Genomic DNA, 102,648 nt, shown 5'->3' on the forward strand with positions numbered 1-102,648 from the left:
TATATATATATATATATATATGTGTGTGTGTGTGTGTGTGTGTGTGTGTGTGTGTGTGTGTGTGTGTGTTTGTATATATTGATTTTCAATCAAGTCTGTGTCACGGCAGTGTGGGGAGTGTGTGCAGATGAACAGTATTTGGCCTCCAGCATTTGGTTTTGAATCNGTGTGTGTGTGTGTGTGTGTGTGTGTGTGTGTGTGTGTGTTTGTATATATTGATTTTCAATCAAGTCTGTCACGGCAGTGTGGGGAGTGTGTGCAGATGAACAGTATTTGGCCTCCAGCATTTGGTTTTGAATCAGCATCCCATTGATCACACACATTTTTAAAAATCATACAACATGCAACTCATTTCTTACCAATCAATACAAACTGTATACCGGTGATGATCATACATAAGACATGTAATACAGTTACTCCTAAACTACTTTTTGCTTTGTATAAACACACTTTATAATAAGTGATACCAATAGACATGTAGTGCACATCCTTACTGTTTAAATGTGAAGTAAAATCACTATTTCTAGTTCAATCTTTTCTGTCTTTGTTTTCTTACTTTGAGTTTAGCAGTAGAGGGCTTTTCCGAATTTGTCCTTACATTCAGATCCATAACTGATTGGAAAACTTACAATGAAAGTTTTACCCTTTCAGAATAACAAGACAGTAATATAAAAGTTTAAAAAAGTAATGATATAATATTTCCACTGCCACAATATATTAATATACAAGTCATTAATGCCTATACACTAAAGCAAACCCACAGTGAGAGATGAGGATGAGTTAGCCCTGCATCACTAAAGTAACTCAGGCTAAATACAAATACCAGAGTGAATCCTGTACAATGTTAAAACTTTGCTTCTTCAGCTTACAGCATCCAAAATGATTCATTTGGTTGCACATAGTTAGGTTTCTGCAGTGACATTAAAAACATACAACAGGTACAACATCAATATTGGTTCATAAAACCTACAAGAGCCAAAAACACTGGCTTACATTTTCTGCAACACCTTCCTTCTACAAGGAAGTTAATGTCTTAAACATCTGGGAAAGCAAAGGGCTTTTTTTTCAGACAGGTCACACACATATTTCCAGTTCCTGAACTAATGCTCAGATCAGCTGTTGGGTTTTTTACGTGCTCAGTGACTGATGCCTCATATGCCCATGCCAATGTCCTCGATCTTCCAGCCACTCGAGTTCTTTCCAAATTTGTAGACGAGCCTTCGGCCATCCACACGCTCCAGGATCTCCCTCTTATAGTAATACCTGAGGAGGAGGAAGTCGAGGCTTAGTTCGCCAAGGTTTAAGACACAAAGCATTCAGTTCCCCTCATCATCTGCTGCACTAAATTAATTTAAAGCACCTAAATTAGAGTGTCAAACGTGGCCTCTAGTCTCTTTAACCCTTTGAAACCTTGAGCCACATTACTTATCTTGCATTGCTTTCACAAGTATTTAAACCATTGAATGTTTCACAAATCGCAAAAAAATAAGCAAATTTGAAAAAAAAGGTAGGAAAAAATGTCTAGGTGGAAAAAAAATAAATGGGAAAAACTTTCTGTTTAATGATCATAATTAAATATGTAGGATTATTTTTACCAAGCCAATCTGACCATGTTTGCACAGACCAGCACAATTTCCAATTCCATATGTCACGATCACCTGATTAGTCATAAGGAGGATTACTTAGCTTTTCTTAACAGTTGTAATGTCTTCTGTGGCCCAACTGATATCTTCAGGGTCACTGTATCTCAGTTTAGAGACAGAGTAGTTTGTGTTACAAACTAGGCTGTGGTAAATCACTGTAGTGTCCATTTTTTTGGCCACATAAGGTAAAACTACACCATCTGCATGGTTGTCTGTGTTGGAACATCTTCTTTTCTTAGCGTTTTCTGTTTCAGGCTCAGCCAAACTGTCTAACAACTGCTGAGGCATTTCAAATTCTGGCAGACACAAAGAAAGCTGATTGGATCGCTGGAAATTCCATCTAAAACTCTTCCCTATTAGCTGCTACACAAGCTCACCTCATGGCCCGGCTGAGTTTTTCGTACGTCATGCTGCTGTTCTTCTTCTTCTGGCCCCACATCTGAGCCACAGCCTCAGACTTGAGGAACTTAAAGACACCCTCGCGGCGGTCCTCCCACTTCATCAGGCCCTGGTTCCTCTCTGGGTGGATCAGAATGTCCCTGATGAACTCCCACAGGTGGGTGCCACGAGGTGCTGCAGGCAAACAGTGCGTTCCAGTGAGCTTAATGTATGTGTGTGTGTGTGTGTGTGTGTCTGTGTGTGCGTGCGTAGGTGCATGGATGCAGCATAAGCGGGTCAAACAGATATGCATCTGAATGGTGATAAATATGCAAAGCAGAATGTGTACAGCTGAGCAGTGTTCAGGTACAGAGATCTTTTCAGCAGTGTTTTACTTGATGAGAGACAGCCTGCTGAGGCTTCAAACATACCGTGTTTGTTTTTCTTTGGATTTTCATAAATGCTGCAGCTGTGCTGTCTGCTGGCTTTGGGAGGTCGGCCCCGGGGTCGCTTGACTCGAGACTCTCCTTTTTCTGTTTTGATGTGCTCCTCTGTCAACACATCAGCTGATTGTCAGATATTTACTTGAACTCAGTAGCTAAGACTGTAAAATGCACTGAGCTGTGCAATTGAGTTTTTCAGCATACTCACTTGAAATCAGAGGGTAGGAGAACTCCGGGTCTGATTCACCACTGCCAGACTCTGGAGAGCTGAGGCAGGAGAAGTCAAACATGCCACCTGAGGACGTGACAGACATGTGTCAGATATATAGCATTCTTAAGAAAGTGAGAGGCAGAAGAGTGGAGCAAGATGACGAGGATGGAATACTGACTGTTGGAGGAGGAGCTGTACTCGCTGTCAGAGTGGTTATCAGACAGGCACTCCGTGTCACCCAAGGGGGTCATGGGCTCCATGGTGAGACTTGTAAGATCATAATCATCCCTGTAGTCCAACTCCCTCTTGCCGACAGCTCCTTCAGCTGTGGAGAGGACGTAGCAGCATTAACCCTGTGATTTCCATTCAGTATCAATTTCATGTTGGCATGCAAAAACACTGTACAATATGCACCTTGGCCAATTCTAATGGTGCTCAGCAGAGGGAAATTGAGATTGACCAGAAAGTTGTCCAGGAGCTGGCAGGTCTCGTTCAGCTCTGGCCCTGACAGGCTCTGCAGCTCTGGAAACAAAAAGGAAACGAGGACATGAAAAATGAGAATATTTAGGCATCACAATGATCAAGGACAAAAAATCTCCTTTGGGATCAGAGGCCAAATCTACACTTTTGACTGCATAAATTCTATGTTTATTGGGGTTTATTTGTTTATATATGAAAGTTTAAGTTGATTGTAACAGAGGCCAGTTTTATTCTTTATGTGCTTTGTCAATTTTGAGTGCAGTTAACCCTTTTAAACCTGAGCAAATTGGTTTGATTTCCTTTAAAAACATGGAGCAAAGGTGATAAGAAACTTAAGAAGACATGGCTCAAAATTTAGTAAGAAATTGGTTGAAAAATTAAAAAATAACAGGTAAAACTACCTGAGAATAAGCCTAAAAAAGGGGAAAAAACCACTGTAATTTCAAATACGTGATAGCTAATATAGTTTTATATTATATATAAAACTATATTAGCTATCACATACACACACACACACACACACACACACACACACACTAATTTTAGCTTATTTTCTTGTTACCTTTTAGTAATTTCTCACAAGAAATTTCTTACCAGGTTGCACCATATTTTGAAATAACCATGTTGCTCAGATTTCAAAGGGTAAAATAGCATGTGAAAGGTGTCTGAATGCACAAGAAAACTGATGTTGATCCGGATAGTAAATGGTTAAACCTTTGACTTCCTAAAATCTTAACTCTGCAATTACAGTCCAGTACTCCATCAACATGAGCTATATATGAATGGATTTTAGTTGTAAACTTCTAAAAATCCATCTTACATGCCAGATTGAGTTTTACCATATTTGGTCTTGTGTTCCTGTAGACTCTGGTGGAGGCGTGGGCCGAGCTGCAGGCCAAAGACCTCGATCATCTGGTCGCGGTTCATCTGGCAGAGAGAGGGGCCATCAATGGCGCAGTATGCCAGACTCAGAGTACTGGCATCAAACTTGGTGCACTCCACGTGGTCACTGATCCACTCCAGGACATTCTCTGCTGTCCAGCAGTGAGGGCTCACCTGCCTGTACCACTGACCTGCACACACACAGGCAGCAGGAACATGAGATTCTACAGAGTTTCCAAGTCATATTGTGATCTTGTGTCATGTATTTAATTAAGATTACTTGTCTCTCCCAGAATACACCTACAATATGGCCAACCTTGCTTCTTAGATTTACTTTTTGAAAAATGTTAATTTCTTTACATGGCTGCGTGCTGAGCTGTCTACATCCTCACCTGCTCTGGGCTTGAGTCTCTAAGGTCAGACAAACAAAGCCCAAGCTGTTTCAGCTATGAGGTGACAGCATTCTCCTGTTTGACGGTTATGCCAGTTAAACATTGACTGCCTGGTAAATGATTGAGCCAACAGTGTCTAAATGAGGTCAAAGCAAAGTTCAGCCAGGTAATGGTTCCACTGGCTCAAGTCTGACAATAAAGGATCATGTTTACTGTGAGATTAGTCTTCAGCTGAAACTGCCCACTAAACTCAGACTGGACTACAATGGTTACCAGTGGCTTCATAGCAAAGATGCCACATTGTTTAAGTTTTCTTTGGTGCCACAAACATCAACAACAACTGCGCTCTTAACCCTTTGAAACCTGAGAACCTGGATTGATTTCTCTCAAAAACATGGGAAAATGAGGGATGTGAGCAACAAAAGAAGAAATGACCCAATTAGTAAAAAGTACAAGAAAATTACCTAAAAAAATTAATTATTAAAAATGACCAGGAAAAACTGCTTAAATCATGTTATCAAATATCTAATCAAATATTAACTTTTATAACATAATTATAAATATGTAATTATGATAACTATGACAATGGTAAGCTTTTTTCTTTATTCCCTAGACATTTTCCCTGGCGTTTAAAATCTTACATACTTGTGAAAGGCGACTGAAAGCAGCACGAGAAAAGTGATGTGGCTCCGGGTTCCAGAACGTTAAAGCATTGATAAGGACGAGCTGAGTGTCACAGCAACAGGCAGTGAGCCTCTTACCGCTCATGTTGGAGTTGTATGTTAGATTGCTGATGTGCAGGCTGTTAATGCTGGGAAGCACACTGGGCTGCTGCGGCAGCACATCAGGGATGCCAGTCTGATACATGGTGAGGTTGGCATTAGTCAGGATGCTGCTGAGGCAGGGTGATGACATGGAGACACTGAGAACCACAGAAAAACAGGCTTGTTTTAGCGCCAGTTTGAAAACTGAAAAGATGCTTCCAATTCAAGGAGAAGCTATACATAATGAACGCACTGATGTTGTTCAGCTTTCTCATATATTTGAAATCTGTAATGATTCTAAGCATGAGCACCAAATAGGTAACTAATATATTTTACCTGATTACAGCAAAAGCCACAGTATGATGCAAAGGAATTATGCTCCAAGATAATCCGCAGAGAGCGCGTGCTGTGTAATTCCCACTGTTCAGGTATGAGTGCTTTTCTCTGACTGCTCTGTGTAAAACTTTATACTCCTGGAAAGGAGCGGGGAGCGGACTCAGGTGAGTTCAGGGGAATTCCACCTGTAGCTGGCCACACCTCCATCCCTCCTCCCCCGCTTTCCTGAGAACTTGATCAACAAAACAAACCTGCTCTGCTCTTCTCCGTAAACTTTTTTTCTCTTCCACGCCATCAGTCAGCGTTTAATTATACTAGTATTTAAAGGATTAGCTTATACAGGTTCCTGTACAGATTCCTTTAAGTGAACAGCAGTGCTATCTGCAGTGCTGACGATCTTTATTTTGCACAATTACATAAAAGCAATTTGTCAAACTTGTGGTGTCAAATGTTTGGCTTCGGTAACATCAGTTTTTATAGATTCCATAACATAATATTTATACCTTTCTTGCCAAAAATGTAGACAAGGCGAGACAGCTTTATTTGTATAGCACATTTTGTACAACAGGGCAATTCAAAGTGCTTTACAGAGCAATAAAATATAAAACATAATAGAAAATACAGATTTATAATAAAATAGTAAAGAGATTAGATTAAAGGTACTTATTAGTGGTTTAAAGTAGAAAAATTAAAATTTGAAAAAAATCACCATTAAAAATAGCAAAAGTGCAGACAAGAAGTGCAAAATCTAAAAAAAAATATACAAGCTTTTCTTTTTCTTGTTTCTCTGTTTCCCTTTCCTATTTCTTTTATCATCTTAAGCATTTTATTTTAAAAAAAGTAATTATTTTCTGTCAGCAGTTAACACAAGGAATTACATTGTACAGTTTAACTATTTTGAACCGACTTGAACTTATTTTCCATGACACAGCCACCTGTCATCGCCACAATGAAGTTGGGGACTGTGGATGACAGAAGTGTGATGGTCACAGTTTCTAAAAATAGCTGTACACAAAGTGTAGACGGGAAACAGCCAACTGTGTCGACAGACAGTATTATCAATTAATAGCTAAGCCTGTGAGTGATAAAGCTAAAACAACTCTGTGTGTGTGTGCGAGCTCTTGAGCCCTTACATGCTCAGATGAACCTCAGGGGAAACTGAATTGCGAAACACACATTAAACTCAGATAAGGTGAATAAATGGAATGTTGAGGCTAATTGTATCCTCACAGTGAGAAAGAAACTGCAGAGCAAACACACACAGTGTTCAGAAGCACTGTTCTGGTGTCTGGTTTCACAGAGAAAACTTGTTTCTGAGACTTGATGCGGCTCACTGCTGGTACCTAGTGGTATGTGATGGTAACTTTTATTTCAACACAGAAATACATCAAAGACACACACATATATATATATGTAAATAACTAATTTAACTTAAAGAGTAAAATAGAGCTGTAAGCAGCAACCCCTGGTTCAAGCCCTTTTTCAGCCAACAGCCCAATTGCCAATTGCCATTAAAGTGAAAAGTGGCAGCAAGCAGGTTTTGGAATTCACACAATTAAGCAAAGTCACCTCAGCTCTTTCATCTAAAGAAGGAGTGACACCAAGCACACACCTGTTTCATCATTTCAGCATTTCGATAACTGCACACTCAATTTCTTACCTTTAGCTCACTCTTATTCAATACCAATGAAAATTGCACACGGTTGGGACTGACTTCAGAATTTCTCCACTCACTGACCAGGTCAGATTTTTAGTTAAAGTGTTTGAAAGACCTTTTTTTTAAAAGAATAATATCCTTTTTGTTAAACCAGAAACAGCATTTTAATCGCCATCACCAAACCCTCCAAACTCCATATAAATAAACAACAGTTTTATCACTGTAAAACACACTTCGTTCAATTAAAGAAAACAAAACTTGCACAAGCCTTCTTATTTTTTTTCAACCATCCAACAATCACCATCTCTGGTCCATTGAAATAAACCAATCCAGCCAGTTAGATATGGCAGTGTTCCAGCTCTGTGCACACTTTATTTATTCATATGTCTGGTGGGTTTGTTGATGGTATACTCAGAGATTGTCTGGTTACCAAAAAGGATCTTAATCTTAAAAAAAAAGTCTCTTCAGGAATCCTTTCTAATTTTGTTGTACACTTATAACAATCTAAGCATGTCGTTGGCAAAAGCAATAGCTTTTAGTGCAAAATGCCCTGAGGGGTTACACACTGCAGCCTGTTTGGCCAGCTTGCTTAACACTTGGACCAATTAGTTACCCTATAAATGAAGACAAAAATTTTGCCGAATCAGGGACTTGATATATTTTTTAATATATTTTTCAAAGGTGTGCTTATCAGCTGCTGAGTTAAAGGTAGACTATGAAGGAATTTCCTGATAAACAGCACACATCCTCATGCAAAATAAGCATCACCTACAAGCCAGAAGCCTGTGGTGGTGTAGCTGCTGAAACCAAGTAGCCTACTCTGCCTGTATTTTATTATTTTCTGGGTGTCAGTCTTGGGAAGGGTCTTTGGTGTCCCCTGCTCTGTAGAAGCAACCTGCAGGTCCGTTTCTGTTTGATTTTGAGCAAGGCTGAACCACACACGCATGCACACGCACACACACACACACACACACACACACACACACACACAGGACAGGATGAAACATGGACTTTGGCCAAATTCAAAGACTCTGGAAATGCATTATCTTTCTGCAGGGTTGTACAGAGGTGAGGGTGTGTTTTTGTGCTCAAGAATGCAACTGTCTTAAAACAATCAGGCATTAATATTTTGTTACTCTAATTCACTTCAATTTTATTTGACAAAATGTAAATAACACAAGGGCTTGAAAATCAATGAAATAAAAGATAGTGCAAGAATAAGGTACAACTAAAAAATGGATGGTTAAAGCTGAAATCTATGAAGGGCCGTGTTCACACACACAAGAAAACCACACACACATACAACTGAAATGATTTCAGTTGTGTGTGTGAAAAGTTTTTAGTTGTGTTTGTGAAAGCATTTCAGTTGTGTGTGTGAAAAGTTTTTAGTTGTGTTTGTGAAAGCATTACACTCACACACAACTAAAATCCACACACACACACAACTGAAATCATTACACTCACACACAACTGAAAACCATTGTCACACAAAACTGAAATCATTACACTCACACACACAGCTGAAGACCATACACGCAGACAACTGAAAACCATACACGCAGACAACTGAAAACCATTCATACACACAACTAAAAACCATACACACACACAACTGAAAACCACACACACACACAGCTGAAAACCACACATGCACACAACTGAAAAACATATGCACACATAACTGAAAACCTCTCTCACACACACACACACACACACACACTGGTGAAATGCTGGCAAAAGAAACAGCGAAAAATTTCAGTAGAAATGGAACACATTTCAGTAGAAACGGAACACATTTCAGTAGAAACCGGAAGGCGGAGTTAAACCGGTTAGTGTAAATGGGGGGAAACTGCATGGATGTCTTCCCAACAACCTACAAATAATCTCACTGAGGCAGCGACTTCACACCATTTTGCCTCGCTGAGACCATAAGAACACTGACAAATATGACAACAGTTGGACAGCAACCAGTCGTTGCAACTCCGATTGTGGACACGTTGGATAGCCACCTGGCAACCCTCTTTCATCAGGCCAGCAACACAACATGCTGCGGCCATCTACAACTCCGGTCAGAGGAAGATAGCCCCTCAGAAAGTGTCCCTCACTGATCGGCATGCTTGCATGCACAGCGAGAGAGGAGAGAGAAGAAAAGATGCTGATTTAAATTACAGCTAACAGAGAGTACAACCACTGTACAATAATTGTGTGGATATTTCAAACCTTTCCCCAGATGATCTGAATGACTCTTCTCTGTGCTGACCTGTCTCATCAGTGTGCTGCCAATAATCTTGTTCCACCTCGATTTTTCAGTTATGTATTCTTTTTTTAAATTTCTTTCTTGGGAAAATGGACGTGTGGCTCAAGTGTCAGTTGCGTTGCGGGAAGGATTTAAAGACGGCTTTGTTCTAAAGTGTAAAAATAGGCTACTACTTTTACATGCATGCTTCTCATGAGGACCCTTTATCGTTTGCTGGTGACGTAAATAGCCCTGTTAAGTGTAGGGAATTCTGAGGGGCTATCTTCCTCTAGTATGGCACGGCAATATCAATTATTTTGAATCATGGACTTCCGACACCAGGAGAAAAAGTTAATGAATAGTCAGAGTTTGAAATCAGCGATATTGCCATGCTATACCCATTTTCCCATGCAATAAAAAAAAGAAAAAAAAGGACATACTGTATATCTGAAAATAGTGCAGTGAAACAAGGTAATTGGCAGCACACTGACGACACAGGTCAGCACAGAGAAACGAGTCATTCAGATCATCTGGGGAAAGGTTCGAAATATCCACAACGACTGGTTGCTGTCCAACTGTTTTCACATTTGTCAATGTTCTTATGGTCTCAGCTAGGCCAAAATGGTGTTGAATAAAGTCGCTCCCTCAGCAAGATTATTTGTAGTTTGTTGGGAAGACATCCGTGCAGTTTCCTCCCATTTACACTTCCTAGTTTAACTCCGCCTTCTGGTTTCTACTAAAATGTGTTCTGTTTCTACTGAAACAGTTGTGTGTGCATATGGTTTTCAGTTGTGTGCGTGTGTGGTTTTCAGTTGTGTGCTTGTGTGGTTTTCAATTGTGTTCGTGTGTGGTTTTCAGTTGTGTGCGTGTGTGGTTTTCAATTGTGTTCGTGTGTGGTTTTCAGTTGTGTGGTTTTCAGTTGTGTGCGTGTGTGGTTTTCAGTTTTGTGCGTGTATGGTTTTCAGCTGTGTGCATGTATGGTTTTCAGTTGTGTGCATGTATGGTTTTTAGTTGTGTGTGAGTGTGATGATTTCAGTTGTGTGTGTGAATGGTTTTCAGATGTGTTTGTGAAAGCATGTCAGTTGTGTGTGTTTGTGTGTGTGTGTGTGTGTGTGTGTGTGTGTGTGTGTGTGTGTGAGAATGATATCGGTTTCATATGTGAATGTGGGAGGTAATTATGAATAATGTCTCATGGCCCCTCATAGAAATCAGTTTAAATCCATGGCTTAAAATGTATAAATATATAGCTGAAAATGCAGAAATATATTACAACTTGCCAGATATAGCCAAAAAACTAGCAGAAATGAAAGCTGAACTGTTTGAAAGTGACGAAGCTACGAGTTGAACTGGAAGTGATAGTGTTGATGTTAACTGAAAAGGTTTAAAAATATAGAAATTTTTAGTCCTTTCACACACACACAAAAATAGAAAATAAAATGAATGTAGTAAATGTCCACAAAGAGCATAGGTAATACTAGTAATAGTAGCAATATTAAAAGTACGGGGTGTCAGTGGCTGAGTAGATAAAGCAGGTGCCCCGTGAATAAAGGCAGTGTCCTTGCTGCAGTGGCCTCAGATTTGACTCCCGCTCATGACCCTGTGCTGCATGTCGTCCCCACTCTCTCTCCCCCTTTCACACTGTTAATCTGTCCTGTCTAATAAAAGGCTAAAATGCCAACAAAAAAAAAAAAAAAAAAATAGAGGCAGTAATAGCAGTAGTAGGGGTAGTATTAGGTTTAGTAGTATTACAGTATTAATAACAATGGTAGTAGTACCAGTAGTAGTTGTAGAAGTATTAGTAGTAATATCAGTAGTGAGAGTAGAATAAGTTGTTGTAGAACTGAGGGGGGGGGGGGGGTAGCAGTAACGGTAGCAACAGTAGTAGTAGAAGTTGTAGTAGTAATGGTAATAGCAGGAGTATAATTACTTGTACTAGTACTAGTACTAATAGTAGTAACAGTAGTTGTAGTAGATATAAAAGTAATACAAGTTTTTGTAGTAGTACTACTGTGTTAGTAGCAGCAGTAGTAGTATAAGAAGTGGCATTAGTATTAACAGTAGTAATAGCAGTGGTAGTGGAAGTCATAGTAGCATAACTACTACTACTGGTTCACTAATAGCAGTGGTAGCAGAAGAAGAAATAGTTGTAGTAGTAGTAATAGTAGTAAGCGTAGTAGTAATAGTATTTGTTGTGGTAACAGTGATACAGAGAGAGAGAAAGACAGAGACAGACAGAGAAGCAGAGAAAAAAGAGAGAGACAGACAGAAAGAGAGAGAGACAGAAAGAGAAACACAGTGATCGAGACAGACAGAGGGAATAGGCTGTAGTAATAGTAGTAGTAATAGTAGTATTTATTGCGGTAGCAATATTATTATAGAAACAAACAGGAGCTGATGGAGCTCTGACCTGCTAATCAGAAGCACCTGTGTGTGTGACAGTGATAAGTCATGGTCAGAACTGATAAAAGATAGAGAATTACTGCTTGAAAAAGACACCCTACAGCAAAAACTCTCAGTTATGCTGTAAAAATATGTAGACATTGAGCACCACAAGATGTTGCTGAAGAGACTGATATGTGTGTGGATAAAGTGAACAATGACTGAGAAAATCCAGTTTTAAAAAGTCCCTTTATCTGGGTTTTGCTGAGACTTAATGAGAGAAATTAACATTGCAGCAAATGAGAGCTGGAAGCTGCTCTGAGGCAGAAAAAGAAAACAAATATTAAGTCTATTGCTTAAATGAGCACATGAAGTGAAATGAGACAAAAATGCCTATGTTTTAAAGTAAACATTGTGTATGAAGACCTTAAATTGTGGGCACCAGAAGAGATTGTTTGAGAAATGTCTGTGAAAGAGCAGAGTCATATATATCTAGAGTGGGTGATGTGGTCAGTGATGTCAACCACTCCAGCTCCCATATGAGCCCATTATAAACTCAGAAAACGTCTGAAAGGAGCATAAAACTTAAATCGCAAGAATAAAAAGACAGTAAAAGATGTAAAAGAGCTGAATCATAGCTGAATAGAACTGAACATTTTGACAGTTGAATTTTTAAATAGCAGAAAGTATGCAAAAGTAGTAAGCTGCCAAAAACTGTACGGAATTAAGGAATAAAGAACAGGATAACACAAGTGTGGATGCTGTGGAAGTTTTTTCTAAAAAGAATTTTGCAATTTTCTTTTTGTCTAAAATTTTTTGGTGATTTTTAAAGAAAACATTTTACACAGTTTATCACAGCCAGAAAAAAAGGGATCATCAGATTTGTCCCACATCATGTGGGACAAACACTTCATGCATGCTTCAGTCAGGGAGGCTCAAGGAAAAATATTCATAGCTTTTAGGAGGGTAAAAAAAAACAAAGAAAACTTATAGAGTCAGTTATTCACAAACTCAAAATGGTCATGAGTCACTTGCAGTCCCATGACCCGCTTTTGGACCACGACCCACCAGGTGGGAACCACTGCCCTAGAAGAAAACATGGGTCTTGAAGACATCAGACCTCAGCTGTCCTGCACCACAGAGACTCAATCGCCCAGCAACCGAGCTTCTTTGCAGCCAAGCGCCCCTGTGGACGCCTGAACATTGGACCGGAGCCCGAGTTGATTGTCTTGGACAACACCAATATGTTCATGAATCTGTTCACGAACATCCTGTCTGTTTCTGTGCTCCAGCCAGCCAACATCCTGTCTTTTTGTGCGTTGCAGGTTCCTGCAGACAACAAGTCTCTCCCTAAATCTGTTCCTGGGTCAGGGTACTTGAATTTGGGGTCCTGGATGATGTCCTATCTGTTCTTGTGTTGAGGTCCCAGCCAATGTCTCAAATGTTTCAGACTTTCAGTTTCTCTTCTTTATGAGTTTTATTTTTTTCTGAAAGGCGACTGTTTGTACAGAATTATGGTCTAAGCAAAGCTGCTGTCATTAGAAGGGAAGATGAAATAGGAGGTGTGGGCAGATGGTGATGTTGGCACATGCTTTTTCCTATAATTCCATTTAGCTTTGGCCTTTGGAATGTATTTCAACCAATAAAGGTTGGCAAACCTCTACATGTTTTCTCCCAAATTTCACAACATCCCTCACACCCTGTTTCCACAGCAGGTTAGAGGAAAAGCTTGGCTTAGAATGGAATGCTGTCCCTCAGGTTTCTGCTTTCTGACGAGGCACCAGCTTTCATGTCCTGGGGCTGAACAGGCAAACAATTTCATCACTCGCTGTCTTTTCTCACCTCCCTTCATTACTCTTCTACACCTGGCATGTTGCGAAATGGCGGGGTTTTCCACAGATACGCTTTGTGTGCTTTTAAAGAGACTTGAGGAGTGAAGCAATATTGCAGTGTTGTAACTGTTATGCAGCTGTATTGGTCGATATCCATTATTTGCATTTTTTGGTGGTGAGATTAATAAAAATTAAATTCAAATTTTAAAATAAAAAAATCAGTTAAGCAAACAGGAAAACAGCACATCAAACATAAAAAGTAACAGCACTGAAGAGCAATAGCAAAGAAAGAAGTATAATAAGAGAAACCTTTATGAAACGCTGATAGATGGTCAAATATATATTGAACTATCCATATAAGCCACCATTCCTTCCTAGATTCTTTAAGAAACAAATTTCTACATGACAAACATATAAATTTGGTTTTCTTTTGGAATTTTTCTCTAAAGACTATATCTCAATTTGAGTTTGTTTCAATAAAAAGCAATTATTTTATTCCACCCCTGTCTCTTATGTTTAACAGCAAGAACTCTTTAAAAGAAATATAATGCTGACGGTATTCCATTTAATATTACCATCATGACGAAATGTTGCCAATTAAATACTAAGCAAGTAGCAAGTCTCACAAATTTTGATAATGAACATGTCAGCATGATGTTTACTGACAATGTTTTCCTTTTTTTTTTTTTTTTTTGTTTTTTTTACGAAAACAGGTAATCTTGTAAAACACTACTTACTTGTAGTGCAGAGTGAATAATTAATTTATTATTACCTTTTTTATTAACCTTTTCACCAAACACTCCTCTCTAGGGTGAATGGCTTGCAGTCCCCAGCAGCCTTTCAGACTGCAGATGGGCCGTTAAACAGGCTTCACTAATGTTAATGTGGATGACATGGAGGTCACAGAATGTAGTGTATCAAATAAGATATAAATGGTATTATAGGATTAATGAGGAAAACAGTCTCCTGAAACATGATTTGTTATTAGGTTTTGTATTAAAATACAAGGCTTAGCTTTAGGTGATATCTTAAGTTTTAAGCTCCATACTGTATTAAAATAAAGGGCTATCCAGAAGGCAGGACAGAAATGAGTATTTTAGAGTCTTAAAAAAGGGAAGAAAACTATAAACCAAGCAGAATAAAACTTTACATAAAATGGTAAGCAGTAAGATTATCTCTTTTTAGGTTTAATTAAAATGATGTAACATCAGACTTAGACGAGGCCTTTCAAAGTTGTTCAGTTCCTGACCATACTTACCTCACCAGTTTTCACAAGCACTGAATGTCAATCAGTTTTTCAATAAACTTGTGTTCTTATTCTGCACTTATAGAAACACCATTTGTTTGTGGGTGCACATTACAGAAAAAAAGGTTCACACTTATATATACTATATAACAACATGAGTACACTGTTGGCTGGTACATACTGGCACAAGTTCCCTCTTGGATAGCATGGAGTGACATTCACACTCCACCATGTGAAGAACAAATAAGCACAATTGATAAGACTTATACAAAAAGAATCACCTAAATAATTTAGTAATTATGCCTCAACTATGATTACAATGACTATGATTACTATGATTATAACTTACACTATTTTACAATATGGCTTCCCAAGAGGGCATGGGGATACTTTCAAATCTAAAAAAGGGAGAAATAATAATAATAATAATAATAATAATAATAATAATAATAATAATAATAATAAAATAATGATGATGATGAACAGTAGAAGATTTGGAGAAAAAAATACCAGCAAGATTCAATGAATTGACAATGAATTGCTAAAATCAGTTTATTATCAGAATTTTGACCTTAGCAATATACTTATCTCTTTTTAGTTTTAATTAATCACGATAATCATGAGTAATTTAACAAAAGACTTTGACTAGACCTTTAAAATTGTTATATCCCAAAAATACTTACCTGGCCAGTTTTTTTTCACAAGTACTGAATGTCAATCAAGTTTCCAATATACTTGTATTGTCAGTCTGCACTTAAAGAAATTTAATTTATTTGTGGGTGCACATTGCAGAAGAAGGTCCACACTTGTGTAGTATAAAGTGGCAGGGGTCCACAGTTGGCTGGGACATAATGACACAAGTTCCCTCTTGGATAGCATTGAGTGATGTTCAAACTCCAACATATAAAACATAAATAATCACATACGTCCCCTCTGTTAGTGCGTTTGCATCCACCTGGAACATGGCAGGATGATGTCAGATGTGAACACAGCTGGACAGAGCCAGTGGCATTGTTATTATATGTGGCCTGTCTAACTCCCAAATTCCTTTTAACAGTTTTTACAAGCAATTTTTTTTTTAGGTTTTAGGATTTCTTTTTAAGAATTTACAGTTTTTTCTATCGTGATAAGAATAATAAAACAAAGTTGTTGTTATTTTTTTAAAAAAGGAATTTAATTTCATTGGATGCCAATTATTGAATGATACATTTTCAGAGCCAAAATTCACATATTCGTACATTCGGAATATGGGGTTTCGGACCCCCTGATACAAGCTGTCCGTTCCCTGTATGAGCGGTGCCACCGCTTGGTCTGCATCGCCGGCAGTAAGTCAAACTTGTTTCCGGTGGGGGCTGGACTCTGCCAGGGCTGCCCTTTGTCACCGATTCTGTTCATAACTTTTATGAACAGAATTTCTAGGCACAGCCAAGGTGTTGAGGGGGTCCGGTTTGGTGACCTCAGGATTGGGTCTCTGCTTTTTGCAGATGATGTGGTCCTGTTGGCTTCATCAGGCCGTGACCCCCAGCTCTCACTGGATCGGTTCGCAGCCGAGTATGAAGCGGCCGGAATGAGAATCAGCACCTCCAAATCCAAGGCCATGGTTCTCAGCCGTAAAAGGGTGGAGTGCCCCCTCCAGATCAGGGATGAAATCCTGCCCCAAGTGGAGGAGTTTAAGTACCTCGGGATCTTGTTCACGAATGAGGGAAGGATGGAGCGGGAGATCGACAGGCGGATCGGTGCAGTGTCTGCAGTAATGCGGACTCTGCACCAATCTGTCATGGTGAAGAGGGAGCTGAGCCGAAAGGCAAAGCTCTCGATTTACCGGTCAATCTTCGTTCCTACCCTCGCCTATGGTAACGAGCTTTGGGTAGTGACCGAAAGAACAAGATCGCGGGTACAAGCGGCCAAAATGAGCTTTCTCCGTAGGGTGGCTGGGTTCTCCCTTAGAGATGGTCATCCGGGAGCATGGTCATCCGGGACGGGCTCGGAGTTGAGCCGCTGCTCCTCCGCGTTGGGAAGAGCCAGATGAGGTGGCTTGGGCATCTCATTAGGATGCCTCCCGGACGCCTCCCTGGTGAGGTGTTCAGGGCATGTCCCACTGGTAGGAGACCCCGGGGAAGACCCAGGACATGCTGGAGAGACTATGTCTCTCAGCTGGCCTGGGAACCCCTCGGGATCCCCCAGGAAGAGCTGGACGAAGTGGCCGGGGAGAGGGAAGTCTGGGCTTCCCTGCTTAGGCTGCTGCCCCCACGACCCAACTCCAGATAAGCAGAAGAAAATGGATGGATGGATGGATGGAAAATTTGCATAAAATGAAGCAAATTATTTTAAAAAAAAGCTTTGCTGGTCCAAAGTTTTCTCTGTAAAACATCAGAGCCAGTCAGAAATATTTAGAGGGCAACAGCTAGGTCCACGAGTATAAAACAGACTCAGTGTAAAGACAGTGGGTATCAGGAATAATATGCTACATCACAAACAACACAAACGCCACAGATGATGTAAGCATCAGATTAGAGAAAGAAACCCACTGTGCATTTAAACAGCTGCAGTGGCAGGTGAGGGAGAACCCAATGTCCCATGGACAACTGTGACACTATTTTTAAAGTGTTGCAAATGTTATTTGTGAAGTCCAAAGCCTCAACAATTTCTCCAAACAATATTCTATTTTTTTAAAGTGGATTGTTAAACTTCAATCTGCTTTTGAAATGATAAGTGTCCCTAGCTTTTTGATGCCAACAGTTCTTTCTGTCACTGTATGTGTGTGTCTCTGCCCAAGTCTAGGCAGCAGCCTCAAAATAAACAGAGAGAGGGGAACTGAGTGGATTAGTTGTGGGCAGATGTACAATGAAAATCAGATTTTAACTGGTTTAAATAGTCAAGTATTCTGTAAAGTTGCAGTGATTTAAAAAAAAATTGCAAGGTCTCCCAGAATTCACAGGAATCAGCTGAATTTGCATTTATTGTTGTGGTCGCAATTATGAAATTATTAATTATGAAATCCAGTGTATGTGTGCCCTCCATCTATATTCATAGGAATCCATTTTATTTGTTGCTCCACATTACAGAAAAGAAGTTGAGTTAAGCTGAGTTGTATAAAGAGATAAGAGTCCACTGTTTGCTGGTATATAATGACAGAAGTTCCTTCTTAGATAGGATAGAGTGACATTCACACTCTAGTATGGATAAATGACAATCAGAAGTAAGATGCATTATTTTTCAAAGAAAATAATCTCATAAAAATGTGATAATAAACATTTTTTTTAGGAAACTGGAATAAGAAACGTCATTTTAGTTTTTTCATACATTGCTTTTTGAGTCGTGCACCTGAAAGTTTTTCAGTTGCTGTGTAGAGCGTGCTCCTTTTTTCCTTGTGTTGAAAACACATTGACAGCCCATCATGAGATAAATGAGTAGAGCAACAAAAACACCTAAGTACTATTTCTGGATATTGATTGTCAGTGACTTTCTTTAATGGTATTTATTATATCGGAGATTTTGTGAGTCATCAGTTTGTCTCAGATACAAGGATAAGTCAGTTAGAGGACGGATTGACCTCCGAAACCTTCTGTTCAACTGCTGAGACAAACTTTTTCAAAGTACATAGGTTTTTGGCTGTACTTTTGGCTGTACTGGATTTTTCCCCTAATTGTCTACATTAACGTCATGAAAAAGCATACTGGAACTAAAGTGTCTCTTGTTTTTTTTTCTGATGACTAAAGTCTGTGTCACATAAAGTTATACATTAATTGACAAATAAAAAAGACAGACTTGAGGGCTCATGAATGATATAGTATTGTCGAAATGGCACAGAGAGTTTGCATAAAGTGAAAGGCACACAACGAATACTACATTAAGTTCACATTGATACTTCGGTATTGACGTTCATAGGTCTTTCCATCCCAGCATTATCAACTGAAGCATTTCTCTCACACTTATAGTCTAACTGGTATATTGGTGCTTTAAATGTGGATTGAAATAGTGATGAGCCACCAACAGCTCATCTCCGAACCATCACAACAGGATGCAGATCTATGAATAGGCTTTTATATGTTGACTTTTGTTTGGAACTTTAAATTCTAAAAAAGAAAAATCAGGTCCACACTTTGTCCCCTCTTGACCTGTACAAAATGACACTTGGTTCCTAGCAAGAAACCTCAGGGTTATCCTGGACTCTCATATAATTTCCACAGTCACATCAAATCAGTAACTTTATCTGCGTACTATCATTTAAAAAACATTGCCAGAGTCAGAGCAATGATGTCACAGCAAGACCTTGAAAGGCTCACCCACGACGTTATTTCCAGTAGATTAATGGTCTGTTTGTAGGCCTTTCAAAACAAGCTGTTCAGCATCTTCAGCTTATTCAGAAAGCTGCCACGAGAGTCCTGACAGAAACTAGGAAATGTGACCACATTACTCCAGTTCTAAAATCCTTACACTGGCTACCTGTCACTCAGAGAATTGATTTTAAAATATCACTGCTTGTCTACAAATCAATATGTGGCTCAGTGCCAAAATATATCTCTGACATAATTGTGTCAAATGAACCTTCAAGGACCCTCAGAACATCAGGGGCTGGCCTACTGAGCGTACCAGGAATCAGAACTAAACATGGTAAAGCAGGATTTTGTTATCATGCAGCACAATCCTGGAATAACCTCCCAGATGATGTTCGACAAGCCCATACTCTGATCACTTTTAAGGCAAAGCTGAAAACATTCCTTTTTCACACTGCCTACTCCACCTGCTGACTACCAACTTATTTTTAAATTTGATTTTAAATCATTTTAAATTATCTTGTTATCTTTGCACCTGTTGTCTGCACTTTTTTAATCATTTAGTAATTGATTACAACTCGTATATCTTATCTCTTTCTCTTTTATTGTAAATATGTATCTTTTATTATGTTTTTATAATGTATTACTCTGTAAAGCACTTTGAATTGTCCTGTGTATGAAATGTGCTCTACAAATAAAGCTTCCTTGACTTTCCTTGCCTTGTTTTGTTTTGTTTTGTTTTGTTTTAACATCTCTCCAATGGTTTTTATTAATCTTAAATCTGCATTAGATTGACAAAATTGTATATACACATTCCTACATCTCAAAAAAACTAAAACAACAACCAAAGAAAAATAAAACAGCAAACAATACAAAAACTGCAGAACTAGAATTAAAACACATTACGCTTCAGAGTTGCTAATTTCTCATTGCCAGAATGTTACATAAAATTCAGACCTCCTGAGACATGGGCCTATCCTCTGTCCTGGATTAAACAAGTGGCACACACTGCTTATTTTGGCTGGTACAACATCCCTGCATTATTGGGAAGAACATCCCAAAAGTGTACAGAGCAGGCATACAATTCTCTACTCAAATTCCCACTTTGAATACGGATTTTTACAAAACTTGTACTATTATGGATATTTAAGAATTTGAACATATTTAATCACCTAATAATTACATCTGTTATTTCATGGCATATCAGTTTGATGTTACACAGGTTATTGCCTCAAGTTAACATTTCATTATTCTAATCATAATAAAAGGTTTAGTTTCAACTAAGAGGTAAAACAATACTAAAGAGTTACATAGATACTTTGTAAAGCATCTACAAACATTATTTAGATAGTTAGTATAAGCTTCCTCTTTGATAAAGCTTATAATTAGGGCTGGCTCAGGCTGCCTGGACCAGCCCATAGTTAGGCTGATATAGGTTTAACCTGCCGGGGGACTTCCTCTGATACGCTGAGCTCCTTTCCTTCTCTCAATGCCGCCATCAGAAATCATGCATGTCTGTTAACTGCATTGCCATGTGCAAGCTTAGCTTAGCTCTGTGGTAGCCATGTGGTACTCTCACTACCTGGGGCTCGCGATTACAGAGCCTGGGTCTGTTGAACTGCACTACGCTAATCCCGTTGCCTCTCGGGAGCGTTCCTGCTCCCTTGTTTCCTAGTTTCCCTGGATCCTGGCCGTAACCTTGACTGTGCCTGACCGTGGTGATAGCTGTGCTGATGCCGCAACCCTGCCTTTGGTTGTGCTCGTGCTGTGGCTGTACTGATTCTGTGCCCCCCGCTCGCCCTGATCGTGGTCTGGTCCTGGTTGCGTCGATGCTGTGATCTTGCCTTTGGACAACTCCCTTTCACATATGCATGAGACTGTTATCATCTCTATCAACATCATCATAGAGAGCAATTACTAATTTCACACCTACCATTATTGTAATATGACATGCATCTGTTTCTATTATTGCTGTCAATAACCATTAACAGTTAAAATGTTAATGGTTATTGATTACATGGAGTAAAACTAATTTGGCCATGTTAAATATTTTATAGGTGTTCTGTAAAAAGAGTACATATTTGTGCCCTGATTGTCTGATTATCATTTTAAACAAATTTATGAACAGAAAGTCAACGTTAACATGCAACTTTGAGCCAGAGACAAATGTAGTGGGTTATTGTTGTTTTGTAACTTTTGTAACCTATTAAACATTTATTGGAGGGCAAACATGTGTATGCATACTTTACAAAGTGCTTAGAAACAAACCATTTATTAAGTGACTGTAAAGATTTAAAACAGGAACTGCAACATTATAATGGTCTTCCAAATAATATTTCAAGATTTGCTACATGGTATTTATTAACATTTTAACAATACATTACCATAAGCAGTTGCAACTTTATAGAAACCATCCAAACAATGTTTATAGACAGTTTTCAAGCCAACTGTTAATTATTTATATTATTTACAAAGGTTTACAAATCATTTGGAAAACATTAATACTTAGTTTATGTATTTTTTAAAAATTATATAAGTCTTGTGGCATTGAACGGATAAAATAAAAATCTATAGCTTTACTTATGACCGGTAAAGTTAATTAGTTATCATTTCTTCATTAGTTAACAAGTAGTATTGCATTTTTTTCCACTTTTGAAAAATGTTGAAATGTTGAATCCATTATTCAGCTCCTTATAAATGTAACTGTTAAAAAAGGAAATAGAGTGTGGACAAACTTTTTATTTCTTTGTAGAGTGCAAAGTTCCAAACAAAAGTCAACATATGAAGGCCTATTCATAGATGTGTATCCTATTGTAATGGTTCTGAGATGAGGTGTTGGTGGCTCATCATCATTTTTACTCCATGCACACTCTCTGTGCCACTGTGACAATGCTGCATGCCAGCCTTGTATTTGTCAACTAATTTATGTGTTACAGACTGTAGTCCTCAAAAAACAACCAAACAAAATAAATTAATAAATAAATAAAGCTTGGTTCTAAGGTGCCCAAACTTCTTTGAATGGGGTCTGGAATAGATAATGTTAAAATACACTTACAAACACAGCTGTTTCATTCATCACTGAATACAATGGAATACAGTCCAAAAACAAGGTATTTGGTGTTCAAACCCATTATCTAGCTATAATCTGTAACAGCATCAAAAGATTCAGAGAACCTGGAGAAATCTCTGCATGAAAAATGAATGACCATGACCTTTGACCCATAAAGTTGCATTGTATCTAATACCAACATGACAGTAGGATATCACAAAATGAGCTTAGGGACACTGAAAACCACTGCCAGTGTACACAGTTCATCACTGCATCTACAAATGCAAGTTAAGACTCTACTATGCAAAGTGAAAGCCAGATATCAACAAAATCCAGAAACACCACTGACTTTTCTGGACCGAAGCTCATCTGTCATGTCACACAGTGGGAAAGATGCGCCTTTGCCAAATTTCTTCTGAGGTGTTGCAGGCATCCAATTCAGAATGAGGGTATATCTCCAAAAATACTTAAGTTTATCAGTTTGAACATTAAATATTGTTAAAGGTAAACACAGCATACCAACTTTTATTTTGGAATTGGGGTTTTATATTCTGACTGACCTAATGTCAATATCTGTAATAGTACTTAAGTGTTTTTGTTACTATAGTGAATATTATTACTGGTTGTAATTGTGTTTTTATAGTATAGGCCATATTTCAAAAAGCTACAATGACAACAATTCTGGTGCCAATTTACTAAACAAAAAACAGCATTACAGAACAGATAATGTTTTATATTAGATTGTTTTCTCTTAACAAAATGCGCCTTTCTGTGTCTTTTTTATTAATCCATGCTGGAGTGTGAATATCACTGTATCCTATCCAAGAGAGAACTTGTGTCATTATGTGCCAGCCAACTGTGGACCCCCGTTGCTTTATTCTATACAAGTGTGGACCTTTTTTCTGTAATGTTGATCAACAAAGAAAATGCATTCTTATGCATATAGATTGAAAACACACATACATTGTAAAACAGATACAGTGCTTGTAAGAACTCATAAAGGGAATTTCCAGTAAAAGCCTGATAATAAATCTATTTTTATGATTAATCAGAAAATATTGTTGCTGACCTTGATATTATTTTGGTCCTTTCTGGAAGACCCTTCACTGTAAAGGTGAACATCTAAATAAGGCATTCCAGTATGTTTCTTCCGTGGCCAAGGGATCAACCAATACGTGTTATCTCTCTCTGATCCAGAAACTAGAGAAAGAAGTCTCAAACTTGTAATGTCATGAAGTATAAAGTCTGGAGCTGCTCCTCCTGCTGACTGAGAACCTAATTTTGTGGGTCAACAGAATGTTTGTTTTCTCTTACACCCAAATGAACAGAAAAACAGAAAATGTTCCCATATACTCATAACATTGCTCTGGCTGCTCTCAGTGTCATCTAGAAATTCTTTCACCATTCATTATCAATGGAGCAGTGCTACACTTTATACCCCATGACATCACAGGCACTCCAGTTTTTGGATATGGGAGAGAGTTTCCCATGTTTATTAATATTTTAGACCGTCTTAGACCATAGAAATAACATGCATGTATTTTAAAAATGGACATAATTACCCATTAATACAGTAACAAGCCATAAAAAGGTTAAGCCATCCACTAAAGTTGAGCCTTTTCATTCTATTACAAAAACATAATAACAAATCATATTTGAAGAAGAATTGCTACATCATTCAGATGAGGTTCTTTTTCATAAGTATTATTAATTGTGTTTCTATGTGCTTTACATGGTGGAGTGTGAACGTCACTCCATGCTATCGAAGAGGGAACTTGTGTCATTATGTACTAGCCAACTGTGGACTCATGTCGTTATAGCCTACACTGTTGAGCTGAGTCTCAGTACATGGGACTACACTTCCCAGAGTGCAACAGCGAGAGGCAAGAGGGTGCTTGATTGCACTCTGATTTAGAGCACCTGGGAAGGACTGGGGAAGCTCAACAGTCACACACACACACAGAGGAGAAAGGAGCAAGAGGAGACAAAGGAGAGGAGACCCAAGTCCACCTTTGGATTCAGGCCAAAGACGCCAATGGTCTGTAGAATGTTTATTTGCTTCTTGTCGTCTGAAATGTGCAGCATTTATTTGATTTTCTGTCCAATAAGCTATTAAGATATTTAATTTTGAGCTTAAATAGAGTAAAAATATAGCATATATATTCTGTTAAATGTTAAAACACTACTCTTTTTCTTGATTATTCTTTATTCAATTTAAGGCTTAAATAATTCATTAATTGAAAATGGGTAATGTGCCAACTTTTTGGTTCTGTGCTGGATGGTAATTTTGTTTTCTGTCTTTAAAGGTTTACAACCTAAGAAACAAGACGACCAACCAACTAAAAATAAAATAAACGTTTGAGTTGGAACCTTGAATCGAGTTGTCCTCGTGTCAATTTGGTGGAAAAAAGAGGTGGACTTGACATACACAAGTGTGGACCTTCTTCTGTAATGTGAACCCACAAACAAATTAAATTTCTTTAAGTGCAGACTGACAACACAAGTATATTGGAAACTTGACTGACATTCAGTATTTGTGAAACTGGCCAGGTAAGTATTTTTGGGATATAACAATTTTAAAGGTCTAGTCAAAGTCTGATATTGCATAATTTTAATTAGATACTCCTGAAAAGAAATAATCTTACCGCTGATCATTTTAAGTAGGAATTTATTCTGCTTGGTTTGTAGTTTTCTTTCTTTTGGAAGTGAACAGCTTTAAAGGTCTAGTCAAAGTCTTGTGTTAAATCACTCTATCCTGATTAATTAAAACTAAAAAGAAATAATTCTATTGCTGATCATTTTATGTATAATGTGACTCCTTTATACATTTATTTTTCTGAATTTTTAGTGATACTAAAGTACTATTTTCCTTCCTTCTGGGTTGACTTTTTACATTGATAGATTGGTAGATGCAAGACTCCAGCAAAGTTATTTAAAGTAAATATAAAATAAAATAAAACTAAATCCACAGGATGATGGGAGCCTTCTTTAAAAGGTATACTTTGCTTTGGCAAGTATTATTTCTGTAATATTTATTATCACTAAAAAATTTGATACATTGATAGCATTAAAGTCTATACATTTTTAAAGATACAAATGAACTTTTTTGTGGAAAAGAAACTCGGTGAGAGAACAGGGACAGACAGTTTGACTGCAGTATATGGAGGTCCCCTCTTTAATAGACAGACATAGCTCAAGGCTACAGGTCCCCGCCTGGCAATTTCTTTGAAAAATTATAAAAAAATCATATTTGCAATAATATTGTAAAAGAAGACCTCAAAAGTAGATTTTCAATTCTATTTCTGTATTTTAAAATGACCACTAAAAGAAGTTCCCACTTGGATAGTGAAGGCTAACAGTCCCCTGTTGTTAATGTTGACGTGTGTGTGTGTGTGTGTGTGTGTGTGTGTGTGTGTGTTGGTGTGGACTGCTGAATGAAAGCTCTTACCTTGGAACTCTATTAATCTCAGGCAATAAGGACTTTCTTTTTGTCCCTTAAGTGCAGTAGGGATAGTTTGACCTGCAAAAAAAGGTTTTGGTTTGGGGCAGTTTGGTTTTTTGTTGCCTCAATTACAAAAAGATAAAAACTAGGAAACCACAGTTAAAACGTGCACCTTAACTGTTTTCATCTTCACTTGAATTAATAAATGAATAAATGGAAAAATCATGGCCTGTTCATTATTCATTTAAAACCAAAACACAAAAAGAGAAACAAAACAGATTTTCTTTTCTGTGGTCTGAATCAAAAGAGAGAGAGATTCTATTATTTTGTTTGAAATAGAACAATGAAGGAAGACAGAAGGTAACCTGAAAGTTATAATAATATCAAAATAAAAGCCCATGAGTGGCATTTTAACAGCAGTAGCTATGGTTAATTAGGCAACATTAATATTGTGCATTTATATATGTACACAGCAGTCAAGTCTTGGATCAGTGAGTACTGTAACCTATATAGGAGTCACTCTGGGGTCACATGGTGTAAAAAAAAAAAAAATAATAATTAAATAAACTCATAAATGTATGCAAATGGTTGTTAAATGCCAGGCTACTGTAGACAAATGTAAAGAACTGTTATATAGTGTTATGATAATGTAGCTCTTCCGGGATTTGAGCTTTTAAATGCCTTATTTTGATCAGCCCACTGCAACCAACCTAATTTTGTGAGAGCTTATCCTATTAGAGGTAACACCTAAAACTTTCAATATCATGTGCATGCAAAGGGTGCCTTTTGGCATTGTGCACTTATTCCAAAGGCTCTGACAGAGTGGCACTTTGTACAAGTTCAGAGGAAGAGCAGGCTGGATGGAGCTACATTGTAAATATGGTTTAGATATATCGTATAAAGTAATGAAAATGCACGAAGGGAATGTGAATACAGGAAAGGAATGTGAAATGTCAATATCTGTAAGCTCTGCTGCCTCTTTTTCTAATGATGAATATTGATAAACTGGAAATAAGTCTTTTTTTTTTTTTTTAGAAACAGCAATTTCATAGGGTAATGACAAGACTAAACAAGATCTGGGGACCTCTGGTGAGGAACAAAGTTTACAATATTGTAACCCTAGTTCTATTAGCACAAGTTCTCTACTAGATTCATTCTGTAATACTACCTTGATCAGAAGAATACATTCACACTTTGAGAAAAGAATTAACATCACCATCCAATCAATCAATTCATCAGTTTCCAGGAGTAATCCTTAAAGTAATCCAAGTGTTAATTTGAGTAATCTCATGGAATATGTCACAAATGAGGACATGTATTCAGTTATCTGTAGTGGATTACATTTTACTAATAAAAATAACTCTCCCAACATTGTCACTATGTGTTTACTTCAGTTAGTTGCTGTATAAGAGAGGTAACAGGGGCCTAAAGCACTATTTAACATTTTTATACCAACAATGGATTGAATGGCTGTGTGTATTGCGAAATGGGTCAAACTGTCCAGATAAACAGTACAATACAAGTGACCAACATGAAAACAGACAGCATGGAACAAGACAAGGAGGGGAACAATGGTAAAATTAGACAGAGAGGTCAGTTTGTTTGAGTGTGTGTGTGTGTGTGTGTGTGAGGGGGTGGGTTGGGTGCTCTCAGTGTTTGCTTTATCCTTGTTTCAGTCCTTACACACACATTAGGCTCATTCGTCCTTCCCCTGTTTTAGTCTGTTTTAGGGGTCTTCTGATCAGGTGCAAATATTTCATTTTGAACACCTAGGGAACAGTAAAACAGGGAAAAAATCAAAAATCCAATGTAAGAACTAGAGAGCACAAGGCCTCATTGAAATGGTCGATGAGAATGAACATGATGTGAATTAAATGCTATGGCCCTTACAGTCTCCAGATCCATCCTATGGGAGATTCTAACCACTGCAACGCACATACTCATTTTTCTTTTTCTATGCAGGGGCTGGGGGTGTTGGGCAACAGCAAGTGAACAGTAGATGCCAAATAGAAGTGGCATGTATCATCTGAAAACAGGAAACCTGAAGATTAATTTGACATGCAGTTCATCACTGAGCTGTTCTAGTCATAGGTAAGAAACATTCTTTTTTTTCTATGCGATATGATGGTGAGCACTTCTGTTCTGGAGCTTTGATGTTTCATGAGGCTGTGGTCATACTAAAAGTCACTATAGGTCATTTTAAACAGTGATGTCCATTTTCAAGAAGTGGTCTGCAATGAAATGAATACAAACATCATCACTCTCAAGTAAAACTGGGCTAATTGAATCCATAAGAATCTCAGCTTTCCGGTTCATCTTATAGGTTTTTTAACCCTTAGGACCCACTTTAGTATTACGCACGCTAATTTCACTCTGCACTTTTCAAAATCAGGCTATAAAAAAATATTATACATTGATATTATTCCTCTACTGTATTTTCTCCATATGCCAAATATGGTCAAAATGAAAAATTTCAAGGCAAAAGCCCAGAATGACTCCCAGAAATAATACAATGCATGTTTTTATGCTTTGATGGAGCTTTTTTTTTTTTTTTTAACCATAACAGTCTGAATGTAACAGTTTTGTTTCCATGGTGTATTTTAGACTTATTGTAGGAGTTGAACCGGAAATTCCAAGATTAAACAAAACGGTCCCAAAGGGTTAAGACACTCTACGTTGGTTTGTTTATCATATAATTTCCACCCAACCGCCTCAGGCCAAACATACATGTGATGATATTATCTTCTAAAACCTTTGTATAGGTCAGACTGTGGTCAGACTGTGGTGTTTATTCATATGGTGAACTGTGACAGATTCACCCCTCAGTGCATCTTATTTTCAAAATAATCCTTAATGCCTTCCATCTCATAGTGAAAGCTGAATTAAACTGCCTAGCCTTGTGTTGAAAGGTGCTATAAAAATAAAACTACCTTACCTTGCCTTTTATAGAGAGATGCATTGAGTGGCGAGGACTTGTTCTGCTGACAACCATTACCAATAGATGGGGATGTTGGCTCACTGTTCAAGCACAATGACAGTCATAGCACTGCACTAGTAAACAAAATTGATGGGCGGAGTAGGGGATTATATGGCCCTGACACTCTAGAATTTGATGTGTAGCCTGCTAATATTGGGCTAATGACAACAATTTGATTATCATTTATTGATTGGTTTATAGATACAAATGTCATATGGCAGCTGAAACTGTACAGACTGTTACAACAGCTGTCCTGCAAACTGCACAGAATTGTATACATGATTGCATGATTTTAACCCTGAGATAATTACAATACTTTAACATAGAGAGATGCATCAAGTTAAAAGAAAAATATGAAATATACAATAAAAAGATCAACAGTAACACTTCTCAGTGCTGAAATTTACCATGCATGACTTGTTTACATTTTTAGTGTGAATTAACATTATGTTTCAATACTTAAATCTCATCAGATCACAGCTAAAAAAAATCACACACGCCCCAAAAAGTAAACTATTACTACTACTATTTGAAGGATCTGCTACTTGTTTCCTAACCTCACAAGTAATTCGGGTGGTTCTTGTGGAGGACCAAAACTGACAGAAGTAACAGAAACACATAAATAATGGAGAATTTGAATGTAGCTAATGTATAAGCTAATTGTTTAGTTTGCAATAGTTTTAGTTTAATCAATTGCACTGAAGTAAAAAAATAAGTTAATTTGTAATTTATTTGCACAACCAAGCAGTGGTAATGAGAGAAAAGGCAGCTTAGGTTTTTCTTACCCATTGGAAGGGAAAATCATAAATTCAATAATAATTTATTATTTGTTTTACATTTAATTGTAATTTTTAATTAATTGATGTATTAAGTTATGTTTTTGACTATTCTGAGTCAGGAAGCTTTGAGCGCATTTTGTCAGCTTTGGGCCTCCACAGCTGACAGTTATCTTTAACTTTGAGAGCTGCAAAATTTTATTGGTTTATTCGGATTGTCATGAATAATCCTCATAAAAATTTACATTTACATATGGAGGTTAAAATGCAGTTCTTAAAGACAGTAGAGCAGTGCACAAAACTCATACTCAGACTTGTGCAGTGACCTGCGCAGCACCTTGCCACCATCTGTAAGAATCAGCAGCTAGAGTAGATACTAACAATGGTGCTGCATATCAGCTACATTACCTTAACAAGAGGCAAACAGAAAATTAATTTCAATACTGTAAGTACAAATACAAGGTATCTCAGTAAATATGGTTGTGGTAATAAGTCTGAGGAAACAAGCAAAATGACCTGCCAATGATAAGGCAAGCAAACCAAACAAAGTCTTTGGCAACATTCAACATGATTTCTGAATAATGCTGATTGTGGGGAGGCATTACCAAAAGAGTCTGCACATATAAATCTTTGGCACCATATAAAGTTTCCAGTCCCTCTCTGTTTTTCTCTTGTGTTATGCAGCACTAGATGTGATGAAGACATATATCCTGGCAAGAAAGGAGGTGAAGGTCCCTTGCCTCAGCAGCTTCATCTCCACATCTATCAGGAAGTCTTGAGGCTGGCGGACTTGTCTCTGCAGGTAAACAGCGCCCATAAAGCTGTTGAGCTTCTTGGTGCTGAAGTAGCCCTTCTCGTTACCTTTGATAATGCTGATGACAATGTGGTCACCGGAGTAGGCAGGGGATGGTCCGATCCGGAATATCTGGGCAGGAATTATGATGTTGGTCTGGAAGCTGAGCTGATAATATGTGATGCGGATGGGGGAGTTTTGACAATCTAAGGAGTTAGTGGGACAGCTGATCCGCTCACAGCGTCTAAAAATGACGCAAGAAAGAAGAGAGGAGATCAGCATGACAATATTTGAAGGCTTTGTACTTTGGGTCTATTGAAAGACTAACCAGCTAGAGAGTGCACATTCAAAAACATTCCAGCATTGTCCCTGACGGTCTTGATGTTGAACTCTTCAAAGGGTAAGGGGATGTTGTCTGGGGGACTTTTAGAGATAATTCAGGACATTTTGGGAACGATCAGGATGTTCCCTCTAGGTCTCTGCACTATGACCTTTAATGCCACTACAGCAACCTTTAAGGAGCCAACCTATATTGTTTTTGGTTATATTTAGGCCCTTCAATCATGTTACCAGAATGTTTTCAGAACCGCTATGGGACCAAATTGGAATGCTGTTTTTGGTCATTGCATCAAGTTCCCAGGACATCTCCCAAACCCTTACTAAGTGTTGTTAAAAAGAAACAGTGATGTCACACAGGGGTAAACATGCTCCTATCTCAACTTTTTTTGAAACATGTTGCAGCACACAATTCAGAATGAGTTTATATCAGAAATACTGCCACGCAGTTTATGCCTCTGTGCACCACTCAAAATATGGATGCTTCACACACATCTTCCCCCAACAGCACTGGAGATCTTTACAGTCACCACTGTTACAAGATTATTGTCACCAATTCAGTCTCTGAACACATCTCCCCTTCTTTGTATAATGGCCAAAAAAGTGTTTTTGCAGAACATTTTGTCCCAGTGAAGTTGATCTTAGAGGTGCTGCAACAGAGGGCAGTATGAGACACATGATGTGTTTTTTGAGCTGTATAGCATGTATTGCTTTCACAAGAATCAGACAAATGTGGGGTTACAGTAGCCTATGGCCACTAAAATCTAATCAGTCAATCCTTGAGTTGAAGTGGATACATATGCTACATTTAAAGACAATGCCGTATCTTTGTATATGTCCTGTTAAAAAAAAAGAAAAAAACTCTAAAAAGGTTTAGCTTAAAAAAAAAGGGGCAAACTGGAGTAAAACATTTCAAAATTGTAAAGATGCTGAGAGAAAAATGTGACTCACGTGTCTGACACCTTCTTGTAGTTGTGAGGGCAGTCAAAGGACAGACATCTGAAGCTCCCCTGCAGGTTGTAGCAGCTCTGTCCATATGAACAGTTGTGGCTGCCAGTGGTGCATTCATCAATATCTGGAAAAATAAACGGTAACACTTTCTATGAAGACCACATCTAATAATAATAATGCATTATGACAGCCTTCATAGTGAATTATAATGCTTTATGAATAATTAATGATTTATAAGTGGCAAGTGTCTTATGGATGCTCTTGACTTGTTATAAACTAGAGGTTGAATGCTAGGGCTTATAATGCATTATAAATATCTATACCCACAAATCAACAATCAACTGTTGTAAGGACTCATAGTGTGATATAACAGCCCATGCTGTATCATAAGTTATCATTGTATGTGTTAAGTAAAGTGAGGTACATAATGATGCATTTATAATAATTACTGATTCATCATGACGTTTCACTGTAGGTGTTAAGTAAAGTGTAATCATTTTCATGCATTTATAAAAATGTATGCTGCGTCATAAGTGATTAATGTGTACCATACACTAAAATACTTTGAAAATACATTTAGAAGATTGAATTCTGACAATGTGCCAGAGAGTTTTTAGCCACAGAATTAGATTCCACAAAGACTAGGGATCTTGCAGTGTCAGAAGTGTAGAGAAACTGTTGCAGTCCTTGAAATCCACAGTGAGTATGCTATATGCTGCAGCTAGCTAACTAGCTAATCACTGTCCCCATACCAAACAGGCTATTTGCAAGCTAAGTTAGCCACTGGGATGTCTGCTATTTTATTATTACACCTGTTTTTTGCAAGTAATAGGATGGTCTCATACTCATTTATTATGGATTAAATCATAGCACACACTGAGAGAAAAAAACTAGAGTGGATTTTATATTGGGATTATTTACTCATACTGTATCTCCAAAGATGAATTGGTTTTGTTCAGCTTTATGTGATTAAATTGCAATCAAAAAAGGAGCTAGCTTCATATTTCTAGTTGAGTTTCATCATCCTCACAGCTGTGAATGTCATGTGATAACCCTAAAAGTGCAGATTTTAGGAACATGTGCAGTTCTTTCTCATTAGTAGTAGTTTTTCTTTAATGTTTATTGATTTTTACACACAAGAAACATAGAAGGAACTGAAAAAGTAAGTCATTCTGGTATTAAGTGAGGCCAACTTTTGCATTTTTAACAAGTTCCTTGTCAGTTTTATTTTATTCCCTTCAGAAAAAAAGTTTCTATTATAAAAAGATATTGCAGAACACTTAATATAAACAAATCCACTAATGCATTCAACAGCATACTATCTACTTCAGAATAGTTTCAAATTAAGTAGTTTTAGATGCTGGATCAGATTGCAGTTATACATAAAATACATTCAGTGATAGCAATTACAAATTCTTTAAAGATGTTTTTTTTTTTCTCTTGACATAAATCAAAGTGAGAAATTATCAGTAAAGTTATCAAGTGGTCGTAAATGTACAATGTAGGTGTCTGTTTGTCCATAACAAAATCAGCTTCAGCAGCACATGGGGACAGGAGGAAACAATTTTCAGTTAAAAAAAACTCTAAAACTTTTTATCCCACACTTTTCAATTATTTTCAAGAAGATGAAAGAGAGAGGATACCATGGGAGAGCCCGTCTACAAACCAATCAATGTCAAATACAGAGACACGCAGCTCATAGTTTTTGGGTGTGCTCAATTGCAACATGAAACACAACCTAACAGGATCAAATGTATACAATGTAAAAAAAATGCAAACCTTGGTTTGGACTTTCAGCTGTGAAAGGCCAAAAAACTTTAATAATGTGATGCATTTATGATGTGTTCAAAAACATTTGATGGGTACGTCTGTCTACTGAGGCCTCACCTCTGCAGGTACGTCCATTGGAGGACGTGACATATCCGTGAGGAGGACAGGCACAGTGGTAGCTGCCGACAACATTTACACACTGGAAGGTACAAAGGTTCCCGACGCTCTGAGAGCACTCATCAATATCTGTTAAAGAAGTCACACACATTTCAGTCACATGAGAGCTCTGTGTGCAAGCAGGCAGGTTTACATAAAGCAGGAGTTTTTCCCATTATGTGTGTGTGAGTGAGAGAGAGAGAGTGTGTGTGTGTGTGTGTGTGTGTGTTCTCTACACCTGTGTCACTGTGTTTTCCTGTCTGAGGATTAGTCCGAGGAGCTACCCATCAGCCCTGACAGCTGAAATCTGTTAGTGGTGACAAGAGTGCTGATGCTGTTCTCTTTAGTGGGTGTGTCAGTTTAGCCTTTTTCCAGTGGTGCTGGTGGCACTGCTGTTTTTTGAGACATGGGTTCAGTTCCTGTCTTGGCTCCATTTAGCAAAATAAAGCTGGTTTCAGGTTTGGTGTCTGGTGAAGTGGCAGTTGTTGGCTCTTTGTTTCCAGTTGAAGGGGATGATATGATCCTGGGAAATGATTTCGCTGGTGATTGCATGTGACCTGACGACTATGTGGGTTACATGGCTAAACATTTTTCAGCCAGTGCAGTTACCAAAGCCATGAGCCTTACTGATTCAGATATTACTCAGGAAAAAAGAGTAAAGGCATATTAAATGAATCTGAAGTGTAGTCCATTTCCTCCAGTGAGCTGGCAGCGGAAGCTGCTCAGGTGACGAAGGAAGTGTAACAGGCCCAGACGATGAAAGCATCAGTTGGTCTCTGCGCCATCAGGTTCTGGTTTTGTATTTACTGCTGGCTTTGCCGTTTCAGGTTTGACCATTTGCAGTTGTGTGTCAGCTTTCTAAGCAAATCTCTCTGGATGCCTCAAAACCTGACTGTGTCATCTGCGTGCATCTGGTCTGTTCTTTGTCTCCATATTGTGCTTCCTCTCCACTCGGGGAGGACTCCTTGGAAATTCGGAAGTGTTTGGAACCGTGCAGTACTGTTTGTGGCATTTGGATTAGGTTGAGCGTGTTGGAGTTGGTTGAGCTCACAGTTATTCTATGTTGACATTATTGTTTGGGCCATGTCATGCTCTGCACCTCATCGTGCTGTGTGTCATTTCATGTGTCATCCTGATTTATACAATTCATCTTAAATGTTTTTGCCAGGTTTTCTCCCTCAATTGTTTACTTCCTGGCTATTCTCAAAAAACCTTATATGGTTAAATGGTAATGGCTTTTTTCTAGTCCTTGTATTTTACTGTAGATAATGTTGATCTAGATGTTATGTCCCTGGTCAGCTATATATTATTGTTACTATGTCAATGTATTTTAGATTTGATTCACTGGTATTATTTTTTAAATAATTTTTTAAAAAATTTAAGATTGCATTACTGTTGTTATTGCAATGTGACTAGCACAAGAGTGTGTTTCTTTTGTGTGGAATTTATTGTGGCTTTGATGTTTTTGCCTGCCATTAATGTAGTGCTGTTGAGCCTGTTGTTCTGTGTTTTTTCTGGTGTCTGTTGTGTCTTTTTATGTCAAGTACTAGTACTAGCTGCAAAACAAATTGCCCACTTGGGGACAATAAAGATTGACTAACTAACTAATTTAATGTACCTGTACTTGCTTTAATACTACATGTCACATTCACATACTGTTGGCCCAGGCTACCATACATCATGAGACCTGCTACTCAGTTTTTAACCATTCACACACACTGATGGAACAGCCATCAGGAGCTATTTGGGGATCATTATCTTGCCCAAGGATACTTAAACATGTTGACCAGAGGAGTCAGGGATCAAACTGCCAACTGTAGATAATGAAGTAGGTGACCCACTCTACCTCTGAGCCACAGTAGCCCCCACTGACCACTGAGTGCACCTCTGGCATGTTATTGCCTCATTAAGTTGTTGTTCCAAATGTGGTAACAATAAATTGCACATTCATACATCCAGTAGATTCCGAGCACCGTATTATACTACAGTACTCCTTTGAAGTTGTGTGTCTGTTCACTGGCTGATGTCAGTCTGATGTTTGTATTGTACTGGTACTATTTTAAATATACGCAAGTGACATCAACACGGGTATTGATAGGACAGGAAGAAGTCTGTGGGTAATGGGATTACGCGGGAGAGGTAGTTCGTGTACAGTTCAGTTAGTCTCAGTCCCGTGTTATGTTATGACTCATGTCAATAAAGTCAACAAAGACAGATACCGCATCCGACGATATTTCTACATAACACTACAATGTTCGCTCCCCTTTTAGATTTGCTTTGGTCTCCGCCAACTCTACCAGTCTCTAAGTAGTAACTTGAATAGAAAATACCTTCACAGGTGTGCCCGTCCTCTTTCAGGTAGTATCCTTGGCGACAGTAACATTGATATGAGCTGTAGGTGTTGGTGCACTCCTGGCTGCAGGGGTTTTTGTCACATTCATTGACATCTAAACACAGAAAAAAGATGATTAGAATTCTTCCTGTTCTATATTCTTACAGGATTAGGATGGCCCTTTTTATTGCCAACAAATCCTATGAAAAGACTACTATTTAAAAATGCTTATCTTATATGCATAGAAGACTCAATACTCTCCAATGACCTCAAGCTCACTGGTTCCCACAGAAGATGTAACTCTCCTAAAAGTGAGTCACACATGTATAGTTTCATCTTTTCTACAATCTAAACACATTTCCATTACTGCTGCTCACTGATCTATAGCAAACAATACTCAGGATGGAAAATAACAGGAGGAAATGGACATTTTTGGGGGGAGTTTTTTCATCTGTAAATCAATAAACATTTGGAAAATTGAGTGAAAATAAACTAGAATGTGTGTGTGTGTGTGTTCATGGCAATGAAGGACCATGTCACTGTGGCTTATTGTGTTTTTAAAAGCTCTTGGAAAACAGAGGAGATCTATGGTACAGAGGAATAAGGTACAAGACACCAACAATAATTCTTAGTAGGATACATTCATTGTTTGTTTCCATCTTTTCATAGGATTTGTTGACATAATAAAAATATAACATACCATCATACATTTCAACACATTAAAAAGCACCACCCACTGAAACATCAATAGAAGAAAATTATTAAGTAAAAATTAGTTCTTGTCATGACTTCTAGGAAATGCATTGAGGAATAAGTCTTCAGTCATTTTAAAGATGTAATGATTCTTTTTTAACAAGGTCCCTGTGACCTTCATGTTCGACCAACAAAAGTTAATCACTTCATCCTTAAGTCTACTCGGATGTTTGTGTCGAATTTGAAGAAATTCCCTCAAGGTGTTTTTGAGTTTTCATGTTCACAAGAATGAGACAAGCAAGGTCACAGTGACCTTGACAGTTGACCACCAAAATGGAATCAGTTCATTCTTGAGTTCAAGTAAATGTTTGTGCCAAAATTAGTATTCTTGAGACATTGTGTTCACGAGAATGGGACGTATGTATGTACAGACAATCTGAAAATGTAATGGCCACAGCTATCGCCAGGGCGATGGCATTAAGAGCAAATAAATTACATGAAATAAGATAAAAGCTTCACCAAAAAGTTTCAGCTTTGGATTGTGAACCAAAACTGTCACAACATGACAAAGTACCCTGAGTAAATGCTGTGACAACCTGAACATAGTGAGAATCACATATCTGATCAGCTTTGCTGTTTAAAGCACAACCTCATCAACACGCTGATGACTGACAGTTCCTGAACATGGAGACTATTATGTCTGCACCATCACACACCTCCACATATCGAACTTGGAGACTATATTAAACTCAAACAGAAAGCTGTTCTTACTGATAACAAAGACTTACAAAGGACTCATAAACCCTTTTCTGTCAATTCATGTTTGTCCAAAGGCTACATGGCTTTTGATGCTAACACTGTTCTCAGAGGCTTACCTCTGTGACTTGAATTCCTCATGGAAAAAAGACAGTCCATAGAAACAAGATGGCTTTTAAATTATCTATTTAAAAAAAAAAAAAAAAGTCTAGCTTACCTTCACAGTTCTTGCCATCAAATGCTAGGGAGAAGCCCACTGTGCAGGAGCAATGGTAGGAGCCCGGGGTGTTTTCACAGGTCTGGGCACACAGCCGGCCAGGATAGCGCCAGCACTCATTTACATCTGTCAGTGTAGGAGGACCGGCTATTAGACAGTGGACAGACACCTCTAGGCCACTAAAGACACAATGCCAGTTCTCATTCACACACACACACACACACACACACACACACACACACACACACACACACACAGTGATGAGTAAAGTGACTCTTTCACCTTGTTAGCTAATTGACATTCAAAAACCAGCCTGCTAGCTCCTTCCAAAGGGCTGATCTCAACACATCTGATGATTGGAGCCACAAGTAGAAAAAAACAGCAGAATCTTCATAATGTTAAAGTTAGGATGAGGAATTAAGAGAGGCCATCTAACAAAGGCTGAGTAAAAAAGGACTAACCAGCATCCCACTGCCAGTGTGGTGGTTTGACCATTGTGACTGTGCGTGTGTGCTTGGGTTGTCTTTTCTGTCTGTCTGTGTTGCAGGGGCTGGGCATGGCTTCCCAGTACTGGAGCTCTTAGCACACTCTCTCACCTGCGCCTCATCATCAATCAACCTCTCACTGCTGAAATACACGGACTTCATGTCTCCTTGGCGCCAGATTATTTCCCACTCCACAAGTGGTAGATCGGCCATCTCATTCTGAGATTCTTTCTGTGCTTTTTGGATTCGTTTTTGTGTCTCTCAGATTTTTGCTCATTGTGCCTCTCTGTGTTTTTCTCCAGTGCCTCCCATCTCACGCTCCAGCGCCTCCAGCGCTCCAGCGCCTCACCACCCTCACCTCGTCTTCATGCTCAGGCAGAGCAGGGCGACCCCGTAGAGCTGTTCCACCTCCTGCAGAACATTCTCCCTCAGTGCTCCCCAGCACCTCTCAGACCACTTCCCAGTCCCCTGCACCCCCTGTCATCCTGGAGGAGCCCATGCAGTTGGGTTGTGCCTGGCTTACTCCTGCTGAACGCCAACGCCGGAGGAATCAAAACCTGTGCATTTATTGTGGCCTAGCCGGTCACTACATGGCTTCCTCCTCTTCCAGCTCTCCCCGTTGGGTTTCTCTGCCCGCTGCCATTCGATGAAACAATCAATCCCTCCAGATACAAATGTTAATAGACTCAGGAGCTGATGACAATTTCATGGATGCAGATTGGGCTGACAGGAGCGGTCTTCCCCTCGAACCCCTGGAAAATCCTAAGTGACCTGCTCTGGCGAGTCGGATCTCATTGTTCCGGCCTCCTGCGTCGTTGGGGCAGTTCACTGAGTGGTGGTGAGACAGGCTTAGCGTGATCAACCGGACCCAGGGGAGGGTCCCCCTAACCTTCTCTTCGTTTCTGACTCTGCCCGCTCTCCTGTTCTCCAGTGGGGCCACTCTTCCAACCTCACCTGTCATCCCAGAGCCAAGAGAACACTCCTGTTCCTGCGCTAGCGATTCTGGTGGCTGAGCATGGAGAAGGACACAAGGGAGTTCGTGGCGGCCTGCTCTGTCTGTGCTCAAGGAAAGGCCTCCCATCATCCCCCGGCTGGTCTGCTGCGCCCTCTGCCTTTCCCCTGCTGTCCCTGGTCCCACATCGCCATAGGCGTCGTCACAGGCTTGCCTCCTGAGGGTAACATGGTGATTTTGACCATTGTTGATCGTTTCTCCTAATCTGTTCACTATGTACCTTTAAAGAAGTTACCTACGGCTCTAGATACTGCTAATATACTCACTGAACATGTTTTCAAGTTTCATGGTTTCATGGTTTGGACATTTCGTCGGACCGTGGTCCCCAGTTTGCATCACAGGTTTGGCGATCATTCTGCATGTCGGTGGGCACAGCGGCCAGCCTTTATTCTGGATATCATCCCCAAACCAATGGCCAGACAGAATGGGCCAACCAAGATCTGGAGGCGGCTCTGTGTTGCATCACTGTTCATCACCCTGTTTCCTGGAGTACCTTTCTACCATGGATCGAATACGCCCACAACTCCCTCACCTGCTCGGCCACAGGTATGTCACCTTTTATGGTGTGTCTTGGTTATCAACCTCCCTTATTCCCTGACCAGGAGGAGGCGGTGGCGGTTCCGGCGGTTGAGGATCACCTCCAGCAGATCAGGGGAGTCTGGCAGACCGTGCGAGCGGCCCTACAGCGCACAGCAGACAGGAACAAACGATTGGCGGATGTTTATCATACTCCTGCCCCCGAGTATCGCTTGGGACAACAGGTCTGGCTCTCGTCTCGTGATCTTCCCCTCCAATCAGAGTCACGTAAGCTCTCACCACACTTTGTTGGTCCCTTTGAAATAGTGAAGATTGTTAATCCAGCCACTGTAAAATTAAAGCTGGCCTCGTCGATGAACATTCACCCCGTGTTCCATGTATCCCTGCTCAAGCCTGTATCTTCCAGTGACCTTAGCCCTCGGACCGTTCCCCCTCCTCCCCCCCGGGTCATAGATGGCCATGCGGCTTTCGCCGTGTCCCGAATTTTGGATGTGCGGCCCCATCGCCACAGTTTTCAGTTCCTGGTAGACTGGGAGGGTTACGGTCCAAAGGAGCAATCCTGGGTCTTTCGGGGGCTCATCTTGGACGATTCGCTTTTTGGATGACTTTAATCGCCTGCACCCTCTCAAGCCTGGCAGTCCGCCTGGAGGCGTCCGTTGAGGAGGGGGTTCTGTGGTGGTTTGACCATTGTGACTGTGTGTGTATGCTTGGGTTGTCTTTTCTGTCTGTCTGTGTTGCAGGGGCTGGGTGTGGCTTCCGGGTGCTGGAGCTCTGGGCACACTTTCTCACCTGTGCCTCCTCATCAATCAACCTCTCACTGCTTAAATGCTCGGACTTCACGTCTCCTCGGTGCCAGATTATATCCCGCTACACAAGTGGTAGATCAGCCATCTTATTCTGAGATTCTTTCTGTGCTTTTTGGATTTGTTTTTGTGTCTCTCAGATTTTTGCTCATTGTGCCTCTCTGTGTTTTTCTCCAGTGCCTCCCGTCTCACACTCCAGCGCCTCACCACCCAGCCCCTCATCTTCGTGCTCAGCCACCACCTCGGGACTTCACCACACCAACCTCACCTGCCCTTGCTGCCTGCACCATACCAACCTCACCTGCCATACATTCCCACGTGGTTCCCCAGCTCCCTTTCCCCCTATTCCCTCTCATCACATTTTCCTCATTAAAAGTTACACTGTTCAACTCCCAGTCCCTGTCTGAGTGTTTGCTCGTGGGTCCTTCCCCATTCACGGTGCCCAGGCCATCACAACCAGCATGGTTCTCAACAATTCTCAAATCTTTCGGGACAAGACCGATGAGTTACAGGCAAATGGCAAACACATTGTTTTTTGCCTGTGTGCATTAGGTCCAAGTGAGTCTTTGAAATTTTCTTTTTTCTGCCTTCATAACATAGACTGTAAAAACAATGGATGTAGCTATTATGATGTCACTGTGGATTCTGGACTCTGTGGGTTTTGGGGACCAGAGGTGACCATATTTGGTTAGAGGCTGGTGCAGTAGAGGATTGAGGGGTGGATCTGACTGAGAAGTCAAGGACCCAATCATCAGACATCCTGTCACTGAAAGCAGCCCGACCTCAATAATGTGTCCCCTTCTTTTCATGAACTGAGGCAATTTAGCTAGAGCTATTAGCTCTTTGTATCAGGCTGTAAACATGTTTCTATCTGCTGTAAAGTTGGGCATTTTAACATGGGGATCTGTAAGGACAGGCTTGCTCCTAGAACCAGCCTCTTGCGGCCATACGGCACTTCTGGGCACCTCCATGTTGGCTTAATTTTTCAGTGCTGAAGTTTGCTGCTTGCACCTGAGCAGATCTGGCTTTACAAATTGTTTGAATGACTCATCCTCCAATTCGCTCAGCATCAATTCACAGACTTGACACAACAATACCTACCCGTGCAAACTTTGTGAAGGGCGTCATACTGGTAGCCCGTCGGACAGTCACAGCGGTAGCTGCCAGGGAGGTTGTGACAGATCTGACCCACTCCACAGCGGTGTGTCCCCATCTGACACTCATCAGTGTCTGAGCAGAGAAAAAGATAAAGCATGTCATTAATGACCCACTCTGACACAAAAACTCATTCACAACATCAGACACAGTACAAACACAAACGCATACTCAGACTTGCATAGACATTTCATTCTCAGGTTCTCTCTCTGTCTCTCATTCAGAGGGTCACAAAAATCACTGGAACCAGCAAAAAACACCAGAGCACAACTGCTTTCCCCCCCTGCCCTCAAGCAGCCTTTAGACACCAAATCAGAAGGACATACGTTGTAGATGTTGCTGGGATATGCATGTTAACACACTGAACCTTCTAACACAGAGGACACCATCACCCAGATGTGGCTAAGTGGTGGCAAAGTGGTGTGAATAAACGAAAAAAATTAAACCAACAAACATTTAATTTTGGGCAGTAACCCATTATGTGACATTGTAAAAGTAACAAAATGAGGCAAAATCCTGTGGCGTCTTACTTTTGCAACGCGTTACATTAAACACTGGTGATTAATCAGTGGTGTTATCATCAAACAAAACACTCATCATTAGTGAAATCTTCGGATTCACAACTGTTGGTGAGACACATTAAGCCAACTGATGACGTCACCTCAGGCTCAAATGTTACAGTCACACTGCAATCCTTGGTGCTCAATTCAAATTTATTGCTCAGAGCAAACTATTTTGTTTGGCTGTTCACATTTTTTATGTGAACAGCCAAACACATTTATCAAATGTGGTCAATATCAGAATCAAGAGGGAAGAGAGTGGAGTTAAGGCCTAAGCTAACCCAGCTGGACCTAAGGTTACCCCGCTACACAGCTTGTCTTCTGTCTGGTGTCAGGGAAATACTAGAAATGCTGCCACATGGTTGTATGCCTCTATGCACCAGTCAAGTTGCACTGCAATCATAACATTTAATGTTATGAGTGTGCAAAGTTTACAGTTTACTCCCATGTCTGTGAAAACAAGGATTCTTCACACACATCTTCCCCAGGCAGCACAGAAGATCTCTACAGTCAGCGCAGTTTGTAGATCAGTGTGACCAATTCAGTATCTGACCAAATGTCTCGCCTTCTGTTCCTGTTGTATGACATTAACTAATGGCCAGAAAAGTGTATAAAATGGCAGAACTTCATTATTATATCCTATTAGACATTCATATAAAATTTGAGTGTATTAATTCTTGTGTTATGACCAAAAACATGTTGAATGAGTTCACTGTGACCTTGACCTTTGACCTTTGACCATAAGGTGCTAATCAGGTCATTCTTGAGCCCAAGTGTATGTTTCTCTCTTTAAGGCCATTTTTAGATATTGTCCTCACAGAATAAGATGAATACAAGGTCATAGTGACCTTGACCTTTGAACACCAAATTCTAATCAGTTCATTGTTGAGCCAGATATGAAAAAATTCAAATTTGAATGAATTCTCTCAAGCTGTTTTTGAGATATTGATATTGGAGGTCACCTTCGACCTTTGACCACCAAAATCTAAAAACCCAAAACATAATGATTCTGGCCAAAGCTGTCAACAGCATTAAAACAATATCAAATTTTTCATCAAATCTGCCCATAGCCATGAGCCTCCTTTGTCCATGCTGTTGTGTTGAAGAGGTAAATCTCACCTACACACTTGGCTCCGTCAGGGCTGCTGTGGTAGCCATGGCTGCACATTATGATCTTCTTCTGGCATGTGTAGGAGCCCACTGTGTTGATACAGTTAAAGCCTGAACTGCACAGCTCGCTCAGACTGCTGCACTCATTAATGTCTGCAGAAACACACAACACAGACACACACACACACACAGAGACACACACACACACACAAAATGTCTTCAGTGTCATGATCAGCCTAAGCAGCCACCTGGCAGAGACCTGTCCACTCATCCAAAGTTGTCACACTTTACCGCTTTGCAGTGGACTTTTGCGCATCTACATATTACGATCTGGGTATCCTTCTGTGTCTGCTCTATATGTTCTGGGATGCCACAACTGTGATATCAACACAAGCACATGTATTATGCTGCATGTGGTTATGATTTGGACACAAAAGCACATGGCAACCAATGCTGGAACGTCAATGCTCATGCTTAAATGGACGGTTAAGATGAGGAGAAACATGGTTAGGTATAGAAAAAACCCATCACATTCAGATGTGAAGCAAACACCAGACTCCCGCATGAAAGTCTGGGGTTTGTTTGACCCATCCACTGCCCCTGCATCTGCCCTATAGGCGCCCTCGTGCTCCTTATATTACAGACATATCATGCGGACATGACAGGTTCTGCCTGGCTGCGTTCTCGAGTGATGCAGTCAGTCCATGTATCATGATGCTTCACCAGGTGCTGTCCAGCTGTCTGCCGGTGTACAATAACACTGTGACCATTTCTGTCCAGCTGCGTTGTCAGCTGATGTCGAGCAGGGGCATATCATGCAAAAGGGGGCTTTTGGCGTTGGGATGGAAAGACATATGCACTGTCAGAGCAGCGGTATTTGACGACTTCAGAATGAGAAGAGGCTGGAGTGTCCTTGTATAGTTTTAAATCATGTTTTGGGATATATTTTGCCTTTACAAAATGGCAGACTGGAGACATGACAGGAAATGGGTTGAGAGAGATGTGGAATGACATGCAACAAAGATTTCTGGTCTGATGCAAACTAGGGACATTATAGTTGATGGTTGGCACCCTCAGACCACCAGGCTGCCCTGAAATATTAATTTAAAGTAGTTATAATTGGTGATTTTACAATAACATTACATAAAAATAACATTGCATAAAATGACAATTTTGAAAACAATGACAGTGTGAAAGGGGATCCTGATAGTGATGAACGTACAGAGAATTATCAGCTGGATCTACAGCTCCCCTGCCTGTCAGAGCTTTACAATGAGTTTCAGCTCATTGTTTAACTGTATGGCCACAACTTCAGGGTTTCAGTCCACTCTCACTGCTCTCCAACAGGAAAGTGTTTTTCAAAAAGCCACTGTGCACTTCCTGCTGCAGCAAACAGCATGCAGACACAGCTAGAGAATAGCTAGTGAACATAGTGAGACATTTAACAGCTAAACAGACAGATTTTGTGCAGGAGTTGATAGTGACCAAGAACAGAGCTAAAAGGATAATACATGTCAGACTTACAATCTCTAAGTAGTCAGAAGCACAACTCTCAATGAGTGCCTATATGTAATACATTCCTAAAGTAATATAGTAAAGTAGCATAGAAAAATGACACACTGTATAGACAGCGTGAGGGTATGAAGCAGCACTGACAGTCTCTTACCGACACAGTTGCCATGGGAGTCTTGTGTGAAGCCACTGATGCACTTGTGTTTGGGACTGCACAGAAAGGAGCCCACTGTGTTCTCACACAAAGAGCCCATACCACAGTTATGGGTTTGCAGATCACATTCATCAATGTCTGGAAGAAAAAACAAGGAACACATACTGTACTAATGGTATCTTGAGAAAATAGTCTACAGTTCAGTTAGTTGTTAAGAGTTTAAATGTGCTGTTTACTCTCTCATCTTTTTAACAGCACAGTAGGTGGCACTGTGGCTATAGAATAAATGTGCAGCTTCCGAAAAACTCTCACCCAGTCAGTGTTTAACAGTGTTAAATATCACAACTCTGCAACTGACAAAAAGTTGAACAAAACTTCTTGGATCATAGTTACTGAATCTCAAGAATGATGGAGGAGTTTTAAATAGAAGATTTATGCTGCTTATGATGCTTTGTGCTGTGAGTTCACGTTGTATTCAGTCCTCTGAGAACATACATGGCTGTGTACTTGTCAGTAGGAACAAGCTCCCTCATGATGCAGCAGGAGCTACAAGAGGTGTTATTGCATCACATAACTCTTTAAAATCTGAGCAAGTCATCTGGACATTCTGAATCCGCAGTTCCTCTGTGAAATCATGGATCAGCTCCCAGAAATCCCTCAAACGTAGCCGCTCCCATGTATAAGGGGCTTGACTTTCCATTGTCACTCACATAACATTATCACTCACATAACACGCCTATGTGACCTTGGATTGTAAATAATGACAGCTAGTGTGGTGGCTGCAATAGAAATAAAGCTGCTAATGTTTTGAGCATCCATCACCATGCTTCTTGGAATGTTATCACCAGAGGAGAAGTCGCAGAACATCACTCACACACGCACACATATGCATGAGACTGTTATCATCTCTATCAACATCATCATAGAGAGCAATTACTAATTTCACACCTACCATTATTGTAATATGACATGCATCTGTTTCTATTATTACTGTGCCTGAGGCAAACCATGTTTTGTGATAATGGGCTCTATAAATAAAACTATGCATGAGACTGTTATCATCTCTATCAACATCATCATAGAGAGCAATTACTAATTTCACACCTACCATTATTGTAATATGACATGCATCTGTTTCTATTATCTGTTTCTGTGCCCCCCCCCCCCTCCCCCCTCTTTTTTCCCCGTTACAGGGGTTCTTTTTGGGGAGTTTTTCCTTGGGTGATGTGAGGGTCTAAGGGCAGAGGGATGTCGTACACTGTAAAGCCCTCTGAGGCAAACCATGTTTTGTGATAATGGGCTATATAAATAAAACTGACTTGACTTGACTTGACCTCAGTGGAAACAAAGTCATCCCGCAATTATGTTTTCAAATCTGTTATGGAAACAGCTCTTCCTGAGCTTCACTGCAGTTGGTCGGCTCCTCCAGTCAACATGTCGAAGTATCCTTGGACATGACACTGAATGCCAAAGTTCTTCTGATGGCTGTACCTTGGGTGTGTGAGTGGTTAACCGAGTAGCAGGTGGCACTTTGTACAGTAGCCTCGGCCACTTGTGCGTTAATGGCTGAGTGAGACATGTAGTGTAAAAGCGCGTTGACTGTTCAGAAAATTAGAAAGTTGCCAATGAAGTGCAATCCATTTCATTTACCAAAGGGCTATTATCTGAATGGTTGGGATCCTTGATAATTCTGCTAGCCTTGCAGTACCAACTGTAAATGTTAAGCAGGTGCTGATGGTGCAGGAGTAGAAATTCCTGAGCATTTCAGGGGATACATAATTTCCTCAAGATTCAAAGAAGCTGTCTCTGTGTCACCATTGAATCAATATGCAGTGCCCATATCAGGCTCTCAGTGGTGTGGACACCAAGGTACTTGATATTTTGTGCCTGTTCAACTGCGGTTGTTTTTAAACACGCTCTACAGATAAAGTTTGACTTGACATGATCCACCCTCTCCATCAAGGATATGTTAATATATTAATGTCCACTATCATCTCTAGTTTAAAAAAAAAAAAAATAAAATCTTGGTTTTACTAACATTCAGGAGTAGGTTGTCCTGACACCAGCGGGTCAGGTCCTCTTTCAGCTAGGCCTTTTAATAGTTATCCGTAATCAGATGATTATAGGGTGGAGGTGAGGCTGACTGTCAGAGGTCGATTATTGATGGGACCTGTACGTAAAACTTTCCCCCAATCGGCCCTGACTGTAACCATGATGGGTATCAATGAGTCAGCAGTAGGTGGACGTCCGCAAAAAATACTAACAAAAGAAAGTCATTCCTACATCTAGAAGTAAGAGGATTCCCAGGAAATTACATGTTTTGTATGAAAATCTTTCTTAGTTTCAGGCTGAAACGCTTTTACTGGAAACACAAAGGTTTTACTCCTGAAAGGAAGCACGCCTTTGGTGATCATCATGACTGCTCTTTTAGCCTCAAAGCCTTCGAGTGGGCTGGCCAGAAGGCCCAATTTCCTGTTAAGCCCAATTAATGGAATTGTGTATTATTGGGCCTCAGCAACAACATTCTCTAAAATTTCATCTTATACTTTCTCTTAATTTTCTGTAAAGAGAAAATATCAGAGAAGTCAACTCCAGATGCGCTGAATGCTCTTAAACATCCAAATCTGCTCTGACCAGGTGTGCTCAATGCTGAATTCCACTGATCATAAGTCACCTGTTAGCACAGATAACGCCCAAAAAACAAACACTGTATAAGGGCACGTTTGTTTGATGGGTGATGTTTTTTTTCTGTTTTTACACAAAGTAAATATGATTTAAGGGAAATGTATTGGCGTAGTAAAAGTCAGAGTAGGCATGCAAAAATGATTAAATAAATTTAAAAGATCAAAATAATTAAAATAAGTGCCAAGTCCTTATACATACAGTATTTATAAAAAGCTGGAACCATGATTTTTTTACATGAAAAATAACTGGCATGATTAACTGTATCTGCTGCACAAGTGTATTTTCATATGGTTTGTGTGGAAAAAAACCTTAATTTGGGAAGCAGTTATCTAATTATACTAGTGGAGTAAAAATTACAATATTTCCCTCTGAAGTCCAATGCAGTAGAAGTGGAAAGTGGCATGAAATTATATTACTTAAGTGACACAAAAGTTCCTCAGATTTGTACTTAAGTACAGTACTTGACTAAATGTACTTAGTTATACATTATAGCTCTGGTCAGCAGAGGGACGCACAGTAACCGAAATTACTGTAACTGGGATCAATGCACCAATCATAGTAGTATTTTTTAGCCCTGAAATTCAATAATCCAGTCATAATTACTCTGAAACATCATCTAAATGTGATTATATGATATTTATGCATTTTTTAAATGTTCATCAAATGTAAAACTTATTTTTTATTGCACTAGGTAACAATTTGTTGACTGTTAAACTCATGAGTTTTTCTCTTATCTTGGTAAGAGTGCTCTCGACCACATTTTCTCTCACCGAAGAGAAGAGCAGAAATAAGAAAACAAAAGTCCAAAAAATCAATGGGTACTAACAAAATAAGAACAAATCCTGCATACAAGAAACAATAAGGGAAAATGTGTTTGTATATTGTGTCTTGCATGAGGCCCATTATCCCAAAAAGCTGTGAAACAAATTCTTTGTCGACTGAAATCCAAACTAGAATTATCCCCCAATGGTTGTATGCCTACGCGCACCACTCAAGTTTCTCTTAGAATTTACATCCATGTTTGTGAAGACATGGATGCTTCACATTCATCATGGATGTATGTGTGTCAAACATCGAGTAAGACAGACTCACGGTTTAGGTGTCAAGCCTTTCAAAGTTTTTCACTTTTTTTTAGCACTACTGTTTGACCAATTGGGATCATATATCATGAAAAGCATCGGGACTTCATTCCCAGTTATGGTGCCAAGTTTTAATACTTTATCTCACTCCATCTCTCAGTAAGTTGTGCTAAGGCATAATTTACTATATAATCCTAAATAGGCCACGCTTACGTACACCTATCACTATGACACCTCAGATCCTGGATAATACTTTGGCCCAAAGCATGTACACCAGTTTTTGAGAAATTCAGTCTACCTGTTTTTAGATAGACATTTATGGTATGTTTTGACTGCTATGGGTTGGGCTCAAGGTGCTTTGGTACTCCCCCAGTATTTTATGATGACATCAGATTTATGATTATTGGAGCTTAGCCCCACCCTTTGCAAAGGTTTTTGACTGATGACGGTTATGTTTTAAACCAAACTTGCTCATTTAAAGTGGAAGTGTGTGTTAGATTTGGTATTAGATCCCCAAAAGTCTGTTCATAGAACTGTTTTTTACATAACACAAATTAGCAAAGAATCCCTCCTGGCTGACTTCTGGTCCAAGAGGAGTTTTTTAGAGAGCACATGGATATGTGTCCCAAATTTCAAGGCAGGTGGACTTATGTTGTGAGGGGCATGGCCTTCCCAAAATGTGATCAAAAGTCTGGGCATGTTCAAATGGTGGCACTTCTATAAGATATGCTGACGAATAGGCTTTTTCATGCACAGAGCTTGTTGATATATCCACAGACAGGAGGTGGCACCATTGAACTCAAAACTGTATAATATATGTAACAGAACATGGGACATGTTTTTAAATATCTGACTTGTATGCCGTTGCAGGAAAAAAACAGGAAATGTAATTTTAGCTGGACTGAATGAGTACCTCACTGTCACAGAATCTACAGCAGTTGACAGATATAGCAGCTCGCGGGGGGGGGGGGGGGCTTTACTATTTACCACCCTGTGACACTCATCTTTGAACTGTTGCTTCATTACCCCCTGTAAAAGTTTGTGACTGTACAGTATCTGACACACGGACAGATTGACAAAGTGAAGACAGCTCTGCTATGGCAGCTGAGGTCAAAGCAAAAGCCGATATTTTGCTTGTTATTGCTTGTTAGTGTGAAATAAAATACACATTTGCAAAGCTTTAAATCTTTATCAGTCAAACAGCAGCACAGCCAACAGACCCTGCTGATTTATGACACTAGTGGCTTCATGCTGAGACAGAGGGTCACTGCTCTGTTGTGACTCACAATCTGCTACATTCCCTTATCGTGCATCACAGTGCACAGGCGATTAGCTAGATGCGCTGATAGCACAGACCTGGAAATACAGTGTGTGTAACTGCATATTGTTATGCACACAGGATCGTTGCAGTCATTTGGATTTGAAGATCACCCAAAAATATGTGACAATTATCAGGAAACCTGTTGAAAAGGTCTTGTACAAATGCAAGAACCCAAAGCTGATTAACAGAGGGGAGGAACAAGAGGGGAACACATTCTCCTGTGCTGTCCATGTATCTCTCAGTGGTCCCTCACTACAAGCTTTTGCTACAGAAAATTTGAATGAACTTTTTATCCTTACAACACCTTCCCATGAGGAGCAGGCGGAGCAAAAGCACTGATCGGAGTTTTTCAGGGGAAGCTGATGAGTAACTGTGAGTAACATCTTGCAGCTCTCCTCCCATCCAGTTCTTCACCTTAGAGAAGAAAACATAAAAATAAAAGGAAACACTGCCTTATGCTTCAAGGTCTCTATGCCTCCTCTGAATGACGGGAACAGCCATACTGCACATAGTGACGTGATCCACTCCAGGGTGGAAACAAAGACTTTGCACAGGAAGATGTCTGAGAGGCTGCACTGTTGGGCACACAAGCAAACATCCACCCTGTCATACTTTCACACTGGACCCAGCAGACAATGCAAATTTTGCAAAGTTCAGATGAAGGATGAAGTCAGCCTTGGCTTATTTGTAGATTTGGTTTGAGACAGGAGGGTCAGGTCTCACACAGATGAAGACTGGAGCTGCTGTGAGGATCACAAGCTATGAGCATGATTTTTCAATCATCAGTGACAGGGGATAAAGTCAGAAGGATGTGCCACACAAAGGGTGCAGGGTGCAAACTTAGGTGTGTGTGAGCAATATTGTTTTTTAAGCTTCATTGGAGAAATATTTCACTAAAATAAATAGAGTCCTCACTTAAGACTAGTCTGTCTCTATAGCAGAAAGATTCAGATACTTTTAAAATTGGTGCTACATGAGCAGAGAAAACCAGAAAAAAAGGAGGAGAGAAATATGCAACTCACTAATAGAATCTTGGTTGATATTTGATCAGTGCTGCTTAGTGTTATCGTTTGATCACAGTTTTTCAGCCTGTTTTCATTGTGCAGGAAGCACTGTGGGGCCCACTTCCTGTTCAAAAACCCTGGCTATTACAGCTAAACAGGATGTTAAAATATGTTCATCAAAACATCTTAGGAGAGAAATAGGCAGTGCATCATCTTGATTTATATTTGTTCAGCACTGCCTAGTTCAACCATTTAATCAGATTTCAGTCTGAGTTTAAGATTCAGAGGGAGGGGCAGGTGTGTCTCTTGATCTGCCTCTACAATTTTTGGGTGCATGGTGGCAGCATGGATGGCAGGCAATACTAAAATGTGAAAGCACAGCCTGTAGTTCGAGCATCAGCCCAAGAGCTGGTGAAACACCATCAAATGTAATATTTTGCATCATCCAGTGTAGGGAGGGACATGGAGGGATATCTGGGTTAGTTTCTGTAACCGCTTGTCCTCGTAAGGGTCGCGGGGGGGCTGGAGCCAATCCCAGCTGTCATCGGGCGGAAGGCGGGGTACACCCTGGACAGTTCGCCAGACTATCGCAGGGCGAACAACCATACACACTCACAGTCACACCTAAGGGCAATTTAGAGTCATCAATGAACCTGAATGAACCTTTGGACTGTGGGAGGAAGCCAGAGACCCCGGAGAGAACCCACGCGGACACGGGGAGAACATGCAAACTCCACACAGAAGGGCCCCCGCCCGGACCGAACCCCGTTCCAACCGGGATTCGAACCAGGGACCCTCTTGCTGTGAGGCAACAGTGCTAACCACAAAGCCACCGTGCCGCCCCTGTTTTCATTCAAAGTTGGTTAAAAATCAAACTATCCCTTTAGCAACTGAACAAATCCAACTGCTGAGAAAGGCTACAAGATGGATGGAATGAAAAAAATCATGTGATGAAAACTATAGTGAAATGATGCTGTGCTGAAAATGAAGCTATTCTCATGTGTGCTGTAGAGAACTAAGCTATAAACTATCAAGGTTATAAAAACACCATTATGCATAGCTGTTGCTTGCATTAGTCTTGGCTACAAGACAAGTTTTCCTTTGGGGACAATAAAGTTATAGTTGAAGTTGTGCTTCTATGAAAATGTAGCCCCTAGAGGAATACTATCATGCCTTTTAATAGGAAATAGCTCTAAGCTGAAACTCTCTGCAGGGAGATGATATCAATTTTAATGATTTTTTACTCTGAGTGCAACAGCTAAAGGCATAATCAATACACTGGATCAAACCCCATAGCTTCTCTCTTTGATACACTCTACAAAGTTTGGTGGAGCAGAGTAACATCAACCTCTAGCAATGCCAGCCAAATGCAAGTCTGACTAGGATGTTAGCATTTTAACCAGAGAGGATGACACAGTGGGCCCTGGTGACTGTAAAGCCTCATTCCAACTGCACAAAAAAACCTGCTATCAGCCGCTAACATCTGGCATTTTAATGCAATGGTAATACGTACAATCAGCAATCACAACCGGGTCAAATGACTCTGCAGTAGACACAGGTTTTTATCCCACACAGCACCTGGGTGAACGCGGTAATTTCAGCTCCTTAACCGGCAAGATGCAATGATGCACCATCACTAATTATTGTCCGTGTCCACCTAAGTAGCAAAAACACTGATTCAAATACATCTGCACTGTGTTTGAAAGGGGAATTTAATAAGTAAGAAATAAATAATGAGAAGAAACCACTAAAAAGTTTTCAAAGACCTCTTTTCCTGCTGCTGTCTACTGTTTACCTGTTCTCTGCCTGTTTATGACGCTGTACCTACTCACCAACAAGACAACGAGCACACACACACACACGCCAGCTGACAGAAAGTCTGACTTGCTTTCCAGCTGTAAATTCAGTGGCAGTGGGAATACAGACATTTAGCGGGTTTACCCAAGCTTCTTTGAACTGGCTCCCTGTGAAATCCAGGATTGAATTTAAAATCCTCCTCCTTACTTACAAAGCTCTAAATGGTCAGGCTCCATCCTATCTGTCACAGCTCATAGTTCCTTACCAACCCTCAAGATCACTGCGCTCTGAAAACGCAGGGTTACTTGTGGTTCCCAAAATTTCCAAAATTAGGTTAGGAACCAGAGCCTTCAGCTACCATGCTCCTCTCTATGGCACCATCTTCCATTGTGTGTTCACCAACATAATGCAGAATCAAAACGTCACACCTCCCAAATCCATGGTCACGTCTTTCTGGCTTTACATTTAAACTGACCTCATTTAGTAATTGCTAATTAGCTAAATGTCAGAGGCGAGACCACTTTGTCCCCACTTCCTGCAATCACAACTTCTATACAGAACGACAAGGCAGAATAATGGCATGATAATCTACATGTGGCTACTGATAGACATCACACATTCAAAATCAAACATAATGAAAAATGATTTTCAAAACCAATAAATGGACACAGAGTGGAACATTTCTCACAGTAAACTGTGGTGAGATCCTGTTGCCTCTCGGGAGCGTTCCTGCTCCCTTGTTTCCAAGTTTCCCTGGATCTTGGTCGTAACCTTGACTGTGCCTGACCGTGGTGATAGCTGTGATGATGCTGCGACCCTGCCTTTGGTTGTGCTCGTGCTGTGGCTGTACTGATACTGTGCCCCTCGCTCGCCCTGATTGTGGTCTGGTCCAGGTTGCGCCGATGCCGTGATCTTGCCTTTGGACAACTCCCTTTCAACATATGCATGAGACTGTTATCATCTCTCTCAACATCATCATAGAGAGCAATTACTAATTTCACACCTACCATTATTGTAATATGATGTGCATCTGTTTCTATTATTGCTGTGTCCCCCCACTATCCCTCCCCCTCTCTCTTTCTCTTTCCTTTTTTGCCATGATTGTATTTCACTTGCTATTTACGACATCTATTGCTCGTCTGTCCGTCCTGGAAGAGGGATCCCTCACTATCCTCTACTGCTCTTCCTGAGGTTTCTTCCTCTTTTTTTTCCCCGTTACAGGGGTTCTTTTTGGGAAGTTTTTCCTTGGGTGATGTGAGGGTCTAAGGGCAGAGGGATGTCGTACACTGTAAAGCCCTCTGAGGCAAACCATGTTTTGTGATAATGGGCTATATAAATAAAACTGACTTGACTTGACTTGACCCATGCTTAAAAAACCTGCGCTCACCGACTAATTGTGGTGGGAATGAGGTATAAGTGTCATCCATAGTCATCATCCATGTATTATATCTGAAAGCAGTTCTTGTGCACCCTTTTAAAGAACTCAAAACAAATCCAACCCTACCTCCAACAGTTTGTTTAGTCCTCAGAGAACACTTCATACCAGGGTGAAGCTGGCGTGGCAGCCATGTGTGTTAGAAACCACTGGATAATGTCTAGATCTGGTTTGTCAGTGTGTTTACATGGGAAATTTAAGAATATACATTTATAGTCTGGTGATGAGCAGAAATATTGTCAGAGCCAAAGTAAGGCTGATTTCCTAGTTTTACACAAGCACCCACTGCTGTCTTCTCTCAGCGGCTTTGCTGTACAATCACACAGCCATTCACACACTGCTAGACTGTAATTCACATTGGCGGTAATGACACCCGGTTACACCAATTAGAGGTCACTAAGTTTAACACAGAGTCGGTGTGTACTTTTGCAAAGAGTCTTACATGCTTCTCTGTGCGTCCTCTAGTACAGTCACACACCCAGAAAGTAATAAAAACGCTGTCTGTCCCCCAAACACTTAAATTATTTAAATCTAAAATAAACAAAAGGGGAGTTGTACAATTAAAATCTAATAAAAATTAACACATCTGCTATCAAGGAGCATCATAACAGAAGAATGAAAGGACAAGCGGTTACGGAAAATTAATGAATGAATATTCTGTCTCATGGAGACCTGGCTGTGTCCTGACGAGTATGTTAGCCTGAATAAATCCACTCCGCCTGGTCACATAAAAACTCACATTCCTCGAGCCACTGGCCGAGGAGGGGGAGTTGCTGCCATTTTTGATTCAAGCTTAGTAATTCATCCTAAAGCTAAACCAAATCATAATTCATTTAAAAACCTTTTCTCAGTCTCTCACACCCATCCTGGAAAACTCTACAGTCCACTGTTCTAATGTACCGTGCTCCTGGCCCATACTCTTACTTACTTTATATCAAGTTAAGTACGTAAACAAAATTATTATTGTAGGTGAATTTAACATTCACGTGGACATAAACACTGATAGCCTCAGTGTTGCATTCATCACAATATTGGACTCTATTGGCTTCAGTCAGAATGTACATAAACCCACCCACTGCTTCAACCACACCCTAGATCTTGTTCTGGCGTACAGCATCGAAATCGAAGATTTAATAGTCTTTCCTGAGAATCCTGCTCTGTCAGATCATTATTTAATAACTTTTGATTTCTTATTACTTGATTACACACCACGCAGTTACTAAAGTAGATGTCTGTCCAATGGTGTTGTATCTAAATTTAAGGAACTGATTCCATCAGTATTAATTTCATTACCCTGTCTCAATGTAACTAAGAATGCTTTTACTAATTTAAGCCCCTCAAAAGTTGATTATCTTGTTGATAGTCCTTGGTGGCTCATGGGGATAAACTTTTGATTCTGTTACACCTCTTGAGGAGAAAATCATGAAACAAAGAAAATTAGCTCCTTGGTTTAATCCCTAGACCCACAAAATTAAAACGATTATCACGGAAATTTGGAGGAAATTGTTGTTCAGTCAACCTGGAAGAGTCCTGTTTATTCTAGCAGGACAGTCTTAAAACATAAAGAAAGGCCATCTGCCATGCAAGAGCAAACTACTATTCATCATTAATTAAGGAAAATAAAAACAATCCTAGGTTTCTTTTCAACGCTGTAGCCAGGCTGACTCAGAATCACAGCTCCATAGAGCATTGTATTCCTATGGCCCTCAGTAGCGATGACTCTATGAATTTTTTAATGATAAAATTAAAATTATAACTATTAAAAAAATCAATCACCTCCTGCCCTCAAATGACCTCAAATATAGGTAGTTTAGACGTGGTATGTACTGTAAGGCCTGAAATTTACCTGGATTGTGTTTCCTCCATTGACCTTCACTAACTAACTTCAACAATTTCCACATCCAAGTCATCAACTTGCCTGTTAGACCCCATCCCAACTAGGCTACTTAAGGAAGTTTTACCCTTAGTTGACAGTTCTTTGTTAGGGATAATCAATGTGTCTCTATTAACAGGCTATGTACCATAGTCCTCTAAAGTAGCTGTCATTAAACCTCTTCTAAAGAAGCCCACTTTTGATCCAGAGGTTTTAGCAAACTATTGACCTATATCTAATCTCCTCTTTATTTCTAAAATTGAGAAAATGAGAAAGTAGTTGCTAATCACCTTAGTGACTTTCTTCAAGATAATAGTTCATGAGGATTTTCAGTCAGGATTTAGAGTGCATCATAGTATAAAGATGGCACTAGTAAAAATTACTAATGATTTATTGATTGCCTCTGATGGTCGCTGTATTAATCTTATTAGATCCCAGTGCGGCATTTTGACACCATTGACCATCAATTCTTACTCCACAGACTGGAACACCTAATTGGCCTAAAAGGAACGGCACAAGGCTGGTTTAAATCATACTTATCAGATCGTTCTCAGTCTGTTCATATTAATGATCAATCCTCTTTACATACGAAAGTCTGTTTCGGAGTACCACAAGGTTCTATGCTTGGAACAATCCTTCTCACTTTATATATGCTTCCCCAGGCAACATAATTATTGTTATACAGATGATATGCAACTGCATTTATCGATGAAGCCAGGTGAAACGGATCAGTTATTTATACTACAAGCGTGTTTTAAGGACATAAAAGCCTGGATAAGCCGCAATTTCATGATGTTAAATTTAGACAAAACTGAAGTTATTGTTCTTGGCCCAAAACACATCAGAAACTTAATTTCTCTAGATGGCATTGCCTTGGCCTCTAGCACAACTGTAAGGAACCTCGGATTTATATATCTGATCAAGATTTATCTCTTGCCTGTAAAACAAACTTCAAGGACTGCATTTTTTCACTTGCATAATATTGCAAAAATCAGGTATATCCTGTCTCAAAAAATAGTGCACACATTTGTTACATCTAGGCTGGATTACTGTTATTCCCTATTATCAGGCTGCCCCAACAAATCTCTAATGCTTCTTCAATTGGTCCAGAACATTGCAGCATGTTTACCAATGAGAATTTAAAATCTCTCTCCTTACTTACAAAGCTCTAAACGGTCAAGCTCCATCATATCTTTCAGAGCTCATAGTTTCCTATTAACCCTCAAGAAAATTGTGCTGAAAATGCAGGGTTACTTGTGGTTCCGAAAGTCTCCATGAGTAGGATGGGAGCCAGAGCCTTCAGCTATCAGGCTCCTCTTTTGTACAACCATCTTCCAGTTTTGATTCAAGAGACAAACACCATCTCCACATTTAAGAGTAGACTTAAGACTTTTCTCTTGAATAAAGCTTTTAGTTAGGCCTGGCTCAGGCTTGCCTTGGACCAGCCCCTAGTTGGGCTGACATTCTGACCTCCTATGATACACTGAGCTCCTCTCTCCTTCTCACTCTCATCTGCAAACACTCATTTCCTTTTACTGCATATCATTAATTAGGCTTCTTCTCCAGGGTGTTTGTGCTCCATTATATTGTAGATTTCCCAGATCTTGGTTGCGCCTGGATCATGGTCATAATTGTGCTGTGGTCCTGTCTGTTGCTGCGTCTGTGTCATGAGTCTTGCTTGCACTGATGCCGTGATCCTACTTAAGGGCAACCTCTACTGCAAGTATTGTTAGTCATGCCTCCATGATTAATATACACTTATGACTGTCATCACCACTTACATAAACTGCAAAATTTGCATGTAACATTACAGGCTATCATAGATTACATTTATTATTCTTATGTCTATTACGATAGTTATATGTTAAGTTATTGTTATTATTATCATTATAGTTGCTGTGCATCTCTCCCTCTCAATCTCATCAGCAGTCTCATCAGCGAATGGTAGCACTTCTTCTAGAAGTGTTACCATTCGCTAAACAAATGTCTGATTACTCTGCAAATATTCTAGCTATTAATGCAGCTACACCAACCAGTCCGCCATATTTTATTTCACAGTCTAGTCACATCTCCTTTAAATCTTCAGATTTTTGTTTGATTTGTTCCATTCTAGTCGAAAACAATAGTTGCCCATTCACGTCCTCACATGTGGGAACACTTTTAGTCCTTTGCTCATGAATGGAATGAAAAAGGAGGGGAAACACTAGCTCTTATGCATTCAGAGGCATTATCCTGTCTGCTGACTGAAAGACAGATTAAAATAAACTCAGCCAGGACTGCACTTCCACTGTATACATTCACTGGCACACAAGAACAGGCCAAGCAGGCCTTTACTATTCAAGGAGCACATGGCCTGAGAAAAAGCATTCTTACAAGGAAACTCTTTTTTAATGTTAATACTAAAATGATGTCATGAGGCACAGATGCTTCCAGCTTCCTCTCTGTCAGCTCTGCTAAGTTTGTGCTAAATTTAGGCTCTTTTGTCTATTGTGCAGGTCTTGGCAGTGCTTTTTGCGATTGGTGTGTGGCTGCAGGACATCATCAAGATGAGAAAATCAACTCACCAGTCTGTAAACTCATACCAGCCTCTACTTAGGTTGAGGTTTTCAAATGTAATAATCAGTAAACATCAAGTTAGATGGAGGAGAAACAGCCACCAGCCAAACTGACATCATGCTAGCCACCATACAGGCATCGGAAACCACCTCTGTGCCACATTAACAGGATATCATGAACTAGCAGGGGATTTTGGGAGAGAAGGAGAGAAGCAGTGTGTGCTTTAAGGTAAATAAGGGCTGGTGTGACAGTGGGAATGTAATGTGCTGTCCCAGCCAGTCCTGCTGTGGATCACTGCATGGCAGCTGCAGTGCAGCACTGCCGTCCTCAGAAAGAGCAACCATGCAGCCGTCTAATGGGGTCTCGTTTAGGTCAGGATGTGTGGACAGTTAAATCATTCCATAACCAGAAACCATGAATTACAAGAACCATCCAGAAACACAGACGATTACATAATAACAATTGTATAACGCAGCAGCCAACAATGTAAGAAGACGCAATAAGGACTAATTTACAGTGTATGATGGGATCAAATTTCAGTTGTACTTTGTATAATTACATGTGACAAATGATTGATGGATGGATGGACGGATGGATGGATGGAGTGACTGACATCACTCACTTCCTACCTGTTTATATTTATAATGACATCATGTACACTTAAGTTATGGGAAATAGAGTCCCCCATTTTTCCAAGACAAATTGGACATTTTGTTCCTTCTGCAAATTTATGGATCAATACTAACTACTAAATGCATTACTGTAAGACCATTCATGGAAAAATTACTTTGGCATGGTAAATATTGTGTAGTCTTTTGGAGAGAGGTTTTACTAGCATGGACCAAACCATCACCAAGATTTTAAACAATTTATTCATGAAAAATGATTGGTGTGAAAAGCTTGAAACTCACTTGTATTTCTTCATAGCAGCTGGTCGTTTTGATACGCTCATCCTTTAACTCCAAAGATGTAGCAGGATCAGGGACAAACTTTAATTATATTTTTTAAACTACATTTAAAAAATAATTCTCCTATCTACCTTGTACCTCACACTTTTTGTCTGTGTTGTGAGGAAGCTTCAGTAGGGAACCATAACACTAGAGAGCAAGGGACCTCCAAACCTCCCGTTAATTAAAACAAATCGAGTTTATTTCTAGTGCAGCCACCGCACTAGCCGCCTTTATTTCCGATCCAAGGCCACATAGATGTGTTGTGCACCGACAATGGAAAGGCAAGCCCCTTATACATTGGAGCGGGCACATATGAGGGATTTCTGGGAGGTGATAGTCCACGATTTCATAGAGGAATTGTGGATTCAAAACTTCGGGATGATCCACTGTATTCAATAGGAGGGAACTGCTGCGAGCAGAGTGGGGAAGTTGGGAAGTATAAAGACAAGCTAAATTTTTGTTGCAAAAAATAAAAATATAGAATATCAGCAGCCTATATGACTAAAAAAGCTGACACTTATAGAGAATATATGATATATTTTTGTTATTATGAGATGATTTCATTCAGATAATTGTGTTACCTGGGTTTTCTTCACACATAGCAAACACCAAGAAGCGCAAGCTTGTTTGTTGTCATTTGATGAACAAACTTCAGTTGTGAATTTTGACCTGCATATGTCAGAGGTGCCACTGTTTGCCAGATTGCCAAAAGCTGTACGAACGGAAGGTAACTCAGTGCCACAGAGTAATTGGCTATGGTTGACTATGCTATCCTCTATATTACTTGGACCTGATCAGACATAGCACTCATAATTTCGTTGTATACTTTATGTACAATGACAATAAAGGCATTCTATTCTATTCTATTCTAATGCTGCGGGCATCAGTCTCAACCACCAGGAAGTGGGACCCCAAGCAGTCGTTGCAATGTTTAGAATCACAAGACTGTTTTCCTCCATCACAGGTGACAGCATCCAATTAGAAAAAGTCCCAATGTCTGGATATTCTGCTCCATTGCACTTTTGTTGTGTTGATCATTTGTATAGCGGTGAGCGGTATTGTTGATGTGTGGGGTTGTTTGTCACCTTATGCAAACCCTGCTTGAGGGAGATGGCTTAATGGATACATACAAGCATTGGGAATCACTCCACTGCTAACAGTGCCACAACAAGAAGGAGCGGCAGGCCTCACCTTCACACATGCGTCCATCTTTCATCAGCAAGAACCCTGGGAAGCAGGAGCAGTGAGCCCTTCCTGCCACCTCCGTACACCGTTGACTGCAAGAACCGTTTTCTGCAAGACACAAAAATGAAAGTAGCATGATAACAATCATCTCTAGATTACACACAGCTACGCCTCACTCATAATGTATTAAATGTGTCATCTTTGATCTGTTTCTCTGTTGTCTTGATCATTCATTACACTGTTGATTATTACACCGCACTCAAAACAGCAGATCAACTCTCTGTTTAACAGCCTGAAAGTACTTTTTGACTGAAAGTTGTGCGCTTCCCAGTGTCTGGACCTGTTGGAAGCGGATGCTGGTGGACTGTGCAAACTTTAAACATGTCATGAAATTGCAGTTTAGAATGGACCTCGGTAACATGTCATATCCTGCAGTGCGCTGAGGCATAGTGGCGGTAAAGAAGAGAGAGAAACAGTCACTGAGTTGCTTTATTTGTTGTATTTGCCTGTTGGATTTCATGTAATTCACTGTGTTGGTTGCAGTTGTTCACCACACAAATAAATAATATTATGAACATAAACAACTCACCAAACTAAGGCGAAGGAGACTAGAAAAATAAAATGAAGCCCAGTTAACTAATGTAATAAGTTAGGGTAGCTAAATAAACTGAAAAAGAGAAACTAACACACTTACAAAAATGTGTATGATGTTTATAACAGTTTATAACAGTGCGCCTGCAGAAGCATCGTGGACAATGTGTGACTTGCAGAGTCTACTTTAGTTATACATAATTTTCCTGTTAACCCATTAAATCTAAGCAAATTGGAAATTGTTTTGATTTCTAGCAAAAAATAAAAAACCTCAAAAAAGTAAGAAATTGGTGAAAAGTAAAAAACAAAAACAAACAAGAAAATTACCTGAAAAAGAAAACTAAAAGATGTATGTTTTTTTCTGTTTCATAATTTTAATCTATAATTATAATGATTCTAGTTCAGAAAACTGATGAAAACCAGACAGGTTTTAAAGGGATAAAGCAGACACCCAGAGAGTCTCGGCCGGGGAATCGGAAGCGTCATCGAGGACATCCCCCTCACTGGTCAATGAGGCTGCAGACGGGGGATCCCCCTCAGGAATGGCAGGCAGGAACGAAGCAACGCCAGGAGGGCGAAGACCCCCAGGTGGTGCAGCAGAACTGGCAGGAATGTCGGGGCGGCAACAATGGAAGTCAGCGATGAGGTCCAGATCCAGGACATGCCGGGAAGGGACCCAGGACCTTTCTTCCGTCCCATACCCCTCCCAGTCGACGAGACACTGGAGCCCCCGTCCACTGAAGACGAGACCGGATCAGGCGCCAGACAATGTAAGCTGGGGACCCATCAACCAGGCGAGGAGGAGGAGGTGGCACCACAGGGGACAGCGGGCTCTCGTGCACGGCTTGAGTTTGGACACATGGAAGGTGGGATGGACCCACATAGTGCACGGGAGCTGGAGCCGTACTGCTGTCGGGCTGATGATCCGTTGGATGGGGAAAGGACTGACGAACCTGGGCACCAGCTTTTGGGAGTCAACCCAGAAACGGAGGTTGTGAATCGAGAGCCACACCTTCTGGCCCACTTGGTAGACCGGGGCCGGGGAGCGCCGGCGGTTGGCCGCAGAGGCGTAACGCTGAACAGAGTGCTGGAGGGTGGCACGTGCTCGGACCCAGGTTCGCCAACAGCGATGGTTAAAAGCTTGGACCAATGGGCAGGCAGACTCTTTCTCCAAGGTCGGAAACAGGGGGAGCTGGTAGCTGTAAGCACACTGTAAAGGGGAGAGGCCCGTGGCAGAACTGGTCAGGGTGTTATGGGCGTACTCGATCCAAGGAAGCTGCAGGGACCAGGAAGATGGGTCAAAAGAGACCATACAACGAAGGGCAGTCTCCATCCCCTGATTGGCCCTCTCTGTCTGCCCGTTAGACTGGGGATGAAACCCCGAGGAAAGACTAGCGGAGGCCCCCAGGAGCTTGCAGAACTGCAGTCCCTAGTCCGAAACCACATCAACTGGAATGCCATGGAGGCGAAAAAAGTGGAGGAGCACCAGCTGGGCCATCTCCTTGGGGGGACAAAATGGGCCATTTTACTAAAACGGTCCACAACAGTGAGGATAGCGGTGTGGCCGTGAGAGTAGGGTAGACCGGTGTCAAAGTCCAGAGATATGTGAGACCAGGGACAGTGAGGAATGGGAAGGGGTTGGAGGAGACCCGCCGGGGCCTGGTGGATGCTCTTGTGCTGACAGCATACAGGACAAGCTTTAACAAAACAACAAGTGTCCTCTTCCATTGAAGCCCACCAGAACCGCGGATAATGTCAAAGGTGCGTTTCGAACCAGAGTGGCAGGTGAACCGGGAGGTGTGGACCCATTGAAGAACCTCCAACAGCAGGGCTTCAGGCACGTACAGACAGTCGGAGGAACTGGGCCTCGGCAGCCAACCTCACCCTTTCCTCCATGTCCCAGTTAAGAGAGGCGATGACACATGGGGAAGGAAAATTGGGCGCCAGACCATCCGCGGGGCCTTCCTCCCTCTGGAACTGGCGGGTAAGGGCGTCGGGTTTGACATTGCGAGAGCCTGGGCGATAGGAGAGGATGAAGCGGAACCTGGTGAAGTACAGGGCCCAGCGGGCCTGGCGAGAGTTCAGTCTCTTTGCGGTACAGATGTATTCCAAATTCTTATAATCAGTCCATACCGAAAAAGGTTCTTTGGCTCCCTCCAGCCAGTGCTGCCATTCCTCCAAATCCTCCTTGATTGCTAACAGTACGCGGTTCCCGATGTCATAGTTGCTCTCTGCAGGGGACAGGCGTCAGGAGAAGAAAGCACAGGGATGGAGCTTCTGGTCCAAAATGGCCCTTTGAGACAGGACTGCCCCAATCCCTGTGTCTGATGCGTCCACCTCTACCACAAATTGTCAGTCGGGGTCAGGGGTCAGGAGGACAGGAGAAGAGGTGAACCGGACCTTCAGGGTCTGGAATGCCTCACTGGCTGCAGGAGACCACTGGAAGGGGACCTTGGAGCTGGTAAGGGCAGTGAGAGGAGCAGCCACGGAACTGTAGTTGTGGATGAAGCGGTGATAAAAGTTGGTGAAGCCCAGGAACCGCTGCAGCTGTTTGCGGGTCTTGGGGATGGGCCAGGAGGCAACTGCGGAGACCTTGGCTGGATCCATCTGAAGGCTGCCCTCTGCCACAATGAAGCCAAGGAAAGGCACTGAGGAGACATGGAATTCACTTTTTTCTGCTTTGACAAAGAGCGAGTTCTCCATAAGCCGTTGCAGGATGGCCTGGACATGTCCAATGTGTTCATCACAGGACCGGGAAAAGACCTTTTCATACTTGTATTCCCTGTTTGAGTGTTTGTTAATACAGTGGCTAACAGGAAGTAAGCTAGCGTTAGCTTAATTTCCAGTTTTGCTGGTCTAGTCTGGTGTACGAGCTGAAACCAGTTTGATTCATGCAAACTGAACCCGCATTTGTCATTATATCCCATTCTAGCAATTTTAAAAACAATCTACCACAGCGCTAAATGCAACTCAAATTGCATTAGAAATAAGCAATATGAGAGCATGATTAATACAATATCATGTTTAACTTACTAATGGAGCAACTAATGTCATACAGGTCGAGTGTAATTTACTGCCGAAGCGAGGAGGTGATGAGATCTTGAGGTGAAAGATCTGAAATGACAGAGTTAGTCTATTAAAAATACTAAAACTGCACCAATAAGTCAATATTTTGAAGCCAATGAAAGAGCTGACCTTACTGGCTGCAGGTGTGTGAGCTGAACTCTTGTTGGACACTGTGTTTTTTTATTTATATCTGATGCTCGCTTTGAAACTGCAGCAGTGGAAGAGGACCAGCTGATTCATGACGTTAAAATAATTATTCAAATTAAACAACCTTTTTTCACTACAAACACTTAAACACAGTGTCAGCTGGGTGGAGGGAGATCACCAGGAAGCTTAAAGTTTCTTCTGAGGTAAGTGACCATCACTACAAACAAGCTAGGCTTTTGTTACTTGCTGTTTGCTGTGCTTAATATAATTTCCATATCACAATTTAAAACATGTTATCTGATTCAAAAAGTAAGATTACAAAAGTGGAAAAATAGCACTCACCAACTTTTAAGTGTATACATCTCCAGTATGACCTCGAGCACACAGCTGATAGCTCCGTAGTTTCTTTAAACGAAGTAACAGGTCATATTTTAACTGATCAATATTTTACCTCTTGTTACCTTATTTATTGTTTTATTCCTATTTTACTCCTTGTTAACTTATTTACTCTTATTCTTTACACTAGTATAACATTTATTTATTTATACAGTTATTTATTCACTCATTGATTCAATTAATTATTTGTATTTATTTTGTATTAGCTTCACACTTTTTTTTCTTATTCTTTTTCTTTCCTCATACCTCCAGTGCTTCCTCATCTGAGATAGCGTTTTCTCAGCTGATAATGCCTGTTGTTACCTAGTTTTTTAATGTAGATGTAGATTAATGTTGTAGCCTTATGCAGGGGGGGGGGTTGGGCGATGGATGGTGGGGCGGCAGCTTGTATTTTTCTTTTATCTGACATTAATCTGTCTGTTTGTCAAGTACTTTGTGCTACAATGTTTTTTTGTTTGAGAAGTGCTATATAAATAAAGTTGGATTGATTGATTGATATTTGGCTGTTTCAGTATGGACAGAGAGCTACGTGAGTTTGACACTCGTTCAAGTGGTATAGTGTAGGTATAGTGTAAGTATAGTTATATGAGTAGGCAAAGGTAGACAACTAATGAATGTTTTAATGAATCTACATATAATCTGGTCGGGTTTGTTTCAATTTTTAATATCACTGATGGACTTCACGGGCAGCACAGTGATGTAGTGGTTACCACTATTGACTGTTTCCATGCTGTGCAATGAAATGTCAGCATTACCTGCACATGGATGATGGTAGACGGAGCTGCTGGTGGTTGCTCTGGTGGCAGTAGTCGTAGTTTGTGTTGGAAGCACAGCCAGACTGTGCTCTTGCACTCTGTTGTCTGGACTCACTGCACATGCAAATACAACAGAGACCAGGAATCACATGTCAGTTTAAGAAGTCCTCAAGCTTAATGAAGGGTTAAACTACTCCATAAAATGACTATATATCCCCACATTAATGGGAAAGAATAAATAAAAAGTTACACATTTGTAATATATGAAATCAATTTTTAAAAGAAAAAGATTCAGCATATCTATTTTCTAATTATAAAACACAGTTTGACCCATGCTGGATGTCTTTATAGAGTAAAGAGCAGAGACGAGCAGAGAAGACTGTGAATAAATCATCTGTGGGGAATTTTGATGAGCTTGTTAAACCCCTTGAACCCTGAGCAAATTAGTCTGAATTCTTTTGAAAAGATATGGGAAAAATAGCAATGACCATCTTGGAGAGATATGACCTGTAAATTGCAAGAAATTAGTAGATTTTGAAAATTTCCTCTGCTGCACTGCAAGTCCTCGCTGACTCTGTCTGGTATATATCAGCTGAGACCTGACGGGAGATTTGAGCTCCACTCACGTCCACTCTGATAAATGCAAAGCTTTCCGTGAAAATGACCGTATGCCCAATATTTTGTCCTCATCATTAGTTCTGTAAATGAGAGTCATTTTAAATAAGCAAGAATGAATATCAGTTTGACGGTGTAACATGTCGTCTGTGAATGTGTGAGGCAGAACTCTTCATGTTCTGTTCAAATAAAGTTACCAGGATCTTTTCATTCTTCGGCTTAGTGGTTGGTGTCAGCTGAGGTTCATATCTGTGACTAAGCTGCCACCTGGTTAGGGTTATCATGTTGAAATATCATCTAATGTTACAGGCTTTTTCAAAATATAATAGATATATAATAGAATATTAGTCAGTCAGTCAGTCATTTTCTGTAACCGCTTGTCCTCGTAAGGGTCGCGGGGGGCTGGAACCAATCCCAGCTGTCATTGGGTGGAAGGCGGGGTACACCCTGGATAGGTTGCCAGACTATCGCAGGGCCGACACATATAGACAGACAACCATACACGCTCACAGTCACACCTAAGGGCAATTTAGAGTCACCAATCAACCTGAGGTGCATGTCTTTGGACTGTGGGAGGAAGCCGGAGACCCCGGAGAGAACACACGCAGACACGGGGAGAACGTGCAAACTGCACAGAAGGGCCCCTGCCCATGGACCGAACCCCGTTCCAACTGGTTTTCGTACCAGGGACCCTCTTATTTTCATTGACATCAAAACGCTTGAATGATGAGACTGTGGATGTTATGATGTTTATAGTCACATAAACCTGTTTGATATCAGAGTGAGTCATATGCATACAACTGTAGATTTACCACTAAAACTGTGTGCACACAGAGGCAGAAACATGCAGATGCATTCTTTTGGTCAGACTTATTAAGCTGTGTGTACACCTGATTCTGTTTTATGAATCTCAATCTTTGTGGCACTGAGCACATGGGCACAAGCCTCATTTCCACACCCACAGTTCAATACAAATGGACATAAAAACGCCCTGAACTCCACCATCATTACACCAGTCAGTGAGTAATACAGTAAAGAAAGAGACATTTCACGGCTGTGTTGGATCAGCGAGGGTCTCGAACAGAGCAGCCTTCATTACACACAGCTATGGAAATTTGTAGCGACTGTACCAATAATTCATCACATTTCTGCAAGCCAAAAAAAAACCAACCTTAAAACATCATTTTCCATCCCCCAGCCTATATTCCAGTATATACCAGTTTATGTGTGGGGAAAAAGAATACCAATGGTTTTTGTACGTACACATAATTTGTGTATCTGACCCCTGAGCTTTTCAAACAATGCGTACAAGCTCAACTGGTTAATTATTACCAACATGTTGAAATTTACAACCAAAACCAGAAGGCTGAAGTCACAGAGTTTTTATGTAAATAAACCCTCCAATGTGAGTCACAGTACCTGGCGCACAGGAGTGACTGTCCTGTTGCAGGATGTAGCCCTGGTTGCAGCCACAGCGGTAGGAGCCCCTCATGTTGGTGCATATGTGCTGACACAGCTGGCACCCATCCACAGCCTCCTGCTCCTCCACTGCGTTGGCACTTTCATCTGTGGCACTGATGGAGAAGGCCTCCTTGGGGATCTTTCCTGCCCACTTACCTCGTGAATCTGATTCGTAAACAAACAAAAAAAATATCCGCTTCCCTTACATCCACATTCATTGTATTGCTTTTCACCACAGATTCCATTCCTAAATTAGGAGCACAAGAAGAAACCACCAATACCAAGGTCAAAGGTCAGGGCCTAAGCAGAGCATTTTTAGAAGTCTTCTGACCATGGGACACTATAATAATAATAATAGCTAGTTGAAAAGATGTTTAATGTTACCTCCACATTAGACTGTATCATGAAGAGACATCTTTAAAGTACTTAGCCATGGGAAAAAAGCAGAATCATGCACAAGAACAGTTCTACTAAAAACAGAAAAGTCTTTCCTTTCCTTTTTTTTTTTTTCCTCCTTGTTTTTTTACTTAAAAATCTGCATTGACATGACAACATTGTGAAAACGACCCTTGTGTAAACCCTAGGCCAGTAGTTGACAGTGTAACTTTGAAATGATACGCCATAGATAACACCGAGCACATGCGCAAAGTGCAGCCGTGACGTCACCATTCTAACAGGATCCACACATTTCCTTTACTATGTTGTTTTAAGTAAATCTTCCTAGCTGGTGTTTAAATTCAGAGGAGCAAGCTGATTAAATGTTTCTAATTTTAATTTAAAGCAGTGAGTCATGAGACTTACAACATACCCCCATGGAGATAATTACAGTCCATCTCAGTCACATTTTCAGCCATTAAACACTCACAAAGTAAAGGCATCCTTCATGCAGTCTGAGAGCTGAGAGAGAGAGAGAGAGAGAGAGAGAGAGAGAGAGGGAGTGTGTGTGTTGTACACACACTAACTGAGAGCTTGAACTGTTTCTGCTGCTCATAAAGCTCTCACAGCTTTCAGCAGGTTAATTGATTCCCACTTCAGGATGACATCATTCAAATGAGCCTTTTAAAGCTGAAGGAAATGAGCTGCAGTCAATGGTTAGAGCAGAGCCCATTAAAGGCGGACTGGAAGGAATCCCTCTGATGTTGAATGAAATAACAGGTTATGGCACTGAGGAGACTGACCTTACCTCACCATCACACTGGGATACAACTATTCCCATTAAAGGAAAACCACAGAGGCTGACTAATGATCAACAGCACATGTGTGTCTCCTCCCAGTATAGAAACTAAAAAGCTAAATAAAGTTCTGTCAAATCCCAAATCCATGATTTAGGAAAAAGCTCTCAGCTCTTGAGCTAAGACTTTTTCTTGTGCTTTTCTAAAAGGTATTTTATTCTCTAACTGCACAGGAGAGTACAGACAAACACTCTTGCAAATACAGTGTTGCGTCTTTGTAAAGTCTTATTTCAGCCAACACACATCTGATGTCACTGATGAGAAACAGGCTAACTGTTTCTCTTGAAGCGTCCACCTGCAAACATATATAGGTCATATTGAGAGGCCAGTGCACTGTCCACACGTACAACTGTTCACTAACAAACTGGTTCAACCATGTTTTTGTAGATATAAGGCTACTGGAATGCTTTTGTTTAGAGGCATGTTCATTCTGAACCTCTGAACGTACTTACAGTAAATATACTTTGTTGGCAGAGATGCTGAGGAGGCAGAATTAATCAAAGTGACATTTGTCAAAGTGACATTTCCAGTTTGTACAATACCTAAAAGATCTATCGGACTTGTTTTGAGATGAGCATGGCTGTGCTGAATGGATCATTGGGTTCATGCTGGACAGATCTCTCTGCCACTTGTTTTAAACCTTGAAATCGTCAAAGTGAAACGTCAAAACAACATCAGTTTTTAGTTGCTCTTCACTAATTCCCAGACCTCAGTGCATGATTGGAACGATTCATACATCTTGTCTTCATGTAAGTTTCCTCAGTTAAAATAGCCTACATGTTGTGAAATTGATACATGAAGTCCAAGGGGCTGCATCAATGAATTACAAATTTTCCAGATAAAATATATGAAAGTCAGCAGGATTTATTTCCAACACATTCTCAAGTCATCACATGTTGCCACTTTGCAGTGGACTCCAGCATCTATATGTTACGCTCAAGGTATCCTTCTGCATCTGCTGTTTACATTCTGGGACTACACAAACACATGATGTGATTGCACTGCACATGGTTATGTTTCAGCAACATAAGCACATGGCAACAAACACCAGGACATCAACAAAAGCACACGCTGGTATGGATGATTAGGATTAGGGGTGGAAGGCACCTGGTAAGGTGTAGAAAAACACTGTCACATTCAGATGGGAAGCAAACACTGGACTCGCGGGTGAAAATCTGGGTTTTGGTGGCCCCATCCACATCCCTTCCGCTGCCCTATAGATGCCCATGTGCTCCTTATATTATGTCATTACTAGCAGCATTTCAATGTGAAGCCCCCCTGTGGCGTACCATGTGGACACGACCGGTTTGGTCTGGCTCGGTTCTCAAGTGACGCACCAATAATGTGCATGATGAATGTGTTTTCCTTTTCAGTGAAACATTGTTGGAGAGAACATACCTTTTCTGGACACAGAAGTTGTTCTGTGCTTCTGTTTTCTCCTCAGAAGGATCTGGCTCGGACCTTCCTCCTCCTCACAGCAGGTGAGGAAGACATGACCGCATGGGTAGCCCAGGTACTGGTGAGCATCGCAACCCTGTCCTTCGCTGCGCACCCGCAAACCAAGAGCACAGCAGCTGCAGCACACCTGCCCATCCAGACACAACAACAGAGCCTATTAGCAGTGTGTCACTAACTGCCCTCCACCAGCCCTGTTCTGTAACCAGGGTAGGGACACACACACAGCTAAACAGGCAAGCAGGCTAGTTGATCCTTGTGAACATACTGGATTTCAGCTGCTGCCTCAAGCTAAACCACATGTCACACAAAAAGAGCCAGACTTGCACCTTTTTTTTACTTTGCTGCTTCATCTCATGAACAGCTGGCTCCGGAGCCAAACCACTGGGTTTCCTCTTGGACAAGTGGGGAATGCTGGCTGACTCTGAGCAAAGACATGTTTCCTATCAATATGTAAGTATTCATATTATTTATGTTCGTATGTCTGAAGGATGTGCACAGACATGAGACATTTTGCATGTTCTTTTTTAATGTATTTAACATATTTGCCATTAAAAAAAACCCAAAAAACAACAACAACTGTCGAACCTTCAAAAGAGGCCTCATTGCTGGGATAGGTATCTGAACTTGAAATCTCACTCTGGTCAAACAGTGACAAAAACATCCATTGGAATGCAACAGTGCATTCCAATGGATGTTTTTTGTATAAAATACACAAGATGGCAAACTCAATTTTCACCATGTTAATGTGGCAGCTCCAAAGAGTTCACAGTACTCCACTACTGCCTCTGGTTCCAGCTACTGGTTGTCTTGAACTATTTGTGAGTAATAACTGCTTCACAAAACAGTTAACCTTTTATTCTAGAGGAAGACCTTACTACTTTTAATCAATTCAGTGTTATGTGTTTTAAGGAGAACCTGATCTCTTGAAAATGTGTGTGCCATCATTTCTTTCCAGTCATAACTCAACTATCTCCCTCTTGCTCTTCTCTACTCTCCTCCTGAGTACTATCTAACAAAAATGAAGAGGAAAACTCTGGTTGGGTGCCTGAACATTTGAAAACAAAAACAAACATTTACTTGTCATAGTGGTGAGACAGTGGTATACCTGGTAGAAGTCATCTGTGCACTGATCCTCCTCCACTCCACAGGTGTCCCCTCCTCTGGCTGAAGTCATACCTGATTCACACTTGCTCTCCTTTACAGAGCTCAGACAGCACTGTTTCTCTGCAACACTGACACACACAAATATGCATTCCCACACTATACTACTGAATGAAAAATTATGTTGTTGTTGTTGTTGTATGCACACAAAAAAGAAGAAGTCGATTTTATCTCAAAAGGTGAGGCCAAGATGGTAATCATGAATGAGCGCAGCCTTTAAATTCTTGACTTTTAAATAGCGTTCTCATTTGTCAGTGGGGTGCATGTGTTATCTGTGTCATTAGTAAAGGTGAGCATCTATTCCTCTGGATCTGTTGAGTACATTTTCTATCAATTATTTTTTTGTCTTATAGAATAATGAAACGTTCAACTCCTGTAAGATCCTATCACCTAGTTTAACTTGTAGCAATTTAACCCTTTATTGTGTTTTAACATTGTTGGCTGCGTCTTTATAATAAGTCTGTAGTTTTTGGATGGTTCTGGTAATCCATGGCTTCTGGTTGTGGAATGATTGAACTTTCCACACATCAGGACCTTGACGGCCGTAAGTATGAGTATGATTTATGGCCTTTAATTTAGTCATTTAATGTCAGCCAGAATGGGATTCTACATTGTTATTTTTACTCAGATGCATGCAAGTAGATTGGGCTGGAGAAAAAAAACATATTAGAAGGATCAAACATCCTGTTTTGGATTTTAAATTATCAAAATGGAAAACTCAACTTGATTGATTTTCGATTCAAAATTGTGAAACCTCTCCTAGCACCTCTTTAAAAAAGGCATTGTGGTTGTTTGGCTGTACCCACTGTTTCTTCCACCCAGTAAAATTTTATGAATGTTTTGTATATTTCCTCCTCAAAAGAAACTTCCTGAAATATTTGTTAAAGTAACATCACAATGTGAATTTTAGGACATTGTCATCTACCTGCATGTGGAGTGCTGGTCAGTGTTGAGCAGGGGCATGTGGTTGCAGTGATGGTTTTCTGAGGCCCATCTTTGGCCAGCAGCACAGCAGCTCTGCAGCAGGTCTTCAGCAGACATAGCTGGACCTGCAGCCCAGACACATGTGCAAATGCACACATCAGCACACACAAGACTGATGGAATAAAAACAGTTGAACAGTAAATCCTCTGTGCCTGCACTGAATGGAACCGACAGAAGCCTGAAGAGGGAAGTGAATACAGTCAGCAGTCAGACAGAAACATATGGTAGACTGCACCAGGCCTCAGAGGCGCCTTTAATAGTTCTACAGCTGACGACAGAGGAGCAGTCACGTTACCAGAATACAGCAGCACATTTTATGTCTGGATTTTTTTTACTTCAGTCTGGGGAAAAATGCAGTTTATTCTATAAATAGTTTTCATTGAATGTCATGGCAGTCCATAAATAAAGTTAAGAACAAGAAGCGTGACAGATTGACAAGTAGTCAGTAGTTGGGGCATGCAGGGTTTAGAAAATAAAAATCACATTCATTTTGAAACAATGTTGTATAACAGGCAGCAGGAGCACTGGGGCTTGGATAAACATAAAACTCTCCTGGATCACTCATCAGAGCAAAAGATGAACAACTGGAATAAAAAAATTATTTGGTTTTAGTCCACAGCTGCACTCACAGTCCTGTAAGGTCACAATGCTTTGTGCCGACATCAGCTAACATGCTCAGTCTAACAAAATTACTAATGATAATGAAATGATGCCAACGCAGAAGTACCAAAAGCTGCATTTCCTCTAATTCCCTTTCTTTGAGCAGTAACACTATCGTTATAAGCAGCGCTGCGACAGGTGTGGCTCTGCTGCTGCTCAGCTGCACAACATCCTAGAGAACAGGAGTCTTGCCTATTTTGTCTATGTAATGCCTGTGGTTTGAATAAAAAAAAAGTAAAACTGGTGTTATCATAATCACATAATCATAATCACATTGGTATTGCAACACCTTTTACAATAGTTTCAAGGTCTTCAGCAGACAAGAAATATATATATATATATATATATATATATATATATTTCTTATATATAAAAGAAATATATAAATATATAAACTCAACGCTTCTTCTTTCCATTTCAAAATAAAAGCCCTATGTTTCTTGTTTTTCTCATAATGTGGTCCACCTGCTCCCTCAGTCATTCAGTGAAAGATTGCCAAAGCAAACTTCCAGTAAAAGCTCTTCCTTAAAACCATCTCCACTTTGCAATTTTTGTTTCTATGTCTATCACTGTTGTTATATTTTATCTTATTGTTACCATTTATAGCTGTCCCCCCCTCCTCCCTCTCTCTTGCTGCTGCTGCTGCTGCTACTGCTGCTACCTGGCACTGCAGAGCACCAACAGCTCATCAGCTTCCCCATCACCTCCTCATCAGACCCACAGCCACATCACCCTGCTGCTTTCATCCACATATTAGCATGAAGGCTGCAGCACACGCACACATGCACGCACGCACACACACACACCCACACACACACACACACACACATACATAAACACCAAACTTCTCTCTGCTCCCTTTGAAAAAAAGCCTCTGACAAAGACCTTTTGTTTTTCAACTCAATAAACCTTTGTTGGCTTCTTTGCTGTACACATTTGCATATTCTTCATATTCACACTACCGTGAAATGAAGTTTGAATTCAAAACTCTGAAGACATGAACTTAATTTATGTCAACAAAATCAAAGTAAATACTGAAAGAATAGAATAACTCTAACTGTTTGGATGCATAAAAGCATCTAGTCACAGATGCACTTCTGTCTCACACACACACACACACACACACACACACACAGAGTTATTATAATTCATAGTGAATTCCTGATGAAATATAAAGCTTATTTCATGTAATTAAAAACAGTTCCACCAGAGAGTGCATCCACGGGTGTCAAACAAAGCCTTGTGATCAGATTAAGCTGTGTCATGTATTATTCCTTGATGTAATAGCCATTGTATTCACCTCCAAGTATAATATGTCTCAACTATGCTAATCCCACACTACACAATGTACATTCAGATAAAAAAAGAACCATTGCAAGGAATGCCTTCAATAGCTCTGCTTAGAGCTTCACTTACTTGTTAAAGTTATTATATTTCACTTGGCTGTATTCAGTTTCAGTTGCAGCTCCTTCAAAATTCAGTGCGCCATCATTTAAAGCAAAGGCTATCTTGCATAATTCATAAACACTGTCTTCAGAAAATAGTGTCAAGGTTAGAGAAGAGGACCCTTGAAAGTAAAAGCAACTTCTTATTACACCCCCAAACATTTGTGTTTCAAAAAAATCTTCTACAAAGCATGTCCTTGTCCAAAACCTATTTGAAAAAGACTTGAATGTCAGTCTATTTAATGAGTCTCAGTTCTGTCTGTAAGATCTGTCGCTAATCCCAACAAGAAGGTAATTAACATGCGTGTCCTGTCATTATTATCAGCTCTAAGGACAGATGAATAAACAGGTCCGTTCCCATTCAAAAGTCATCATATGCTGCTGCTTTTGCAGTGCTTTCAGCTTAAGATCTCAACAACCAAAAGCCACCTTTCACGTTTGGAAGTTGTCAGCTGAGAACACAGCCAGACAGAACTGTTTGGGTTGTTATACGCCACCAGACAGAACCTGCCACATCTGCATTATACGCAGACAGGTAGCATCACTAGAGAAGGCGGCTGGATAGAACCTGTCGCATTCGCATGATGCGCTGCTGGACGGCGTCAGGAGACTTACATTCAGGAATCGAGTGTTCACTTTCCTTCTAAATGTGATGTTTTTTTTCCCACACTTTAACATCTGCCCTTTTGCCTAAACTTAGTGCTTTCATTGACGTCTGGGCGTTGGCTGCCATGTGCTGTTGTTGCTGCTTGTGCTTGTGTTGTTGACTTGGGATAAAAATATGTTGCAACCTCTAACAAACCCAGGACTTTGATGCTGGAGTCAGTTTTTCACTTCTTGTCTGAATTTGTGTTTTTTCTACACCTACCATGTGCCTATTTTGCTTAAACCTAACCATCCATGCCAGCATGTGCATTTGTTGACATCCCGACGTTGGCTGCCATGTGTTGTAGTCTAAACATAGTCATATGCAGGGTCATCCCACCATGTGCTTATGTTGACATCATTTTAGCATCAGGAGACACAGAAGGATACTTAGAGCATAATATGTAGATGTGCAGTCCACTGCAAAGTGGCAACATGTAAAGACTTGGATAAGAATGTGTTATAATAAACACAACATGAATAGATTGCTCACAACCAGGGGCGTCGTTGTGGGGGGAAAAGTGGGATTGACTACCCAGGGCCCCAGTGGGGAGGAGGGCCCTTAATGGGCCTGAAATAAAAAATTAATTTTTTATTTCCATTTTTTTCCCTCTCTAAGTTATAACTGCAGGTTAACTAAAATTGTCTGAATAAATAAACAAAATTCCTTTCTGGGATTTTCTTTCAGAATTCCTTCTGGAAAAAAATGTGTCTCTCTCAGAGGCCTCTCTCACCCCTACTAAATGTGCAAAATGGCTTAGTCCGCCCGGTGCCAGTCGACTGGATTGATCTGTCAGCAGTCAGTCAAGCGTGAGAGTGAGTGATGTTGCAGGTTGCAGCACCATGTCTCTCCCCAAAAAAACGAAGTCAGGGTATCAAAAAAGTAAAGAAAGAAAAGAGAAACAAACGAAGCAAGCTGAAGTTAAAAGAGCAACTTTTAACGACTTTCTTTCAAAAGAAAGTTGGGCACAACTTACACAGTTTAAGAATGGTTTAAGTTAATACCAGCAATTAAGGTTCAAGTCAGTCAGCCACAAGGAGTCTAGCTTGGATTATATTTGCATTTTATTTAAAAGTTCATTATATTCATAAATTACTCAGCATCATAGGTACAATCTCAAATGACATTATATTTATAGATATTACCTTGCGGTAAAGTCAGTCAACTTTGGAGCGATATTTAGCTAATTTCCCAGTGAGTTAGCCAACGGATTTATTACAATCTCTAGATTCATATGATATAACTGACTTCACTTTCTAGCTTTAAAAGCCTGCTAATGCCGTACAAACAAGGTATATTTAATTTCAAGTAAGATTATTTCCATTAGTGTTAAATAAGTAAACTAAGATAATTTTAGGGTCATAGCATCAAGTGTGGCTGAATCTGACTGAAAATTAACTGTAGTTTTTTTGAATTTTTTTTCACTTTGAGGGCTTAGATTATACAAAACAAGCCCTTGTTGTTCAACAAGTCACTTGGCTTCAAATAATCTTGTTTAAAGAGGTGGACAGTCTGAAGGGAAGTATTGTGCATGGTAGGCAGGTAAAAAGCATATGCACATAACTGCTATGTAAAGACAGTGAAATTTGGGAAATTGGTATTTTGAGTTCAGGTAAACATAAAGGCCTCTAGTGGTTGTCAATTGACTACTCCAAACCGACAGCAGGGATGTGATGTGTCTCTGTGTTTGTAAAAATAAATAGCAGATCTTGCTGAAAAAATATTAGATTAACTCAACAATTATCAGGGGTGTAAAACAAAGTTATAGTTATTTATTGCTTTTAATGGGTCATTGGGTAATGCAGGTGTGGTTATAACAATTGTGCAGGATTGGCTTGGGCCGTGGTGATGGGGCCCAATGAGATATGTTTTCATGGGGCCCAAAATTCCTGGCGATGCCTCTGCCCACAACATCTCCAAAGGTTTGGTTTTCATTGATCCTCTGAAAGTTTTCAGGTTTTTAGGCAGTAGAAACTTGATCCCATTCACAACTGTCTAGGTTCATTATTTTGCTGGAGGCAGGGTCATTTCCTTCTGTTATGTTATGTTCCAGGAGTGCCTATCAGAAGACAAACATGAGGTTCAGCCTGAGGGTCAGATGGAGCTTAACAGTTAGGAGTGGCCGACTAATTACCTGAGAAACAATGGAAACAGGCACATCTATTTATAGTTTTCACTTTTTGAGTCAACATGATTAATGAAAGAGCAGCTGCCTCTGCCCAAATGGGTCTGTTATGTAGCAGATAGTCCAAAACTAACAGACATCCGTCCACTTAAGCAGCTCCCATGGGGTTTGTGTGAACTGATTAGCCCGGCCTCACACTGCTCAGCCATCATTACTCTGTCTGGCCAAACACTGACCTGCCTCACACCACGCTGAGACACGTCAGACACATGTGCAGTGCCTAAGAATGTAAAACAAAATCCAGACACCAACTGCATCATGTGACACACTGCCACATTGGCCACTCATGTCTCTGGAATATGGAGAATTTTTCACACTGATGTCCAGAACTGACATCCAATTCCTGTTGACCAATGCTGATAAAATGCAGGTTCCTCTCTGATTAAAATGCACAAAACAGAGAGTCTGTAAAAACTGCATTGAAATGGTGCCATATTTGGAAATGCATTTACAGTATTTATCTAATCATCTACTAATATTGACATTAGTTCTTCATTTGAAGACACTAATGGTCTGTGGGCCACTTGGGACCCTATCACTGGAAAAATATGGCCCACGGCCAGAAGTTGACTACCACTGCTCTGCACTAATGGCTACACCTCAGGAGACCCACCTGTTAACTCTTTATAACCTGGATCAACATCAGTTTTTTCATAGGCATTCAGACGCCTTTGAAAGTATTTAAACATTTGAACGCTCAGCAAATTTGTTGGATTCCTTGGAAAAACAAGGGGAAAAGACAAAAGAACAACATGGAAAGAAATGTCCCACAAATTGCAAGAAATAAATAGAACTGAAAAAAAAAAGACAGGGAAAAGCTTATTTTCAGGTACTTTTCTTGTACATTTCATTAATCTCTTGACAATTTCTGGGTCATTTTATCGAAAGTTCCCACCTGCATTATTTCCATGTTTTGGAAAGAAATCAAACCAATTTGCTCAGGTTTCAAAGGGTTAAACTACCGCGTAGTTCTTCTGCATGATATGCACACAGGTAGGGTGGACAGGAAGAGCAATGGATGGATCAAACATCTCTTCAACCACGTGCAGCAGAATCCCACCATGTGCTTGTCCTAACATCATGGTAATGCCATCCCAAAATGTACAGCAGTTGCAGAAGGATTCCTGGAGTGTAATATGTAGACACAAAGGTCCACTGCAAAGTTGCAAAAGTGGCAATATGTGATGACTGGGCATAAGAATGTGTTTAAAATTCTGGTGGGAATGAACATCTTGCATAAAACATTTGCAATGGCAGCTAATTAATAAACAAGAAAAATGGATGTATTCATGGGTTATTATAACCCCATTAAGCCCAGGCACACAGCATGAAAAAACCTTGGCAAACAAACCAACTGGACCAAAACAAAGCAACTGTCTCCACAACATTTTTCTTTTTTAAAGAAAAAAAAACTTTATTTACTGTTGAATTACCTAGAACATGATGGATTTGTTTATTTGTGAGGTCAATGTGAATGAACTGATGAGGCCCTCAAGGCATTTATTTGGTGTTGTTTTTACCACATAATACAAGCAGGCCAGAGAGAGTAATGGCTCAGAACAATGGGAGGAAGCAGATTACACTGCCCTCACAAAGATACAAGCTTCTCTCGTCCACATAAACACAGTCATTTATAAATATGCTCTACAAATAAACCAGAGCGGACTTTCACTTCTTATCCACAACAGTATGAGGAGCCTGTCACCAACACTTCCCCCTCCAGCTGAGAAAACAGATTATTGACAGTTCACACAATACACTTAAAATTCCTCTAAATTTTTTTAAGCACTTTTTTAAGCACCTTAAAAATTTGCTGCTGCTACCGTGATGTCAACACAAGCACATGGTCGAATTACGTTGCACGTGGTTGTGTTTAGGCAACAACAGCACATGGCAACCAACGCTGGCACATCAATAAACACACCGTGGCAGGGATGGTTAGGGTTAGGGGAAGACAACATCACATTCAGATGGAAAGCAAACAACAGATTTCTGCATTAAAGTCCAGAAGTTGTTGGACCCATCCACCACCTCTGCCACCCACCCTTGCATTCCTCATACTATGTTGTTACCAGCAGCATTTGAACCGGACGCCGTCCTGCTGCATTTCTTGCAGACAAGGCAGGTGCTGTTTTGCTGTCCGCCGGCATATATAACACCGTAATCAGTTTTGTCCAGTTACATTCTCAGCTGATGCCCAGCAGCATTTCATGCAGGTATGAAAGGTGGATTTTGGCATCTCAATCTTACGCCAAAAGTACTGTCAAAGCGGCAGTATTTTACAAGTTCAGAATGAGAATGGGCTGATTTAAACATCTCAATATGACATATGCATAATTCTTCTGTTCCTTTCTTGTAGATGCATATGTAAAGAATCATTACAAAGCCAGCCTGCTGACTTTGACCAGCTTGTGCTGCAATGTCTCCAGGAAAGCTTGACACAAGTAAAGGAAATTATTTAAAACACAAACAGAGGAGGCGCTGCGGGTGCCGGTCCGGAGCAAAGCTGAGAGAGAGGAGAAGGAGATTTAAACCCTTGATCCCGTCCATCATCATGGGGAACGTGAGGTCGCTGGCAAATAAGATGGACGAGCTGTGTGCAATGATTCGGATCCAGAAGGAGTACCAAGAGAGCAGCTTTTTGTGCTTCATGGACACCTGGCTGCACTTCGACTTCTCAGACCACAGTGCATCCATACACAGCTTCAGGACGATACGGGCGGACAGGGATGTGACGCTTAGTGGTAAGAAGAGGGGAGGAGAGACTGAAGTGTATGTGAATGAAAGGTGGTGCAATTCTTTACATGTTACTGTTAAGGAATGTCTCTGCTCTCCAGACATTGAAATGTTAGCCGTGAGTATGTGCCCATATTATTTGCCACAAGAGTTCTCCTCTGCCATACTGCTGGCGAGCCAGCAGCATGTGACGTGATACGCACCTCTTCATCCTCTGCCGCTCTACCTGAGGTTTCTTCGTTCTTTTGCCTCGTTACAGGAGTTCTTTTTTGGGAGTTTTTCCTTAGGTGATGTGAGGGTCTATGGGGAGAGGGATGTCATATGCTGTAAAGCTCTGAGGCAAACTGTGTTTTGTGAATATGGGCTTTATGAAATTGGCTTTACTTGACACCACTGGTGCCAAGCTACTGACCAAACATCCCGAGGCTTTTGTGAAAATCAGTGGAGATTTTACTTATGTCAACCTGGACTCAGCTCTCCCAACTTTTTACAGTTTGTTGACTGCAGCACCCGTGAAAACAGAACCCTGGACCTTCTGGACGCTAATGCTAAGGACGCATACAGAGCCAGTGCCCTGCTCCCACTTGGCAGATCAGACCACATTCTGGTCTAGTTGACACCCCAGTATGTCCCTGCAGTTCAAAGACAGTCTGTTTCTACAAGGATGGCAAGAAGGTAGACTCAGGATGCCAATGAAGCACTGCAGAACTGCTCTGAATGTATATACTGGAATGTGCTCTGTGAACCACACGGGGAGCTGAATATGTTTTTTCGAGGTTCAGCACCCTGCTGGACCCTCCCACACAGGATCTGTCCTCTTCACACCCTCCTTAGGCACCTAATCAACCCCAGCCTTCCCCACGCCCACCCTGGATCATTATCCCCACACTTCAACTCATTATCCCCACACTTCAACTCCAACCTCTTCAGGGACCACAGCATCCCACATGACGGTGACAATTGGCCAGGTGAGTAGACAACTAAAGAGCCTTCACCAGAGCAAGGCTGCAGGCCCTGATGGCATCAGTCCCAGGGTCCTGAAGTCCTGCACACCCCAGCTTTCTGGAATCCTGCAACATATCTACAACCTGAATCTGTTGCAGGAAAAAGGTACATCATATATAGTACCGGTACCGAAGAAAGCCACCTCATCTGGTCTCAGTAACTTCAGACCTGTTGCCCTCAAGTCACATGTCACAAAGGTACTGGAGAGACTGGTCCTGGTCCATCTTTGACCACTGGTAAAACCTGCACTTGATCAACTTCAGTTTGCCCACCAGATCCATATAGGTGTGGATGATGCTGTCTACCTACTGCAGCATACCCTCTCTCACCTGGATTGTGAGGATCATGTTTTTTGATTTCTCTGGTGTCTTCAATACCATTCAACCAGACCTGTTGAGTGGGAAGCTGCTCAGGATGGGTGTCAGTTCATCCACTGTCTACTGGATCTCTGAATATCTGTCAGACAGGCCCCACTTTGTGCGTCTGAGGAGCTTCCTGTCTGATGTGGTGGTCAGTAACACAGAGGCACATCAGTGGACAGTTCTGTTCCATTCCTGTTCACTTTGTACACCTCCGATTTTCTGTACAATTCTGAATCTTGCCACTTGCAGAAGTTCTCTGATGACTCTGCGGTGGTTGGGTGTATCAGAGATGGGCAGGAGTCGGAGTACAGGCGGCTTGTGGATGACTTTGTGGATTGGTGGGGCAGGAATCATCTGCTCCTGAATGTTACAAAGATGTGAGATGGTGGTTGACTTCAGGAGGACCAGAACCACGATGACGCCAATCAAGATCCTGGTTGAGGAGGTTGGACTCATAGAGAACTACAAGTACTTAGGTGTCCATTTGAGCCACAGACTGGACTAGAGTACCCACACCGACACTGTGTACAATAGGGGGATGACCTTCAGTGTATGCAGCAAGATGTTGGAGATCTTCTGCCAGTCTGTGGTGGCAAGTGCCATCTATTGTGCTGTAGTCTGCTGGAGGAGCAGCATCAGTGCCAGGGACGCCAGCAGTTTGAACAAACTGATCCGCAAGGCTGGATCTGTCATTGGCCACAACCTCCACTCATTCCAGTCAGTGACAAACAGGCGGTCCCTGAACAAACTGCTGTCTATCAACAATCCATCCCATCCCCTTCATGACACTATTCAGAGACAGCGGAGCTCATTCTCCAACAGACTCCTTCAGCTCTGCTGTCACAAAGAGTACTGTTAACAATCAATTCTCCCATCTGCAATAAGACTTTTTAACAGCTCCCGTCTGTGTGGCAAGTGAACTCACGATCTGCACTGAAGTCACTTGCACATCCATCTTCACTTTTTGCACACTTATTTGCAAATTTCTTCTTTTTTTATTGCTCTTTTTAAACTTTTTGGCTTTTTGTTTGTTCTCTATACATACTGTACATATCTTTATTATAATTATTGTTATTTTATTTTATTTCATTTTATTCTATTCTATTCTATTCTATTCTATGTTAGGTCCCTTCCTTTGTAAATATAGATTTGCATTATTTTGCCTTTTTAACGAGTATTTCATTAAGTTGCTGCCTTCTTATTTGCTGCTGCAACAAAACAATTTCCCTCACGGGATCTATATAGTATTTCTATTCTATTCTATTCTATACTATATAACTAAATCGAGTGCTGATTACAACCTACTACATCCATCTATGGTGTTGCCTAACAGGACTACAAGTTAGTTACATATTTGACTGCTGCTGCATAATATCCTCAACGTGATGCAACTACTAATGAAGTCTGTTGATCATTTCTCGTCTGGTCAGTTATAGTTGACTTATGTAGGCTTTGAAAACTTACAATTTTAGTAACAATGGTTACATAACCTTTGAGATGAGCCACAGCCACTGCACAAAAAACAAAACAAATGCCCCCTTATCCCCTTAGCTTTTTAATGCAATGGGAACAATACGATCAGCATTTCCAACTGTGTCAACTGACTGCAGTACACAGGGGTTTTTATCACCTTCAGCTCCAATCAGCATTGACAGGAACACACCACCCGGGTGAACACACTAATTTCAGCTCCTTGAACGGCAGGATGTAATGATGTGCCATCACTCATTACCATCTGTCTACTCCTAAGCAGCACTAATACATCAATCCATATTTATATTCTGCACCGAGTTTGAAAAAGAGACTGAATAAGTAAGAGATATATATAGAGAAGTAACTACCATAAAGTTTTCATAGACCTCTGTTCCTGTATGGAGCCGGATCAAGGCCAAAAAGTTTCTTAATTTGAAGAAAAATAATAATAATAATAATAATAATAATAATAATAAATAATAATAATAATAATAATAATAATAAATAATAATTGAAAAAAATACAATTTGAAAGTTTTGATCTTGAATTATGAAAAAAAACCATTTTCCAAATAAAAAAAGAAGTGTAGGAAAAAGCTTATTCAATTTAAATATAACTTTTTTTTTTTTTTAATTCTGATATTCTTTTGAATAAACTATTTATTTCTAAACGTATATATTTAGGGCCCGAGCACCGAACAGGTGTGAGGACCCTATTGAAATCCAAGGAATTATTAGGGCCCAAGCATTGAATGGTGCGAGGACCCTCTTGAAACTGAAGGAATTATTAGGGCCCGAGCACGGAACGGTGCCGAAATAAAACAGCATTTTCATTAGATTGTCAGCTAAGTTTCTTGTACATTTTTTAAATTGAAGCAATCTTTTAATTAGCTAAATAAAAAAAACTATGGTCTGTACAGTGCCCCCTCAGCATTACACCCTTCCTTCCTCAGCGGCGAAACTACAATAGTATTTCCTACTTCCCCTTTGCCTCTTTTTTCAGCAATAACAGAGCTAGAAGCTTTGTTGTTGCCCTCAACAATTACTGCTCTTTCCGCAGAAAGGCTAATCTCCTGCACTGCCCAGTGTGCCCATGCAGCCTCCCACCACCACTCAGCCCTTTTCATGTCTGGCAGTCTCTCAGCCCCAGACACCCGTCAGCAGCACCCTGTCGTCAGCGCACCCAGGGCCTAGTTCCAGCTGCCTCAGGAGAAATGTTGACTGCTGTTTTTTCCAAAACATGAGACAGCAGGGTTGCTCCAACACAAAATCCTTCAAAACATTATTTCACCGTTTGATCAGAATGCAGCCTGACAGGGTCCACATCTGATTTAGCTTTTAATGTACAGATCTGGTGAAATGCTACCATGCCACCATGCTACTATGCTGATAGAATAATGTATAAACTCTAAAACTTTTCAACTGGAAGAAAGTAATGAGTAGTCTTGCATATATTGGGACATCTCCTCTCTGTCACACTTGATTATGCTCAATGCTGCCATGCTTCATCCGGCAGGGCCATTCAGGTAAAAATCCTGCAGCAGCAGCAGTCTGACCACACATGGCCCTGTAAGCAGAGTTTGAACAGACTATCCTCCCAGAAACAAAATGCAAGACATTTCTTCGAATCATCCTCTCACACCTGCCAGTCAGAGCCACCCCGCTATGGAAAGTTCTAGCCCCATGTCTATGAAAACATGGATGCTTCACACAGAAGATCTCTACAACAAGCACAGCCTCAAGATTAGTGTCAGCAATTTAGTATCTGACCAAATGTCACCCTTCTGGATATTGACAGTGATACTCAATGGCCCATGGGCCAAATCTGGCCCCCTAGCCATTTTCGAAATCACGATTAAAGTGAAGTGATTCAGGCTGCCAGCTGTTTTTGTACTTTAGTATCCATAAGGTGACAGAGCACATAAAACAGCATCAAAATAGAGCTTGTTTATCAAAAAAGAGCCAGTGGAGGATCCCCCACCCCTTGACAGAGGTCCTAGCTAAGCCCCCTAATGCCCTAAAATCCTTGAAATGTCCTAAAATCTTAGTAATGTCTTTAAAATCTCAGAAATGTCCTAAAATCTCAGAAATGTCCTAAAATCTTCCAAACATCCTTAAAACCTAGAAATTAGCTAGAATCCTTGAAAGGGCCTAAAATTCTAGAAATGTCCTAAAATCCTAGAAAAATCCAAAAATCCTAGAAAAATGTGTGTGGCTGCTGCAACTGTCCCCTTGTCTCCTGTCTTTTACAAAGTGGCTCACAAGCAAAGCAAGTTGAGTATCCCTGGCCAAAGACTTTTGACCATGAAATTCTGATCAGTACATTCTTAAGTGTGTTTGTACCAATATTCAGAAAACTCCCTCAAGGCCTTTTTGAGGTATCATGCTCATTAGAATGAGACTGACACAAGGTCACTGTGATCTTTGACCTTTGACCACCAGATTCTAATTAGTTCATTGTTGAGTCCAAGTAAATGTATTTGTCATATGTGAAAGGATTCCCTCCAGGTGTTCTTAAGATATGGCGTTCATGAGATGAGATGGATACAGATCGTACAGATCGTGTTGACCTCTGGCCACAGCTGTCTCTGATACAGCAGCATGAAAATGCGGAATGAGAATAATTTGTTCCTGCTAGAGCTGTGGCTCAGAGGTAGAGAGGTCATCCTCTAATTGGAAGGTGAGTGGTTCAATTCGATGTTGAAGTATCCTTGGGCAAGATACTGAACCCCAAATTGCTCCCAATGCTGTGTCATTGGAGTGTGCATGTGTATGAATGGTTACTGAGTAGTAGACGGCACCTTGTATGGTAGCCTCGGCCACTAGTATGTGAAAGGTGAATGTGACCTGTAGTGTGAAAGTGCTTTGAGTGGTCAAAAGACTAGAAAAGCACTATACAAGTGCAGTCTATTTACCATTTACTCAGTAACCATTCATATGCACTCATACTGCAATGATGCAGCAATTTGGGGTTCAGTTTCTTGCCCAAGGATACTTCGACATATTGCCTGGAGTAGCTTGGGATCTAACTGCTCATCTTCTGATTAGAGGACGACACGCTCTACCTCTGAGTCACAGCCGCCCCATAAGAAGGTGACTGCTGCGGAGGTTCCAGACACCAAAACATGCTTATTCACTGTCTTGCCAAGAGAAATGTGTTTAGTTTATCTTAGCATTGATGGGAGCAGGGCAAAAAGCCTCAAACCCCTAAAATGACATATGTCCTGCTGGTTTTACAAAATAGGTTTTATGGTTTTGGACAGAATTGTGTGGTGAATCTGTCTTTGTTACCAACAGCAGCCTGCAGTGACTTTGGGCAGCTTCCTGGAATCTGTCACAGTGTAGCTAAGTTTGGTGCCGTCACACATGTTTAGAGACCCAAACCAAACCTTGGCTCACTGATGAAATCTGGAAACTCACTGTAGTTTGACAGAAGTACCACCACACATTACACAAACAAGATGCAATGTGTTAATTCATGTTTTGACTTTAGATAGCACAAAGCTAGCTGCTTCCATTTGCTCACCGTCTTTCAAAATAAGCTAGGCCACTATGTCCTGCTCAGGCACATAACACACTGGCACCAGACTGGTTTTTTTACCTCTCACTCCTAGAGGAAATAGTTTAATTCTCTAAAATTACAAACCATTTTTTTCAGGCAGCTCTTGTGTACACCTGTGTTACATATTAGTAAGATTTTTTTCACTTGATATGCTTGTATTGGGCATATTCTTTAACATGCAATAAACAATTTTGGCCACTTGGGGGCAGCAGACAGAAGTTGTGAACAAAACATTAACGTATCAACACACTTTAAGTCGATGAGAACTTCTGTGTTTGAAGGTCAGTGTTCGGCCACAGCAAGCTACAAGGGAAATGTCTGTCTCTTTAGCTGTCTGCTGTTTGGTGCTCACCAGGTAGTGTACAGGGGGTTTTAGAGCTTTTCTGTAACAACAGAAATGACACAGCGATGAGAAGAGCGGTGACATTGAACCGACACTGCAAAGTTGCGGGCAGAAAGCTTAACATTGAGCTCAAACTAGGAAGCTCTGTAAAGGTGACGGGGAGCTTCTAATTGAGGAAATAATTCTTTGTAGATTCATCAGTATGAAGGAGCCCTTTCTAATTTTTTTTAAATTGTCATTCTATACATCGTCATAAATATTTATTAGAAACAGCCAGTTAGATAAATATTTGCTTCAGAATACCTCACTGCATTTTCTACTGCTATTCATTTACAACCCATATTGGTTTTTTGCCTGTGACTTTCCCCAGCTACTTGACTCCTTTCAAAATTAAAAACAGATTGAAATGAACGTTTTTGATTTCTTTCAAAAACAAGGGAGAAAGGCAAGTGAGCAACTAAAGAAAAAAATAACAAATTAGAAAGAAACTAGTAAAAAGTACAAAAATACCTACAAATTAGCAAATAAATAAAAATAATAATAATATACACTAGTTCTCTGAACAATTTTCCCAAACTTTTTGATGTAAATCTACTAATTTTGTAATGCAATTTTCTGAAAAATTGTGCATAGTTGCGCATTGCCTTTTGCCCCATGTTTTTGAAAGAAATCAAACCAATTTGCTCATAGTTGTGAAGGGCGTCTGAGAGCAGCAAGTGATGGTTTTAGGTTTCGATTTAGGTCAGGTTTTAAAGGGTTAATAATCAACATTCAAAAGCAGGATCTGCAACTTTCTCAGTTTCCCCCTGCCAACTGCCTACTTGTGCGCATCCAAAGACACAGCAAAGCTTACTGCTAACCTTCAGCTACAATTTTCAAGACGTCATGGCAAATGACAGAGAAACAGAAATAAAAAATCCCCCTTGTTTATCATAGTTTCTGCAAAGACTAAATAAGACCAAAGTCACCTATACAGTTATATGTACCACTAGTTTTATGACCCTTTAAAGATGATATGGGATAAGATTGTAGAGATACAGGATGTCTCGGTTTGATTCCCCCTTAAGTTCAGACTCTGCTTTAGCTTAAGCCTCAACTTCCAACTGTTCCACATGCTCTCCTCATAAAACTATGTTATTACAAGCAAGCGTGTTGCCTTGATTCTGTTCTGTTTCTCTAATTACCTCCACTCCTCCTCAAGAAGATACAAAGAATGTTTTTGTACTCCTGGCAGGTGCCATTGAAAGCAACTAGACTGGGGTCATGACACAATGAAGCTGCCTGAGCTCCTGACCCAGCTATTCCTCCACATAAAGAGATAAGGAAAATGACCCTGGAGACTGATGAGGGACCCTCTCTACATCATCATCCGCTTTATTTAGAGGACGTGCTCCTGCCAACGAGGCCCACAAGCAAAAACAGCAGTGACATTGACTGAGAACAAAGCAGGAGAGGCGCACTGAAAGGCGAGAGCTTTCACAGATCCACTTAAGATATGTAAAAGAAAGCCATCAAGCTGAGTTATATGCAAGAAATATACTGGGAAATGAGAATCAATATCATCCATTATTCACCATATCTCTGCCAGTTGCTTTAAAGGCTGACATCTGAAGAGACACTCTCTCCAACAGCTTTAAAAAAATCTGTCTCTGATTTTCCATCCAGAGTTCTGCTCCAGGCTGCTCAGTATCATTCCATGTTCAACTCAGATTTCACCCCGCTCTGCTAAAAGCGCTCACCGCTTGTTCAGTTTCCTTTTGAACATACTTTGTGAACTGCAGCGTTGAGGCTGCAGCAGCCAACACTGTAGTTACAGAGCAACCTGCAGCACATGCACACACACACACGTGTGAGCAAAACATCACCTAAACCATCTTAGAAGAGTGACAGATATTACAAAACTATAGTGCTGGTGACATCTCTACGATGTAAATCTACACCACACCCTCATCATGCACACTTGCTGACACCACTACAAAACACTTTTTCTGTTATCTGAACATTGTCCCATTAACTTGATAGGGAGCAATCTAATGTGTCATTTAGGTTTTGTGTTAACTTTGTGTTTAGATGGGTTAAAGTAACCAGACTGCCTGTGAACACACAAATGGTAAAATGCAGTCCAAATTCAGTCCTATTAGAATGGCCTCTTGTCCTCATAGCATCAGGTTTCTCAAAAAAGCGCATGCACACAAGCACTCACAGCACCCAAGCAGCCTGTTACATGCAGACTGATTACACCACACATCACATGTATGAGGGACCAGATGGAAGTTTTGAAAGTTTGAGAAAGTATGGTATGAAATTTATTTAGGAAGTAGAAAGGTTAGATTAACAACATGTTTTCTGGACAAAGGAGGCTGCAGCTGTTTCTGTATCTCTGTCTCAGAATGAGCTGTATGGAGCTCCGTGTCCACAAGTGTCACTGGCCAAGCCTGCTGGATGGCAGTGGAAGGTTTTTGAAATATGGCTCCACAATCAGATGTAGCTGACTGACTTCAGTCCCACAGATTGGGATCACACAATGCTACACAGCAAAAGGGGTGATGTATTCACTGCCTTAGTTAAGAGAACAACTGAGCTCATTCCTACTGTGAATAGGACACACACCATGGTTCAAGAAATAACGGCTGACATGGCTGAATTATCCGAGGCGCCGACTGAATTACTGTAGATATGATGTTGACCTGATGAAAGGTGCGACACCCTTGGTGATTCACCCAAAGTCTGATTCTGACCATGCATGAAACAATAGCCATTTGAATGCAAAGCACTCAAAAGTATTTGACCTATTTTTGATTCATTGTTACAGGCTGGAGTCATTTCTTCCCTGTCATGACTCTCCTGTGCAATCACCCATCATTCCTGTAAAGAAAATTCATAATACCGGCCAGCCATTGCAGTGACGTTTTATCTGGCATTTGCTAGCAGTTAATGCCTCTATTCATCCATGTGCGTTGTGAATTTTGAATTAACACACAATTTTGTAAGTGATTCCACACGAAGCCACACAATTTTTCATCACTAATTTGGTAAACGCGTTTTCAGTATTTCCGTGCGCCAAGATTCCCAGTACTGGTTCATGTTTTCTTTCAAAGATAACATCAACAACAAAGTTTAGCTTCACCTGTTTAGCTATGGGTTTCTGTAAAAATTCAGCAATTTAAAATGCAGGATTAAAAGAAAACCTGGAAAGCCTAACTTTGCCAGGTGGAAGTGCACATCTATGATATGTTTATGATTTAATGATCTGTTCACCATTAAAAAAGAGGCCTGCAAGGCAAATACATTAGAACTGTTGCAACACTTGGCAAATAATGGTCACAAAACTAGTTCAAGCAAATTGCAATGGGTTCAAAAAGTGACCTTTTGGAGGACATGTGGTCAACCTATTTCTAAATATAAAAAATAAATTAAAAAACGGTATGATGTCATACTGTAAACATTGGATTCCATGTTACTTAGACAGAGGCACCTCTCTCTCCCATGATTCATAGTTAAATCTCAGTGTGCACAACAAACTGACTTAAAAGCTCTTCACAGACTGACCCTCAGACTGCCTAAACCCGACCTACCTGTTACTCAGTTTGTTGACTTAAAGGACAGTGACATGACATCTTTTTGACACAAAATCATAGCCTGATGCTTTTATTTTTTTTTTTAACTAACTTTGATCCTGTTGCAGCGGGACTCCCTCTGTGTCTTTGAGCTGTAGCTGCAGCAGTAAAGCCTGTGGTTGTGTCTCATGTTGGGCCTGCTAGCCACTATTTAGCTCCCTGCCTTCATTTCTGTAGACAAATGTGATGCTTATCCTATGCTTATTTTTTATTTTTTTACAGGAAATGCTGCAGCTTATGCAGCTACTATGTATGGTTCAAGATTCCCTCCATGTTGTCTCGCTGAAACATGGACTTGTTCTATGTAATCCTTTGAAACCTGGGCAAATTGACTTGTTTTCTTTCAAAAACATGGGAAGAGGGCAATGAGCAACTTCATGACATAGAAGAAATTAGCATGAAATTAGTAAAAAGCGAAAGAAAATTACCTGAAAATTAGCAAAAACACAAAACAAAAACAGACAAAGACCCCAAACAAACAAAAACAAAAAATCGGAAAAGTTAAAAAAAAAATAGCTTAAAAATGTATAATATTATTATTATTGTAAAATAATTTTACAATATAATAATAATGATAATGATAATGTCAAATATACAGTTCTGAGAACATTTTCCCTAGTTTTTTAAAAACGTTTCATGCCAAGTTGTAATTTGCCTTTTTTTTCACATGCTTTTGAAAAAAATCAAAGGTCTCTATACTTCTGAAAGGTGTCTGAATGCAGCACAAGAAAAGACATGTTGCTCCAGGTTTCCAAGGGTTAAAGAGCTCAGATTAAATGTGTTGAGCGTGTGCGTCTCAATGTGATGACATTTTAGTGGCGAGCTTTACACACACAATAACAACACCTTCATAATCCAGCGCAATATAAAAACAACAATCAATCCTGTATTTATGAAGAGTCCAGTATTTGTTGGGATCTCAGAGAGGAAACTACTCCTTATATTTAAAACTGGACAGCGTAATGTTTTGGGCTGCAACTTATGATGTTTTTTCTTTTTTTCCACTAACCCCCCAAAAAACATCTTTTTATCTGAAATTAAAAGGTTATTTTTGACCTAAATTCTTCTTTCTGTCAGTCATGATTCTTGTCTCTTTTCAGATCAAAAGGTCACTACTGTGTCGTAATACTGAACTCAGTGTCTAAATAAACAAGCATGCTGAAATGTAATGGTTTTCCTATGCCTATTTTTGTTGCCTATTTTTTATTTTGATTTGATTTTTTTTTTTATTTTAGCATTCTGTTTTTACACACTCCTGTAATCATTATGAGTAACTTTTGTCCCAGTGATTTTTGGATGTGAAACTTTTAAACACAGATACACAAACAATGTCTAACTCTCTGTTATAGAGGGCTGCTCGTTAAGGGGTTTGCTAATAATTCAGTTCATGATATTTAACAGAATAAGTAAGCAATGCACAGTCGATGTCAACAGGCCTAAATTAATTAATGATCAGATAATTATTCCAGTCATTTTTCCAACATTTGCCAAACACTGGCCTGTTCCTGCTGTTCAGATGTATAGATTTGCTGCGTTTTTTTAATAAAAAGGTTAACTAAACATCTTTTGGTTTAGTAGTTTTGGATGAACAAAACAAGTAATTTAAAGATATCAGCTTGTGCTCTGGGAATGTATCACTTCTATCATATCACATATTTATGTTATATAGAGGACAATTTTCACACAATTGTTCCCTGCAGCCAGTTAGAAAAATGAAGGTACCCATTTCAAAAATCATGAACCAGAGAAAATCAGTAAATCTTCACATTTCAGACATTGGTATGCATTTACTATTTTTACTCAACTAATAACTTTAACATTTGGTGGGTTGTTAGAAAGTTGGCTTTTTTTGTTGGTTTTCAAATCAGCCAATAATTCCCACAATAATAATGCCTTTAATTTATGTCCCAAAAATCTTATTTATTTATTACTATTTTTGTGCTCACTCCATGTTTCTATGTATGTGCTGAACTTTGTATATCTGAACCCTCCCAAGGCTCCAACATCTGGAGCTGATATTGCCTCCTGCTGCACACACCTTTTAAAAGAGATGTCATCAGCTTCAAACATCTCAGCTATCCCACATCAAGTGCTAAGCTAGTTGGACCAAATGTTTATGAAGTAATTTATGACCATATGCTTCAGTCTTGCATCACTTTATATAACACACTTTGATTTAATCCATAGCGAGTTCATTTACTGTTTTAGAGTCCAGGAATACATGTCTTTCACTTTTCTGCTGTCTTTGAAGTAAACAGAAAAGCTCTGTGTGTCCAGGGTAGAATTGCCCCTGTAATGCATGACTGACAAGGTGTCACCTTTTGTTCAGCAGAAAATCCAAGAATCAGACATCACAGACTGTTTGATGGACACTGCATAAGATCTGGATACCAACAAATACAACACTGATAGTGAGATAGTTCCTATGGCAACATGATGCATACAATTTACTGCACTCTATTTGCCTGGCAACACACCGAAGCCAGAAACCATAACTGAATTTCAGGAATTTATTCAATTTACTGTCGATGTGTATAGGTTAACTAAAAACTATGTCACCACGGCTTTAATTGACAAAGCTTTAATTTGAAGGAGTACACTTATTTTAAGAAACAAAACACTGACTGGGAACAACTTAGGAGACACTCACGGCTACTGAGAATCAGTGGTGGTGCATGCCACAGGCGGTATGGGCGGCCGCCTAGGGCGCCATTCTGAGGGAGCGCTAAAATTACACCTAGAATAAAGTACAAGTGAGTCATCACAGCCTTGACACGCAATGCCACCTTTGATGAGTAACTCTGAAGTTAAAGTGGGGTCAAGTAGACGTCACAGGACAGTATGTTTGGATTAGGGCTGTGTCAAGCAATAAAAAGAATGAATCAACTAGATCAACTTTTGCGATGAAAGTATTTAAAACACTACATTTTTTCTCCTCTTTTCTGCGCCATAAAGCTGCTGGATTTTGAACACAAATGTGCTATTCAATGGCAGCTTGTAAGCTGTGTCAGAGGATGCTATCTGTAAAGCCTGTGATAGCCGCCTGTCCTCTACCACCCAAACTGCTCTGCAGTCCATTGAAATCCGTGTTGCAAGTGAGTTAGTTAGTCATTCACAGGTAGACTTAGTGTGCATCTGAAGGCCTGGTCGAGTGTGGCGTGACGAGGCTGGCTGCTAGCTCTAGCATCAGAGGCTGTGCTAGCTCAAACCTCCAGGTTCGTTGCTAAATGCTTTGCGCTGAGGTGATATTTCAGGCTTGAAGTACTCCGATGGTACGATAATTCATGTTACAAAGCTAATGTGGCCCAGTGATGCACTGGGTCAAAGCGCATCATGGAACACATGTTTATAAAGGCTTTGAGGCAGTTTTTTGAAGATGTCTATCATGTGAAAAGTTACCTTAAAGAGCAAGTGGATGATAAAATCATTGGATCTGTGCTTATTTAAAGGTAATGGCACAGATTTATTTGTTTCCTTGGCACAAAATAATACATAATGATACCTAGGGCACAGAATGTGAACGTGCTAAAACCACGACTGCCCAGGACTACAATATCTTGAGGTGTTGAAGGGTTTAAGGGCACCCTTGAAAATGGCTATACCAGATATTCCTTCGTCAACACTTTGGGGCTATGCTAACAGGGTTGGTACCGATGGATACCTCAGGTTGTCTAGTTTTACAAAATATCTGACTTCACACTAGCTTAAAAAATGAGCCCACACAGCTTCTTAAATATAGTAGTGTCTGCTTCAATTATTTTCGCCAAGGGAGGCCATTTGGGGAACCAGTAGTATCATGGCGGCCATGGCCCCCCTGGGTACCACTCCTTTATCTCCCCAACATCTCAGACAGAACAACAACAAAAAGCATCACATACACAGACTCTCACAGTAGCATGAACTCCTTCTCACTGATCACAATCCTCAAAACCCATAGAATTAAACAAGCTTGTATCATATAAACAACCTGATTCATAATGTGTTTTTTAAAAAATAGATACAATGGACTGAAATACCTGGAGTACAGGGCCTGGTGAAGAAGCAGAGGAGCAACCTTTTCACAGAGTGCATAGCAACAGATCAGTGAAATACCAACTAAAATAACAAATATAGCTTGTTTTTTTTTATTATGTGTTTTTACGCTTATATTATAGTAATATGTTTATAGTTATTATTTTTGTTAGTGAACATATCAGACTGAAATACTGACATTTGAACTTTTGGACCTCTGTGGGTGTTCATAAAAGCTGTCATGTGAGTGCAGCCAACAACTGGGGGTGCTGTCATCTAGGAGTCAAATATGGTTAAGATTAATTTCATCCGGTTTAACAATTGTATAAATGTGTTGACCATCTTTTTAAACATAACTCTTCAACATACTGTCCATTCAGTATCTACAGCTTCCAATTCTGGGAAAACACTAATATTTAAAAACAAAACAAACAAAAAAAAACTACCTACAGTTCCCTAGAGCAATGCCACAAAGCTTGGTACAAATCTGCACCACAGTTGTAGTTGTTTTGCTTTGGAAAGAAATAGGATCATAAAAAGGTATATCTACCAAATGTATCAAATATCTAGTACAACAGAAGTAGGTTACACCACATTATCCATGTTTAAAAAAAAAGTAAAGTCAGTTTATTTCAGAGCTGTTAGCTAAAATTCTATGAATTGGTTTTGGGTTGGCAATGAGATCTTTCAGTATTCAGAGAAGGTTGTCGATAAATACACAATAGGAAGCAATTGACCAAAACAAAACAAACAAAAAAAAATTAGAGGCATTATTATTAAACTAGGTTTTACTGAAGACCAGTGTAGCTATTACACATTTTTCTGTGAGACTGGGTTTTGAAGAAATAATGTCGCTATTTTGAAACAAAACCAAACCTGGTATATTTTTTTAAAACTGTTAAAGTAGGTTAATTCAATTACATTCTGAAATAGAATCACCATCTTACCTCCATCTGGTTTGATGGGCAAAACAAGGCGATCTTTCCCCTCCCCGTCTCTCTCCATCACCTGGTCTTCACTGTGAAGCGTTAACAGCCTCTGAGCTGGCTTTTGGCTGGGCTCACTCTCATTCAGAGTAACCATTTTTGGTGACTGGGTGGTGGTTATATAGTGGACTGTGGGGGTTGCTGGGTACTCAGGCCCTCTGGGTGAGCTGGTGCTTGGCTTGGTTTTGGTCTTTTCATAGCTGCTGGTTGGATCGCTGCCCTCTGACTCTGTATAGTGTCTCTCCTGTTGCACTGACTGTATCTTGTAGGAAACATTCCTCTCTTCAGGCCCAGTGACAGTATGAAATGTTACTATTTCCTCCTCCTCCACTATCTCTTTTTCATCTATCCGTCTTTCAGTGTCTGCAGCCACTGCGCCCTGTAATTTGTTTGGACCATTTGAACTGGCCTGGGTATGGACTGGGCTCTCTGGACCTTTCAGTATGTACAGTGGAAAATTCACTCTGTCTGATTGTCTCTGCTTATTGATTTGACTGTCCGTGCCCCTCACTGGATGACTAACAATCTGACTCCTCGAACCGCTGGGTGTCACACTATCTGGTGCATTTTGGTCATGTGTCTTCACCTCAGAGCTTCTCTGATGCAGAACTGCATTCTCTGGGCTCATATTTGGATCCTCTGGGTGTTTTGCACTCCCCAATCCTCGCTTCAGTGGAAACACAACACTTCCACTTCCTGAACTTGTGAGTGCATTAAATGGATTCTCCAAATCTCTCTGTGTTGTCGAATCAGTGAATGAGACACTCTGCACACTTGTTAGACCCTGTGAGGGCTGCGGAGAAGTAATGTCATCCTTGTGAATATGAGGCCTGATAGATCTCTGCTCTGCTCTCAGAGGACTTTCTGTCACTCCCTGTCTGTATGCAGGATGGTCATGAACTCCGTATCCTTCTCTCAGCTCCAGCCTGCTCTCTCTGTCAGAGCTCTGAAAGGCAGAGGTTCTGTCAGGTCTGTCGGTGCCTTGGGACACCAAGATGACTTTGTTGGAGGAGGGGGACTTTGTGGGGAAGACTAGAGATTGAGGGTAAATCTCTGAAAAGTCTTCAGGACTGTAATTATACCCCTCTGCCCCCTCCTTATCCAAAGGCAATGGTTTGAAGAGAGGAAGATTCCCACTGGGCAGGTGGTGATGCAGAGTGGAGAACTGATCCATGCGTCCTTGTTGGTCCAACCTGTAGGGGTTACTGTGGTGCCTGCTGGCTGTGTCCTTCCCTGCTGGTGCAGCTAACGGGGGTTTATAGACCTTAAGCGGGTCACAGTCAGGCACAGGGTAGCACATCAGCTTCCCTCCTTCATTTGGGCAGTGGCAGACCTGACAGGGGTCAATATGGATTGAGTGTCCGGCATTGTACTTTTGCTCGTCGTGGACACATCCGACACGTTCACACTGCATGCAACCATCACCATCAGGCTCTGACACCTCAATGCAGTTTTGTGCCACATCAGGACAGCTGATGAAGTGGCAGCTGATCCGGCCCCCTCCCGTGGGGCAGGAGCACTCTGTGCTGCCATAGTCAACAAAGTATGACTCTCCTTCTGCCAGTTTGCCATTCTTGAATCCAGCATTGATGCAATCATAGTATTGGTAACCCTCACATGTGCATCCTTTTCGCAGGCATGAAGCACAACAACTGCCACTCTCCAGCACTTCTTCGATGCAGTTATCCAGCTGGGGACAGTCTACACCGGTGCAGTCACGCTGGCACCGGCAGACACTCAGGTGGAGAAACAGCAACGCACACCTAAGCAGTGTCACCTTAGCTGTTAGACCAGCCATGGCAACAGGAGTGCACACAACAATCAAAGGAGGTTAGGTAATGTTCACTGCCTTCAGTTTATCCTCAAGGAGTCTGGCGTATTCTGCCCACGTGAACCATCTCACACTGTAAGAAATAGAGAGAGACAGACAGGCAGAAAAAGGCTCATTTCACAAAATGAAAGCAGACCAACACCTGACTCCATTGTTGAGATCAGGAGAGTCCAGTTTTTTAGCCTCCTAGTTGTCCTAACATTAACACTGCACTTGTAATTACCATCAGCTGCAATGCTGTGTGTTGAATCATTACTCAGGCTGTGATAATCAAACTTGTTTGCAATCAACCCTGAAGTGTAACTGCTAAACATAAAATGCTTTCGCTGTTGATTTTGATAGAAATTGATTACACTTTATGGAAAGTACATTCTCTCAAGTATTAAGTGAGGTAGAGTTTAAAGTACACTGTATTAAGTAGTCACATTTGACTAATGATTCTTGGTCTAAATTATGCATTTTAAAGAGCTGCAGTTTCAAACTCAAAGTGACTGCTTTCACACAGCTCCATTCTGCAGCACTAACCTGGTTCTTACTTATCAGATTGTTCCCAATTTGTTCACATCAATGATCAATCCTCCACGCATACTAAGGTCTGCTTCGGAGTTCCACAAGGTTCTGTGCTTGAACCAATCCTTTTTACTTTATATATGCTTCCTCTAGGTAACATTATTAGAAAACACTATAAATTTTCACTGATATGCTGACGATACGCAATTGTATATATCTATGAAACCAGATGAAAATGATCAGCTATCTAAACTAGTTAACATGTCTTAAGGACATAAAACCCTGTATGAGCCAAAATTTCTTGATCTTGAATTCAGACAAAACTGAAGTTATTGTTCTTGGCCCCAAACACCTCAGAAACTCCCTTTCTAACGATGCAATTTTCTCTAGATGGCATTACCTTGGCCTCTAGCACATCTGTAAGGAACCTCAGAGTTTTGTTTGATCAAGATTTATCTTTTGCTTCCCATATAAAACAAACTTCAAGGACTGCTTTATTTCACTTGCATAACCACAAAAATTAGACATATCCTATCCCTGACAGATGCTGAAAATTAGTACATGCATTTGTCACCTCTAGGCTGGATTACTGTAATTCTCTTTTATTCGGTTGCCCCAACAAATCACTTAGATCTCTCCAACTGGCGCAGAACACTGCTGCACGTGTTCTAACGGGAACCAAGAAAAGGGACTATATTTCTCCTGTTTTAGTTTCGTTGCAACCTGTAAAATCCAGGATTGAATTTAAAATCCTCCTCCTAACTTACAAAGCTCTAAATGGTCAGGCTCCATCCTGTCTGTCGCAGCTCATAGTTCCTTACCAACCCTCAAGATCACTGCGCTCTAAAAATGCAGGATTACTTGTGGTTCCCAAAGTTTCCAAATGTAGGTTAGGAACCAGAGCCTTCAGCTACCATGCTCCTCTCTTCCATCTTCCAGTTTCGGTCAGGGAGGCAGACACCGTTTCCACTTTTAAGGGTAGACTTAAGACCTTCCTCTTTGAGAAAGTTCATAATTAGGGCTGGCTCAGGTTGCCCGGACCAGCCCGTAGTTAGGCTGACATAGGTTTAACCTGCCGGGGGACTTTCTATATGGGTCATAGAGCAGTGGGACTAACACTGCTCCCTGACCTTTATATTTAAGCCATAATAGCTGATTAGTGACCCTAGTTTCGTTAGTGTGTATATTCAGTTGAAATCCCTGTCCGTGTGACGGGGAGGAGGGAGAGTTAGCAGAGCTTTCAGCCCGATCTGGCGGGGTGGTTTTGAGTCCGTTACGACCTGCCACTCTGGCTCTGCTTCCTCTCTCTTTCTTTCTTTTCTTTCTTTTGTATTACTGCTTTCTGGCATTCATATTTAAGTCGTAATTGCTGATCAGTAGCTCTAGGATCCTCCTTGAGTGCTTATCCTTTATACTGCTCACCACCTTGGGTCTGTTGAACTGCACTACGCTAATCCCACTGCCTCTCCGGAGCATTCCTGCTCCCTTGTTTCCTTGCTTTCCCAAATCCTGGCTGCAACCTTGGCTGTGCCTGATCATGGTGATATCTGTGCTGGCGCTGTGACCCTGCCTTTGGTTGCGCTCTTACTATGGCTGCACTGATACTGTACCCCCCGCTGGCCCTGATCGTGGTCTTGGTCCTGGTTGCGCCAATGCCGTGATCATGCCTTTGGACACCTTCCTATCAATATATGCATGAGACTCTTATCAACACCCACAATATCATCATAGAGTGCATTTGATAATTTCACACCTGTTGTTATTGTAATATGACATGTGTCTGTCTCCACTATTTTTCCTTGGGTGATGTGAGGGATGTTGTAACACTGTAAAGCCCTCTGAGGCAAACCATGTTTTGTGATAATGGGCACTATAAATAAAATTGACTTGACTGGACTTGCAGTCACTACATTAGTTCATTTCATTATGATGAAATGCAGAAATCAAAGCTAATTATTATTAGCAAAAATCATTAACTCTTGTTAAATTTGCAAAATATAATCAACAGAAGAATCACAGCCTCAAATTAGACACAAATCCCCTCTGCTCCACACTGTTGTTCTGAGTTTTCCAAAACCTACTTTTTATTCTCACTGATGCAACGTCTTTAAGCAGATCTAATAGATACAGACAATAAAGACACAGCATATTTTCCAATGGCATGGATGCTGACTAACCTGTAGGTCATCTCCAAAAGTAAACACACACACACACACATAAACATCAAAATCATACTTCTCTGTTCCTGGGCTGATATTCATGAAGTATCTACCACGTGCTGAATTCAACACTGTATTGTCACAAAAGCTGCTGTCTGCAGGCCGTTAATCTGCTCAACAAGAGCACATCATCATCTGTGATCTGCATCATGAGCTTCACATAAAAAACAAACAGAGAATGAGCGAATCCGCTTCAGAATAGTTTGCACATTTTACCCATAACAGCGTGTTACCTTTGCCATGCTTTTGCATGTAGCCATTAACACTTTGATACCTGAGCAAAGTGGCTTGATTTCTTTCTAAACATGGGAAGAAGGCACTGAGCAACAAAAGAAGAAAGAAATTAGTAAGTACAAGAAAATTACCTGAAAATTAGTTTAACAAAAGACCAGGCAAAAAAAGAAAAAAAAAGAAACAAGGACATACCCACAAAAAGGTGCTTAGAAATTAAAATTATGTAACATAATTTTTAAAATGTAATTGAAATCATTTTAAATATCGCTTTTCCCTTTACAGTTTTTGCTAGCTTTTAAAAAAATATATACAGTATATTTTCTAAATCTACAAATTTCCCAATTTGTTGAACATTTCTCAGCAAGTTGCTCATTGCCTTTTTCCTAAGTTTTTGAAATAATTCGCCTCAATGTGCTCAGGGCTCAAAGGTTTAAATACTTGTGAAAGGCATCTGAAAGCAGCCGAAGAAGTGATGTTGCTTCAGGTTTCAAGGGGTTAAAGCCTTCTCAAACCCTTTAATATTTATAGATATTTTAGGAGCTTCTCAAACCATTCTAACAAAAAAGCTGTTACTTTTATCCAAAGTTAGGCAGTTAGAGCCATGACAACCATGCAGTAAGGAGAGAAAGAGATGAGGAGTTGAAAAATTGGCATTTCTAGCTCTAAACTTTTAGAGCTGAAGCTTCTGTAACAGTATCCCTGAGGGGTGAACTGTACCCAGCTCTTCCCAAAGGTCTTCTGTCACCAAACTGAGCTTATTTCCAGCCTCAGAAGTGAGTTTTGTCAGTGAAAGTGACATGCAGCCCGACTGTTGTGGACATAATAAGAGCTGGCAAGGCAAAGCTGCAAAAGAATGCAAACTGAGACGCCTACACAGCCTGGTGTTTCCCAGAGTCCCGACGGATGGGGGATCCCTCGGTTTCCTCTTTCTGCATACACACACACACAGACAGACGGATAGACAAACAGACACACACACACACACACGCACACACTGTTAGCGCTCTCAGACAGATCCTACGCACCACTGCAGAAAGATTCACATCTGATTCAGGCAGATTTAAACATGCAATGACAATATTACAAAAGTCTGGAGTTCCCCTGCTGTTGTCGCGCACTGTCGCACTTTAATACAATTAGTAACATGACAAATTTGCGAGCCTTTAGATGAGTCCTGTGCGGTAGATTCGACCAAAGACACTAAACCCATAATGTATATCTTTCTATATACCTTACATCTGACAGACCAACCGAAACACTGATGGCTCAGTAACAGTCAACACGAAGTAAACCCCAAACCTGAAATCCTCAGTAAAACGTGTGTACTCGGTACCGACAAAGTCATAAGGTTTTTATCCCAGCAGGTCTGGATCAAACTCTATATTTTACGCAGGCTAATGGTGCCCCGACACAAAGCTGATGACGCCTTCATTGTCCACCTAGTGCAACAGTTAGCAGACACCGTGTGTGTTACCTTTGCGGCGCTGGGACTGATGGGCTGCCTGTCCTCTGAGCGCATACACCGGGAGGCTCTGTGAGCCTCCGCGCTGCTAGGACCTTACAGGCAGGCGGAGGGGGAGGTCCGAAAAGTTTCCCCTCTGGAGGAGATTCCATCATGATCCATAATGAGGAGCAGACATGCAGAAGAATCAGGAGCATACAGGGGCGTTTCTAGGACTTGAGAAAATTGGGGACTTAGCCCTGACCTTAGAAGGGGAGTCCAGGGGATCCTTTTATAAACAAACTATATTGTGTTTCTTCTTATGCACTATTTACATTTTTTCTTTACTTTCTTGAGTATATTTGAATTGTGATGAGAGAAATATAAGTAGATGATGGTAATTAGTGTTCAGCAAAAATGTATAGACTAGAATTGGAAAGATAGTTAAACTTATGTATTTATACAAGTGTAACCAAGTTTTGTTTTTGTTTTTTTTTTTCTCCCAAGCACAAGTACAATCTGCATGACGGAATATCAGATCCAGGGCTTTTTAGGCTTTCTCTTATTTTTGAAAAATATGGCCTATATTTAAGGCCAGAGCAATTTATGAAACATTCTGGGCTGAAGTCTCAGACACAGTCTCTGGCGACATCTTTCTTACTGTTTATCAATAGTTATAGCATGAAAATACATTTATTTTTGTGAAGACATTAAACAAATACGATTTGTGTTAACAGCAAACTTTAGAGATGCTAGTTGGTTATTTTTCATCTTTTGACAAAGCTGAACTATCTATGTCCTAGCTCTAACTCTGTATATACATACATGAGTATCTATCTTCTCTCAGATCTATGTCTTGGCAAGAAAGTGAATACCTGTATTTTTCAAAAGGCAGAACCA

General features: G+C 40.5%; 2 protein-coding genes across 3 annotated transcripts; both read right to left on the reverse strand.

Annotated features, from left to right (window-relative positions):
• Positions 1–169: 169 nt before the first annotated feature.
• Positions 170–5,654, reverse strand: elf3 (E74-like factor 3 (ets domain transcription factor, epithelial-specific)). Its single transcript, XM_042494668.1, has 9 exons — positions 5,530–5,654; positions 5,191–5,351; positions 3,995–4,228; positions 3,090–3,197; positions 2,854–3,000; positions 2,673–2,759; positions 2,453–2,572; positions 2,021–2,216; positions 170–1,263 (listed from the first exon to the last, which is right to left on the reverse strand). Exons 2-9 carry the CDS (start codon positions 5,342–5,344, stop codon positions 1,152–1,154), a joined length of 1,158 nt encoding a protein of 385 aa, XP_042350602.1. The 5' UTR covers positions 5,345–5,351; positions 5,530–5,654; the 3' UTR covers positions 170–1,151.
• A 23,137-nt stretch (positions 5,655–28,791) lies between these two features.
• On the reverse strand, positions 28,792–101,841 carry LOC121956876 (fibulin-2-like). Of its 2 annotated transcripts, XM_042505302.1 has the most exons (17): positions 101,782–101,841; positions 101,181–101,236; positions 95,475–97,417; positions 72,425–72,548; positions 71,444–71,570; positions 70,279–70,465; positions 67,607–67,813; positions 65,573–65,686; positions 60,624–60,725; positions 44,733–44,870; positions 43,076–43,219; positions 41,343–41,471; positions 37,405–37,530; positions 35,737–35,853; positions 33,368–33,496; positions 31,481–31,604; positions 28,792–30,437 (listed from the first exon to the last, which is right to left on the reverse strand). In XM_042505302.1, the coding sequence occupies exons 3-17, from the start codon at positions 97,309–97,311 to the stop codon at positions 30,077–30,079; spliced, it is 3,966 nt and encodes a 1,321-aa protein (XP_042361236.1). In that variant the 5' UTR covers positions 97,312–97,417; positions 101,181–101,236; positions 101,782–101,841; the 3' UTR covers positions 28,792–30,076. The 2 variants fall into 2 exon arrangements, with proteins under 2 accessions (XP_042361236.1, XP_042361245.1); XM_042505311.1 differs by lacking the exon at positions 101,181–101,236 and having other exon boundaries at positions 101,782–101,816.
• Positions 101,842–102,648: the final 807 nt, after the last annotated feature.

The sequence above is a fragment of the Plectropomus leopardus genome, chromosome 2 (genome assembly GCF_008729295.1).
Source record: "Plectropomus leopardus isolate mb chromosome 2, YSFRI_Pleo_2.0, whole genome shotgun sequence".
NCBI classification, from domain to species: Eukaryota; Metazoa; Chordata; class Actinopteri; order Perciformes; family Serranidae; genus Plectropomus; species Plectropomus leopardus.

Bases quoted from the DNA above. Each gene is read 5' to 3' on its own strand.
- elf3 (XM_042494668.1), bottom strand. From the start codon at position 5,344: ATGTCATCACCCTGCCTCAGCAGCATCCTGACTAATGCCAACCTCACC. The intron at 4,229-5,190 runs GTAAGAGGCTCA...GTGTGTGTGCAG, and splicing joins ATACAACTCCAACATGAGCG to GTCAGTGGTACAGGCAGGTG. The intron at 2,573-2,672 runs GTGAGTATGCTG...ATGTGTTGACAG, and splicing joins CTCCTACCCTCTGATTTCAA to AGGAGCACATCAAAACAGAA.
- LOC121956876 (XM_042505302.1), bottom strand. From the start codon at position 97,311: ATGGCTGGTCTAACAGCTAAGGTGACACTGCTTAGGTGTGCGTTGCTG. The intron at 70,466-71,443 runs GTATACCACTGT...CTGGATGGGCAG, and splicing joins GCACAGATGACTTCTACCAG to GTGTGCTGCAGCTGCTGTGC. The intron at 30,438-31,480 runs GTGAGTCACATT...CGTCATTTTTAG, and splicing joins TACAAGAAGGTGTCAGACAC to ACGCTGTGAGCGGATCAGCT.